Source organism: Trichosurus vulpecula, chromosome 1, assembly GCF_011100635.1.
Source record: "Trichosurus vulpecula isolate mTriVul1 chromosome 1, mTriVul1.pri, whole genome shotgun sequence".
Taxonomy (NCBI): Eukaryota; Metazoa; Chordata; class Mammalia; order Diprotodontia; family Phalangeridae; genus Trichosurus; species Trichosurus vulpecula.
The window spans coordinates 292012015-292156193 of NC_050573.1; the positions used below are offsets into that span (position 1 = coordinate 292012015).

General features: G+C 37.1%; 1 protein-coding gene across 2 annotated transcripts; it reads left to right on the plus strand.

The window, feature by feature from the left end:
• Positions 1-28133: 28133 nt before the first annotated feature.
• On the plus strand, positions 28134-79429 carry PI15 (peptidase inhibitor 15). 2 transcript variants are annotated; one of them, XM_036742250.1, is made up of 6 exons: positions 28134-28520; positions 29136-29445; positions 65580-65698; positions 68960-69092; positions 69195-69310; positions 79294-79429. In XM_036742250.1, exons 1-6 carry the CDS (start codon positions 28450-28452, stop codon positions 79427-79429), a joined length of 885 nt encoding a protein of 294 aa, XP_036598145.1. In that variant the 5' UTR covers positions 28134-28449. The 2 variants fall into 2 exon arrangements, with proteins under 2 accessions (XP_036598145.1, XP_036598144.1); XM_036742249.1 differs by having other exon boundaries at positions 28450-28520; positions 29133-29445.
• Positions 79430-144179: the final 64750 nt, after the last annotated feature.

Genomic DNA, 144179 nt, shown 5'->3' on the forward strand with positions numbered 1-144179 from the left:
CATATTTTGGGAGACACCTTCTCATTTCTCTTCTTTGAAGCCAAGTTTAGTCATTAAATTTTGCAATATTCAGCTTTGAACATTTTGTGGTTACTGTTCTTTTCATTTACTTTGATGTATTTATCATATATATTGTTTTCCTCGCTCTGTTTCTTTCATGGATATCTTTCCTTGGAAAGATTTCCCTGTTTAATTTGCTTAAACATATTCCAACTGATGGACAAATACTTGGTTTCTGTATCTTTGCTTCCAAAAAAGTTCTCCCAGAATATTTCAGTGAATGTGGAACCTTCAGTTATATGTCTAGCAGCAGAGTCTCTGAGTCAAAGGATGTTGACACTTAGCCATTTGATGTGCATAATACCAAACTGTATTCCAGAATGATTGTACTTTAAATGCACATATTGACTTCATTAGGAATACCTTTCTTTATGTTTTATAGAATTGCTCAATGCCTTTATTTTCTGCAGTGAATGTTGATACATCAGTTTAATTATCTTCATGGTGGTGATTTTATTTATGCTTATTATAAGCATTATAAAGAGAGAAAGCCAAATCACCAATAAAAAAGTTGTTCCTTGTTGCCTTTAAACACATTGTGAAACCAACTTGCCCACTCCTTTATTGTCTATTAAAAGAATCTAACAATTCTATGAGGCTTATCTGGAGTTCCTTATGCCACTGGATTTCACTCATAGTGGCAAGGCAAATATTGAACTTGTTCGTTTTGTCTAGTAATATGTCAACACGTTGGTCATTGGACGAAGAATCTTGTAATGTTCCCAGTTGAAAATTTAATGTAATATTATGCACCAGCACTTGCTGCAAAAAAAATGGAGACAAAAAATCTGTGAAGAACTCAAAAAGGCCTTCCAAATTTAACCAACATAAAACTGATATTTGTAAAAACCATGTATTTCTTGGCACCCTATTAATTATTTTCCCAATACTTTGTTATGATCACTCTCTAGCCAAAAGAGGCTTCACAAAGTTGAAGGGCATTTTGTACTTTTCATTGTTTCATGAGTTTTATAGCCAAATAATTTATTACCTAGTAGTGACATAGCCCTCATTTACCTGTCTGTACCTCAGACAATAGATATAGTCTGTCACCAAGACCAAGACTTTCTAGCTTGGTAGAAAATGCCGGTATTTATGTAGTTCAGAAATAGACTTCAAGATCCCAAGTTATAGCCATAGCACACTGAAGCATCAGAAAATGAATTTTCCCCCATAGAATACTGTAAAATACTTTGTAGATGTGAGGCCCTAGAACAATTTGACTTCAGCCTGTATTTTCTGCCTTATTTCATACTACTATGTCAGACTACTTCCCTTCATACACTCTGTAGTCTTGTTGAATTGGTGTGTTTAATTAACCAATCTTGGTCTATTCTCTCCTGCCTCCATGATATTTTATCTATGTTCACAACATACTTTTTCTTCACTGAATATTGAAATCCTCTTCCTTGAAGTCTCCCAAAGAAGCAAGAACTGGAGATGTAGATTATGGCTCATTTAGGCATTTAGAGGTTTATGACATTTAGACATTTATGGGTCATTTAGATGATATAAGGACCTGGACTATGGTGGATATATTTAGACTTCAAAAGAAGGCAGTGAGCCTATCAGAGTGCTTTTCTGAGAATATCAGGCCTGAATAATGGAAGGAATAGTGGCATCACTGTAACAGAGAACGGGAAATTTGGAGGGGGTTAAGTTAGGACCACTCTTTTTCTTAATTGGAATAAGGGCTCCTTGATTGCGAGGACTATAAAAATGAGGAGGAGCTTAATCAGTTTCTTCTATCAATATCATTCCCTTCATTTGGCAGCAAACTCTTCTCCAAGTGAATAATTACACTGCTTACCCAAGCATTGGTAGCAAAAATCGACAAAGGAAACTCATGTACAACATTTATCCCGAAAGAGATTTATTTATTCGAAGAGTGTTATTTACTGGAGAAGAAAATGGAATGCTTGGGTCTCCAAATCTACATCTAGATTTGGGATGATGGGACAGCTTCTACATTTTGCTTCTTTGTATAGGTAAGCTCCACCTCTGATATATGTTAGATATACTAGCTTCTTTTGAAGGGGATTGCAACATAGGAAGTGTTGATGAGCAAGGTATTATCTGGTACCTCTTCTTCCAGATTGTGTTTTTGGGTGGTAATTGGTTGAGGGAGGACGAGTATGGGACTAGAAGGCTTTCTGTTTTAGCCAAGGTCAGCTAATGCATCATATAGGGACTTCTGGCCAAGATGGATGCTTAAACAGAGGTAAATCTCCTAGCTCCTTGCAGTAAAAAACTAAAATTCCTAGAATATTGAATAAAGGTGAAGAAATCTAACAAGAAACTCTACAGTAAGTACCTTTTTAGACACAAGAACTGCGCACAAAATCAACCAGAAACTTGAATTCGGTACAAAAGGGCACTAGCACAACCAGCACCAGTCTAGGAAAACAAGCTCAGTCTCCTAGATCAACTAGCAACATTTGTAGGATGAAAGGCTCTGTGACCAAAAGTAGTGAGAACAAAGTCCTCTCCCTCTCCTCAAGGATCTAAGATCAGAAAGCCCTAGTGTGGTCAGAAAAGTCCCAGGTGAGGATCAATAAATCAATCAGTAAACATATATTAAATATTTACTATGTGCCAGGCACTGTGCTAAGTGCTGGGAGTACAAAAAGAGACAAAAGACAGTCCCTGACCTCAAAGAGCTTAAAATCTAGTGGAAATCTAGGGAGCATCTCTGTTTTGAGATGCATAGAGGGTACTGAAGATCCAACAGGAAACCACAAAGACTCAAACAGGCTTCAACCTGAAAGACTGAGTCTAGTAGAGAAAAGCAGGGGACTGTGGATGAGGTAAAGTAGGGCAGACTATCCACTCAAAAGGCAACAAGAAGTTCCCTGACTCTAGAACAAAACCTTAATTCTGGCACTAAAGCAGGGGAGGTGAGTAAATCAAAGAAAATATTAGCCAAGATTTTAAAATACATATTGAATGTTTGGAGATCCTTCAAAAGAAGGAGCAAATAACCATATCAACTGGAAGCAGAGATTCAAAGGGAAAAAAATCAAGTTTTCACAAAGAATAGATGACTAAATTGAATAAATAAAGTGAGAGATAAGGAATGAAATAAAAGTGCTGAAGGAAACATTCCAAGAAGAATCAATAACTTAGAACAGAAAATGGTAAACTTACCCAAGTAAATAACTCTCTGGAAACTATAATAGAATAAAATAAATCAATGACTGCAAGACAGCAAAAATACTAGAAAAAATCAAAATATTGAAACAAGGAAAAAAATGTAAGATATCTGATATTGAAAAATCAATTTATCTGGAAACAGATCAAGGAGAAATAATATAAGAATCATTAGATTCCCTGAAAAACCATGATTTTTTTTTAAAAAAGACACCATATTTCAAGAAATCAGAAACGAAAACTCCCATAACCATAAAGCAAAGTGAAAATAGAATCTACCCATCACTCTCTTCCTAAACAAACCTCAGAAGGAAAAATCCCAAGAATGCCATAGCTAAAACCTAATTGTTAGTGTCCAGAAAATATTGCAGCACCAAGAAATCATAGTCTTTATAATGTAACAATTGCTACATCATAAACAAGCAAAGTTCTTGGAATACAATCTTCCAAAAGAGGGACAAACCAGACCAGGTAAGAGATGGAAGAGGTTCCTATACTGATAAGTAATGGAATTATCAAGCCCAAGAGTTGCTTCTGCTTTCCAGTCTAGGAAAGATAGGAAAACCTAACCTTTGTTTAAAAAAATAAAATGGTATCAAATAAAGATTTATGGTTTTATATATGACCTGCTTTTGCACCCTGTTGTGTATATGGAAAAGTTCTGTTTTGGGTATTTAAGGTCAGAATTTTTAAAAAAATATAATTAAAAATACATGGAAAAGAAGGGGATGCCCAACCCAGTGGAAAGTGCCCTGAGTTTGAAATCAGTGTCCTTGGGTCATATTCTGACTCTTCCCCTTTGTTACCTGTGTGATCTTATGCAAGTCACTCAACTTCCATGGGCTTCAATTTCCACAGAGTATAAAATGGGAGAGTTAGACTGCCTGGCCCCTGAATTTTCTTCCAGTTCTAAATCTATTATCCTATGACAGCTTAAGTGATGGCTAGGAGATAGAAGCAAAAAGCAGGGGGGAATTTAACACAGGATATATGCCAGTTTTCTATCAAATACCAGGAAAATGGTTTGGAGCTGCTCTTTCAAGTGAGGAATCAAATACCTTAGAGAAGGGCTTCTATACTTTTACAATTTGTGATTCTATATATCAAATGCTAGTTATTTCCTTTGGGAAGGAGGAATAAACTTTTAATACACAAATATCCCAAGTGAGAAGGGCCTGACTTGTTAATACAGATATGTATAAAAATATATATGCATGTATATGTTGCATTCCTCATAACGAAGAAGGCTAGCACTTGCATTTATAAAATTCTAAGAAGCAATTCTGTGTAACGATATGATAACATAGTATAGAAATACAGATACAAGCCATGGAAAGCATTGTAACAGTTAACATTTTTTGGTCTTGCCATAGGGAGGTAATATTTTTGTGTAAAACATTGAATTTGGTTTTAGATGTGGTGGTTTTGGAGCACTAGCTGGACATACGAGTGGAAGGAATTAAGTAGAACAGGGAGTTCATGACAGATGGCCTCTATTTTCTCAGTAAAGTATTAACTGAGGTCCTTTGCTGAGAGAGAGAGGTGGGGGGGGGGTAGAGATTAGTATTTGAGAAGCAGGGAAGGTTTTGAATAGACACTTTGGGAAGTTTGTGAGAGAGTCATTTATAGAAGAATAGAAAAGATTGCTATGCAATCATGAGGGTTAGTGAAGTTATATGAATTCAAGTCCTTGGGAATATTCACAATTATGGAATAGGAGAAAGAACAGTACAATGGCAACAAGAGATGGAACTATGGTCAAGGGAAAATATTTTTATGATAATAATGTTATATGCATCAGTAATTTAATATTTACAATATGCTTTTCTCTTAATAACCACATGAATAATCTAATGCAGAATCATCATACTAACTTTGCAGATGAGAAAACAGAGTCAGAGAGAGAAAAGCGGTGGTTCAGTGAATAAAACACTTAACTTGGAGTCAAGAAGAACTGAATTCAAATCCAACCTCTGACACTTACTAACTATGTGTCCCTGGACAAGTCACTTAACCTCTGTTTGACTCACTTTCCTAAACCGTACAATGAGGATAGTAGCATAGCAGCACCTACCTCCCAGGGTTATAGTGAAGATCAAAAAAAGATAATAGTTGTAAAGTGCTTTGCACAGTTCCTGGCACATAGCAGGTTCTATAGAAATGTTTATTCCTTCCCTTCCAAGCTAACACCCCTAATAAGTGATGAAACTGGCATTTGAGTGTGGGTCTCCTCATTCTAAGTCTAATCCTATTTTAACAATACCTTATGGCCTCCCTAGGCAAGAGTTCATGGACTGAGATAATGGTTCTGGCCATCCAACCTTCACTTCTGGGGTACTGGTTCCCTTTGTCAAAAATAGGGAATTAAGCTTTTGTTAGTGTTCACCCTAGTCCTCAACACTAAAAGCTGCAACCACTGATTTCTGGATTAACCATAAACTGGATTAGCTGCAGTCATCCATAGCTGAAACCAAATTAAACCTTGGCAGGTACACAACCTGGCTTAGATTGTCATTGGATAAAAGATGTAAAGCGAAAAGGGATTATTTGTGTATAGTGTCTGAGTCAGGCTTAGAAACTGGCTCTTCCTAACTCCACATCTAGTGCTCTGTTCATTACCCATTCAAACTCTTTGCCTGTGGCTACAAATGACCCGCAATCCTGTGTGCCTGAATCAGATAAAAATGTGATTGAGAAATGTTTAACCATATAGATAAAAATATAATTCAACATGTGTGATGTTAATTTACGGTTTTCGAAGTCAACATATGACCCTCAGGGAACGGCTTCTATTTGAGTTTGACCCCACTGTTTATCCTATACTGTGCTGGCTCTAGAAAGAGAAAGAAATGTCAGCTGGAGTTCTGAAGATGTTTGATGCTGTTTGATCTGCACAATAAACCCTCTATAGCTCAGAATTGAATATGCCATATTGTCAATCACTATCTGATTGTCTATTTCAGTAGCTTTCTGGGGCAGCACCTAAAGAATGACTTGATAGTGCTGATTTTTCCTTTGCTAATGCAAAGTATGTGCCAATATAGAAGTCTATTTTCTACCAAGTATCTAGATGGAGCCCTAGAAGCTCAACAAAACTTTCAAAGTCCAAAGAAAGTTAAATATTCCTTACTATTGGTAAGAGATTATGGTTAGGGTCCTATCTCATTTCTCTATGCTAATCACACTTCTCCATAACCTTTAGCAAAAGAGCCATAGCTTTCATTGTTTGTCAGACACATAACAGGTATCTGAGACTCTGATGTTCCTTTTAAACTGCCCTAGTCTATACCAACCTATAGAGTACCTTCTTGGTAGAGAGGGGTGGAATCGAATAGTGGTGATATTGCCACTCTACTCTGGCCTTAAACCAACAGGGCTGTGGTCTGGAATTTTTTATTCTGACAATTTCACCCTTTAGAATTGAAAGTGGAATTCCCAGATCAATTTTTGAGCTTATAGGATGGTGTCTCTTTGTTTTGGTCTTGGGTTCTATCTTTTTATTAAAATTATATCTTCTTTTTAAATTGTGAACTTGATCACCAACAAACACAAATGCTTCAATATATAAAAAACTAGCAAGCAGTTTCTATAAAAACCTAAAACCTTCTGTTACATAATTTACTTTTAAGAAGTATGTATACACATGTACATATATGTTACACATAATTTAATAAGATAATAATAACTTGTTCTATTTGTATCCCTTTTGATACTTTTTTACACTTAAAATGTATTTATTGATGCTCTTTAAAAAAGGGGGAAGTTAAGGTATACTCCTTGGCACCTCATAGAGAATGTCTTAATGACCAGGGACGGAGTTGCTGGCTCAGACTGTTTCAGTAGGAGGCATACCTTTGTGCCTTCCCTTTCAAAGGATGGACCTGAATGCAGCTGAGCTAAGATTAGACTTAGTTTCTGGGTGGGGAATGCCAGGGTGGTGGGCATGTTGGTAAACAAAATGGGCTCTTAGCACTCAGTTCAACCAAGTGCCCTTGAGAAGTTTGGCCTTTGTTTCCTTGATTAGATTGAGAGTCCTTGGTGACCTCCTTGCCTCAGGGGAGGGCCTAGTTTACACATGAGTTTGAGTGACATGTTTGGGACATCAGAGGCTTTCAGACCATGTGGGTTCAAGTCGCCTCTTCTTGAGGATTTTAGGTCACATGGGTGAGTTGCATGTGTAACTCAGCCTTGACTCTGAAGAAGATATAAAACCAGGGGTTGGCTTTCTCTTTTTCGGAGCTCTTAACTACAGCCATGGTGGCACGCGTGACTCTGGGCCAGCCCTTGTTATGAGCTCCTGGGTTGAACTTAGATGTTGGTAACTATGGATTGTATTTGGTCTGTCTGTCAACGTTTGTAATTTGTTTGTAGTTTGCTCTGAAGTTCAGGGTGATGACTTTTTCCCCTGAACTAAGTGAATGGTATTTGTATGCCGAATTAAAGTAAACTTGTCAACCCCTTAACGTTGCTTTCCTTAGTAAAGCAGATCAAAAGGACCTGGGCTTTGGCAGCATTCTTATGTTGGGCTTGTGTTGGTCTTTCACCCCCACAACAGCTGCTAGCCGGATTGTTGAAACAGTGGGCCCTTCCTTCTTCCAGCAGCAGCTAATAATGGTTGTTTTGGAGCAGAGGCACGTGGGAGTTGCATGTGCACTTGCCTCCCTGGTCTGGGAAGATTGTTATGGTACCTCATGGGAATTCATGGGCTGTATGATCCTGGAAATTAGTTTTTTAGAAAGAGAAGGAAGGAGCTCCTGGGCAGTGCTACCTCTGGAGTTGCCTCAGTAGCATACTGAAATTTGAGAGTTTTGAGGCCCAGACTTTTAGAGAGAGAAGGGGAAATCCAATATCTCACCAGTATCTTAGAGAAGACAATGCAATGTATGGCCTTTTAGAGCTGGAAAACTACTGAAGGACTGTAAGCCACTGCGTAGTGGAGCGAAGAAAAATGGGCTTTGCTCTCCACTGTTACTGTGTTATTTGGATGGTAAAGGTCTGATTGGAAAGGTGATTACCTCCCTGGAAATTCCATTTATTTATATTCCAAGGGAACATAAACCTTCAGAATTGGACCATAGCTCTGTATGCCTTCATGGACCTCTGGGGCAAAGGCAGGACTCACAGAAATATTGGGGGAGGGTGGTTTTGTCTTTCTAGTGATTCCAAATTTGAATCTCTCCCAAAGAATGAGGGGAGGAAAATTAAGGTAAACAAGTTAGGGGCATAGTTTTGAAGTTCAGAAGTCAAGAGCAGGGCCAAGAAGGGAGATGACATCAATAATGTAATGGCTAATAATAATATAGCACTTTAAGGTTTTCAAAACATTCTACAAATATCATCTCATTTAATCCTTATAATAACCCTAGGAGGAAGGTTCTATTGTTATTCCCATTTTAGAGATGATGATACTGAGGCAGACAGAGATTAAGTGACTTGCTCAGAACCACATAGCTTGTGTCTAAGGCTGAATTTCAACTCAGGTCTTCCTGATACTGAGTCTCTCACTCTGTAGAGGGCCCAGGAGGGAGTTGCCAGTCAGAGAAGGGGGATAAATCTGGCAGAAGAATATTCTAGGGTGATAATGGCTTAGTGAGGATTGGATGTTCCAAGGTGAGAAAGTCTCAGGCTCTGAGGGAAATTCCAGAATGAGACAGGAGCAAAGGCATAACTTTGAAGTCTGGAAAATCAGGAGCAAAGTCTGGAGCAAAGAAGGCTATCTATATTCTGGGACTGATGAGCAGGAACTCTAGGTGAATAATGATTTGGGAAACCACCCTGAAGATGGACCCATTCCATGGAAGTCCAGAATCTTGTGCGCTGGGTCAGGGAATATAATTACATAGTCCTACATGACCTGGGAAAAGATTTCTTGGTGATAAAGATCATATTTGAAACCTGCCGGACTAGGTTTCCCTTCATTATCTACATTCTCTAGCACAACTTGGTACACCTTCAGATGGTTCATGAACTAGATCAGCTTTGGACTTTCCCCCTCTATATTTTCATTTAAAGACACAGTGCAACAATCACAGAACTGATTGGCTCATAAGCTGCTGCTTCCGGCTTTCCAGACTTCAAAACCATGCTTCTGCAGCTGTTTTATCCTAGAACTGTGCTCAAGGCTTGGGGCCTCTTCACCCTGGAATACCAATTATTCCTGTAGCTATCTCACTCTGGAATATCATCTCCATATTCATCTCTGCCTCCTGGCCTCCCTGGCTTTCTTCAAATCTCAACCAAATTTCTTTTGAAAAAAAAAGTCTTTGCTAGTCCTCCATAATCCTTTAAGATCACATCCCATATATCCTGTATATGTCTTGTTTATACTTGATTGTTTGCTTTTATTCCCCCAACTTAAATTGCCAGGTTCTTGAGAGCAGAAACTGGGTTGTTGTTGGGTTTGTTTGTTTACTTTTGCCTCTCTTTGTATCCCCAGTACTTTGCATAGTTCCTGGCACATGGTAGGAACTTAATAAACTCTAGTTGATTGATTATCACATAAGCCTAAATACTTGACTCAAAGCAAGGATTTTCTTTCCAGCTGTTGGAAATGCTCATTCATACCAGAGAAGACATTGGCTTCATTGTTTTCCCTGCCCTAATTGTCTCTTGATGTTTGGCAGCACAGGTAAACACCTACATCAGTTCTGGCAAAAAAAAATAACACCAGTGGCTTGTTGACTAAAAGGAATTTGGTTTGGAAAAACAAAACTAGTAATCTGTTGCTCATATCCATATATCTTGGCTAGTTGCATCATTTAAACTCCTACCCATTGGAAGAAACCCAGAGAGAGAAACGGAGAAGACTCAGACAGCAGTAATCCTGAACATGAAAAATTATCTTCCATCTAGCACCCAGTAAGGCTCCACCTAGACCTTTGACATAGAACTCTGGAGCCTAACATGGAGCACTCAAGGATAGAAGAAAACACAGTTCCTGGTCCCAAGCAACAGGACTCGTGCCCCCTTCTAAAAACTGACCTGGAATTTTCTATTTGGGAGAAAGCCCAGTTCATTATATACACTCTCTGGAATCCAATGTATGTTGTATATAATATATATTTGATTCCAAAGAATATATGCAACATACTACAGTGTCTTCCTCCAACATAAATAATAGAATTTGCCTTATCTCCAACTCTTTTTGTTTACCTGATTTCTAATGATTTGTTCCTGTATTAGTTCCTATATTTCCTGCTCTACAATTGTGGAGTGGATTCTATAATAAAGTGTTCTTAGAGGCTTTTCCTTTATAAGCCCTTTAAGAGCCACGGGTATTTAATTTTATGTCCTTTTGTCCCCACCACCCCTTCCCCAATGTCTGTCACATAGTAGGTGCTTAATAAACATCTGTTAATCGACTGACTGATAAGCTATTGTTCAGGTCCTGAAGGTGCCCTAAGGATAAAAAATATCCTAATCTTTGCCTGGTAAATCAGATGCCACTTAGCCTTCTCCGTGTTCAGTCTTCCCATTAAATGTTATTATTATTATTATTATTATTAAGTACTATTTATATAGTGCTTTAAGGTTTGCACAACACTTTATAATTATAAATAATTATAAAAATTTATCCTCCACCAAACCCTGGGAGGTAGGTGCTTTTACTATTTTTATTTTACAGATGAGGCAGATAGAGATTAAGTGATTTGTCCAGGGTTATAGAACTATTAAGTGTCTGAAGTTGAACATGAGCTTAGGGCTCCCTGACTGTAGTTCCAGTATTCCCTCATTGCATAGACTAGCTGCCTTCAGTTCCAGGAACTGAAATTGATGTATGAACTCAATGAGAACTGGACCACTCTCCAAAAACACAGTAATAACCTATTTTCCTTATTAGAGGATTTTGACCATACTAGCTTTTGACCATAATTTCATTTGAAATAAATCTTGATGGATTTTGGTCCAAAGACTTCAGAATATCATCATCCTCCATGTGTGACAACGTAAAGCAAAGTCAACTTTCTCCAAGCTAAATAATATCATATTTTATTCTGTCTTTTTTTTTCTTTTAACTTTTTTGAAGTGCAAGAGGGGGAGGAATCCCAACCCATTTTCTAACACTGTACCATTAAAGATCTTTCCAATTTTTTTGTTGGCTCCCTTCTTCTTCCCATTAAAGTCAAGATGAAAACCAGCCAAATAGTATAAAATCTTATCTATTTAGATAACCTCTCACTGTTTTTCCAAGGTTCTGTGTCAGCCACATATATAGTCGGTCAAGCTGACCTTTTTTGTAATTTTTCCAACAGTCTTTATTAAATTGGGTCTAGGTCACTGGTATTTGTTCATTCTTCTCTATCTTCTCTTTTTGTCCTTCCAAGACTGCTCAGGTACCATCCGTGTATGTATATATATATATATATATATATATATATATATATATATATATATACTTTTTAACTCTAATTATATATCTACCCATACCCTAATTATATCTCATTAGAATCTTTTAAATTCCTGTTGTATGCTTCCTAATTGCTTAGTTCAAAAACATGCTATGACATCAATTTGTTAGAGCTCAAAGATATAGCATGGTTTCAAGAACCATTTACATTAAGAAAAATCAAGTTTGGTAATGTGGGAAGATCTACCTTTTCTCAGATGTTACTACACATGACTAGAAGGCATACCAGAGAGACACATTCAAGTTTAAGTTCAAGAACAAAAGAGGAAAAGGTAGTGTAGCTCCATCAATAATGCTGACTTCTCACCACAGGTGTACCAATCTTTTAATTTGCTTTGTAATAGAAACCTTAAAAACACTTTTAAAATGGGGAAATAAGCATGTGTGGCACCTACTTTTGCCAGGGTCTGTACTAACTGTTTTGCAAATATTATCTCATTTGATCCTCACAACAACCTTATGGAGTAGGTGTTATTATGATCCCCCTTTTGTAGTTGAGGAAACTGAGGCAGAAAATGACTGAATTATTTGCCCATGATCACACAGCAAGTGAGTGTCTGAGGCTGGATTTAAACTCAGGTCTTTCTGACTCCAGGTCTACTTTTTCCATTGTGCCACCTAGCTCCCTCTGCCTTTTAAAGCCAGAGAGTTAAAATATGAAAGTTTGAACTTCTTTTTGTTGTTGTTGTTGTTCTTTGTTTTTATTCTATTTTTCTGTGCAGAAGAAACAAAATGGTTTGAAGAGATATTTTTATATAAATGATGAAATCAAAGATTTGGAACATAAGTAAAAGAACATCATCATTTCTTTCTCCCCCAAAGGACAAGGGGAAACAGTGGATCCTATTTTGTTTGAACCTAAAACTCTTCTGACACATTCCCCTGCTTCTTACTCCATTCCCTTCTGTTATGTTAATGGGAATGAGAAGATCTTTCCCACCTATTAATAGGCCTATGTGACCTGCTTTGAGCCCCTGAGTCACATGGAAGCCTGAGTCACAGGAGCCTTAGTCACATGAGCCTGTAGTGGGAGGAGCTTGCTGAATGGGTGGAGCAGGAAGTGTGAGTGTGGTGGAGCTGGGAGAGAGAGAAAGAGCAGAGCAGCTAGCATGGGAGGTATATACAGAGGGGCATTTTCACCTAAGGGAGCTTATTTGCGGGGAGGCATGATGGAGGGAAGGCTTGGGGATGGCAGTACCACTGCATTGATAATGTGTATAGATTTATTTGTTGCTATGATGGATTTGGCTTTCTGGTGTTTGAATAAATGTCTTGGTTTTGTCTTCAATGAAAAGAGTCTGTCATATCTTGCATTTCAAACCTGGGAATACACAAGCATACTCATAGCAGCTGCTGTGGGTATTGCATTGGTGATATACCTTCACACACAAATACCCTAAATCTCTTCTCTTCTCTTTTTCTCTCTGACCCTTTCTCTCTCTTCTGTCTCATTCAGTCATTCTCTGTGTGTTTGTGTGTGTGTGTGTGTGTGTGTGTGTATGTGTGTCTGTCTGTTTGTCTGTCTGTCTACCTCAGTCCCTTACACACTTATAAACTAAATTCAAACAATTAGTAATTGATTTAATAATTCAAACTCTTTGAGAATTCTACTGAAAAATTTCTGCAATTGGTACTCATATAAATGGTGTGTAGAACATAGGTTTTTATAATAAAAGAATAATTAAAGCAAGAAGCAATAGGAAGCAAACATATAATACCTTGCATTGAGAATAGAAGGGCGAGGTTTTTTATCCAGGAAAACTAGAGGACTTGAAGTCAGAAATGTTGAGTTCTAATTCTAGCTCTTCCAAAAATTAGTTGCAAGACCTTGGGAAAGTTGATTAAAATCCATGGTCCCTGGCTCTTTAATCTGTAAAATCAGAGAGTTTTATTAGATGTTCCAATGTTCTTTCCAGTTCTTTATGGCTGGACACTGAGTGCTGATTAATGAATTAACATCTCTCTGGAAGGATTTCTCTGGTGGAATGTTGTTATTATCTTGTATTAAGGACTGTGATGAAGGCATAGAAAACACATTTATCAGATGTGTAGCTAAGCACAAAACTGAAAGAGACAACCAATACATTGAATTTTCATTGGAATCCAAATTATCTTCAAAGCCTGGAATGTTGTGTAGAAACTAATGAGATTTAATTCAATAAATATAAGTGTAAACTCTGGTTCTATGGGTAAAACATCAACTGCACCAGTAAAGGATGAGGATGACTCACCTAGAAAACAATTCATGTGAAAACCCTAATTTTTTTATAGTCTGTACAAATTCTGAAATGAATAATCTTAAACATATACCTATAAACATATGTATTTCTACTGAAAACAGGAAAAGGAGCTAAAAATTAGTAAGAAATCTCAGTTTTAGGAAGACAGATTTAATCACATATAAAAGAGCTGCACATTCTTGCCATTGGAAAACATTTTCTGGCGTGAAATTAATTCAATTAGAATAAATTCTGTTTCATGGATGGCTATGTCAGTACTTGCCAAATTTATGCAATTCTCTTCCCTAGTTCTTAACAAGCTCTCTTTTTATGAGTGAAATTAATTAGGTAAAAACTGTTAGCAGAGAAGATTATCCTACTTCAAGGTTGTGAGCCACCAAATAGGGAAGTTCTTGGGATTTAGAGTTAAGTGGGAATTGGAAGTCATCTAGTTCAACCCCTGGGTTTTGTAGGTCAGTAAACTGAGGTCCAGAGGTGAAGTAACTTGTCCAGTCATCAGTAGCAGTGGCAGAATTAGACCACAGTTCCCAAAGTCCTTTCCATTATGACAAACTTACCATACACCATATTGCCCTGGGACATGCAGATTTTGGAAAGGTGGGGAATGTTGAGTTTGAGGCTTCCAAAGGACATCCAAGTAATGCCCAATAGGTAAGATATGAAGGAATGGCACTTACAAGAGAGATTGGGATTGGTCTTATAGGTTAACTAGCAAGAAAATTTAGTGACTCCCAATATTGTAAGCTAGAATACTTACTAAATTATCCAAATAGAAATAATTTATAGAAATATAAATTTATTGAATATAAATAATATTCAATATATCCCATAATTCAATTCAATAGAATAGAACCAGATTGCTGACTAGAAGGGAAGTGATGAGAACCCCAAATTGACAGCTTTCCTCCCTTTATTTACCTTTCTGAAACCATAAATCCTTTAAGAGAGGCATCATAGTATAGTGATTAAAATGCTGGACTTGGTGTTCAGAAGATCTGAATTCAAATTCCACTTAACTCTTGCTGTATTATTATTGGAAAATCACTTAACCTCTCTGAGCTTCAGTTTCCTTATGTGTCAAATGGGTATAATAATAACTAACCTGCCTCCATAGGGTTTTTGGCAAGGTTCAAAAGTAATTTGCAAGCATCAATTTAAAAAAAAATGAGTTATTTTTTAATGGCTCCTAGTTATCTTTTTAAAATATCCCTTAAATTCATCTTTCCCATAGATATGTTCCTGGAGTTACAAATGTTTTTTGCTCAGAATATACAGTTTGGGGGACATAGATGGGGGTACTATTAAGAAAATTGGGCAAAGACTGTGAATTTTATGAATACCAGCATAGGGGCAGTAGCAGAAATTTAACCAAGAGACTAAGAGAAGTAGTAACTGAAACATATGTAGAGAAGTTTTCTAATTTGTATGTTTTTGTGCTTACCCTTTGGTTAGATGCTTTACTTACTTTATTTATGTTTCTCAAGTCCTTAGTTCTGTGAACTTATCTTTTTAATATATTGATAACTAATATAACTGGTTTTTTTGTAGTGTTCCATATTTTAATTTATTCATTTAAAAACATTATTCTGAGAAGGGGGTCCATAGGTTTCACTAGACTTCCAAAGGGGTTCATGATACAAAAAAAAAACCATTAAGAACCTTTGTCTTTGACTCCTAATGTAGTCTTCAAGTGATTATAAGATATATAAACAAGCTTAATGGAAAGGTGGAGACTGGCTTTTCCATATTATTCAATGACTGGTTGCTCTCTGTCATATACAAATTGGGAAACAAAACTTCAAAGTTTGTAAGTCAACCATTCTTCTAACTTCTTTCACAAAACAAACTAAAATATTCTCCCCCTCAAATGAAAACAAACAAACCAACCAACCAACCAACCAAGAATCTGATTGTAAGGGCTCATTCAGTCCATTTCAGTGACTTTTCTGATCATTTCTAGAGAACTGAAAATACCAGGAATCAGAGAATGGTCTGAGGCCAACGTCATCTTTTCTGATCAAGTTATCATTTTGAAAGTCATGTATGGCTTTATAGAATTTAGAGCCTTGGCATTACACATTTTCCCTTAATATTATATTACTTTTGCTTACCGTTTCTGAAAGTGATAGAGATTATTAAAATATTTTGTTACAAAAGTATACAAGGAGACAAAGATAAAAGCAGAAAGCTAATAGCAATGGTGCTGGGGGGGGGCGGTCCGAAATATCACAGAATGAACTTCGCAACACCCCACCTACAAGTGAATTAATTTCTAGATGGGGCAAAATTATAGAAATAGAGGGTACATGAAAGGGAAGAAGGGAGGAAGAAGCAAGGGAGGAATATGCAATATACTTTAATCAAGTCAAAGATTGACAACAAAGGGAGGATAAATCCTCGAGTCTTTCAGGAAGAAGGGAGCCTACTGGAGAATGAGCAAAGGGGCAACACGGGGAACCAAAAGTAGAGGGCGAAAGAGGGAAATCTTGTTAGAGTGGTGAGAGTGGGTATCGCTGATGAGTGGTCCCATGGTGGAAGAGAGAGAGATGGTCTGTAAGTGGACTTGTGTACCTTATGATGGGCATAATCTTCAGCGATTTGGTGCTTAGAAACATCACTTATCCTGCCTCAGGAGAAAGGGAATCAAAGCTCCTGGAGCAAGTGACAATCAATGAGAGGAAGGGGAAGACCCAGGGAGAATTTCGTGTGAAATAGGGAAAAAACGTCCATGACCAGAATAATGGTTAATAATATTCTCAAAAAAAAGGAAAAATACAGAAATAATATTATGCTAAAATGAACCATAGATAACAAACCAATATAAGTATTAAACTTATAAGCTAGAATTGCCTTAACAACTAAATCCACAAGGGGAAAAAAATTGCTTAACTCTAAAAATCAAAACCAAAACCACAGTAACACAATAATGGCAGGACATTTCATTGTCCCTTTCTCAGTTTTAGATAAGTCTAACAGAGATAGAACAAATGGGGAAATACAGAATGGAACAAATCGATGGCAAACTAGATCTGAAAGACTTGTAACTTCTACTAAATGGGGCTTCTAAAGAATTTACATGTTTCTTGGCACCACATGGAGTTTTTATCCTGGCATGTAGGTGTCCAAGTTGAGCAGGGTACAGAAATATTGCAAACAACTATCAAAAGGTAGAGATGGTAAATATATCTTTAATAGACTGCTGCAAAAAAAAATATCAACCAGTCCAGGGAGCACAAACAAAAGACAGACTCAAATGGAGACTTAACAATGATACTATAAGTCATCAAAGTCCAAATAGTAGAAATAATAATGATGTGCTAGAAAATGATAATTATGAAACAACATATCAATATTTTTGCATTTCAGCTAAACGAGTCATCATAGTAAAGAGCACATTCCTACAAACTTATAATAAGAAAATAGAAAATGGAGGATGAATGAATTAAATGTACATCTTTTAAAAATTAGGAGACCAAACATAAATACAATAGAAAAAAGACTTAAAATTTGAAGAGGAATTGATAAACTAATTGATAAACTAAAAGCCAAAAAACCTATAGAAAGAATAAATAAAACTAAAAGTTGTTTCTTTGAAAAGACTTCGTCTAAATACATATATGCCCATGTACATGATACACATGTATGTACGTGTATATGTGTTTGCGTATGTGTATTTTATATATATATGTATATATGCAAAACATTAACAACTATCTGAAACAATGCTTCAAAGTTACTAAAAATAAGAGAACAATACAAATCAAAACAGCCCAGAGATTTCACCTCATATACTGCCAATTGACAAAAGACAGATTGATTTATGATAAAAGGTGGAAATAGTAAATGTTGAAGGGCTTGTGGGAAGATGGGAATGAGAATGAATTATTAATGGAGCTGTGAATCAGTTCAACCATTTTGGAAAGCAGTTTGGAATTATACAAATAAACTGACTAAAATGGCCATGCCCTTTGACCCAGAGATTCCATTACTAGGCTTGTACTCCAGGGAGGACATTGATAAAAAAGAAAATCCCCACATATACCGAAATATATAAAATAGCACATTTTGTAATTGAAAAGAATTGCAAAGTCAATGCCAATTGATTGGGGAATGGCTACACAAACCATGGAACAAGGAAGAATGTTACTCTACCATAAGAAATTATGAATATTATTAATACAGATAATATAGGAAAGATCTATATGAACTGACAAAAAATAAAGTAAGCAGAGCCAAGAAAATAATGTTCCCCGTGATCACAACAATATAAATAGAAAGAAGAATCACACACTCAAAAACAGACATACACACAAATCAAAAGTGAATGTTGTCAAATTATAATGAATAAGCAACTGAAAGAAGAGACATGAGGAAACACTCCTTCCTTACCACTTTTCAGAAGTGAGATATCCACAAGTGCTTTGCATATATTTTTTGAATTTTTCACTATATTGATGAGCTATGCTATTTTTTTTCTTTTTATTTCTTTGTCTTAAATATATACTACTTATCATACGGAATGGATCTCTGGGTGGGGGGAAGAGGAGAGAAACCAGGGAAATTATAGTGATGTAAAAAAAACTCAATGAAAACTTATTTTAAAAAGAATTATGCAGAAATTAATGCAATAGGAACGCAGGGAAGGCTGAATGGTCATGCCCAAAGAGCAGTCAGTGATTATTTGTTATCAACTTAGAAGTTCACTTGTATAAGTCCTCAGAGATCTCCCCTTGCCTCTCTTTCTTTCATCAATGAGTTAAATCAATGGAAAGAACTGGGGATGTTTAATCTGGATAAGAGAAGACTTATGGTTAACAAGATTAACAGTCTTCTAGTAATTGAAGAGCTATCATGTGGAGAAAAAATTAAATTGCGCATGACACAAAACTATAGGAGTAATCTACACTGTAGGTAAAGGGGACAAAGAGTAACAATGTCTGCACTCGGGTGACTGAGTGTTTTGTTCAAGAAACAGCAAGATGTTCAGTGTTACTGTTACAGAGTCAGTGAGGGAGAGGGGGAAGGGTATAAGGAATAAGAAGACTAGACATGTGTGTGTGTTTTGGGGGGATTTTTTTTTATTTGACCCTGTATGTGATACGGAACCACCAGAGTTTTTGGAGCAGGGAGTGTGACATCATCACACCTGCTTTTTTGGGAAGATTACTTTGACAGAGTGTAGAATAGACTGGACTGGCAAAAATTCTGTGGTGGCTAGACTAACCAGCATGCTAATGCATAGGAGATGATCATGGCTTGCATCAGAGTGATGGCAGTGTCAGAGGAGAGAAAGGAGTGTTTGTGAGAGATGTTACAAAGGTAAAATCAGCCCAGAAATTCTCTTCAGAAACATACAGTCTGGTCACAGGGTTGTTTCTGAAAAAAAAGAGAGAAAATTTGGTTCAATTGTCTGCTTCAGCATGTTCTTTGCAGAGTTCAACATCACTCTTAGATTTGAGACAAATGTCTTTGACAACTTGGAAGCGGAGCTACTCTGTTACAATGTGGGACATCCTTGCTTTTGCAACCTCTTACTTGTGGAACCTGTCTTTCCTGCTCAACTTGAACACCTACATGCCAGGAATTTCAGTGCATCCAGCTGAGAATGTGCATTCTCCCTCTTCCAAAATGGTGACATTGACCCAGTCCAGTAATTGATCAATGTTTATGGAATTTCATCTCTAGACTTTTTTGTCGTTCATTCATTCAGTTGTGTCCAACTCTTTGTGATGCCTGGACCATAGCAGCCAGACCCTTCTATCTCCCACTATCTCTGAAAGTCTGTCCGAGCTCGTGTTTGTTTCTTCCATGACCCTATGTATCCATCTCATCCTCTGCCATCCCCTTCTCCTTTTGCCTTCAATCTTTACTAACATCAGGGTCTTTTCCAATGAGACTTGTCTTCTCATTATGTGGCCAAAGTACTTACACTCCAGCTTTAGTATTTGTACACTCCAGGGTCCCATGCAATATTGATCTTTACAGCATCAGACTTTCCTTTCATCACCAGACAAATCGGCAGCTGAGCATCCTTTCAGTTTTGGCCTAGTTGCTTCATTTTTTCTGGAACTACTTGTAGTTGTTCTCTTCTCTTCCCCGGTAACGTATTAGATACCTTCCAACCCAAGGTGCTCATCTTCTAGTGTCATGCCTTTTGTCATTTTAAAATTGTCCAGGGGGTTTTCTTGGCAAAGATACCAAAGTGATTTGCCATTTACTTCTCCAGTGGATCACCTTTTTCGGGACTCTCCATTATGTCTGTCTTGGGTAACCCTGCACAGCAAAGCTCATAGTGTCATTGAGTTATGCAAGTCCCTTATCTAGATACCATCAAAATGCTGGGAAAGAGACCAGACCCATATGAAGGAATCATTCATACTGGAGGCTTAGTCTGAGAATGTTGCAGGGAGACATAACAGAATATAATATTCTAGCCTCCTAATTTACTCCCAAGGTTTTCCATTTCTTTGGGAAGAAGAAAGAGAAATGTATACTTCTCTGGTGATTTTCAAAACATTCATATGAATTCCTTATTTTGAATATTCTAAGAGTTTGGTTAGTTTCCCTTAACTTTTTCTTCCCACCATCCTCATTCTATAAGAATAAGAGAAAAGATGATTTTGCAGTTGCTTAGAATTTGAATTTTCAGTAGTTAGGAATGAACTTTACTTTTTTATAGTAATGAGACCAAAAACTGAATGTAGAAATATCTACTTGCTGCTAATTATAGTTTATTGGCCTGCCAACCTGGAACACCTTTGATTTTCTTCCCTTGAGATCACTTAACATCACCTGAATTGTTGTTCTTTGCACCTTTTCCAAAAGATCCAACAACTCTATGGATTTTGTTTTCCATGAGTAGATGCCCATTGGAACTATATGTTTTTTTACTGGGTAGTTTGGTAAGTTAGATTGGCAGCTTCCCAGGTTTGCCTCTAATGAACTATGTGACTTTGGCAAGTTATTTAACTTAGCTATCTTCAGCAAATGAGTGGGTTGGACTAGGTAACCTCTAAAGTCTTTTCCATCTCTATTATTCTGAGATTTTAGTATGTTCAGTAATGGGTTTCCTCCCTCAAAGAAATGCTTGTGAAATTCAGGTGAGTTGGAAAAATGCCATAAAAGAATATATCTTTGTTTAAATAGGTCTGTTTTTCCAGTACCTAACCTTATTAAAACCACCTAATTTTCACATTAAAAAGAATCTCTCACAGATGTCAAGATAGACAATAGTTCATTGCAACTTATATCTAGATCCCTTTTGTATAATGTAATAACTGAATTTTTGCCGTCTCTGGCGAAATATTTCAGCAATTCTGTCTTTAAGCCCAGAGCTGAATAATCTTTTTAAGAGGAAGTCTTAGGAAGAATCTCCTTCTTGTTATTTGTCTGCTCTTTAATAGCACAATCCCCAATTGCTTGGAGTCATACCTATACACTGCATTATAGTATTTTAAATGACATTTATGCCCAAAACAGTGAATAATTTACTTTGGTAGGGTTATATTAACAACTTACATTTGCAAAGCTCTTTTAAACTTGTAAAGCACTTTATATGTATTTGTAACAGGGACACTGACCAATGGCACTCCATCCCTGAAACATATTCAGGGCTCTGCCTGTTGACAGCCCAAGTGGAAGAAGTGGAAGAATTGACTTCTAGAAAGTCATGATAGCATGTCATGAAATGGTCTGCTTCCTAATTCAGAGGACACACAGGTTTTCTGATTCTTTTAGGTCTTCTCACCTTTGGTGAAAAGGGACCTTTAGGTTGGGCTGCTGTACCAGAACTAAGAGGCAGGTAAAAGATTCCAATAGAGTTGACTCACTCTCTCTATCCTTACTGGACGGTTTGAGGAAAGCATACACACTATGAGCCTCTGATTGAGGAGAAGCCTCAGGACTCTCATACCCAGGCTAACATGTGCCCTCTGAACACAGGCCTCTGTTATATGGCTCTTCATGTTTATTTCTCCTGCCCTTAAGTAAAGGTATATAGGAGATGGAAGGGATTAAGCAGGAACCTTGTGATCATCAAAAGGTTAGGAGAGCCAGCAGTGGTCTGGAAGCCAGAATCCAGGCCAAAGTTTACATAGCAAGGAAGAGCAACCTGCGTGACCCAGCTTAGCAGTAAAATGGACCCATCATCTGCAATCCTGCTTTCTAGAGTGATTTCATCCATTGGGAATGGTGTCTGTAAGTTTGAGCCCATTCTCCTCAGGGATCAAAGTGGCATGGGGAGAGTGTGACGTGTTTGGTATAATTCTTTACACTTCTCTTCTTGCTATATTTTCTCAGTAAATATACTTTTATAAAAACTAATAGATGTTATTTGATTAAGTGAAACAGGGACACTAATAACTAGAAAATTATATTGTAGAAAACTTACTGGAATGGCAATAGTATTAGAGAAGGTTACCCCCACCTCTCAGGGGTGCCTGAGGTGAGACATCTAGATCAGGGCTGGGGAAGCTGCAGCTTCGAGGCCACATGTGGCCCTCTAGGTCCTCAAGTGCAGCCCTTTGACTGAATCCAAACTTTACAGAGCATATCCCTTTAATAAAAGCATTTGTTCTGCAAAACCTGGACATAGTCAAAAGGCCATACCTGAGGACCTAGAAGGCCACATGTAGCCTCAAGGCCACAGGTTCCCCACCCCTGTCCTAGATTTTCCCTGACCTGATTTGTCAATGTGAGTAAAGTTGGAAGTAAACCACTGTTTGGTTCACTGACAAAAGTCACCTTAGTCTAGTGGCAAGACCCTTGGTTTTGAATTCAGAGTTCCTAGGTTTGAAATTGGCTTCTGCTACTTACCTATTGTCTGATACTAGACAAGTTACTTCACCTACCCAGCCTTCAGTTTCCATAACAGTAAAATAAGAAAATTGAACCAGGGTGGCAGCTTGAAAGTGCTGAGGAAAGACTCTATTGCCCCCTCTAACCTGGGCTACTGAAGTGGCCTCCTAGTTGGTCTTCCTTTCTCAAGTATCTCCCCTCTTCAGTGCATCTTCCTCATAGCTGCCAAAAAGATTTACCCAGCATGCAGGTCTGACCATATCACTCCCCTACTCAATAAACTTCATTAGTTCCCTGTTACTTTCAAGATCAAATAAACTCCAATTTGGCATTGAAAATACTCCACATGGCCTGCCCCAAACCACTTTGACCCCTCATTGCATTTGCTTCCCTTCTTACACTTTGAGGTCCAGTCAAACTGGGACTATATTGTTCCTCATACATGACATTCCACCTCTTAACCACCTTGTCTTTGCACCAAGTCCATTGCCCCCATCTTCAATGCCTCTCTCTACCTCTTAGAATTTGTAATTTCTTTCCAAACCAAGTCCAAGTGCCACTTTCTAGAGGAAGCCTGTTCTGATCACCCACCTTCTAGGGCCTCTCCCCTTGAAATTTGTTGTTTTGCAGTCATGTCTGACACTTTGTGACTTCATATGGAATTTTCTTGGCAAAGATACTGCACTGGCTTGCCATTTCTTTCTACAGTGGATGGAGGCAAGTGGAGGTTAAATGATTTGCCCAGGGTCACAGAGCTAATGAGTGTCTAAGGTCAGATTTGAACTCGCCCTTCTGATTCCAGGCCTAGTGCTCTATCCACTGAGCCATCCAACTGCCTCCACCACCCCCCCAACCCCGCCAAATTATCTTATGTTTATTTTGTATATCCTCTGAATATACTTGCGTATGTACATTTCGTCTTTCTTGATTGGTTGTAAGCTACTTAAGAGCAAATACTATTTCAATTTTTATCCTTCTATCCCTAGCACCTTGTACAATACCTAGACTATAATATGGACTTAATAAATGTTTGTTGATTTACTGATTAAATTCTAAGATCTTAAAGATTATATTAAGAGTTCTGAAATGAATCAGGTATTTTTTTAAATGCTCTTGGAATCGCTCACTGAGGAAAATCAACTTTGCAATTATTTGTGGTTGACTCCTTTTCAAAGGGACACATTTTAACTGAAACCCTCAAGGTAAAACAGAATACCAAAACGATCATGAGCTCCCTCATTCCATTCCCTCTCAAAGAAACCACTGCAAAAACTCCCTAGCAAAAGTACACTGAGGGCTTGTATGAATAACCAGTTTTGAGGTAATTTCCCTTTTTTGTTGTTGTTTAGTTGTTTTTCATTCATGCCTAACTCTTTGTGACCCCATTTGGGATTTTCTCGGCAAAGATACTAGAGTAGTTTGCCATTTCTTTCTCCAGCTCATTTTACAGGTGAGGAAATTAAGGCAAACAAGGTTAAGTGACTTACCCAGGGTCACATAGCTAGTAAGTGTCTGAGGCTGGATTTGAACTCGGAAAGATGAGTCTTCCTGATTCTGGGCCAGGCACTCTATCCACTATATCACCTAGCTGCCACTGTGTTGAGTGGGAATATCAGGTGACCTGTAGGCATGACTATGGCTGTGATAGAAGTAAGAAGGTTGTTTCCTCTGTACCAAGTTTGCATCCTCAAGCCCTATAGATTTCTTTGCCACAAACCTACAAGCAGCCAGCAACCGTGGATGCTCTGAGCCATTAGCATGAGGCTGATAGTCACTATTTCCTAAACACATCCCAGGAATTGTGGCCTCTCTCTTTTTGCTTTCTTGTTCCTAACTCCTGTCATTCCTCATCTCACCCCCAGCTCATCTGCATTTGTTGAAATTCTACTTATCCTTTAATCTCCAGCTCAAAAGCAACCTCTTCTATGAAACCTTTCCTGATTCAGTCCAACAAGAACTGATCTCTTTCTGTCTCATGCTTCCATACCTGTTTTCTTTGTCCCTATCTCAGAACACTTATTTGGGCACTGTGGTTTACTTACCCTACTGAATTTGAAGGTCTGTCAGGATAGGGAAAGTGCATCTATGTACTAGGGAAAGACAATTGTGCGGAGGCAGAGAGACAAAGAACATCTTAAAGTAGTTACCACAGAGCCACCGAATGGCCTCAACATTTAAGCCCAGAGCTACCATATCTAACACGATTAATGAGAGACAGAGAGCGGAAACAGAGCTGGTTGATTCTTAGGAGACCTGACCATGGTATTCTGTAGGTCGAATAGGATTGCTTTACAAAGACTGAGAAAGGGAATAGCCCAGAGTAGTTTGCATGTGTGCCTGGATAGCATAGACCCAGGAGGCAGAGGCTCTGGTTATTAGCCTATTGTATTACGTTTATGAGCTCTCTTAATTTAATTTAATTCAATGCAAATGATCATTTTTAAAGAGCCTTCTTTATGCAGAGCACTGTGCAGGGCTCTGGGGAAGTATAGAACACATCAACTCGTATTTATATAGCTCTGTACTAAAGTGCTTTATGCATACTATCGTATTTAATCCTCACAATAGCCCTAGGAAGTAGGTGCTATTATTATCCCAATTTTACAGATGAAGAAACTGAGGAAGACAGAGAGGTTAAATGACTTACCCTGTTTGTTGAAGCCATCTAATAAGTATTTGAGGCTGGATTTGAACTGAGGTCTCCCTGACGAGGTCCAGTACTCTGCCCAGTGTGCAGCCTCAAAGACCCCGGAGGCCATCTAGTCCAACCACCGTTTTTTAGAGATGTGGAAAGTGAGGTCCAAGGGGGATTAAGTGACTTGTCCAGTACTTAGTGCTGTCCAGCATAACACCTGGCACATACTAAATGCTTAATAAATGTTGATTGTCAATCACTTAGGTAGTGTCATGTAGTTAGCATTGGAGGTAGGATTTGAACCCAAGTTTCTGACTTTAGAGCCAATATTCTTTCCCCCGTGCCATGCTGCTACACTTTGTGGTCTCATTTGATATGGTTATTCACTCTGCTGATGCAAATTACAACCCCTGTACCTAATGGTCTTCCTGAAAGGGACTGTGACATACTATAGGCCTGGAGTCAGGAACACCTGGGATTGAGTAACAACTAAGACACAGATCCCAGAGAAATCAAAGCTCTGAGCCTCAGCATCCAGATGACATAATATATAGAGTACAAGATTTAGAGTCAGGAAGACCTGAGTTCAAATCCTGCATCAGACACTTAATATGTCTGTGACCCAGGGCAAGTCACTTAACCTCTCTTTGCCTCAGTTTCCTCATCTGTAAAAAGGGGATAATAATGGTACCTACCTCTCAAGGTTGTTATCAGGATCATAGGAGATAATTTATATGTATATCTTTTTAAACTTTGAATCATGTGATTATTAATTATTATTATTATTATTTGGCTGATGGTAATCTTTCTGGTGATGAACCTCTCCTAACTTAGCTAGACTCCAGCATAAAGTTTGTTGCTAGACCCATACTTAAAGTCTTTCCAGCTTGGTAACATAGCATCTTACGGGAGGCAGGGCAAATATGTGCCTGTGATTAGGCAAATTCCTGAGTGGTGAAGAAGATAATTCCACCTGGTACTGAGAAAGACAGGTCCAAGTTTAGAGAACAGGCACAAATAAGAAAGCCAGGCCAGGTAGGTACCAAAGTATTTGTGGAATGCTTATATCCAAGAGGCCAAAACAAGAACAAGGTTCCATGTTAGAAGAGGCATTAGAGGAGTCCTAACTAAATGAGGCTGCTCCTAATTCTCCAAAGCCTTCATTCCCTGACTCTTCCCTAGTCCTGGGCAGGATCTGCTGAGCCTCCTTCTGACTCAACTGCCAAGCCTAGGTAGATCCTACCAGAACTTTTATTCCACTGGCAAAGCCTTGGGGAACCTAGGGCCATCTCCTAGCCACAATGATGTTTAAGAGAAGGGCTTTAGAATTAGCTTTAAAATATAAGAAATAATTTTGTTCACATTTTCCTTAAAAATATAGCCCTATAAAAGATGATTTTTAAAATATTTTTGCTACCTTTGATTTAACGTATTTTACTGGTGTTTTTGTCAATTAAGCAATGAGCTTTTCGAAAGCATTTATTATGTGTCAGACATTATGTATATACTATTTTTTTCCCTTCACAGGTAGTAGTGATGAATTAAGAGAGTGTGGCTTGTGTCAAACAGGGATGGTGGTACAATTGGAAATCAGCTCCTTTTCCTCCTTACCTCTAACAGTATGGTCTTTGTTCCCTATGAACATATATTCAAATATTTTCTAGTTGAAATATAGTGAAACAAACAGGATATATTTAAGTGCATCTTAAGTCAGTTTATAAACTTGTAAATAGTACCTGTTTCCTGGATTCCTTTTTCCAGCCTCTGCATTAGTCTATATTTTGTTGGTGATATCACAACATACATCAGCTGCATTTTTGAGGACCCATTTCTTACAGATTGCCCCAGAATTCCTATTCCTGGTTCTAGCCCAGCCTGACCCTGAACAAGTTCCAATGTACATCCTCCTAATATGGGACTTCTGGCTGCTGCCCCAGCTGCTTCTGTTGGATTCCTCCTGGCCTCTGTACTGTGCCCTCCACTCTGCTGTTGGAGTGGCTGAGCCATTCTCTGCTTGAAATAATTTCAGCTATAGGCTTCTAAACCCAAAACAGATGTTTGCCTGGCTGTTCTTCATTCTGTCATGCTGATTCTTGAGTGTCTCAAAATTATTCAGGTACCGGACAGTAGTGCTACATTCCAATCCATGTATCCTTTCTTTAGACAGAGCTGTGTTTGGGGAGGATGGGAGAAAGGTATTGCTTGTTTGGTGGGAGGGTGTGTGTGTTGGGGCGGAGTGGAGAGTAAGGAGGAGGCTGAAGAAAAAGTATATGTGGGGAAAAAGGGAGACACACAGAGAAATAGAGACAGAGGAAAAGATAGAAATACAGAGACAGACACACAGGTATACTGATGGACAGGCAAGCAGATGGAGGGAGAATAGGAGGGAAGAAGAGAGAGGGAGAGAGAAGGAGAGAGAGAGAGAGACAGACGAGAGAGACAGGGGGAGAGAGAGAGAATAAGAGAGAGAGAGAGAGAGAGAGGGAGAGGGAAAGAGGGAGAGAGGGAGAGAGAGAAAGAGGGGGGGGGCGGGATATGAAAGGAACAATGTCAATGCCAGAACAACAGCACTCCCTTCAGCATCTCCTGCATTTATATCCTAATTTAACTGCTTATCTACCACTGTGGCCCCCCGCCTTTTTTTTTTTTTAATATTCTTCCCCACCCCACCCCCAACACACCTAGACATACATACTTGATTCCCCCGAATCAGTTTTCAGGTCATTCATTGCCTATGTAAAACATCCTGCTTACTACCCAAGCAGCTGCATTTTTTCCCCAAGAACTAGCCTCTTTTCAACCGTCCTCTTTTTGCTCGGGAACCAGTATTAAATGAGCCAGTCACAGAAAAGGTGGGAAGCCCGGTCAGAAAAGGGGCTCGTCTTATAGAGTTTGCACTTTGCAAGCTGTGGGTGTGACTCCATTTCCTCACCACCCACATGAAAAAGGTCGCCACCCAATCAGTGTGTTTTCTTTCCAAAAGCCCCTCCTCTTTCATCTTGGCTCGGGAGAGACCCTTCGAAAGCCTGCCCTTTCTGTACTATGCAGCCTGTGACATATAAAAGCTGTTAGCTGCTCCTGGGGCCAGCCGCGTCAAAACTAGCAAGACTTTTTGTTCTCAGACGGTTTGTAATAAGACACACTCCTCCTTACAAGGGTTTATGCCACAACATAGCAAAGAGCTTTTTAAAAAATTGGAAGGACAATATATTCATTTTGGCATTGCTCAGAGGTAAGCCATTTAGCTGAATGAGTCTGTTTTGCATGCATTTATACTAAAGTAGCTCACATTTGTTTTTTCTTGAATGAAATTGAGATAGAATTATAACTTTGTTATATATTTTGTCACTCTCTGTGCCTGTGTCTGTGACACAGCATCCAGTTACAGATACAGTCCTACTGCAGGTAGCAGAAGCTGTTTCCTGAGATGTATTTCTTCTCCTCAATATATGGATGAGGTTGAGTTCCTTACAGATTGCCCACTTACAACCAAGTGCCCACTTGGGCACTTGGTGCCCTACAGTGTGTATATGTTCAGACTTTGTGGATTACAACGATTAGCAACACATTTGAGGTTGAGGGCTCTTGATATGCTGTTTTATTCATCTCCATCTCTGGAGAGTTCATCTTAGGTCTCTTCTTCATCCATTAAAGCAACATGAGCAGTAATTATAGATTTTCTCATAATATTGATTTGAAAAAAGTCTTTTGGATTACAGAATATAATAAAGGCAAGGAAAGCTCTCAGAGGAGACATTTATGTATAAAATCATACACTCTGGCACATTTTTGTAAAATTTGCCCTCTTATAGATTGACCCTAACTCTGCCTTCCTGTTTCAAAGCAGAGTAAACCCTGTGGCTTCTCCCCTCCTCCATCCCAAGATGATAGCAATTTCTGCTGTCAGTGGTGTGCTCTTGTTTTCCCTTCTCTGTGAAACAAGTGCAGTCGTCTTACTCAACGCCACTGACTCATCCTCGCCAACCAATAACTTCACTGATATTGAAGCCGCTCTAAAAGCACATCTGGACTCAGCGGATCTCCCCAAAGCCAGAAGGAAGCGCTACATCTCGCAGAATGACATGATCGCCATCCTCGATTATCACAACCAAGTTCGGGGCAAGGTGTTTCCACCTGCTGCCAACATGGAATACATGGTAAGAAGGTTTTCTCTTCGTGGGTATAGGTAGGGGATTCTTAGTAGAAATGCCCAGTTTTAATTATCAGACTCTAGGAGGACCAAAACATCAAGCCAAGGTGGTGTTTTTAAGTGGGGAAGAGAAGTGTATGTACAAAGTGGTGGTTAGCTGGTAATGATACCATAGAATTACAAGTGCATATATTACTGGGACATTATGTGACTGTTGCCAGTTAGTGATAATGTCTGAGAAGATAAAGGGATAGAGGATTTTCAGTAAGCTTTTTGAATTAGTCAAAGAAAGAACTATGAAAAACCCTGAGCTTACACATTTCCAAGTGTTGTCTTCATAATGATTTTATTTCTCTCTCAGTTACAGTCTTGATTTGAAAAGTTTCCTTAATAACAACATTTCAGTAGACTCCAGTGTGCTTGTCTTGCCTTTCTTGGCTAAAGCTCTTTCTGGAGAGACTCTATTGCTCTGCTAACAGACCGTGCCCGTTATTTCCTCATTATGGCTTAATGCTTTGTCGTTCAGATAACAGCTCAGTGAGTGAACTTGCAGATTGTTCCAACCTGCAGTGAATAAATACTTTGGTACTCTCCCGTTAAAAATAGGCTGTCTATGTTTAAATTGTTTTACCTAGCAAGTAAAAAATTCAAGTTGTTTTTAAAAGGATACTCAACATTTCTTTTTTTGGTTTTGAATGAATAATGCTTTAAAACGATGTTTAACATCATCTTAAATGAGCAGCAAGGAGGTCAGCCTTTGGGCACTGAAGACCACCAACCTGGTGCCCAGAAGTAAGTGTTGGGGGCAATGATAATGATAACCATTCTCAACCTAATCATTTGCAAGTCTTTCAGACCTGATTCTTCATCTATGCAATTTCAGATAAACTTTTATACTTGATAAACTGCAGAGGTCAGTGAGGGGAAAGTTTCTTAAGGTCATTTAAGTTTCTGTCCAAATAAACCCTCCTGTGATTTCTAAGAAAAGATAATCTGTGGTCATACTGGTTTGGGTTACAGTCTTTTCAAAGACTTAATAGGAAAGGTATCAAAATGAGAATGACTCTAACTCAGCCAAGAAATATCTACAGAAATCAGATGCTCCTACAAAGGGAGGACAAAATTAATTAATGTAATTATTCTATTTGTTTCTTTTTTTCTCTTAAAGGGTGGAGTGTTTAGGTTGTGTTAGGGCCCTAGTGGAGCTTCATTGACTTCAAAAGATTAGGCGTCATCAAGTCGAATTTATTCATTTTGAAGATGAAGAAATGAAGAGCTTGAGAGGTTAAGTGACTTGCCTAACGTCATACAATTAGTAATAGAAGGGCCAGGATCTGAACCTAGGTCCCCTGACTCCAAATTCAGCACTCTTTCACTGAACCATCCTATTTTGTTTCTTTCTCTGGAGGGCATGTTAACAATTTCAGTTTGAATGAAAAAAGGGAATTCTTGAGAACAGGTTCAACTGAAGACATTATACATTCCCTAAAGCATTTTATTATCAGACTAATTACATATAATCATGTTTCACATACATTGCCTAATTGTTGTTTCTCTACAATAACCCTGTGAAGTACATAATGTCAATATTTTATTCCAGTTTGACAGAGAGAGAAAATGATGCTCAAGTAGATTAACTAAATTGCCAAAGTTCACATAGCAATGAAGTATGGGACTTGAACTTAATATTTGTGACTCTTAGTGCAGTGTCCTTTCCAATACACCATGATTCTTCTCATTTTGTTTTAAGATAGTGAAAGAATGATCTAATTCTCATTTCTATCAAATTTAGTGATATCTCATCTACTTGTGTACTTGGGGAACAATATCAAAATTAAGCACCAGACCCTCAAGCAAATAAGTGGTACAGTGACTAAAGTGCATATTTGGAGTCAGCAAGTCCTGAATTCAAATTCCATATTAGACAATTATTTAGCTGTGTGACCCTGGGCAAGTCGCTTAGCTTTCTTAGCTTCAGTATCTGAATCTGTGAAATGAGAATGATAATAGCTCCTACCTCCCACAGCTGTTATGAGAATCAAAGGAGATCACAAGCAGAAAGCTCTTCTCAAACCTTGAAGTGCCATCTTGTTGCTGTGTTGTTATTGTTTTCATTTTCTTATTATTGCTGCTGTTTTCTCTCTATGAAAAAGGACTAAGAAGATAGCTTAATTGCCTTGAGAAGACTACTATAGATGAAAGATTTGGTCATTGAAAGATTTAGGAATTGTGGAGGGAAAGACCATACTCAGTTGACTTCACTTTTTACCGTACTGTCGGGATGGGGAATATCCCTGACTTTGGGGAACACATTTCCTTTTTCATTTCATGTATCTCAGCATGAATGAACTGATTGCCCTATTGTTTCACTCACCATCTTTGCAACTTCCCAGACCAAAACATCTTTCCCAGACTACCACTTCTCTCTATGCACTCTCTCTCCCAACTAGAATGTAAGCTCCTTGAGGGCAAACACTGTCTTCATTTTCTATTTCAGCATTTAGATCAGTGCTTGGAACATAGCACTACATAGATATTTTTCATTCATTTATTTTTACATTTATGGAATTCTGGAGATCATTCAAGCATTATGACATGAATTTTTAGTCTCTCTTGTCATGATGATGCTCTGAAGTGATAGGCCTTGTTTTATTTTATTTTTTTTTGGAGGGGGGAAGGCAAGGCAATTGGGGTTAAGTGACTTGCCCAAGGTCACACATCTAGTAAGTGTCAAGTGTCTGAAGATGGGTTTGAACTCAGATTCTCCTGAATCCAGAGCCAGTGCTCTATTCACTGTGCCACCTAGCTGCCCCTAGGCCTTGTATTAAATTTTCTTTTATTGCATTTAGATACTTATTTAGGTGCAAAATTTCCATTCTAAATCCTACATCAAAAACATGATGTCTGAAAAACTGGCCTAAAAAAAGTCCAATTCTGAAGTCTTATGATACTTAAGATATTTGTAAAAGTAACTATGAATTCATATACTATAAATTAAAAGGAAAGTGATTAGGCAATCTCTAGGCCCTCTGCAAAATAATGTACCATATTGCACTGCCCAGGCACAAAAGGCTGGCATTAATACTACCTACAGGGAATCAGGTTGCTGATGTCTACACACTTCCTTTATCCAAGCTGTCAGATAAAATCTTCAAATCACAGATATGAAGGCTATAAGCTGAGAATGGCCTTGGGGATCTTCTGTTATAACTCTATTTTTTAGATGAGGAAACTGAGGAGACAATAGCTTGTCACCAAAAAAGCAAGTGACAGAGTTTCAAATGTAAAAAGAGACAGGATTCAAATATAGATCCTTTAAATCCAAAATTTGGCATTCTTTTCACTATTTTACATTGCTTCCCACTTAAAGGACACCTTGAAATGCAGAATTCCAGTTGGCACATCCCACTATTAGTTGCTCTTGGGTAGGGAAAGGAAGGGGATGCAGGGAATAGATTGGCCTTATGTGATCCTTGTATATTTCTCAGAGCCTCAAGCACAATGCTAGGCCTACGTAGATGCTCAGAAAATTATTGGGGCTCAATGCTTTCTGCCAAAGCTAAACAAAACCAGTATAAGCTAAGATAGGTAGGACTTGGACCTGTCATTTCAATGTTATAGGGAACACAAACATAAGGAATCTCCCTAGATTGGGACTTTCTCTGCAGAGAGTTGCTCAGAGCACTAAACCTCTAAGTGAATTATCCAGGGTCACAGCCAGTATGTCTTGCTGGCTCCAGGGTCACTTCTCAACACATTATGCCATATAGCTGAGGTGATGTTGTGAAGTAATACAATAGCTGCCAAGAAGACCACATGAAAATTCAGTCAGTTATAAAGATTTATAAAGTTATAAAGCTTTAGTAAGTTGACCCAATAATTCAATCAGAACACAGACTGTTCCATTATGCCTTTTATAGATTTTGGCTTTGTTTAGGCAAAGCCAAAGTCTGCAGAAGGTGTAAAGGAATAATCTGTCTGTAGGAGTTTGTTGGGTACCAACTCCTTAAAAGACATTGATAATCTCTACCAATGCTGCCTTCCAATTCAAAGGTCAATTTAAGATGCCAGTCTTTATTTCAACTTGTTAAAAATTACAACATACTATGAGCAACATGATGGTCTGATCTGTTTCTAAGTACTCCAAGAGTTTACGACAAAGTTTGGCTCACTGGGGGTGCTTTATAAATATTTGTTGAATGATTCACTGACCCTTCCCTCAACTTCCTTCTGCAAGAAGTAGAAGGTTCTTTTTAGTCAAGAACTTAACATAATACCAACAAGATAAGTTGAATTAGTTTGAGATCAAATGTGGTAAACTTTAACCACTTTCCTCTGAAGCTTTTAGCATTTTCATGAAAGACATTAAGGTGCTTAGAACAATATATAAACCCCATTTCCTTATAATGGATGTAAATCAGCCTTGAATGAATCAAAATTGCTACATGTTAAAAAAAATAGAGCAGTAAGTGGAGCACAAGTTGAAACTAATGCTATTTATCATAGTATAAATCCACTACAACAATAGTGTCTTTGAAAGTATGACACTGGAAATTTTTATTTCTCTTTATTTCTTGGCATTAAGGTACTAGTGAATTCTATTTATTAGCTTGATAACCCTGAAGAATATGGTCCAGATTTTGATTTATTGGGAGTCATTTTAAAATATTTAGATCTAATATGGCTGTAGACACTCATTCTTAGCAAGTTTTATTAAAATAATTGGGTTTCTTCTTCAAAAAGTTGGAATAAAACAAAATATTTACTCAGATATCATGTTCTATCTTAGTTTTCCCATCAAAATTTCATTAAAATCAAATATTTTTCAAAATAGATTAGGTCCCTACTCTTTTCTAGGTACTGTGGGGATATAAAGGCAAACACAAAAAATAGTTATAAGACACTTAAGTTGTACTAGGGGAAAACAAAATTTGCATACATAAATAAATACAAAATATTTACAAAATAAATATGAAGTCATATGGCTGGAAGCACCAGCAATAATGGGGAGAATCAGGAAGGTCATGTGGAGGAAATGGCCCTTGCATTGAGCCTTGAATAGAATGAGGAATCCAGACGGAGAGGATGATAGAGAAGTGTTGGATATTCTGTGCAAAAGCGTAGAAGAAGAAGGTGGTATATTATGTAAAGAGAATAAATAATTCAATTTAGTGAGAATGTAAAGTTAGTAATATGCGCTGATGTTAATATTCATTATATATGGCACATCTACTCTCACTTCCTGTGAACGTCTGACTTGTGGTTTTGTTTTGTTTTCTTAAGTTAGTTTAGTAAAGTGGTATCAAGAGTTCAGGGATTTGACTAAAACCTAAAGTCAGTATGATGTGTACCAGTGGGTAGAGTGGCCACACCTAGCAAATCATAGATTTTTTAAAATATTGAGAATTTTATTCATAGAGTGGGTATATCATCTATGTTTATACATGTACATACGCTTATTTAAAATCTACATCGATCATCCCTGATCATCCCTGATCTCTTCATATGGATATCCCTTCACCCCCACCCTTGCCCATTACCAGGCACTCCTGCCTTTTCATCTTGAGACCTTCTTATCCATTGCTTTTGTTGTTCAGTCATGCCTGACTCTTCTTGACCCTGTAGACTATACTGTCCATAAGATTTTTTTGCCAATTATACTGGAGTGGTTTGCCATTTCCTTCTCCAGTGAATTAATGCAAACATGAGCTAAATGACTTGCCCAGAGTCACACAGCTAACTGTCTAAGGCCAGATTTGAACTCAGGGTCTTCCTGACTTCAGACCCAGCTCAGCTCTCTATCCAATGAGCCTCCTAGCTGCCTCTTGTTCATAATTTTCTGCAAATCCTTTTGATAGAGTACCCAACACAATATGCTAGATGCCTTCTTCTAATTATTTTAACGTTTGATAGAGGAGACCACCACTACACAACTCTCTATCCTTCTGTCATCCCTTTTTCATACTATGTGCTTTGCTTAGCTACTTTCTTTATCATACATGTCATGAATAATGTCTTTGACTTCTCATACCAACATTAAGGTTGGTAACAAGGTACAACTCTTATGCCTACTTTCCACAATTATGTGGGTGACCTACAGCTGTGATTCTTCTCAGTGGTGCTCCTTTGTTCATAACCCTGTATTATCATTTGAACAATATGAAGAAGGAGGAGGAGAAGAAAGAAGAAAAAGGAGGAAGAGGAGGAAAAAAATCATCCCCATTTTACAGATCAAGAAATTGGGGCTGAGTTTGCCTAGGGTCGTCCATTTCTTAGCGTCAGATGTAGAATCTGAACATCAGTCTCCTCGCTCCAGATCCAGCTTTCTTTCTACTATACTACACTACCTCTACTGGACACGTCTCAGTAATCTGAGACAATAACTATTCTTCCTTCTTCCCAAGAGTGCGATTTAAACCACATATCCAATTGCAGAAATCAAACTAGTTGGCACAGTGGATAATGTTAGTCCTGGAGTGGGGGAGACCTAAGCTCAAATCCTACCTATGACACTTCCTAGCTGTGTGACGTTGGACAAGTCTCGTAATCGCTGTGTGACTCAGTTTCTTCATCTGCGAAAGAGGGATAATAATAACACCTACCTCCCAGAGTTGTTGTGATGATAAAAGAGATAATAATTGTAAAGGCCTTAGCATACAGTGCTTGGCACCTAGTAAGTACTATATAAATGTGGGTAGGGTGCTAAGCCTCACATTAGAGAGACTTGGCTTCATAGAATAGCCAAAATTTTTTTTACATAGATCTATAAAGTGTTTAAAAATACAATCTCTTTTTATCATCACAACAACCATGGAGGAAGGCAATGTTATTACTCCCATCTTAGAGAGGGGAAAGCTGAGGTAGAGAGTAGCTAAGTGATTTCCCCAAGATCACACAGCTAGTAAGTAGCTGAGATTAGTCTTCCTGATTCTAGATCCAGCACTCTATCCACTGGGCCACCTAGCTTCCGGTAGCTTTCATATTCCGCTTTTGCCACTTAACTAGCTGTGTACCCAAGGGCAAGACACTTAGCCTCTCTGATCATCTATAAGATGGTAATAATGATGCTTGTAGTGCCTACTTCATAGGGTTGTTGTGAGAGTTATCTGAAAAAAACTTATGGAGACCTTAAAGCAACTTCTAAACCAGTTATTATCTGAAAAGTCTTCATGTAAATCTGTCCATATATTTAGTATAACTTACATAGACATGTGTAAAAGAGGCATTTGTAATTGGGTCCAAGGTACCAGTTTACTTTTTTTGTGAATTATCATGCACAGAATCTAATTGGATCTTACTTCTCATGGCCTCTTGTGAGAAAGGGAAGGGAAAAAGAAAGGGAAGAAGGGAAACTATCAGTTTATACTAAATCACTTGGAAATGTGATGTGAATGAGTGAGTGAGTGAATGAAACATATTTTAAAATAACCTTGGAAATAAGCACCTACTTGCCAAGGATGAGTAGTAATAAGTTATAATTTATGACAGAGCAGGATTACTTGCAAACTGACTCTCACCAACCCCTGTATTTCCCTAGGGCAGCAAGGAAGGTGTGCTGTCATAGTAGTTCAGTCTTAGGCATCATCTGTTGAGACAAGCCTCATCTACTACCTTATTCCAGTGCTAGTTAAGGCAATGTGGTACAATGGAATGAACATGAGATTATGAATTTGGAGGCTGGGGTTCTAGTCCTCATTTTTTCTCTATGTGGGCAAGTCATTTCATATTTCTGGGACTAAATTTCCTGATCTGTAAGAAGGTTAGACTAAAGGATTTCAATGTGTCATAGTCACGTAGTTAGAATGGATGCCAAAGTCAATCTAGCTGAACGCATAAGAGTCCCAGACTGACATTCTTCAAGCCTGTGCTTCAAGATCACATAGAACAGACTACCTCCTATGAAAGCCCATTCAATTTTTTCACAACTCTGTGTTAGAAATGTTGACTCAACCTTTATACTGAGTCAAAATCTGACTCCTTTGAATTGCTACCCACTTATCCTTATCCTGTTCTCTGGGACCAAGTAGAGAATACCTAGTTCCTCTTCCATATGATATTTGAAATATTTGTAGACACCCATCATATCTCCCCTGTCTTCTCTTCCCAGGCTCACTATCCTCAGATCTTTCAGTGGTTCCTAAAGAAGCATGACTACTCTAAAAATCCTATCCTGCCCTAATGACCTGTGACCCCGTAAGATTGAAGAGCAATAATCCTACCTTAATTTTAATGTGCAAGAGAATATTGAGAGTCTTTATAGAGTGTGAAATATTTTATAGTTTATATATAAACACCAACCAAAAACAGCCCCCTTCTGGAAGATAGCCATCTTTATCCAAATTCATACAAAATAATATAATGTCCACAGCCTGGGCATTTACACTTATTTGGGTGTTAGAATGCTTTTTTTCCTCACTGTAAGAATGACAAATTTAAAGTGTCAACTCTGAAGTCTTTCCATAAATGTTTTCACGACCACTAGAAAGTCTCCTGAGACTTTTTGCCAAAGAGCAATGAACCCAGCAGGATCTCTGACAGGAAGGCATTTCTCCAGCACATTCATAGCTCCACATTCCTGTTCTACATAATGAAGAACCTTTTCAATGCCTTGGCTAGAAACAGAGACAGGGCACATTTTTCAAGAATTTCCATCCAAGGTACACATTACTTTGACTAACTTGTACATGAATGGAGAAGGTAGTAACCTTGAAAGCTCCCTGCTTTTACTCAGCTTTCCACACACATAGCCAAAAGGAGACAAGGTTGTACTATTTTTTCCAGCTGTGAAATGGATGCTAAAAAGGTAAAAGGTACAAGCAAATTCTAGGGATCAGTGTAAATTCATAGGTTCACTGGAGGTACAAAAAAGCTGCGAATAAAAAGTACCCCAGATACATGGGATCCATAGCTATGAATTCCTTACCTTTATGACATTAGGTTTTAGTAGTTAATTCCACATTTGATTTCCACAAAGCTGCCAAACTGTTTTCCTTAAGTGCAGGCCTGAACCATATCACTCTTCTTTTCAGCAAACTCTATGGGTTCCCTATTACTTCTAAGACCAAATAGAATTTATTTTTCTTGTTACTGTGTATTTAAATTTACCAGTGATCTCTTATTTGCCAAATGGAATGGCCTTTACTCAAAACTCATCCTTCTTGGCCTCTTTGAGCACTGTTGAGTATCTTTTCCTGTACATTCTCTTGTCTCTCAAATTTCATTACACTCTTTTCTCCTGGCTCTCCTTTCTGTGTCAGTTTCTTCTTAGCCTCCTTTGCTAGATCTGTCTTCTTTGCAGGATCTTCAACCCTGTCACTTACCTTGGGTCTCCACCAAGTTCTGTCCTGGGACCTTTTCTATCTTCCCTCTATACGATCTCACTTGGTAATCTCATCAACTGCTGTGGGATCAGCTATTATTTCCATGCAGATTATTCCCACATCTATACACCCAACCCTAATATCTCTCTTAAGCTCCAGTCTTATATTACCAATTGCCTTTTAGACACCTTGAATTGCCAGTTTTACAGGCATCTCAACTTCACCATGCCCAAAATGGAACACATCTTTCCATCCAAACTCTGTCCTCCTCTCAACATTGCTATTTCTGTAGAGGGCACCACTATCCTCTTACTCACTGAGGCATATAATCTTTGTTTCATCCTCAAATCTTCACTTACACTCGCCTCAGATATCTAACCTCTTGTTAAGTCTTGCCATTTCTACTTTCATAATATTTCCTGTATAAGCCCCCTTCTTCTCACTCATGCAGTCAAATATAGACTTTAATTACACCTTTAGCCTGAAACTTTGCAGGAGCCTTTGTCTCCCTGCCTGAAGTCTCTCTCCATTCCAGTTCATTATTGATTCAACTGTCAGCATGATTTCCTACAGTGTAGATCTCACTATGCCACACTCTTTCTTACTCAAAAAACTTTAGTAGGCTGTCTATTACCTCCAGTATGAAACAGAAAATCTTCTGTTTCTCATTTAAAGCCTGTCTTCTTCCCTTTCTAGTCTCCCTACATATTACTCCCCTCCATGCCCTCTTTGACCCAACTACAACAGCCTGCTTGCTGGTTCTCCATCTTCTAACTCCTGTGTGGAGTGCTCTATTTCCTCACCTCCAACTTCTGGCTTCCCTTACTTCCTTCAAGACTCGGTTCAACTCCTATCCCTTACAGGAGGCTTTTCTCAGTCCCTTTCTTCTGAAATTACTTTCAGTTTATACTATATATTTGTTGGATAAAGTATTCCTAGGTATAATCCTGTATACTTTTTGTTCTTCAGGATATCATATTCCCAAGTTCTCCACTTTTTCATAGTGGAGGCTGCTATGTTGTGTGTGAATCTTGACTTTGGCTCCTTAGTGCCTGAATTCATTCATTAATTTCTTTCTTCCATTTTCTTTCTTTCTGTTTTCCTTTCTTTTTCTTCCTTCCTTTCTTCTTTCCCTCCTTCCTTCTTTCCTTTTTTTGACTAGGTAAAGGAGGCCATTCTCTGCCTTATTTCTTACCTGGCCTTAATCACTGAATGAACCATTGTCTCAGTTAAGCTGAGACATGTTAAAGACATTAGCTTAAAAAGGCCAAGGTCTCCCACTGCATCCAGGGCCATCTCCAGTCACCTTGATCTATACCTTGCCACTGGACCCAGATGGCTCTGGAGTAGAAAGTGAGACTGGTGATTTTGCACAGCTGTCCCTCACTTGAATCCAATTCACTTGCATGTCGTGGCAAAACCTCCATGATGTCATGGTCCTTTTTGAGAATGAAGGACAAAAATAAACAACAACAATACATATATAAAATGTGTGCATATGTGTATGTATGTATGTATATGTATCTGTGTGTGTATGATTTACATTATTTGTGTGTTGTCTTCTGAATTAGAATGTGAGGTCATTCCAAGCAGTCATCTTGTTTGTAACTTTTTTTAAAATATCTCAAACACTTTGCACATTTGTCAGATAGTGAGGGCTTAATAAACACACGCACACACACACACACATGATTTTATTCCCCATTCCTCACCCAGAACACTCCATTGCTCAACTCCACGCTTTTCTACAAAATTCCTGGAATGCATTCCCTTTTCACTTCTGCTTTTTGAGAAACCTAATTTTCTTCAAAGGGCAGCTAGGTGGCACAGTGGATAGAGTGCCAAGACTAGAGTCAAGATGACATCTTTCCGAGTTCAAATCAGGCCTCAGACAGTTATTAGCTGTGTGACCCTGGGCAAGTTACTTAACCCCATTTGCCTTAGTTTCCTCATCTGTAAAATGAGCTGGAGGAGGAAATGGCAAGCCACTCCAGTGTCTTTTCCAAGAAAAACCCAAATAGGTTCACGAAGAGTCAGAGACAACTTAAAAACTCAGCAACAATAACAACAAATTTCCTTCAAAGCCTAGCTCAGCAAAAGTTTCTACATTGTCTTTTCTGATTCCACTGGCATATACCCAACCCAGAATTATTTAATTTATTTTGTACCAATCTTGTATTCACTTAGGGACATATCACCTCACCCAAAACAATGTAAGCCCCTCGAAGGCAAGGTCTGTTTCATTTCTGACTCTGCATCTGCAGTGCTTAGCATGTTGCCTGATACACATTAGACCACAACAAAGGCATCACTGATTGGCATAAAATATTCTATCCCAAAATGTTCATTTATTTATTTAGCATATTGGGAAGAAATTGCATTATATTCTAGAAAGTCCATATTGTGTTAAAGAAAAATGGGCTTGGAGTCAGATTTCCTTATTGTCTATACCAGCTAACCTTTCTGATCCTCAATTCAGTTATCCTGAAAATTCAAATGATAATTATATTATCTACTTCATAGGATTGTTTTAACTATATATAACCCAAACATACATACATATTTAAACATTTAGCAAGGTAAGGTATCCTAAAAATATAAATTACTAGTATTAATATGCATAATTATCTGGAAATCCTTGTGTTTATGCAAGCTATTTTTTAGTTCTTTGGTCCAAATATGGGCTGAGCTGATAGTTTATTATGCTAGGTAGAGAAAATCATGGAAACCATCAAGTTTTACAACCTAGGATACTTCTAACATGGCATGGGAAAGCAAATTGACCGTGTTGTGGTAATTCATTGGAGAACATTAGTTGATGAAGCAACCTCCATCCATCATGTAGAATGCTGAATAGGGAATGTGTAGGTGAAGGTCATCAGGGAAGATACTATTTTTGGAATGGTATCACTAAAAGAGAAGGGACATTTCAGGTGAGTAAACTTCATGTCAGGCCTGTGGGACTAGACCCCTAGAATTTTAGGAAAGTTTCATTTACATGTTCCATATTATAAAAGTAGAGACATGAGAAAATTCATGAATCTTTTATGGTTAACCAGAATCTTGGCTTGTCCCATAGGTCATATCTTGAGATGCCACACTATACCGTTAGAGACAAGAATTTTCTAGAAATAGTTTCAGGATTCTAGAAATAGGAACTGGCACCATTGAAATGCTGGCCTAGACTAGCATGAATTTTAAACTTTAATGTTTAGCCATGATCAAATTGACATACATAATTCACTATATCTAACATATATTCAATGCTATTTAGTTGTTTGTGACTCTTCCTGAAGTGCTGGAGGAAGCATGAAGGAGTCAAGAACTTTCTTTGAAACAAAAAGACAATTAATGCAAATTGGCTTAGGTTTAGAAGAAAAGGGTCTTTTCTCAATGACCCACATTATCTCAAAATATCTAAATCCACAAGCAAAACTTTTGACAAAGATGTGGCTGGTTTCCCAGTAAGTTATATGTTTAGTATTTAGACTATATCTTTTTAATCTTTATCTTTAAATTAAGTTCATAAAATTTCATACAACATAAACCAAAGTAAAACTTTTAAAGAAGATGTCACTTGGACACAAATATAGATGCTGAATACAGATATTTCCTAAGCTAATTAAATGTGAATCTAGTACTAAATCTACATTCCTTTCTGCATTCTTAAGTGATCATATGTCTTCCCCAGGCGGTAGGTAGAAGGAAAGATATTTGTGATGTATTGCCCATGGTGGTTAAATATGCTTTTGCCAAAATGTTGCTGTTGTTCAGCTGCTTCATTCTTGTGTGACTCTTTGTTATTCCATTTGGGTTTTCTTGGCAAAGATAATTGGAGTGGTTTGGCATTTCCTTTTCTAGTTCATTTTACAGATGAGGAAACTGAGGCAAATAGGGTTAAGTGACTTGCCCAGGGTCACACAGCTAGTAAGTTTCTGCTGTCAAATTTGAACTCAGGAAGATGAGTTTTCCTGACTCCAGGCCTGGAACTCTGTCTAGTATGACCTTTTGTCAAAATAGGTAACAGCAAAATGTGAAGTCTCCATTTAAAAGAGAAGAGAACTTAGGCATATTTTAATTTTTTATTATATAGGAACTTTGCTTATTGTAGCATTGTAAAATTTAGTATTTTTAAAAGTGTGTTGGAAATTAAAGAAAAATTAGTCCATCATTCCTAATAGAAATATTAAATATTAAAACCTATTCTTCCTTAGAAAGAGGGAGCATGGCTAGGATTCATTAATGTTTTAGAAATGGTCTTTCAGTGTAAAAGAGAAAGGCCTTAACCAAAAATAGACAGAGGAAGGGACAGAAAATATTTCTGTAAATGCTACCACCATTCTCATAGCCACCCTAATGACACATTTGACTCCTCCCTTTCCATTGACTTTCATAGCCAATCAATTACCAAGTCTAGTCAGTATGTTCATAGTATGTATCACCAGTCTTCCCTCCTTTTCATCTGCTACCACTCTAGTACAACACATCAGCACCTTCTCATGGACTATTGCAAACACCTTTAGTCTCACCCCTCCCCAGCCCTCACCATAGATCTTTTACACTGCCACCAGAGTAATCTTGTTATGCACAAATTTGTTCATACCATCCTCAATAGCTCTTGCCTGAGATATGAAATTCAAATTGTTTAGCTGAGCAATCAAGACTCTAGTCAATATGGCACCCACTTACCTTTATGGGCTTAGCTCACACAACTTTCTTTCATGTACTCTACAAACAAATTGAACTGAGCCTTTTCCACAACTGTACTCTATTATCTACCTCTGTTGCTCAAAGTATTCCCTTAACCATAGGAGTGAGAGGAGCAACTATCACATTGTAAGAGAGAATCAGGGTTCAAAAAGAACTTGGCAGACAAGAGCATTGGGCTGACAGAAATAAGATTAAATTTAATACAGATAAATTTAAAATATTACACTTGAGATTTTAAAAATAACCTTTGCAAGTACAAAATAATGACGAGGGAGATGATAGCTTAGCAGTTCATTTGCAAAACGTATGCAGGTTTTTAGCAGAATGAAGACTCGTTATGGGTCAAAGCCCTATCTTGGAAACCAAGAAAACTAAGGAATTAAGAGTTCTACTGTAGTCTTTCCTGGTCAGAACGTATCTGGGCTATTATATTCAACTCTGAGCATCATTTTAGGAAACGCATTGATTAATAAGCTGAAAAACATCTAGAGTAGTGAAAACAATCTGGTGAAAGGCCACAAATATGTGTCATATTAGAATCAGTTGAATAAATGGGTAATGTCTAGCCTGGAGAACAGAAGACTTACCAGGAACATGCTAGCTACCTTAAAGTATTTGAAGGGCTATTACATAGAAGAAAGATTTGAATTTTTTTCTGCTTGGGTCCAGAGAGGGGAAATAGGAGCACTGGGTAGAAGTTACAGAAGTTACATTTAGGCTTAGTGCAAGAAAATACTTCCTGACAATTTTATTGCTGCCCAAAAGACTGGTCTGTTTCAAGAGGGAGAAATAAAAATTGGAGATATTCAGGCAAAAGCTAGAAAAACCACTTGTTGGGTGTGTTATAGAGGGTTTTCTTGTAGATATAGGTTGATTTAGATGGCTTCAGAGAACCATTGCCTCCAGTGGCATGATGAAAGGAATATTGTCTCTGAAGTCAGAAAATCTGATTCACATCATGGATCTGCCATTAACTGCTTGTATGACCCTTGGGTAAATCATTTCCTTTTTCTGATTCTCAGTTCACTCATCTGTAAAATGAAGGGGTTAGACTAAAAGGCCTCTAAGGTCCTTTCTGGTTTTTAACTGTCAGTTCTATGATTTCTTCCAACCAGGGGCATGCTGCAACTGCTTGTACCAGCTCTCGAGAACTGATTGTTAAATTTTCAATGTAAACATTTGCACCTCTGAAGTTGGTAAATACTACAAATCAGAGGTGGATTTATTGTTTTGCTGATTGTTCAGACTTAAGAAAATCATGGAGAAAATGTTAATAAGTCAAATTAAACTTAAAAGTTTGTTGTGCATTTTTGGAGAGTTGGTTGTTAAACATATAGCATGCCACTGCTTCCAACTATCATATTCTGTGAACATGTGATATGAAATGTCATTTCTATCTGTTTTTCACAATCTAGAGGCAGTAATTGATAAGTTCCTTAATTTCAATATACTTTCTCAAGAATGTTTATTGGGAGGCACTATGAGAGAAAAGCTAGAGACCTTGCTCCAAGTCAAGAAGACTTGCATTCCAGTCCTATGTTTGACATTAATAGATATCTCAATATGTGATGGTATCTCAGACATAATCTCTCAGTGTCCCAGACAGTGCTCTGAATTAGAAATTACAAAGGAGTTGCCTGCATACATTTATTGAGGTAGATATTCCACCAGGAAATCACAAGTATGCACCCAAAATAGACTTTTTTCTAGAATTTAAAAAATGCCACACCCTCCGCCAAGTCTTTCTTCCTGTTCTCAATCTCAGAAATGATCTTTTCTTAATGAGATCTCATAGTATTTCGTACCTCTCCTACTCTTATCTGTCACATTTTGTGTTATACAGATTTCTGTATCAGAATGGATTGAAAACTTCCTGAAGTCAGTCAGCATCTTTTACTCTTCATAGATCCCTCTCTCAAAGATGTTCTCTAGTCCTGTGATTTCACTGATGTATGGATTTCCTGGTGTGGATATGCCCTTCATCCACGCAAATCAGATACTCATTTGTAATTTAAAATCTTGGAGTGCTAGCTAAGGAGCTGAGAGAGTAATTCACATATGGGCCATATAGCTAGGATATGCCAGAGATAGAGTTTGAACTCAAGTACCTTCCTGACTTTAAGATCAGTCCTTTATCCACTATATCCACTGCCCTTTGTTCCTTGTACACATCAGGTATTTAATAAATGTGTTCTGACTTAATCAATGGATCACTTAACCACTGTTTGAATATTTCTGAAGCCCCTAAAGTTTTTTTTCCTTCTATTTTTTGTCTTTTCCAGTCTGGTGCTGTTATTCTCATTTCTAAGCACACAATTACTAATACAAGATGCCCTGCTTCTGATTATATAGTAGTTTAAATTGTTCCAATCCAAAGGGAAAAAAATCCTCTATTTGGGTTTCTATCTGATTGCTTACTTAGCTTGGATTAGAGCTTGAAGCCACATTAATGCCAAACTGCATTGCTAATGTGGCCCAAACTATACAGTAACATTTTTTCCGTGGTTTTCTCTAGAAGTCTGCCCTATGAGAGTATGCTATTACAATAAGACAGTGGGAATTCTAGTTTTGTGCTGTTGTGTTGCCTAGGGAAATTTGGGGTTATATGACTAGTTCACCTAGTTCATGATGACAAGTGATCTTAGTTGTGCTTAGCAGATGTGTTGTGTCCTTGTGTATTATTCCAAATGAACTGCATTTTCTTCAGAACTGGCCTAAACTGCTGGGTCTGTGCTGTTTCTGGAAAATGGTCCCTCACCTGCCACAGGCCTTTAAAGGGAACCTAGAAGAGGCTATTGATAGAGAACATTTGAGAATGTTACTTCACAGACAGCCTGTGATAATAGAAAGATTTTACAGGTGGTTAAAATATATCTAGCTTTTACACACAGAAGCCAAGTGTGGTAGAGAAATGACTCAGTACATACCTGGCAATAGTTATTAGAAGAGTTTGGGCAAAAATGGACAATCAAATGAAATCATAAATCACTTCAGTCCATCAAGAAACATACATTAAACAACTACTATGTACTAGGTATCATATTAAGCTCTGGGATACAATGAATGGGAAGACAGTCAACTTAACCAATATCTCAAGTAAATAGACCAATTTTTTTTTTCATAAAATGCCATTTGCCATTTAGCCCTGGCATTTCTGGTCTTTAGGTAAGAAAATGCCTTTCAGTTGTTCATTCTATATTTAATAGCCACAGCTCTGAGATGGCTGATATGGCCACTGGTTTAGGGCTAGATGGCACCTTAGAAGATTTCTAAGATACAAATCCCTTAAAAGATGAGCAAACTGAGAGCAAGCAAAGTTAAGTGTCTTCCCCAAGGCCTCAGTTAATAACTATCAGAGCAGGAACTCAAACTCATATGTCAGAATCCAATACAACACATTGGCTCTTGTTTGAAAGTCCTTAGTGATTTAGCTCTCATGGCATAACTTGACACTTTGGTAAATTTCTCAAGTGAGCTTGAGTACCATTAGACATTGGTTTTCTGATTCAATCCTAGCAGCATTTTATATTAAATGTCTCTTGTGTGCAGGACATTGTGTGAAGTGCTAGGAAAACAACAATGTAAAATGACATGGACACTGAACCTGCCTTAAGGAATCTATATTCAATTAAGGATGATACAATGTCTATATATAAATATATACAATACAAAGTAGGGAATGACAGGGGCAAAGAACCTTGCCAATCTGAGAAGTATTCATCAGGGACTTGAAAGCAAAGGATATTATCAAGGCAGAATATTGTTACTGTCAGTTCCTCCTCTTCTCTTTAGACGGTGGTGTCTGAAGTCCTTCAGCCATACAAATTCCAAAATCACATTTATAACATCTAGAGACAAATCCTGGATGCACAAACATGGAAAGGACTTTAGGGATCATCAAATCTAACCTTCTTGTTTTGCAAATGAGAAAACTGAGGCATAAATAGTTTAAGTGACTTGGCCTCCATCACACAACTGGTTAGTGGTTAAGCCAAGACCCAAATTCAGCTTTATTGGTTTATGGCGAAATACTCCATTGCCACATAGCTACTGTAAAAATTCTCTAGAAATACTCCTAGCCCCAGGGAAGGAGGCATTTAAAATGGAAAATGTGTCCTCAACTCTCATCATTACCTCCAATAAATAAATCAGCTCCCAAAATCCTTGTCCTTCTACTACTATAATGTGCTTTGCATCCATCTTCTTTTCATTTTCATTGCTAATACTACAACTTGGGCCCCAATTATCTACATTATTACCTAAGTTCCCTAATTTTTCTCCCTGCCTTCAGTTTCTCTCCATTCAATTTATTTCCCATATCATTGCTAAATTGATGTTTCTTTTTTTTTTCCCAAGGGAAAAGAGAAAGTTTATTAGGGATTCACCATAATGGACTGTCTTAAGAAATCCCGCCCTTTGCGACGCCTGTTTCCGCAGACGGGCCAGATTCAACCTACTGAATTAGATTGAATCTGAGCCCCTTCATGGAGGCAAGATGGAGATTATATACACAAAGATTGTAGGAGGGATTGAGGGTGGTCTGGGGTGACTAGAGGAGGGGTTTAGGGAGGGTCTTGAGGGGAAGTCTAAGGAGGACCAGGTGAGGTCAGAGTCCAGGAACCCAGAGAATGGAATTAAGGGCATGAAGTTCCTGAAGGCATGGATACTGATAATATCAAGGTTGGGAAGTAACTGAAGGCATGCATATCTATAGTTAACAATAGAGGGCAAGGTTTAGGCCTAATGATAATGTGAGGCTATAGTCTCTGGGGAAGGCCAGATCTAGTTGGAAGATTCAAGGACAGTTCAAGGGGGCTCCCAGAGACTGTATTCCAGATTCAAGGGGATTCCCAGAGACTGTGCCCTCATCATTCCCCCCTCAAACAAATAGGACCCAAATTCTTTTAGGGTCAGGGATGAAGATCTCAGCTTCTGAAACTGCTTCCTGCTGGCAAGGGGTGTAGAATTGTCACTGGTTCTATGGGTCAAGTTCAAAGGGGTACACAGTCATCTGGAAGTTGATGGCTTGGAGCCTGGAGGAGACAAACCTGGCAAAGAGGTTAAGCAAACAACCAAACAGACAGTATAGGAGTATAGATAAAGGACAATTTCCCTGGAGGTTATTAAAGATCACTATTTCATACCTAGCTCTCCTAATCACTTGTTCTGTGTACCAGTTTCTAAAGCACATCTCTGAATACATCACTTTACAAATAAAAACTTTTAATAATTTTGTTGCCTATATGACAAAATCAAATGTCATTGAATTATATTTGACTTGTTAAATGCTTTGACAAAAACCTATCCTGCATTTTCTACTTCTGTGGTTTTTATTAACATTTGCTCTACTGAAATTCTCCGCTATTAAAATTCTTACCCAATCAAGAGTACTGGATCTGGAGTCAGAGGACCTGATTTCAAATCCTGGCCACACAAATAGAAACTATACTATAGTAAGGGACAGACTCCGCACTCCCACCCCTACCCAATACTCATCATGAAAGAACTTCAGCAGTTTCTCGGCTTTGCAAAGTATTCTACACTGCTTCATCCAAGATTAACCTTCCAAATGGTGTCCCTCACTCCAAGGATTTTCAGTGAACAACCACACTGGAGAATGTAGTAAGATGATATTGTGAATTAAATGCTGAAGGGTTGATGATTTATATATTGGTGGAAGAAATTCCTATAATGGGAGTTCCACGGTTTTATTATTATTTTATTATTGTTATTAGACTTGTGATTTCATCATTGTATTCCCAGTGAGGAAATTCTCAAGACCAGTCCAGATCAGTACCAGCTCAGCAAGTTAGTCTTAGGGAACTCTGCGTGGCACAAAGTTACTTGTTCTGGAACACAGATCCACTGTGTATCTGTCACAGACCAAACTAAAGCCAGGTTTTCCACGCTCTGGGGCTAATCCTCTATCTACTGCAAGACAATTGTCTCTTCCCCATATACTGATGAAGTCACAGATGTCTCCTACATATTCCTGATTCTTCTATTGGGCTATATCTTATTTGCCATTTGGCTAACTTCTGCTTCCTGTTCTTATATCACTGGGGAGGGAGAACCAATACAATCCCTGATATCTTCCTTTCTGGCCTGACTTTTACTACCAAGCCAGCTTTGCAGAAGCTCGGAACAAAGCGAGCCGCTGTTTTTAACAATTCCATTCTCTAAGAGAGCTTCAAAGGCTTTGCTCCCCACTTCATCCCATGGGCGTCCTGTTCCCCTTTCCCACTCTCCTAAGGTTTTATCTCCTTTTGAAAGTGTTTACTCTCTAGCTTTATAATAGACTCATTCAAGAATTCACAATGCACACTGACATTTTAATGGTAATATCACTATTCCTAAGGACCCTTATTGTTTTGCCTTAAACATTTAAAAACATTAAAGACCAATTTTGCATGTAGAAATTTGCATGTAGAAGTACAGCCTCTCCCAGCTCCCTCCTCTTCCCCTCTTGTTCAAGATGATACTTTCTCACAGATTCCTATGACGGATATTTTTAACTGCTTCTACATAATGGGCATAAGCCCATTAAATATTTTTGTTTTGAAATGGAACTATTGTCATTATGCTTAGAAAGTGTTTCAAAAGCTGTTGGCCATCCTTGGGGAAAAATATTTTTGTCAACACTTTTTAAAAATAAAATTCTTTGTGGTCATTTCCTCTGTTAATCAACTCTCTTTTTCCAAGCCAACTGATTTTTTTTAAAGTATGCATTACTCAACTAAAGTAGAAAACAAGCTGAAAATTCTGAAATCATCCAATTCAACCTCCTTGTTTTACAAATGAGGAAACCAAGGCCCAGAGGGGTCAAGAGATCTATCAAAGGGCAGGTAGTAAATGGTAGAGATTGGATCTAAGGACAAATCTGATTTCATGCCCATCCAGAATTCTTTCCACTTCATCATGTACAAAGTTTTTTTTTAATTTATTCTCCCAATCTATTTGAATTTACTGCCTTCCATTTTCACAAAAAAATGCATATAAAATACTTTGCATTTTCTCTATAACCATTGTATTATTGTCCAGTCTTTTCAGACTCTTTGTTACACCATTTGAGGTTTTCTTGGTAAAGATACTGGAGTGGTTTGCCATTTTCCTCTCCAGCTCTTTGTAAGCTGGGGAAACTGAGGCAAACAGGGTTAAGTGAATTGCCCAAGGCCACACAGTTAGTATCTGAAGCTGGATTTGAACTTAGGTCTTCCTGACTCCAGGCCTAGTGCTCTATCCACTGAGCCACCTTCCTGTCCATATAAACCATTGTAGTTATTCGTTATAATCTAATTACAGAGGAGTAGTCTAAGCAGCATCACCTCCAGGAGGTCTGGAGGGGCATGGGCAGCCTTCACCATGCTAAGTAAGGCTAAAAATCTACTTGTCTCTCTGTTGTCTGTAACCTCACAAACCTGCGGGTGTACAATGCATTAATTATCACCCTTTCAATTGCTAATTGGGAAATCTGAAGACAACTTTGGAAATATAGGAAAACTTTGAAATTTGGGCACTTGAAAATATGGAGAGTGACTCAGGAAAAACACATGATGTCATGTCCCTTATAGCATATGACAAAGGAGAACTATGAAATATATTTTTTTCCTACCTAAGCATTGGGCTTTATCTTTTCAACGGTCATACAATTTAGTAGATTTCAGACCATTGCAATAAAATGTAAGTTTTTTGAGATCAGAGATTGCTTGTCTTTTTGTTGTTGTATTGTTCCTTCTTAACACAGGGCTTGAACAGCTAGGTGGTACAGTGGTTAGAACACTGGACTTGGAGTCAGGAAGACCTGACTTTGAATTCAGCCTCAAACATCAGCTGTGTGACTCTGGGCAAGTCATTTAAACCATCTGGGGCTCATATCCTGTTCTGTAAAATGTGGAAGTTGAACCTGATGTTCTCTAATATCATTTCCAGTTTTAAATCTGTGATTGTTTGATCCAAATGCTTGATGAATGAGTAAATCCTTTGTGTATAAAGCAGTGCATGTTTAAAACATTTTAGAATAAGAAACTACTTTTAAGAATAACATTAGAACCATTAAACATGTTTGTACTCATTTTGAACATAATCTAGATTTGACCTCTCCATGGTATTGAAAAGTACAGAAGTGAAACTCACATTATCTAATAAAGTTCACTGGTATGAGTTCAGATCCCAGCCCTACCATTTACTAACCTTGTGACCATGGGCAAACTGCTTATCCTTCCTGAGCCTTATTTTCTTCTTCAAAGGGTAATATTAATACTTTTCCTGTATGTCTCACAGGATTGTTGTGTAGCTCAAATATTATATAAGAAAGCATCTAATATGATAATTGTATTTATATATTACATATAATTATATAATATTATATTTATATATAATAAATTGTTATTATGCCCTTTATTATTACTACATTATTACATTGTTTTTGGACACTCATATTCTTGCACTTTTCAACTTTCCCTGCTGGGTTATGAAGCCTCTGAACATGGTTAGGATACCAGTACCACCCTTCAACTCTCAACTACTTTCAGACAGGACCTCCCATTCCTCCTACACTCAAACTTAATATTCTTATCATAGTCATTCTAGAGTCTGACTGTAGTTTTATCAATAAGTAAAACCAGGAACAGCTGAAAAGAAAACTCTTGAACTTTCCATTCACTTCTGAAGTTTTTTTTTTTTTCCCTATTGTAATTTATAAGTGCTATGTTTCTCATTTGTTTACACTTAGGGATAGACCTGTGATTTCACTGGTATGGGGACTCCAAGAGAAAAGACTTCCTCTACAAATGCAGGCTGACATCTTTTCTGTAACTTGTAGTCTTAAATGTCATCTGGGGCACTGAAAAGTTAAGGGATTTGTCCACATGCCACAGATGGTATGTAGCAGAGAATTGGGTTTTCTTGACTCCAAGGCCAGTTCCTTATCTACTGTATTACACTGCCTCTCATTTTTATACTCATCTCCTCAAAATATTCTTATGTAATGGCTGTTTGATGCCTAAGAGTACTTTTAAGTTAATTTTACTAGAAAGATTTTTGCTGGGATGTGACAAATGGGAACCCCAAAAGGTTTCAGCTCTTTGAAACTACAGTTCTAGAAGGCCTGAATGAGTTGTGTTATATGGCATAGGGAATGGCCTCTTTCTTTACAATACTCTGATAAAATTCTTAGTCAGAATTTTAATCACAAAGAATTTTTAAGTGCTTACCATGTAGCAGTCAATATGTGCAAAATTCTGGGGATCTAAAGACAAAAATCCATTAGTTCTTGCCATGAAATTAAATAGTTTCACTTCGCATATCTTTGATTAATGTCCTCAGGAAGGAACAGAAATTTAGACATTTTATTGGTGAATCAACATGTACATATATGGTATACACATAGATATAAATTATATACATATATACACATATATATAAATATATAGATATAAGGTGATAGGGTGAGTATATATATGCATGCATATATATGATATAAGGTGATTAAGGTGAGGGTACTAGAAGCTGGGTGGGTGGAATGATCAGTAACTACCCAATGTAGGAGGTGGCACTTGAGGCTTGAAAGAGACTCCTAAAGGTAGTTCCATTAGTAGGATTTTAAGGTCCCAGAAAATGAAATTCTGGGAATGTTTGGCTCAAAATTTGAGATCTATTCATAGGAAAACCTTTGGACTAGGGTACTTCTATCTTCCTATTGAATTATTACCTCCACCACATTCCTAGTCTGATACTTCACTGAAATGTAAAAGTGACCCTGGGTTCTTGAAGGCTATGCCAATGAAACTCAAGATCAGCTATTCCCAAGATAGCAAGGCTTCAGATGTGACACTGGCATCAGATTGTATGTCTGTTTTATGAGAAGTAGTCTAGTTAGTTTTAGAGATGCTCATTACCGTGTTGGCCACAGGGTGATTACCCAGGATTGATTATACTTAAAAATCTACCTACAAAATTGTAGATAAACTTTAATCTGCATCCATGGAGGAAGTACCTGTATTGACATATACATATATACATACATACATACATACATACACACATGTATATCTATGTGTATATGTGTGTATGTGTGTGTGTGTGTGCATGCGTACATATATATATTTGGAGGCAATCAAGATTAAGTGCCTTGCTCAGGGTCACACAGCTGGTATTTGAGGCAGAATTCACAGTCAGGTCTTCCTGACTCCAAGTCCCATGCTCTATCCATTGTGCCACCTAGCTGGCCCTAGTATGTACAAGCCTGTGTTAAGAAGGAGTAATATAATGACAAAACGAGAAGCAGTCCCTGCCCTTAAAGAACTTACATTTTATTGGAATGGGTTGAAATCTACTGAATTATATGACATTAAAAAATAAAACCAAATGCCTAAGTCGGGAAAATATCTTCCATACTCTTCCTTTGTCATATGCTATAATGGACATGAGAAATATAAGATTTGAACTCAGGTCCTCCTGACTTCAGGGCTGGTGCTCTATCAACTGGGTCACTTAGTTGCCACTATATATGTTTACAACATTGAAATATTAACTCATAAATGTAAACAAAAGAGCAAACCCTTCAGGATATTGTTTTGATTCCCCAAAGCTGAACAATCGATATTTTAAGTGTATCTATCTATCTACATATAGATACACACACATATATATATGTATATATATGTATATATGTGTGTATATATATATATATATATATATATATGCCATATAGATGGTGCATAATCCTATCTTTAAGGAGGGGAATAGAACTAGGGAATGGAATACATAGGGAAGCAAATGAAGAACACTTTTTGATGAGCAATATATCAAAAACTGCTAACTGATAAATGGAAAGATATGCTACATAAAGAATTGACCAGGGCCCATTGGAGTCACTCTTGGAAAATTTCCTTTTTTCTTCAAAGTCAGGGCATAGAATCAAAGATCTGGACCAAGACCGGAACTCAGAAGCCACCAAGTTTAATTCTCTCATTTTATGGATGAGCAGTGTGAGAGCCAAGGATGGAAGCCACATGAGTAGTAAGAGTTAGTCAGGATTTGAGTCCATGAATGAGGTATGGAGCATGTACTGTAGAGACAGGGTGAGGGAAGGAATTATGGGAAACTGAGGCACAGAGAGGTATTTACCTAATGTCATACTACTAAGCAATAGCGGAACCAGAACTAGAATGGAAGTGTTTTGTTTCCTTATCTAGGGCTCTTTTTACTAAGCAATGTTGTCTGATTGATTAGGTTGGGATTTTGTAGAGAAGAGCATCTCCTATATGTTTCTATGGCAAACAAACCTCCACGGTATTCCCTGAACCCCTGCTGCAGTCTCTCTCTGGTATAATGATTGTTGCTTTAGAAAATTCCCAGGAGGTTTGCAAGGAAAGTGTTATATATCATTTTTATTCAAGGCAGAGAAACCTTTAGGGCTGTATGAAAACCATGCATACAAGGGTGAATACAAAGAGGACACTGCTGCACTGAAATAAGGCAGCATCATGCCAAATTCAGGGAATGTAGTGCCTGTTGTTCGTAGCTCAGGACAATGATACTTGTCTGCCTCTGGCCTTGGTGCTGGAGGCCTCCCATGAGTTCTAAAGCCAATGAATTTATAGTTAGGAGAGACTACATGATTACAGGTAGCCATTATATTGATTATTAATATTGATAAAAACTATAGTACTAAAGTATAAAGTACTATAATGTATAAAGAGATCTCAAACTCAAATTTAGTTTAGTACTTGTAACTGTACCTGTTGAGTCATTTCTGTCATGTCTGACTCTCCATGTCCTCATTTGGTTTTTCTTGGAAAAGATATTGGCTCAGTTTGCCATTTCCTTCTCCATGTAGCTATACTACTATGTAAATATTTGTTTTACTTCAGGAATATTTATTAATTTAACTCCATATTCTTTTAAAAAGGAATAAAGAACTCTATAACATAGCTTGGATAATAAGGAGTTAAAATCAAGGAGACATAGAAGTAGAGTAAGGGTACCTTGCCACATGAGTTTAAATCTCAAGGCCCAGAGAAACCAGATCCCTGGGTACAGAGGAGCTGATAGATGTGTTTTCTGGGCTACTATCAATGAGCTCTCAAATATCATGGAGGAAAGGAGTAGCACAGGACTGAAGAAGGATAAAGCTGTCAGAGTAAAATCTACAGGCTACAGGCTAGTGAGTGTGATTTAAATTTCTGCCAAGATCTAGAACATCTTATTAATATGGTAACTAAGAGACATCTAGAAAAGGAAGTACTGATCTCAAGAAGCAGTCATTAATGGTTCACTGTCACCTTTCTAGGTCTTCAGTGGAGTGTTCCTAGTATGTATAGTTCATCCTGTGCCATTTAACATTTTTATCAGTGTTGTAGATAAAAGCATAGGTCACATGATCATCAAATTTGTATAGACACAAAGCTTAGAGATAATTCATTGGGTGACAGAGAATTAGTAGAGGCTGTTTCCATAGTGGGGACAAGCAAATAAACAAACAAAATCTTTCCAGTCCATCATGCTTCCTATTCTGTTATACTGAAATCTTATGCTGAAATGAAGCTATGGAGAGTTTCTGCAAAGAACTGTGGATCTCAGTTTCAATCTCCATTAAGGGTCTAATGCATTAATGCATATTATTTTACACTTACGCCCCATTTCCTTAAGACTGCCATCGTAAGTGAAACAACAAATGCCTTTTTGGCCCAGGAAATAAGTTGGAATAAGCCTATGGTATGATTCCAGTCCATTTCTTTCCAATACAATGTCATATCTTCACAGAGATAATATGCAAAGAAACTTAATATAGTATCAAAAGTTGGTTATTTCCATAAGTTTGTGTCCTGAAATGTTTTCTGTTTATTAATCTCCAGCTCTTCATACAACCTGTCTTGATTTCTGCCAGCTATTGAATGCGGCTCACATTTCTGTTAGTTACCAGAGTGACACAGAATAATAGCACATTTGGGCTAGACTTTAGCAGTGATTTACCACCCCATCTTAGAAGAAACATGCAATGCATGAAACGCTTCTCCACTGTGTGCAACTTGGCCATGCTTCTTCCTCTGAACTTGACTCTGTAAATTGTACTCCCTGGCATCATTTGATACTATATGAGCCATAAATATTCTAGCTTCCAAGGGGTGAGAAAACCCAAACAAACAACCCCAAAAGACCACTAATGAGTCACTACATGTTATAAAAATTAGAGAGCAGATTTTAATACAGTATTATAAAATATTTACTACTATTTCTGATTTAAAATAATTCTGTTTAGTTTTGATTCTTTGATTCTTAAAAAAAGTATGGCCTTTGCTAGCAGAAGAGATCATCTAACCTGATTGCCAAAAGAGATGATTTCATAATTTGGATACTTCAGGTTAAAAAAAAAAAAAAACAAGCACCTTTCTTAGCACAATTATCTGAAAAATCTTTAAAAAGCACACACGTTAATTACAGAGGCCCAAGCTTTATCATTACACAGTTTAACTATTTTCTCCCAATGCTATCTTAAATTTCTGTTCATGAGTATTTCCTTTAATTAAATAAAAAATCAATGCAAGAACAAGATTGTATTCTAGCTCTGAAAAGTCTCTGAACAATTCCCAAATTAATGTCTTTTCAAGAAAATTATGAGGTCTTCTGACCCTATAGCCAGGGTCCATTTCTGGCCTTTACTTGTCACCCAATATTTAACAAATTCCATGACATTATTAGGGCAAGGAGTTATGTAACATTTATCATTTAATAATATGTTTTCAAGTTGGAAGAGACCTGAGTTCATTATAAATCCTATAGTTAAATAGTTTTCTTTTAAAAAATTATCATAGGATCAAAGCCTAGAACAGGAAAGTAGTCCAAGTCCTTGATTTGACAGATGGGAAAAGTAAGGCCTAGGTAGATTAAGTGACTTTTGACAGTTACAGAGGCAATAATATTAGAGATAAGATCTGAACCCATTACTCTGACTCCAGAACCATTGCTCTTTTGACTGTACTGTGCTGCCATATTTAAAGTGATGATCTAGGCAGAGGTACCCAGACTTATTTGGCCTACTGCCCTCTTTTCAAAAAAACTACTCAGCACCCCCCTGGAAATCTACTTTGTTTAACCCATTAATGATTTTTTTTAATTTGGGTCATTTCAAAAAAAATATAAAAAATATAAAAATATAAAAATATAATTTTTTTAAAAATGATGTACCTTACATTTTATAATTTATTATGGATTCGTGGTTTTTCCCTGCATTGAAATTTTGATGATGCATTATTATGTCATGTAACCATGCAGTATCATATTGTAAACAAGTCATTACATACACATATTCCTGCTGATGCATGCTGGGCTTCCCAACAATACTTGACATGCTCACCTACCAACACTTACTTGTTAAGACTTGTCAGCTGACTTGACCACTAACCAGTTACAACTTGCATTTTGTAGAAAATAATGTAATCACTACGACTTTAACTCTGTTACATAATAGATGAAACATATATGAATGGCTTTTCAAAATTTTCTTCTCTTCTTTCCTTATGCTTCCACTGCCTCATTATTTTTATTCAATGCCCCCCACATTGCACCTGAGGCTACTACTGCCCCCCTTCATTGTTCCAGCACCCCAGGGGGCAGTATCACCCAGTTTGAAAACCTATGGGGAACAAAATCAATAAGCCCCTTTTGCAGCTGAATGGTCAAAAAGTCCCAGAAGTTGATTTGGAGACTTAAATTGTATCTTAATTTTTATTGAATGTTATATTAAGCAAGATTTGCTTAGACAAAAACAACCAAATAATTTCTAGATGCTGTGCAGTAATTTATCTCTTACTATGTCAAAGAGAAATTTCTTTGTTTTATTGGTTCAACATTAGGCTGTTTTTTGGAATTTCTGATGACTTCCGAATTCAAAAGACTGCTTTTTATATGGGCTAAGTGACATACAGACTAAAGTGCCCTTTTAGAATTGAGAGCTCATGCAAATGTACATATGGCCTCTAACTAGCTCTGGGAACCTGAGCAAGTAACTCAACTCTCTATGTACCTTAAGTAACCCCCTGATGCTTGTTTTATAAGCCAGTGATGGTTGACTTGGTGGAGAGAGTTTAGTAAACCAGGAATTCTCTACCTTGACAAAATCATTCCTTATCTACTAAAGACCTTAGCCTGAAAGGGTCAGGATCTCACAATGCATCCTGGGCCATCTCCAGTCGCCCTGCTGAATATCAGGCCACTGGACCCAAATGACTCTGGAGGAGAAAGTGAGGCTGGTGACCTTGCACAGCCTCCCTCACTCTAATCAAAGTTGACTGAAAGTCATGTCATGATCTCCCTGATATCATGATCCTCTTCGAGGATGCAGGACAAACACAGAAACAACTTTATCTGCTACTCATTCATGGACAAACCACTAGGAAATGTGAAAGTGATCAGACAGGTACTCTTTTGAGCATTTTTTCGATGCCATTTTAAGTTTTGTTCTCTCTATCAAGATTTTTTTTAGACTTTATGAACAAATAAATCCTTCAGTCTTATTCCTTAAAACAGGGAATTTTCCATATGTATGCATATCTTCTAGATTATTATTAGCACTTCAACGAAATATGTCCCACAGCTATTGTAGCAATTGGAACAAATGAAGCATATGAAATTACATAGGATTAGGGTGTCCTCTTTTTTGTTAAAATCTGTTGACCACTACAATTTAGATCATAGGATGAGAGATTCAGAAGTTGAAGGGACCTTAGAGGTCATCCAATCCAACTTCCTTATCCTTTTGCCATTATAAAATTATATCTTTCTTTAATATTTTTAAGCCCATCTTTCTATCATTTAAAGAAGAATTGTCTATGAAGGCCGGGAATGGGAGAAAAGAAGGGATAATGCAACAAATAAAAAGTTGTCTCAAGAAAGCAAGAAACAATGCTGTGATTTCCATGTACCCAGTAAAATTCCACATGCGTTGCCATCAGCAGACACAGAATGCAAGTTTCCACTGACACCAGGTGGATGACTTTGAAAAAACACTCTTTTGTTTAAAAAGAGTCTTGTTTAAACGTCTTCTATTTTCCCTACTTCCAAAATAGCAGTAGTGGTGACACTTTCTAACAGCAACAGTAACAAGGATAACCAGTATTGCTGTAGTACTTTGAGATTTGCAAAGAACTTTATGAACATTATCTTGTTTGAGCCTCACAATCCTGAGAGGTAGGCGCCATTACTAGTCCCATTTTAGAGCTGAGGAAACTGGAGCAGACAGAAGTTAAGTGACTCATGCAAGGTCACACCGCTGTGAAGTACGTGTGGCTGAATTTGAAACCAAGGCAAACAGAGGTTAAGTGACATGTCTATCATCACACAGGTACACAGTATGTGAACCTGAATTTGAACTCAGGTCTTCCAAATTCCAGGATCAGTGAGTGCACTATCCAAACTTCCACCTAGCATACCTGTTAGGAGCTAATTAACTTCTGGCTGTTCTGCAATAGCGTGCCTCTCATGGGCTACTGTGGAGATGATGTTGTTGCCCTTCCCCCACACTTCCCATGGAAGCATACGAAATTACATAGGAATTAAATGGTAGGGGGAGGGGAGGGGCTAACACTAAACTCTGCATGACCTTGGGCAAATCATTAAACTCCTTCAGGTTCCTATTTCCCTTGTCTATATGAGTTAGACTAGATGCTCTCTCTTTCTCTCTAAGGTGCCTTCCAACTCTAACACAGAACAAATTTCTTGATTCTATGAATTCATTACGGAAAATAAAAAGAAGAAATTCACCCATATCCCTCTGTAATAAAGAGCTGAAATATGTTCTGCAGCTATTGTAGCAATTGAAACCATTTTGGAAGATTAGGGTGTCCTGTTTGTTTTTTTTTAATCTGTTGACACAAATATATGTGTCACAATGACACAAAAATTTTATAGCAGTCATAGACATACTTAATTCATTTACAACTAAGAAACAGGGACTGCCCATCACATTTTCCCTGCATTAAAAAAACCATGTGTAGAATTTATACCAGGGTTTCTTTAGATGATCCTTTATCCCTCACAAGGATTCATCTATATGTATGAAAGTAAACTAATACAAACAATGAACAGCATTAAAATAAACTATTGCGAATGATTAATCTTTTCCAATGTCCAATTGGGTGGCCTGAAATAACAAAACTTTATTACTACTGATTCAGTACAACAAGAAATCCTGCGGAACAAATGACCTCTCTTTTCCTTATTTATGTGACACTCACTATACGGAAGGAATTGATTATATGCTGAAGAAAGAAATAAACTCTTCATGGGTCTTTTGTTCTGCTATCAATCAAAATTTCTTTTTGGCTGTCCCTAAATATCCCAAGCCACCCACCAAAACACACACACACACACACACACCACACTCATGCACACACCACACGTGTACACACACACCACACACACAAATATCTAGGAGCATGGAGGTAGAAAGAAAGGCATTCTTCTATAACTGGGTTCAAAGAGTTTCCCTTTAGTTTCTAATTCAAATCTACAGACTGCCTCTTCAAATTTCTACTGCCCCAGGGTAAGGAGGAGAAAAAATCTAAAACAACTAGACAAGGCTGAGCCAGGGGCTCTAGTTTTGTCTCTGGTTATTAATCACTATGTAACCTTAGTTGGTCACTTCTTTCTGAGCATCAGTTTCTTCATCTATTTCCCCTGAAAATATCACAGGGTTTTATTATACTGTAACATTTCCAGATAGTATAAAATACATTGCAAAGGAAAGGTGCTGTCATCACAATAGTTCTTTAATTTCATCCTCTATAAATATTAATTTTTGGTAAAAATTTAGTAATTTTTTAGAATACTTATAAGAAAACTTTGCCCTTGCAAAATCTCACAATGATGCAGCATGGTATAATGAATGGAATTCTACCATCAGAACTGTAGTTGGAACACTCCAGTTTGAATCCTTATTCTGTTATTTACTATCAATGTAATCATGGACAAGTGCTATGACCTTTGTGACACTCAATATCTCATCTATAAAATGAGGCCACCACCTTCTCTTCTAGATCTAAGTCCTACAATTCCATGGGCCTATATCACAAGCCTGCAGGTTTGTTTTGTAGTAATGGGACGTTTGACCTCTAAAATCTGCCACCACATTAGCTACAAATCTTTCATTCTTGCTCTCTCCATGTATATGTATATGTGTGTATGTACATATATATGTGTATATATATATTTATATATTATATATGTGTGTGTATGTCTATTTATATTTGTATACATATGTGTGTATATATACATATGTGTGTATATATATATATATATATATATATATATATATATACATATATATATATATATATATATATATATATATATATATATATATATATATACTGTTACTATTTACCTAAATTTGGGTAAGGTAAGCTAGATATTGCCTTAGTAATGGTTATCATTTATTTGGGCAATTATATTTTGTTAAGTTCTTCCCAGCACATTAGTTTAGACAGTACCAGGCCTGGAGTTATTCATGGTTTCTAATTTGGCCTCAGATACTTACTAGATGTGTGACCCTGGAAAGTCACTTAACACTTTCCTCCTCTGTAAAATGAACTAGGGAGGAAATGGCAAACCACTCCAAGACCTCTGCCATGAAAACCCAAAAAGGGGTCACCAAGAGTCTGACACTAATGAAAAACTACTGTACAACAATGAAGCACATTAGTTAGTATGCACTATGATTAGCACATAATGAACATTAGCTTGGAGATTTTACTATTTTCACATATTAGTAACTAACAGAGAACTTGAAGTTCAGTTTTCTTAGTTTCCATCTTTTGGAAAGCAATTCAGTGACCTTGCTTTTGTAGACCATTTCCTTTAATGAAATTGAATCACTAAAAGAAAAAAATTACAAAATTAGAAGGAATCTTACAGATCACTAAGATCTAATCTCATTTTACAGATGAAAGAATTTAGACCCAAAGACATTAACAAATTAGTTATCCTATCATACATTTGCAGAGCAAGAATAATATCCCAGACCATTTGAGTTCTAGAAGACTGATTTTTTGGTTGCCTGGCATTGCCTTAAACTCCAATCATCTGTGAAAAAATGCGATCAACATAATCATCCTGCATCAGAGTAGTCACATGAACAGTTGTAAATGGCAGTTATGTTCTTTTGGTTAAAATAATTCCAAGGGGGGGAGCAAAGATGGTGGCTAGAAAGCTGGGACTTGCTTAAGTTCCCCGCCAGGTCCCTCCAAGCACCTATAAAAAATGGCTCTGAACAAACTCTAGAGCTGCAGAACCCACCAAATAGCAAAGGGCAGCAGGGCTCTAGCCTAGGACAGCCTGGATGGTCGCTGGGAAGGGTCTATCACACAGAGCTGGGAGAGGGAGCGGACCATGACAGGACCAACCAGACCAGGAGCTGGGTGGAACAGGCGTGGTGCCCTGAATCAGTGAGCTATGGCAGTTACCAGACTTCTTAACCCACAAACACCAAAGACAACAGAGAAGGTTAGTGGGAAAAGCTGCTGGGACAGAGTGAAAGGAGTTACAGGTGGCCACCGCCAGGGAGGCAGTGGAGGTGGTGCAGCTCTGAGGCTGCTTCCAGAGTTACAGCTGCCGTTGCTTCTGGCCCCAGGCCCACTTGGTGGAAGGAATTAAGTGGTGGATCTGAGCAGGAGTGCAAAGCCTGCTTGGATCTGAATCACGGTCTGGGTTGGTAGTTCTTGGGGGAGGAGGAACACTGGTGTGTCAGAGCTTGCTGTGTAGAAGTAGCACTGAAAATAGCAGTGCAGCCCCTCCTCAAGTTTGGGACAAAGTACTCTCTACTCTACAAGCAGTCGTACCCTGACAAAAAACTCAAGGGTCAAGTAGTTGACTGGGAACATGAACAGGCAGTGAAAATGGTCTCAGATTCAGACTCAGACTCTGGAGTCAATTTGGTGACAAAGAAGACCAACACATACAGCCAGAAGAAGTCAACAAAGTCAAAGAGCCTACATCAAAAGGCTCCAAGAAAAATATGAATTGGTCTCAGGCCCTGGAAGAGCTCAAAAAGGAGTTGGAAAAACAAGTAAGAGAAGTAGAGGAAAAATTGGGAAGAGAAATGAGAAGGATGCAAGAAAACCATGAAAAACAAGTCAATGACTTGCTAAAGGAGACCCAAAAAATACCGAAGAAAATAACACTTTAAAAAATAGACTAACTCACATAGCAAAAGAGCTCCAAAAAGCCAAGGAGGAGAAGAATGCCTTGAAAGGCAGAATTAGCCAAATGGAAAAGGAGGTCCAAAAGACCACTGAAGAAAATACTACTTTAAAAATTAGATTGGAGCAAGTGGAAGCTAGTGACTTTATGAGAAATCAAGATAGTATAAAACAGAACCAAAGGAATTAAAAAATGGAAGACACCATGAAATATCTCATGGGAAAAACCACTGACCTGGAAAATAGATCCAGGAGAGATAATTTAAAAATTATTGGACTACCTGAAAGCAATGATCAGAAAAAGAGCCTAGATATCATCTTTCAAGAAATTATCAAGGAGAACTGTCCTGATATTCTAAGCCAGAGGGTAAAATAGAAATTGAAAGAATCCACAGATCATCTCCTCAAAAAGATCCCCAAAAGAAAACTCCTAGGAATATTGTAGCCAAATTCCAGAGCTCCCAGATCAAGGAGAAAATACTGCAAGCAGCCAGAAAGAAACAATTTGAGTAGTGTGGAAACACAATCAGGATAACACAAGATCTAGCAGCTTCTACATTAAAGGATCGAAGGCCTTGGAATATGATATTCCAGAGGTCAGTGGAGCTAGGATTAAAACCAAGAATCACCTACCCAGCAAAACTGAGTATCATGCTCCAAGGCAAAATATGGATTTTCAATAAAATAGAGGACTTTCAAGCTTTCTCAGTGAAAAGACCCAGAGCTGAATAGACAATTTGATTTTCAAATACAAGAATCAAGAGAAGCATGAAAAGGTAAACAAGAAAGAGAAATCATAAGGGACTTATTAAAGTAGAACTGTTTTGTTTACATTCCTACATGGAAAGATGATGTGTATAATTTATGAGACCTCAGTATTAGGGTAGCTGAAGGGAATATACATACATACATACCACACACACACACACACACACACACACATATATATGTATATGTAGAGAGAGAGAGAGAGAGAGAGAGAGAGAGGGCATAGGGTGAGTTGAATATGAAGGGATGATATCTAAAAAAATAAAATCAAATTCAGGGATGAGAGAGGAATATATTGAGATTGGGAGAAAGGGAAAGATAGAATGGGATAAATCATCTCACGTAAAAGTGGCAAAAAAAGCAGTTCTGTTGGAAGGGAAGAGGGGTCAGGTGAGGGGGAATGAGTGAATCTTGCTCTCATTGGATTTGACTTGAGGAGGGAATAACATACACACTCATTTGGGTATCTTACCCCACAGGAAAGAAAGAGGAAGGGGATTAAAAAAAGGAGGAGAGCAGATAGGGGGAGGTGGTAATCAAAAGCATACACTTTCAAAAAGGGACAGGGTCAAGGGAGAAAATTGAATAAAGGGGGATTGGATAGGAGGGACCAAAATTTAGTTAGTCTTTCACAACATGAGTACTGTGGAAGGGTTTTACATAATGATACATGTGTGACCTATGTTGAATTGCTTGCCTTCTTAGGGAGGATGGATGGGGAGGGAAGAGGGGAGACAATTTGGAACTCGAAGTTTTAAAAGCAGATGTTAAAAAAAGGTGTTTTCGCATGCAACTGGGAAATAAGATATAAAGGCAATGGGGAATAGAAATCTATTTTGCCCTACAAGAAAGTAAGGGAAAAGGGGATGGGTGGGGGAGTGGGGTGACAGAAGGGAGGGCTGACTGGGGAAAGGGGCAATCAGAATATATGCCATCTTGGAGTAGGGGGAGGGTAGAAATGAGGAAAAATTTTGTAATTCAAAATCTTATGGAAATCAATGCTGAAAACTATAAATATTAAATAAATAATAATAATTTTAAAAAAAGAATGTGGAAACCTAAAAGTAATTGCATTTCACCTGACTTTTCTTCTGGGTTTTGTCACTAACAGTGCTGGGAAAGCTAAGAGCATTTTACTTTTGGCACAGGTTTGGGATGAAAACCTTGCAAAATCAGCAGAGGCTTGGGCTGCCACATGCATTTGGGACCATGGACCTTCTTATTTACTGAGATTTTTGGGCCAAAATCTGTCTGTACGAACTGGAAGGTAGGAGGCAGTTTCACCGATATAATTCATCCACATGAATTTATTGTTTATGGAGCTCAGGCTTGAGCAATACCAGTTGTTGGTCTAATGAAGATTTTTCATTTTGTTCAACTGTCAATAAATCACTTGAATAGAGCTTAGTGAAGCCAATTTTCCTCTTCATTCTAGGAAGTTACACACCCTTTTTAGCATAGACTGGCTAAAACCCTCTACCTCAAACCACCCACTGAAATTTTTGTAGAGATCAGACTTATACAGCTTCCTCTTAGATGATCCAGGGAAATTCCTTAGCTGCTGCTGAATCCATACCCATGTCTGTGCAGTGCATGAGAAAAGCCCATTTTTAAAGGAGAGGAGCTGGAGAATTCAGAGTTGGAAAGAACTATGACATTGTTACCATAGGTGTGAGTCACCAGCCCATCTTCCTCCCCTCCTCTCACCCCTGCTCCTGCCAGTTCCTTCTCCCTACATTGACTCTGCTTCAACAAGTTTGCCCAACTCTGGAAATACTTGATTACATCAAGATTATTGTCTATGTGCCCTTTGCAGAAAGTTGTCCAAAACGCATACTTTCTTGCTTGGGGTAAGGGAGCATGTGTAAAGAAACAGTTCATTCTTAGTAGAACTAAGAGTTAGGAGTTAGGAGGAGGAGCTGATTCCTATCATATCAATACTCTAAAGGAAATCAGAAGACATACAAAATTGAAGCTGAAACAAAGGTAGTTCATAATTTCTCCTTATTAAGCATATAAAAAAGTGCTTGATGTTTATTTCACCAAGAGGCAAACAAAAATTGGGTACTTGATTACCTTATCTTGTAGTGCTCACAATGACCATATCCGAAGAGATAATCTTGGACATAGTCTTAGTTTATGTGGCATATTCATTGAAATGTTGATGGAGTAGAGAAACTCTATGAAGAGCTTAACAAGTTCTTCCAAGCCAAACCAAATGAATATATGACTTTATATTTGACTATTTCAACGTAAAAGTTGATATAGGGGAATAGCTAACCTCTATAAAATACTTTAAAGCTTTCAAAGCAATAGAGATATATGTGCAGTACACATATGTGTATATGTATATATGGTCTCATTTGAGCTTCATTCATAAGAATATGTAGGTATATCCATTTTATTGATGAAGAAACTGAAACAGAAAGCCAACAGCAAATTTCCCAGGATCGCATAGCAAGCATGCCACATTTGCAGCAGGATTCAAATTCGGGTTTTCCTAATTCCTGTCCCAGCACTTTATCTAGTGTGACCCTTATTCACCTAGCTGTCTCAATCCACTACACCACTTCAGGATAGTAAAAGCATGATACAAAATATGTCTCATTATCAAAAAAATAAAAGAGGATGAAAATTTGCAGATTCCTCAGAGGCCCATGCTTATGCAAAATGAAGATTTTCTTTAAGAGAGTCAGAAGGTATGGCAGGAAGTAAGAACTTAAAAAAAGACAAGAAACTACAAGTTAAAGACATAGCTGCCATTTCAGAATAAGCTGTTTACATATTGTGAAATCAAAATTTGTTTGAAACAAAGATCAAAATTCATTTCAAATTTGAATAAAACTTGAGATATATATAATTGAACAGTTCCAACCTAACCTGTTTAAACAAGTTGTTGACTGAAAAAAGAGACATTAATTCTATTAATAATTTCTTAGAGGAACAGATGCTACAGCCAGAATGTTGAAAGAGTCCTAAAATCACTTCAGGAAACAAACCATTCATCTCACTGTCAACTGAAGAGACATGGAAGCCAAGAGCAACAACTCTTCAGAGGATGAGGTCCTTTTTTTAGTTTGAGAAATCATCACACAGATAATGAAATGTGTGAAAAAAAAGCTAGCCTTCAAGAAAATAAATGTGATACTCATCTAAGCTAAATCATCCCATGAACATTCATAGTTGAAAGGAGATAAATGTAAAAGTAATTCAATTTTATCATTTATGTACCAAGTACCATATTACCAAGGATGCCTTGAGCATGAGAAGCAGCATAAAAAAATATTACATAGGAACATAGATTTAGAGCTAGAAGGAACCAGAAGCCATTGAGTCCAACATCTTCATTTTACTGATTAGAAACCTCAGGCTGGGAGAGGTCAAATGATATTCCCAGAGTCCTAGCGTTCATGTCAGAGGCAGGATTTGAATCCATGTTTTCCTGACTCCAAGTCCAGTCCTCTATTCTTTGTGCCATTTAGAGTCGGAAAGGATTGCAGTGGTCATATAATTCAACTGAAATCCAAAAGTAATATCTACTATAAAACCATAAAACCCCTGACAAGGGGTCAGCCAGTCTTCTGCTTGAAGACTTCCAATGAAGAGTAGTCCATCATCTTTCTAGGCAGTCCTATTATCAAAGACCTGAATGTCCAGGAAAGAGGATGCCAGTCATATAAGGATGAGGTATAACAGACACTCCAAATGATGAATAGTACTGCTGAGATATTAAAAGAACTAAATGAAGATAAACAGAGCATTTAGGTGAATTCTCAATGGAAAGACATGGATAAAATTTCACAAAGGATAAGATGTTAAGAGATTGTGATCTATATCTATGGAGGAAATATGTGCACTCCTGTGATCATTGACCTACAAAGTATCAAAGCCCATGTAGGCAAATCTCGATTACTAAAAGAAAAAACATAACAAAAACAATATAATAGCAAGTTTTAAAAAGTTTGTCTTTGAAAGACAATCAACCACATATACTGGAAAACATGAAGGAACTATCCTTTAGGCCTGAGATATTGACTCTATTGATAGTGATCTAGGAACCCACTAAGCAGTGGTAATGGAAGGGGAAAGGATTGATTTCATCATAAATAATTTTCAAGGTCCCCAATCTTTTCGCAGATGATCCCACGCTGACTATATACGCTTCCCGAGGAAACTGATCTGTGACAAATTCACAACTTGTTCTGACATTGGGCCAGGGGTGGAGAACCTGTGACCTCGAGGCCACATGTGGCTTTCTAGGTCCTTGGGTGCAGCCTTTTGACTGAGTCCAAGTTTTACAGAATAAATCTGTTTATTAAGGGGAAGTTTGGATTCAGTCAAAGGGCTGCACTTGAGAACCTAGGGGGCCATGTGTGGACTCAAGGCCACAGGTTCCCCATCCCTGGTAGCCCCACGCCCTCTCTGTTTCATCTTCTTCTCTCTTTCTCCTCAACCTCTCTCCTTCTCCCTCTCTCTTTCATTTCCTTTCCTCCACCTCCATTTCCCTCTTTTTTATTTTTACATCTAGGTATCGCTCCATTCTCCAATTGGTTAAACCATGGTATGATGAAGTCAAAGATTATGCTTTTCCATATCCTCAAGACTGCAATCCCAGATGCCCTATGAGATGTTATGGACCAATGTGTACACATTATACACAGGTAATCAGAGTTGTCTTCATTTTTAATCTAAATTTAAAACATACTTGCTATTTTCATGGTATTGGTTCTTGGACTTCAACAAAAGAATAATTATTTATTTAGATGGTCTGGGCTACTTCCAACCGGATTGGCTGTGCAATCCATACCTGCCAGAACATGAATGTTTGGGGAGCTGTGTGGCAGCGAGCAATTTACTTGGTATGCAACTATGCCCCCAAGTAAGTGTTTAACTTTTATTTAATAGACACTTTACAGAATCCTCATTTATTGTCAGTTACCTACTCTAATTCTGTTATACCCAGGCCTCCTTTGGCTGTTACACAAAACATATAATTAATGTGGCTGTACTTGGTGAAAAAGGAATGATTTTCCATTGACGATGTATGTAAATCTTTTTAATTCAAACTTATCTTACCTAAATAAGTATCTCATTAGCGAAGGTCTGGGAAATAGAGTAGGAGTACAGGGCTTGGGGCTATGTGGGTAGGCCTGGAGAAGGTGAGAAGAATGTATGTTTTTGTATTCTCTGCAGTCCTGAGGCCTAGGGTTGTCCAGATATGTTTCCCGGGATGTAGAGGCATTAGTTTGGCAGAATCTAAGTTAAAGATCTCTCCTACTCTAAAATTTCCCTCATACCAATCACCTGTGGCAAAGAAGGATTTCTCCACCACCACCCCCTCAGGATCAGGAATTCCAGGCTCTACAGCAGGCAGACTAGTTTAAAATATGAATATTTGCATAGCATTCTCATCAGTATATTTCTTTTAAAAATTTAGACTTGCAGTTTCATTGGCACAGGGAATTTCTAACATGTCAACTCTTTCTACTAATGCAGGTCTAAATGTCTTAGATGATTGCTTGAAGCACTGAAAGGTTCAGTGTCATCTCAAGTAATATGTGTCAGAGATGAGACTCAATTTTATTGACAGTTATATGCAGGGGCCCAAGAACCATCCAGGGAATTTTTATGTATCTTTCATCCTGGTATGGATTACAGAAACTAAAAGTTGCCTTGTAAAACTGGGAAATCTGGTGATTACAGTTGTTGAATTCTTCCCTGAGATTTATGAGGAAGAATCTCCAGAAATTATTTTTAATTTTAATCAGCAATAAAATTGTTTCCATGGAACTAAAGTACATTGGAAAGGTAGCTCCTTCATTTATTTTCTTAAACTAGATTTCAGAATCACATGGTACTCTGTGGACCCCTGAAGATAACTAAAGAGATTTGATCAAAAGGTAGATTTTAAATATGGATAGTTTCTCTTTTTAAAAATTTTGCTGACTTTTCAATTTATATGCAAATAAACCCCTATCTGCTTCCTCCTGCACTCTCCCAACAGTCTTTTGTTGATCTTCCTATATCTAGTGACTTCTCTCTCCAATCAATCTTTCACACTGTTGCCAAATTAATATGCCTCAATCTGCTTATTTGGTCATATCTCTCCCTTGTTCAAGGAGCTTAAATGGCCTTCTGTTACATCTAGTATAAAGTACAATGCCTCTTTTTGGCTCGCTCTTTCTTATCTCTTCCTCCTCATCTCACACCACTCAGTTGCCTTCTACCTCTATCTCCTCCTTCACCTCATCTCACATGAAGAGTAGGTGGCCTTTCTCCATGCCGAGGCTAACCTCTCTAAGTGAATAAATGGTCCCATTACTTCTCTTCTTCAGCAGATTGCCCCCTTTATTACCCCACCATCATTAATTTTCAGTCTCTAACTTTCTGCTGGTGACTTTTCTACTGGCTACAAACAAAGCCCATATCTTCCCCATTTTCAAAAAACAATTGTTCCCTTGATGCATCCATCCTCACTAGTTATCATACCATATCTCTTCTCCCTCTGGTGTCTCAAATGTTTAAGAAGGCTATCCACAGTCAGTGCCTCCATTTTCTTTCATCTCTTTCTCTTCTTAGTTCTCTGCAGTCTGGTTTCTGACCTCATCATTCAACTGAAATTATTCTCTCTAAAGTGACCAATGATCTCTTGTTCACCAAATGTTAGGATCTTTTCTTGATCCTCATCCTTCTTAACTTCTTTGCAGCCTCTAATACTGTTGATCACCCTCTTCTCCTGGATAATTTCTTCTGTCTAGGTTTTCATAACACTATTGCTGTCTCAGTTTTCCTCCTACCCATCTGACCACTTCTCAGTATCCTTTTCTGGCTCTCATCCAAGTTGTACCCACTAACTGGATGTACCCCCAGGCTCTTCCCTGGGCCCTCTTCTCATCTCTATTCCATTTCCATTGCTGATCTCATCCACTCTCATGGATTCATTTAGCATCTCTATGCTGATGATTACTAAACCTACTTATCCAGATGTAATCATGACCAGTCCAATCATTGAACTCCAAATACCTATTGGCGATCTCAAACTAGATATCCTATAGCTATCATGAACTCATTATGTTGAAAACTGAACTCATTTTCCACCCCAAACCATTTGGTGGTATATTGTGTTTAACCTGAATTTTGTTACTCTTTAATGTTGTCTTTTTTGAACTAAAGTTTTATTTTTTTAATTAAATGATATCTGTTTCTTGCGCTTTACTTTCTCAAAGACCAACCTTTAAACCCAATTCACTCTGGATCTCAGGGACTGGCCAACAGTAGGTACCTGCCCAAGCACCACTTAATGGTTACTTTTTGGGACCTCCTGGCTCAGAGTGAACATAAAAAGTAACTGTTTCTCTTTTGGCTAGCAACCCTGAGGGTCTTCCCCTCCCAGTTTTTTGTTTGTTTGTTTTTATTAAAGGGGTCATCCCTTGATTCACTTCTTAAAGAGACCATTCACTGAATGGGCTTTACATCAGTCAAAGTGAGCACTTGAAAAGACCTTAGCTTAAAAGGGCCGAGGTCTCCCACTGCATCCTGGGCCATCTCCAGTCATCCTGATCAATATCTGGCCACTAGGCCTGGATGGCTCTGGAGGAGGAAGGGAGATTGGTGACTTTGCGCAGCCCTCTCTCATTCAAATCAAAGTCAATTGCAAGTCATGTCATCACCTCCCTGATGTCATGGTCCTCTTCAAGAATGAAGGACAGACCACAACCTCTTTACTCCATTAAGAGAAAAAAAGAAAAAAAAAACAAGGAAAGCAAATTTCATGCAACAAATAGTCACACAAAGAAAAAATTTCCTCACATTCCATGCTTTAAAAGTAGGTGCCTCATCCTGCATCTTGAATCCATCACCTCTCTACTAGGAAATGGAAAGAATGCTTCTTCACTAGTCCATTGGAATCATGGATGGTTATATTTCTTAGGGCTTTCAAAGTTGTTTCTGGTGGGTTTTTTTTTTAAATTTATTTGTCATGAAATTTTCTTCTATCCATGGATCGATAGATAATTTTTCTATGTTTCTCTAATTTGTGTTTTAGGTGACCTTTTATATGCAGGTTATATGTCCATTTGGGGCTAATTTCGCATAAGGTGTGAAATATTCAATTTTCTAAATGGTTTTTATTTAGTAGGGAGTCCTCATCCCAGGGTTGTTTATAAAACACTAGGCTACTGGATTTGTATACTAATCTGTACTACTACTCAACTTCTCTAGTTTTAATAATACCAAATCATTTTGAAATTTACTGATTTATAGTAAAGTTTGAGATCTGGTACTGTTAGGTCTCCTTCCTTCCCATGGTTTTAAAAAATTACTTTCCTTGAGATTATAGATTTTCCACTCCTTATGAACAATCTTTGTGATATGTTGTTTTGATCTCTTTGCTAACATTTTATTTAAAATCTTTGAATCAATGTCCATTAAGGATATAGGCCTGTAGTTTGCTTTGTCTGTTTTCTTCAACTTATCTTTCCAGGCTTTTAGCACATTACACTGCTTTATGTACTCTATACTGCAGAAAAACTAACTTGCTATTGCTTTCACGCAACATTTCATCTTATAAATCTTTGCCATTGTGCTGTATGTCCAATGTTCTGCCTCTGTTGTAACAATCTTGCTAGCCGCTCCTGGCGGGGTGTAAGATCCACCAACAACCAGTACCCAGAAAGCTGCCAACACAGGTTCTTTGATCTGCTTTACTGAGGAAAGTAACTTTAAGGGGTTAACAATCTTATTTCAAACCAACATACAAATATCATCCACTTAGTTCAGAGGAAAAAGCCAGCATCCTGAACTTCAGAGCAAATACGAACAAATTACAATACAGCATCAACAGACAGACCTTTTCCGATTCAAATCACAATACGTAGTTACCAGTACCAACATATGGGTTGCAAAGCTGGGGGCAGTTTGCAGCTTGCCTAGAGTCTCAACACTCCTTCCATGAGTGTGCCCCAAAAATCAAATGCCAAGCTCTCCTCAGTTATATCCAGTTTGGAGCCCTGAGGGCTCTGACCTCACCCAGGCTGGGTCTGGGAAAGTTCTCCAATCCCAGGATCACATCATACGCAAATCAATGACTCCCAATTGTTTCAGTGCTGAGAAAAACTCCAAGACAAAAAGATCCCACTTTATCTGCCCCAGTCAAACAAAGGCCAGAATCATTAAAAGCACTTAAGAGAAGAAAAGCAAAATGTCCCACCTTAATTACTATTACAGCCTCCTTGCCTCCCTCTCTGTAACCATTAGTTCCTTCAAGGCTTGGTCACATTGTCTTACTCCATCATTGTTGGAATCCCTCCTGACTCAATAGGTACTTATTTTGTAGATGTCCTATATTTACTTATCAGTGATGATGTTGTATCCCCCTGATATAATGCAACGATATGAATTATGTAATGCAAAGGATATGATCGCTTTCACTTTTGTCTATGTATCCACAGCACCTAGTACAGTGTTTGGCACATAGAAGGGACTTAATAGTGTTTGATTAATTAAATGAAAGAAGAAATGATCTATGTGATACTCTTCATATCACGCCTCTAAAAATAATTTTAAAGTTAATTTTAGATATTTGTCAAAGGTCCTATCATGTGATCATTTTCGGTTACTCCTTGTGGACTAGCAAATCAGTTAATACTCATCAATATTTTATTTAGACTAGTCCCACTCAATAACAGAAAAAGAATTGATGATAAAAAGTTCCCCTAATTTCAGGTTCCATAATGTTTAAAGGATTTATGGCGCTGTTAATGTTTTCCAAAGTATGACCCAAACAAACCCATGTTCTCCAACACTTCCAGCTAGGAGAGAGAATGAGAATAGATAACTAGATTACTCGCCATTATCATGCATGCCATGCTTAAGGGAAGATTATAAAATAAAAAGTATAGAATTTGACTGATGATCTTCCATTGATAATTTATATCAGGCAAATTACAAAAAGGAGACTTAGAAGAGTTACAAATTAATCATCAAAATTATTCAAGCCATTTTAGGTGGATAGCCTGATATTTAGTGATAATGCCTTTCCTACTATTTAGTATTCATAATAATATACACAGTACCCAAAAGTTCAAAGAGAGAGCCTGAACTGGGGAGGAAGAGTGATGGTGGCTGTGGGATTGTTAAGAGAAAGGGATATACATGAGGCATCGCAGAATCATAAATTTAGAACTAGAAAGACTTCAGAGACCATTTAGTCCAACCTCTTCACGTTACATGTGAGGAACTTGATATCCATATATATGAGAGGACTTATCTGAGTTCAAAGAGGGAGTAATTGTCCAAGGCAGGATTTGAATCTAGGTCCTCTGACCCGAAGGCATCATTCTGTCCATTGTACCGTGATGCCTCTTAAGTGTTGTGAAAGTAAAAACAACAGGATTTGACAACTAATTGAATATTTTTTGCTCAGTTAAAATAAGGAGTCAAGAATGGTGCCGAAGTTGGAAACCTGGGAGGACTGGAAGGGTGGTAGTGCCCTCCAAATTAATGGGGAAGTTCAGCATAGGGGAAAGGTTTTTTTGGAGAATGAACATAATGAGTTTTGGTTTTGACAGTTTCCCATGCATAAGGTTTCACAGATGCATATGGGCCAGTTCAAAATATTCAATAAGCAGTTGGAGATGAAAAATTTAACATGTTAATTATATATTAAATATATTATATAATTAAGTATATCCATTGAAAGATGGATATGTAAGTCAGAAAATCATCTGAATAGAGATAACTGAACACATGGAAGCTAATTTTATCAAGTGAGGTTATATAGAAAGTGAAGAGAAGAGGGCCTGATAGCATGATTAGAATCAAGATCTAGAAAAGGAGATGAAGGAGTAAGGCAGCTAGTTGGCTCAGTGGATATACTGGGCCTGGAATCAGGAAGATATAAGTTCAAATCCTGCCTCAGATACTTATTAACAGTGTCACCCTGGACAAGTTATTTAACTTCTATTTGCCTCATTTTTTTCTCAACCATATAATATGGATAATAATAGCTCCTACCTCTCAGCGTTGTTATGAGGACCCAATGAGAAAGCATCTAGCACAGATGCCAGCATAAAATATTATTTGTTCAGTCATTTGAGTCGTACCTGACTCTTGACTCAACTTGGGGCTTTCTTGGCAAAGACACTTGAGTGGTTTGCCATTTCTGTCTCCAGCTCACATTTTACAGATGAGGAAACTGAGGCAAACAGGTTTAAGTGACTTGCCCAGGGTCACATAGCTAGTAAGTGTCTGAGGCCAGATTTGAATTCAGAAAGAAGAGTCTTTCTGACTCCAGTCCTGGCACTCTATCCATTGCACCACCTAGCTGCTACTCGTGCATATAGTAAAAGCTATGATAAATATTAGTTATTATTATAAAGTTATCAATGATGAGCAAAAGGTTAATATGAGAGCATTAGCATGTCTTTCCAATTTTTCATTTCTTTCTTATCCTTCATCCATATTTTTTAATAAATGCTGTTGGCATGATCTGGCTTCTTTTGGATCATGCACTAAATTTTCTGCAGATATGTTGTTTTTCCTGATACCACTTTTTTTTACTGTTTTGTGGCAGAATGCTGCTTTTAGGCTTCCATTTCTACTTATGATGTTTTGCAAATGAGTTTATGTTCTAAACTATTGCCATTGGTGACCGTGTCTTTCTCCTTAGGAGAAGACCAATTATTTGTTGACTAAGAAAATTTCTGGGTTCTTTTGACCCCCTTTACACACTGGCTAAATTTCTGTAGTAAATGGTGATGTTGACATCCATTATCTCCTCTCATTGCTTCAACTTCATCTCTTCTTACTTATTTCTTGTAATTTAGCTTCAGACTTCATCACTCAGCTGAAACTGTTCACTTCAGAGTTGTCAGTGATCTTTTAATTGCTAAATCCTATGGCCTCTTCAATCCTCATACTTCTTGGTCTGTTTTGGCCAAATGGCTCATGAAGTAATGTTTATCATTGTCTTTTGGCACACAAAGAAATATACCCTTTCATCTCTTTTATTTTCCTCTTTGAGGAAAAACTACAAGTTATCCTTCCATTTAGCTAGAATTACAATATCTTTATTCTTTTGCTTTCATATTTAAGAAGGATGTCAATACGAACATGATTCAGTTCATCCACTAATATTTCAGCTTGATAATCATTGGACAAAGATTAATATGATTGTCACCCTGTAAGTATTATAGAGTTCCAAAAACATTATTTTAATAATTTTAATGCCCACTATCCTGGGTATTTTGCAGCATTTCAAAGAAGAATTTTTCTTTTCCATTTTTTTTTTTGCTTTGTGTGTTTGCTTTAAACATGCAAAGGAGTGTAGTATAGCCTTGTTCTGTATTACTAATCCTAGGTTAAGTAGTATTGAATGTAAGCTTTGAATGAAAAGGAGAAGTCCTTGTGGACATACATTGGGAATGTCCAGTCTACTCTGAACATTGTAAATAGAAGTAAAAGAGGGATAAGAGAAGGTTCCTTCATTTGAAGTAGTAATCATAAAGAGAAGAATACAAGACTATTCTGAATTGACTTCAAGGAACTTTTGACGTTTCCTACTTCAGTGCCTTCATTTTAAAGATGAGGAAATGGTAAGTCAAGGACTGAGCCAAGATCAGGTAAAGGTTGTGACAAATTCCCAACTAGAACCCAAGTCACCTTCATTCTAGTTTAGTGCCCCTTTCTCTATACCACATAGCTTTCTGTGGTCAAATAAATGGATAAGCTTCATTTTTTATGATTATCTAAGTGTGCAAAAGAAAATTTGGGACTTAATGTCAACTCTGAGATTCTATGCTTAAAGGAGTAGGGAAATTAAGCATAACACAATGTGAACATATTTACAGTAGGGGTGATATCAAGAGAATTATGTGACATTCAATATTTGCTTTATATTAATTAGCATGTTCCATGTTCAGAACAGCCAGCTTTCACTCAAGTGATTCACTCATAAATCAATCAATGTCTTTTCAATTTTTTATTTCTTTCTTATCTTTCATCCATATTTTTTAATAAATGCTGAATGTCAATCACTGTGACATTAGAAAATTCTGTATTCATGCAAATGTTATTTGATACTGTATCTCAATGAAATATTTCTTTATACCTTGGTTCCAGCTATTCTACTAATATGTAGACAAATTAGATGTTATTTCAGAAAAGAATAAGAACACTTTGTAACAAGAAAATAGCAGCCATATGGCATTATTCCCCACTAACTTTACTGGAGTCTACAACTGGTGCTTTCCCTTCCTCCCCCCCCCCCCTTCTCTCTCTCTCTCTCTCTGTGTCTCTCTCTCTCTCTCCCTCCCTCCCCTAAACTCTGCACTCTAGCTTTCTACCTAATCTCTCAAATAAAACTGCTCTTTTCAAAGTTACCAATGATTTCTTAGCTGCCAAACTAATGGCCTATTCTTGATCCTCCTTCTTCTTGACCTTTGCAGAATCTGACACTGTTGAAAATAGTCTCTTCCTGGATACTCGCTTCTCTTTGGGTTTTTGTAACATTACTCTCTCCTTGTTCTTCTCCTAGTTTCGTGAGTCTCCCTTCTGAACTTTCTTTGATAGATGTTTATCCAGGTCATAATCATTAATCCCAAATGGTCCCCAAAACTCCATCTTGTGCCCTGTTATCTCTATATATCTCCACTGGTAATCTTATCAGCTCATGTTGATTGTTATTACCTCTATGATCATGATTCTCACATCTACTTATCCACCTTTTCTCACGACCAGGCTTATCTCCCAACTCCAAATAACTAGTGGACATCTTAAAATGGATACCCTATAGACATCTCAAACTCCACATGTACAAAGCTAAAGTCATTATCTTTCACTCCAAACTTTCTCTTCCAAACTTCCTTATTAATGTCGAGGACACTACCATCCTCCCAAGGCATCCAGGTTTGCAAACTAGGTGTCATTCTCAACTCCTCAAACTTTCTTAACCACCACATCTAATCCTTTGCCAGGTCCTTCCAATTCTACTTTCACATCTCTGCTGTTCCTCACTTTCTTTCTTTTGACACCGCTGCCATTCTGGTATAGGCCCTCATATCATGCCTAGACTATTGCAACAGACTTCTGGTTGGTTTGTCTGTTTCATCCCTATCCACTCCAGTCTATCCTTCACTTAGCTATTGAAGTGACAATCTTAAAACATAGGTCTAACTTTGTCACTCTTTCACATAGTAAACTCCAGTGGCCTCCAAGATTAAATTTAAAATCACGGTTGTGGCCACTCCTGCCCTTACAGTGTTCTGGTGCTTCATTACCTAATGTATACTCTATGATCTAGTGGAACCGGCCTCCTTTCTGTTCATACAGGATACTCCATCTCACAGATTCCTGCCTTTTCATTTACTGTCTTCCATCACTGGCACTTACCCTTCCTATCTTTGCCTCCTGACTTCTTTGGCTTCCCTCACCCCTCATCCCAAACTCTACAATCCGCAAGGAGTTTCCCTGTCCCCCTTCAATAGTAGTACTTTCCTTCTGAGATCATCTTCAGTTTACATGTATAAAGCTTGTGTGTCCATAATTATTTATATCTTGTCTCTTGTGAGCTGTGAGCTACCTGAGAGCAGAGATTGTTTTTCCCTGTCTTCCTGTTCTAAGCCCTTATCACGGTACCCAGCGCACAGTAAGTGTTTAATAGATGCTTATTGTTGTTGAATGAGCACAATCCAAATGATTCTAAAAGCAAACTTGATTTAAACTTATTGTTTGGTCTTGTATATACACAACAGGAAAGTGACCATGTTCTTTCAGAGAGTGACTTTTTTTTCCATTTATGTAGGAGCAACTTAATTTTCAAACTACATTATAAATGCTAAAATTCTATTTTTTCCTTCCTCTTAGGGGAAACTGGATTGGAGAAGCACCATACAAAGTAGGAGTGCCATGCTCAGCTTGTCCTCCCAGTTATGGAGGGTCTTGTACTGATAACCTTTGTTTTCCAGGAGTAACATCAAACTACTTATATTGGTTTAAATAAATTAAAATTTGCCTGCTTTCTTATTCAGTAGGATGGCTTTCTGGGAGATCAAAGCCTATAAATTGAATTTTGCACATATTATGCAAAATTTTTATAGTAATCGTTTTATCTTTTGGTATTCATTTGTATAAATTAGCTTTTGTATAGTATAAATTCATTTGACCCTTTGGGAAGTAAAAAGTATTCATTGATAATCCCCAATACTAAGAGAAAAATAAGCATAAATTATTTGAAAAGAAAACAATATGATTCCTAATGTGAATATTCTAATTGCTTTTTTTTAAAAAAAGAAATTGAGTAATAATTTATTCATTTCCAAAATGTATTGTTCTTAGGCAACAGTTTCTTTAAGAATAATATCCATCCTTTACCAGCAATTAAAATTAATTTATGGTGTGGTGTAACATATGAAAGAATATAATTTAATGTTGAAATAGAGAAATGTTTCCATTTGATTGTAAAATGTGTGAGATGAAGGACATTTTCAGGAGTACTTTATTATGGTGGCCTATTAGGAAATCTCATCAAATGGCATTCAGCAATATCTAGAACAAGTTCATTTCTGTCAGAAAGGTGAAAAAGGGAAATCCTCAAGGGATTTGGCTTCTTTTGGTTCACAAAAGATAGGTTTTTCCCCAATTACTTCTTAGCAGCAATTAACTCAGACTTTAAAAAGAAATTCAAAAACCAATGTGATAGAGTGATTTGCATTTCCTAGTTTGTATTGCCACCGACTTCCGGTGGGGCCACAGGCAAGTTAATTTCTACACTTGCTTCCTATAATAGCAATATCATTGGTACTCCACAAACTCATGGACTGGGCATGTGATGGCTGAAACAATGTGATTTGAGACATGCTGAAATATTCTGCCAATTATTAAAATGTAAATTTATAAAATGGGAAAGGAAGGAAGGAAAGGAACATTAGCTCCTATTAATGTATCATTAGTAGGGAATTTATCAGATCATGTGTGACAAACCCCTTAGAAAGAAGGATTCTAAGGGAACTAGGACACAGAATAGTAGGATTTTATGAAGGATCTAAGGAAGAAATGAATAATCTCTCAAGCATAGGACTCTGACCACAGAGGACAAGGTCACCTGGTAAATTTCAGTGGAGAACCTTGAGTTTTGAATATGAAGACCATATTTACAGAACATTTCCAAAACAAGAAGAATGAAATTACAAAGAATGACCTTACCAACTTTATAATTGTGCCTAGGGTGAATGAATCAACCTATTTTGTGAATTAATGAATCAACCTATCTTATGAATTAATGATACAGTACATTAATATTATTACAGTAAAACTTCAATACACTTTTAATGGGAGCAGTTATTCTACATATTTGATTGAGGAAAGATATATAATCTTTCTATATTTTATTTCTAGTTCGTAAAGCAGGAATGATGATCTTTGGTGCCTATTTCACAGTTTCCTATGAGGGTAAATAATACCATATTAATGGAGATTTTGGCAACTAAGAGGCAACAATAGAGACTATAACTTTAATGCCTATGAAAATTGAAATGTTTCTCTTAAATATTAATGAATATACATTTGGGAATTAAGAAACCAACAGCAATAATTAGGATCATTGCATCTCCAAAGCCTTCGTAAAGACCAAGAAAAGGCTGTAAATATCAAACTGTGTGTTCGTTAAAACAATTACATTAATTGTCAGACCTATTAGGCTAATGATTATGGGCTATGCATTTTTTGAATTACACTCATAGAATGATGTTTTCCAAAAACAACTAGAACTGTACACTAATTTATAATTTAGTAACTTTGCTGAAAATAGTATAACGGGTATATTTGTTATTGTAGCTGTTACTTTAAAGAAATTAGTAATATAAAGAGCCCATGTGAAATATTCTATTTTCCAGGGCTAAAGCTAATGAAAGTATGCTAGTAGCAATTAAATGTATATAGATTTTTTGCAACACACAACAATGGTGCTGGAATAACTATATCAGCATATTATATCACACTGGGTATAAGCTATTTCATAAAAGCAGCTTTCTATTAAATCTGTAGCAAGCATTAAGGTTTTCATTTGAAAATATTTCACTCAAAAGATAGAGTAATGGGTATTCATTGTTTATTGAACATTGTTTGCCATCTCAGAATTCTAGATTATATCTCCATAATAGCATATCCAACAACAACAGAAAGATTTTTAAAAAGTTATTCAATCAGTAATTTCTTTTGTTTATGTAACTGCAACGAATCAGTATGACTTCACTGGCTTTTGTTGTTATCATTTAAGTGGTAAATTTCCTCAAGGATGGATAGTTGTTTGAGTACTGTGTAGACAGAACCACAATATTTCAGGTAGTGTAGATGATCTTGCCTTAATTAGCACTGCAGAGTGTTATGCTTATTCCTTGTTTAGTGGCAAGTAAGTGAAATTTATTCCATGGCCAGTTTGTGCAACTCTGCCAGTTAGCTGATAGACAGTGATCTAAGTCTAGGCACAGAATGCACGTCCATCCAGCTACGTAATAGAGTGGGTAAAACTGTACGCTAGGTTCCATGCACATAAATGACTCAGATGATTAGGTTCAAAGGTACTGTGATATACAGAACTAGCCTTACTATTGGGTGGAGCATCCAGATGATTGAATTCAACCTAGATTCTGAGTCATAATTTTGAATAATTTGCATGTGGACTGTGTTTAGCATGTCATGTTTATTACTTAAATGAACTAGCCAGATAATTTGCATAATTTTCCCTAGTCTAACTGGTCCATTTTGAACTATTGTTACATTAGGAAGAGACTCATGCTTAGAATCTGGTCTGTCTTACACTGTGTGATAAACCCTTATTTCTACAGATTTTTAGGAGGCAAGTCTTGGCTCAAATGAGAGCCTTTAGGTGCTAAACTGTTCAGGGAGAAGGAAGTTGGGTTCATGACAATGTTGAATAGATTTGAAAATCTATTAGTGGAATCTAAGCATTGATCTGTGAAGGGTCAATTACAGATGCTGAATCCCTAACAGTTTGGTGGGAAATGGTGCTAAAAATTCATTTCAGTCAGTACAGCATTTCTGTTATATTTTGGTGCCTTTACAATCAAGATCATTACTAATTGCAAACAATCAGACTACATTTTGGTGCTAAATATCCTGGTGCTAAACTGATTGTTAATGCTAGGAGCTTATTTGGGGACCTTTTCTTTCACTATCCTATTATTGGCTTTTTTAAAAAAAATACAATACCTAATTAAGGAATTTGACAACAGCAACAACAAAAGAACAATTCCATATTGATTCATCATCATTACAAAATCATTAAAAAATGAATATCATGATAGTAGCATTTTAAGTGTGTTACTTTAAGGAGTAGTCAGGTAGACTTGACTTTCACTAATATAAAGGGAGATTCTCCAGAAAGATTTCAGGGTAAAAATAAGGTTCATTTTATAGTTCTAATTTCCTTCTCCCAGAAGTAATACTTAAATAATAAGCAGATGTCAAGGGGAAGGCATCCTGATACTATTGGTCCTCAAATCTCATACTTCTGCCATTATCCAGATTTTAGTTTGTGCTCCCATAGAATATTCATTGTCCATCTCAACTCTATGTTATTTGAGCAATAAATGTGAGCACTGAACTCCTCTTATTGAAGCTATCGGAAATTACTTATTTCGGGAGAAAGAAAATAATAAAAACCACTATTTTATACAGCTAGTTTTAATTGTATTCATATATTCCTCCTCCCCCCAAAGCTATGTCCCTGCCAAGAGAAGGGAATGTGTTTTCCTAAAAACCATTTACCTAATGGCTATCTCTGATTTGCTCACTGTTTTGATCATTCAGTTCATATTGCTGATTAGTAAAATAGGAAGATTTAGTTTACAAAATCCTAAAGGATGAAAACTAATGAATCAACATTAGCCCCATGTAAAAGAAATACAGAAGATTGTTTCACTTTGCATATTTTTATGAGATAATTAACACATATTGGAAAATTCATTTCCCTCCATCCCTACCCCACTCCCACCCCCTTTTTTATGAATGATCTTTTAATATAACTGCTAGGAAAGGTCTTATCAAGTTCCATAGGAACTATTCACAAATATCTAGGTACTGAGTAAGGAAAAGTAACATATCAGAATTTCAGGTCTAGCTTACAAATCAGCTTTAGTTTACCTTCATTTTTTTTTTTTGCTATCACAAATTGATCCAGGTTCTCTCAATAAGTGTGTTCATTACTATGTGCTCGTACATTAAAAAAATTAGGAAAAGTATATCTATAACATTAAGTTCCCAGTTAGGCAATCCATAGCCAGGCAGAAATATTACTTCTTGTGAGATTTCTTGCAAATATTAACAGAGGCTAGCTAGCTTTACAATTTGTATATTGGGAGAAAATGCACTCAATGCAAATGAGGCATAGTATGGGAAAAAGAACTCTAGTTTCTAAGTTTGAGGACCTGTTTCCAAATCCCACCTATTATGCTTACTGCCTGTGTAACCTTGGGCAAGTCACCTATCAGCTTTGATTTCCATTTCCTTATCTGGAAATTGGACTAGAGGCTCACTTAGGACCCTTCCAGCTCTAGGTCTACAATCCAATAAGTCATTGTGAGAAGCTCACCCCAGATTCCTTCATGATCGTGAAGGAATACTATCATTTTCAAGGAGTGTTAGACTCAGGTAACAGGTCTCTGGGTTCCAAATCCAACATCTGTTCCCAGTTCCAGTTTACCAGAAAGACTACAAAATGAAAGAGTGATAATACTCAAAAAGTTCAATGTTATTTCATGATTTTAAAAAAAATCCACCTAGAAAAATATACAATGAATTTCCTTTGATTACAAAATCAAATATCTTAATACAAAGAAATTTTAATTCCACCAAAATATATTTCAAATGTTAATATCTAATTCACATCTCTTTCTTTGATAACCTAAGTATGTCACTAATGGATAAAATTAAATTCTTCCTGCCTTTATGAACTTCTATTAACTTGAAGACATATGAGTAAGAGGTTAGAAGACAAGTGATAAGAAATTTCACTTTCAGATTGCTGTTTTAGGAGGGGAAACAATTTTGCTTGTACAACAACTGAATACACAGTTTGGTTTTATAGATTTAAAACAACAAGCTAGCAGTGAGAAATGTTTTAAAATGTTACATATACACATGCATATACACATATGTGTGTATATATATGCATGTAGTATGTGTGTATATGTATGTGTATTTGTATATGCATACACACATATAACATTGTGTGAGCTCGAAGCTGTGTTTCCTCAAGTAGGGAAATACACCTCCCTAGACCTGCTCTGCTGCAGGCACTGGTGCCCTCTTGTGGTTATTAATTAAAATGCACTCAGTAAGGTGCCTTCTAGTAAAAAAAAAATCAATCTTCCTAAGGTACCAAAATACTACTCAAACCAATACCTATAAATGCCTCAGTCTCAAATAATATATTGTACTGGTCTGCTGAACTAAACATTGACAGTTTTCATTATTTCCACATTTAGTGTGTTCTTAAGAGTTACATTTTCACCCTTTTTAAGCTTTATATCACTAGAACTGCTATAAGGAAACTGCTATTAGGACTTTATGTTTGAGCAGTGTGTTTTATTGTCCATTATACACTTGTGTCCTACAATGCAGGAAAATTAATTGAAAAGTTACTCTGTCTTTTCAATGGACTCCCTTTCATGTCAGAAGATAATTTCTGTCAATATTCAGATTTTTGGTCTATCAAATTACTTCACACTTTAACCCAATATTTAAGCAAGTAAGCTATTTCATTATTGTAACTTATATGATATAATGAACAAACGATGATCTTTAAATTTTGATAATTTTCTATTTTGAATAGAGTGATAAAGTTAGAATTTCACTGTTGGTTAACATTAATGCTGGGTGATTTATTTTTAATTCTCCTAAACTAGAAATAATTTTCAATGCAAAGTCTCATTGATTTTTTTAAAAAGAACTCACATGAAGGTATGAGAATATTTTAGCTATAACATACAGCTGCTAAACTTGGATCATATTTTCAGTATAGGCATTTAATTGACCTACTATCATTCACTACTTTGAACAGAGAATTCAATAGGCCTTTGCCTTTATTGCCAAAGTGACGAACTACCTGTGTGACCTTGAACAAGTCATTTAGCTGCCTTGATCTCTATTTCCTCATCTGGAAATTGAAGGAGTTGGACTAGAGGCTCACTCAGGGCCCTTCTGGCTCTATGTCTGCAATCCAATAAGTCATTGTGAGAAACTCACTCCAGATTTCTTCATGGTCATGAAGAAATACTATCATTTTCAAGGAGTGTTAGATTCAGGTAACAGATTTTTTTGATCCCAAATCCAAGCACTTGTTCCTAGCTTCCAAAGGTCCAGAAAGATTGTCAGGAGGCAGTTTGCCTACTTTTTGTCTGAAGGAGGGTGGGTGTGGGGGGGAAGGAAGGGATTTGGATTACTACTCAATAATTTATCTGCCAAAACATTGTTTTTGGCTGAAATAATTGGCTATTGAGGCAGAGGCTTTTGGGGTCTCAGTTTTCTGACTAATTGCCTGTATAGTCAGAGCTCTGGTATCATGAAGTATTCAAGGACTGAGCCCATGAGGCATGGTTTTACTTACACAGTGAAATCTAATTTTAAATGATTTCTTAGTGCTTGTATATTTACTCTTATCACATACACTATTTTGGATTTGAAATCTTGTGAATCAGAATGTTGTGAAGTCCATATACACACAATATAATTCTTGATACATAAACCAATATTTTTATGTATTTATGTACTTTTGAAGTTTCTGTATCTGTTTTCAAATAGTTTTTTTAAAGAAAAGTTCTTTGCCTAACATGGATGTTGCTAACGCATACCATTTTCATGTGGTGATATGATCCTGAGAGTATGTGTATATATATATATGAATATATATACACACATATATGGTGCATATATACATACATATGTAAACATTGTGGTATGTCCATTCCCTTTTTTCTTCAACCTAACCTAAGCTGTTCTCAAACATAAAAATGCAATTCATTTTGAGCCCCTTTTTAATACTTTGTCGTTTCAATAAAATTTTGAAAATTACTTTTGTCTTTGATTCAAAGTGTGCTTAACATTTCTTCTTAAATAGACTTCCAGATAAAAATTTAGACTATAATGATTGTATCATTTTCTTAAGAATTATTTTAAAATTACATTGAAAGTATACTAATGGGTACACTAGTCCCCTGAAATGCAGCTCAAGATTTGGAGTCAGAGAACCCGAGTTCAAATTCCCATCCTATTACTACTTGTGTGACTTTGGATAAGTCACTCAACCAACCTCTCAAGGCCTCAGTTTCCTCACTTATAGAAACGAAGACTGTAGACGATATTATTTTGGATGTCCCTTCAAGCTCTAAGTCTAGGATTCTCTTAAATACACTGAATCACTCTCTTTAGTCACAATCAACTTTTTAACAACCAGACACATGGATGTAATCAGTCAGTCAATAATCTTTAATTAGCACTTGCCAGAAACTGCTTGGTGCTGGGCATACAATAGACGCTGCCCTCAAAGAGTTCGTATTCTAATGGTGCAATCAGCATGTCAATAAATAAACAAGGTATATACAAGGTAATATCAGAGAGAATGGAGCTAGTAGTTACCAAATTATTTATTCATCATTAACCAAGCTCCTATGATGGCATGCATGAGTTTGTAGCTGGACTTTTGTTTGGCATCTCCAAAATAATAACTCATTTAAATAAGATAATAATAAAACAAACTATCTCATGAGTACCAATGTCATACTAATGCCTTCTGTTTACTATATCTCATACCACTACATGACTGACCCCCCTCCATTTCTTATCACCCCTGTTCTTAACGATGTTTTTTAGTCTGCTATCGGGAACAAGTTGATGTTGGTAACATCTATCTGCCTTCATCATCTGTCTATTATTGCCCTTGGGGTTTTGTTAATTTTTATTTTTACAAGATTTTGGTCCTTCATGATTTTCAACTAAACGTATTGGTGATAAAGAGATGGGCTTTTGCACAATGGGCAATCATTGAATATGTTATATAATTTCCCAAATACAATTCAGTTCAACATCAGTTGTACTACTAGTATCTACAGGCACTTCAGTGTGTATTTTAAAGTTCATGCACAAAACGTAGAAAAATCTACCTGATTAAATCAGTGGGCTATCTTTAGAGAGGTTTGCTATAGTCTTGCCAATTTATTAAAAACTTTTTTAATGTTTAAAGTTTTCAAGGTGCTTTCCACATAACAACCCTGAGAGATGAGTTGGAAAATGTTATCCCCATTTTATAGATATGGATGCTGGCCTGCCCAAGATTGTACAATATTTGTGCCAGATCAGTGGAATAGATTTAGGTCTTTCTGATTTCAAGATCTATGTTCTTTTTTATTCTTCACACTGCATTTTCCCATTCACCTCATTTTTCTAATGTGAATGATCAAACCAATTTTTTTTCAATGCTTCTGAATTTCACTAACGATGCTTTGTAGTTTTTATGGGCTTAATGAACTTAATGTTATTGTACTAACTGAATTTTAGACACCTTTTTAAGTTTTATAGAAGCCTTTACACAGATTATCTTATTTGAGGCTCAAAAACTCTATGAGGTAGTTACTATAGACATTATTCTGCCCATTTCACAGATGGGAAAATAGCCTGAAAGATGTTAAATGACTTGCCATAACCACCTATTTCTTCATGTAAGAAACAGGATTAAAATCAAGGTGGCTAGATCAATCACTATTTCAAACACGATTCAAATCAAGGTATCTAGGTCCATCACTATTTCCAAAAAACCCCAATGCCTTTAGCATTTAATCTGAAAATAAGTGTATTTGTAGAACGTTGACATCAATTAAAAAAATCCTACCAAGATGCTGACCTTAGTAAGCATAGATCTATGTGCTTTAAATGTGTTTCTTATAAACAACAAATTATTAGACTTTTCTTAATAACCCATTTTCACAACTTTCTACATTTTATAAATGAGTGTATCCTATTTATATACATGGGGATGATATTTTAATTTGCTTTTCCCTCCATCGAATCCTATAAAATAGTTCTCTTCCCCCATTTTCACTTATGTTTACCTCCTTGTTGACTATATCCACCACTTAAGCCTAGTTCTCCTCCTTACTATTTCCTTCTTGTCCTGTTTACTTCACCGTATTTCTACCACAATATTTTATTGTTTTCATTTTTTCAAAGATCTTCACTTGCCTAGCCTAGATAAAATTTAGGCTCATGAGATTCCATGTTCTCCTCACCACCTAAATGTAAGTAGGACTTAGAATCAGGAAGACCTAAGTTCAAATACAGCCTTAGACACTTACTAGCTCTGAAACCCTGGGTATGTCACTTAACTCTCTGTCTGCCTCACCATTCTCATCTGTAAAAGAGGGACAAAAATAAGATCTACCTTCTAGGATTGCTCTGAGGATAAAATGAGATATTTGTAAAGCACTTTGCCAACTTTAAAGTGTAATATAAATGTTAGCTATTTATTATTATATTATTATTATTATTATTATTACATTTGAATAATCTTTTCCAGTAGCACCCTATAACAAGGAACACAAAGTTCTGGTCAGATCCTTCATTTTCCTTCTCTGTTGTATGTGTACTTTTTAATGCCCCCAATTCACACAGTCTTTTAGTATGGTTTCCTCATTGGCATGTAAATATAATATAACTGAAAAGAAAATAGAATCTTCTCTCATTTTAGGAAGAGAGCCCTTTTGAAGATTTTCCACATATTTTTTTCAGAAGCACCCAACTTGGAGAGCAAATAAAATGAGTTATTCAGACAAAACAGATACTATGGGAAAGGGCTTGATTGTTTAGTACTCTTAAATTTATATTTAAGATTTGAGGAAAATCTAAACCACAGGGTGATACAATGAGTCTTGGGAGCACAAGACCCTATGGGAATGAGCAACTCACCTGTCTTCCAAAGGATTGCCCCAATGGTCTTGCCCTTTTCATTTACTTTCTGAGAGTAATTGGTAAGCTATTTGAGCAGATATATCTCTTTTTCTGTCTCTAATTATGGGTTCCTTGGAATCCTTAATTGCTTTCAATGGGTGAAATAAAGAAGACTTCAGGGAGAATCCTAGACCCAGGTTTATTTCAAAGATATTTTGAATAACCCTAGTTGGAGACACTGAGTCAAAGAAAGAAAAAGAGCCTTTTGGAGTCAGCCTCAGGATCAGATCGAGTTCATGTGAGTCCAGAAATTTGTAGGGCATTGGGGTTTATCCTCAGTGAACCCCCCCCCCCCGAAAAAAGTCATTTTTTCTCCTTGTCTAATCAGGAATTTTGTGGACAGTCTTCATTTCTCTAAATTGAATCATGAAATCCTCTCACTCTGGAAATTAGAATTCCCCAATTCTTCAGTTTGGGCTAAGCCATGAAGCAACTCATAAAGATGCTGTTGCTCAGAAAATCAAGTTTCTCTGGCTCAAGATAGATTCTGGGATCAGGGTACATAGGGAATTCAGAACCTTCCTCCTCTACAAAGGAATACCTGGTTCAGGAATACCAGGTTCTGCCATGAGCTACAAGTTGCCAGGAACTGCTCAACTTCTCCCAGCCTGGGGTGGAGGTCAGAGAGGGGCAACAAAGTCTTAGTGGAGAAGGTGGATAGAAGTGTATAGGTCTGCTCTACTGTGCTCTGTTACATCACTGGAAGACAAAAAAAGAACAACAGTATTTCTATCAGCTAATCATGATTTCCCAGCTTCCTTTTAACAAGGCCCCAGTGTTTCTGAAAGTGTCTTCAGGTGGCTCCAAATAAAATCCCAAGCCCTGTAACACCCTTGGTTTGGTTGGAGAACTCAGAATTGCTCAGGGACTCACCTGATTAATCCATTTTATGGTATTTCTTCATTGTTTTTGGAATTTTCATTTTCTTGTTCTTTTCTCAGTCTCTTCACTTTCTTTCCACATCATAGTCCATGGAGGCTTACCTTCTGAACTTTCTCCTATTGAGCATTAGAAGACTTTAAATGACTATTGAATGATTACTCCTGTGGGAAGGGGTGGAGGAAGGTTCTTGGTGATTGCCCACTCGCCTATAGTTAGTTTCAAACTCTTTTGCCTCAGTATCCACTGTAACCAACACAATGAGCAAGAATATTGCAACAAAATATATATTCCATGTGGTATCCATGGTGGGTGTGAGGATATTCCATGGGAATCTGAAAATGGAGATTCATTCAGGAACTATCATTGAGGACTGTGACTGAGAAATCTGTAGGAGGTCAAAAATGAAGCTGTCAGAAGCCTGTACTGGTTTGTGCTCACTTTTTACTTTGCTGTGGGGGTTACCTTGTTAAAATCTCTTTTCTTTATTTTCTTTTGATTATTAGTCTTTTATTACATTTGGAATATTTCTCACTATTTTTGAGGAAAAAAGGTGGCAAAATCTGGCTTGGATAGCATCTTTTTCTAGGTCATTTTGAAAGTCTGTACTTAATCTCTTTTATCCACTGGCATCTTCTCTATTGTTTATATACCTCGGAATCTCCCTCATCCTTAAATACAAATCTGATCTGTATGATCACTTAATCCAGTCATACTCTTCAATTAGCATCATTTGTTTCTTCTCTATTTCATAACTAAACTCTGATAAAGAAAAAAATCTATCCTTTGTTGTTTTTCAGTCATTTTCAATCATATCCAATGTTTTGTGACCCCATTTGGGCTTTTTTTGGCAGAGACACTGACGTGGTTTCCTATTTCCTTCTCCAGCTCATTTTACAGATGAAGAAACTGAGCAAAATGGGCATAAGTGACTTGCCCAGAGTGACACAGCTAGTAAGTGTTAGAAGCCAGATTTTAATTAATGAAGATGAGTGTTCCTGATTGCAAACCCAGCAATCTACCCACTGCAACACCTAACTGCCCTCCAATTCTTCACCTCTCTCAATTAATTTCAACAAACCAAACATTCCTTAAGTACATTCTATGTGTAAAATATTGTACTGAGTGATTGAAATACAAAGAAAAGAATGGAAAACCTATGCTCTTAGAGTTGATATAATCTGCTAGAGTGAATTTGAGTTTCCAGCCCTATCAGTCAAGCAAAAGTGCTCCCTCCAAGATTAACAATGATTTCTTAACTGCTGAATCAAATAACTTTTTCTCAGTATTTATCCTCCCTCAGAGTATCACAGAATTTCAGTATTGGAAAGGACTTCAATGGCTTTACAATTCTCCCCATAATTAAAAACCAATCACCTTTACCACATTCTCAACAAGTTCATTTTCCACCAATTCAGCTTTTGCTTGATGAACCCAATGAAGAGGAATCTCCTTTCTCTAGAAACAACTCATTTTGTTTTTTTGCTTACATCTGATAATAAAGTGATTTTTGCTTAGCACATTTCTAAATTCATCTCCTCAAAATGTCCACCTATTTCTTCTAATTCTGTCCCTGGAGATAAAATAAAAATTCCAGTAGCGGTTATCTGTAGACTTCTAGGACACCCCCTTTATTAATGAGTTTAGTACCTGGCTTCTTTCTCTCCTCTCCAACTGCTGCCTTCATACGTCAACATACATGTTGATACTCCCTCAGCCTCTACTTCCTCAACCTACTCCAGCCCAACTCTGCCAACATAAAGATGGTCATATCCTTGATTTTGCCATCACCGATAAAGGTACCACCTCCATGTTTAGTAACTCCCCAAATTCCTTTATCTAAACACAGCCAATGGGCTTTCCACTTCTCCCTTTGCCTTCCCATACCAAAACCTACTGTTCATACACATTGTGATCTCCAATCCCTTGACACTTTGGTTCTCTCCCAGGCTACTGCCTTTGCAGTGGCCACACGTTCCTGCTTTTCCCATCTTGACCCCTTGACTCACTGTCCTCTTCTTTTGAATCCCTTGTTCCCTTATCACATTGATGATTATGCCCTGTCAAACTTTAGTCTTGGATACTCCCACTGTCCTCTGCCTTCACTACTACATACATGCTGTTGAATGGAAAAAGGGTGGAAAAAATCACAACTGTGCTGACTGAACCCTTTTCAAATTTGTGTCATATAACCACAAGTGGGATCGCATTGCTGTTAGGTAGTCTTTACCCATCCCTAATTAACTCACTATCCCATTCACTACAGAGGCTCTTCCAAATCTTTGTATCTCTCCCCAAATCTCTATGGCTCTCCCTCCTTCAGTTCCCTAAGAAGAGAACCTGATTATGTATTTTACTAAAAAGAAAATTGAGGCCATTCACCAAGAGCTCCCCGTTCTCCCGTCCTGTTCATCTTACATCACCCAGGTGCCTTCCACAATTACGTCCTTCATCTCTCTCATACATGATGAGGTCACACTTCTCGCAAGGGAAACTCTCTACATGCAAAAGTGATCCCATTCCATTTCTCCTGCAGCAGATTGAGTCCTCTATCATCCTTACTCCCTTCCTTATTTTCCATCTGTCTCTAGCCATTGGTTACCTACAAACATGCACATTTGTCTCCCATCCTAGAAAAACTCTCACTTAATTCATTCATTCCCACTATCATCCCACATCTGTCCTACCTTTTCTGGCTAACCTCCTTAAAGGAGTGCTTCTATTTTCTTACTCTCTTCTCAAATCTACACTACAGCTTCCACCCCCATCAATCAACCAAAAGTGTTCTCTCCAGTTACTAATAATCTCTTAATTGCCAAAGCCAATGGACTTTTCTCTCTCTGCAGCTTTTGACACTGTCAATCATACTCTCTCCATTTTAGTTTTTGGGACACTACTCTCTCCTGGTTCTCCCACTGACCATTCATTCTCCTTGGCTGGATTTTTATATGTCATTTATGTTAACTGTCAGTGTCCCACAGAGCTCTGTTCTGGGACCTCTTCTCCCTCTATGCTATTTCACTGTGATTTCATCAGTTCCCATGGATTCCATAATCATTTCTATGCTGATGATTCTCAAATCTAATTATCCAGCCCTAACACCTGTGTTCATCTCCAGTCTTGCATCTCCAATTCCCTATTACACATTTTTAATTGGATATTCTGTAAATATCTTAAACTCAACATGTCCAAAACTAAATTCATAATCTTTCTCCCCAAACTCTTTCCCCTTAAAAACTCTCTTATTATTGTCAAGGGAACCATAATCCTCCTACTCCCCAGACTCAAATCCTTGACTCCTGTAAACCCTCCATCCCCATATTGCCAAAGCCTGCTGATTTCACCTTTGTAATAATTCTCACATACTGATTTTACCCTTCTCTGACACTGCCACAATCCTGCTGCAGACAATCATGTACTCATTCTGGGACTACGGTAACGGACTGCTGGTTAGTCTCCTTGCCACAAAACTCTCTCTACTCCAGTCCATCCTCCACTCAGCCAGCCACCACAATGGTTTTTCTAATGTACTGGTTCAGTACATGACCTCTAGGGGCTCTCTCTCACCTCTAAAATCTAATATAAAATCCTCTGTTAAACATAGAAACATATGCTATTATATAAGCTGTTAAACATAAACTACCCATCCACGAATTTCCAAACTTCTTACACCTTACACTTCCCTCCTCCCACATGTCTCTTAAGTCAAGTGACACTGGTCTCCTTGCTGTTCCTCCTACAAGATACTATATCTCCCAACTCTGGGCATTTTCACTGACTATTCCCCAAGCCTAGAATGCTGTCCTTCTTCATTTCTGCTTCCTAGATTCCCCAAGTCCTAGCTAAAATCCCACTGACTACAAGAAGCCTTTTCCAAGCCTTTCCCTTTTCTGTTAATTCCAGTGCCATCCTTTTGATAATTCCTTCCTTTTTAACCTGTATATAGATGTGTGTGCATGTATTTGTCTTTTGTATCCCTCATTAGATCAAGAGCTCCTCAATGAAAGATTGTCTTTTCTCTTTCCATCCCAAACACCTAGCACAGTGCCTGGTGTATAGTAAGCAAGTTTAAATGCTTATTGACTGTAATATATGTTTATTGACCGACTCTGGGTCTAAAAAGAACAAATCTAAGCCTTCTTCCACAATATAGCCTTTCAAGTACTTGAACACATCTATCATACTCTCCACCCTCCCACCCCAAGCCTTCTGTAAGCATCCCTAGTTTCTTCAGTCGATATTCATAGAGCATGAGGCTACCCACTTCTAGATGTTATCCTGCTTTTCAATGTTTTTCCTAAACCATGGCAACCAGAATTAAAAATAATATTCCAGATGTGGCCAATAAGGATTGAGTATAGCAGAACTGTTGTCTCATTTTAACTGGTAGCTGGGCTGCTCTTAATGTAATCCAAAAATATCATTAACTCTTTCCACTATGTATCATGCTGTTGATTTCTATTGAACTAATGGTCTCCTAAAAAGAAAAATAAACCTTCCTTTAAAAAAAAAAAAACAAATAATTGTCTAACAATGACTATTTCTGCCTTTTATTTGTGAAATAAATTCCATAAGCTCAAGTGTAAGATTTTACATTTACCATCTTAAATTTCATTTTATAATATTCATTCTAATGTTTAAGCTTAGAAATATTAGGGTGAGGGGGTCTCTGATTCAGATATGCAGTGTTTTAATTATTTCTTCTAATTATCCTTCATCTGAAAAATTGATAAGGATGCCACCTCTGCCCTTATCCAAATTATGAGGAAAACATTAAACAGATGGCCAGGCATCCTATTGGATCATCAGACTGGAAATCCCTTCAAAGTTGACATGAAATTATTAATTACCATTTTTTCAAGCCCAGCCAATCAATTATACCTGAATCCATCTAGTTGTATTATCATTTAGCCCACATATCTTCATCTTTTCCTTAAGACTAGCAAAATAAACTTTATCAAATAAATTGCTAAAATCTACTTAAATTATATCTAGAATTTTTCTTGGTGATACTAGATTAGTAAACCTATAATAAAAGGAAATAAGTAGTATTTTATTCCTGACAAAGTCATACTGATCCTTCATGTTCATCACTTCCTTTTACCAATGTTCACTATCTCTTTAAAAGAATTCTAGAATTTCCTTAGTAATCCCTCTACCGGATTCAAATTAACACGTCATCTCTCACTTAGTTGTGGTTTCCAAGGGCATGAAAAAATTAAGTCACTTTCTCATCATGCCATAGCTATTGGATCTCAGAGGCAAGACTGTCTATCCGATGTGCCATTATATAAAAGCCATATACTATTGCTGTTTCCTTGTCTGGATGCTTTGAGTGTGCTTGCTAAATCACTGCAACAAAAATGATTGTGTCTAATCAATCAAAATAATATTTTATAAATATTGGTATTTACATATATATATATAAACACATATGTATGTATAATAATGGCAACTAGCATTCATATAGCACCTTAACAAATATCTCATTGAGTCCTTACAACAAGCCTATGAGGGAAGTCCTACCATTTTCCCCATTTTACAGATGAATAAACTGAGACAAATAAAGTTTAAGGAGTTGCCCAGGGTCACACAGTAAGCATCTAAGGCTTGATTTGAACTTAGGTCTTTTGTACTCCTGGTTCAACACTCTAACCACTCACTGTGCCACCTAGTTATATGAACAAGTATATGAATAAATACATAAGTATATATATGTATATAGATGCACACACATGTGCATATGCATACATATACACATATGTGCATGTATGTATGTATACACACAGATACTAATGTATGTGTGCCTATTACTAAAAATTGTGATTTTATCTGTGTAGAGAACTCTTGATAAGAACATTTTTTTCTTACATAGATCAGCACCTTCTTTTCCATTTGTAGTCTTAGAGAGTTACTTGGGACACTGAGAGTTTAAGTGATTTACTCAAGATCACAGAGCCAGTGTATAAAAGAGACAGGATCTGAATATAGATCTTCCTAACTTTGAGGCCATCTCACTATGCTGTGCTACTTCCTCGAGACAGAAAAACAGAAAATAATAGAGTGATCAATGGAGATTGAGGTGTGTGGGTATATATACATATGTAGATATACGTATGAGTAGTCAGTCCCTCCTTGGATACACAAATATAAAAATCTATATATGCATACATCTAAAATGGACATATATGTGTCTTTTTTTCTCCAGGATACAGGGCAACATTCTGATTTTCCTAATATCCATCAGTCAAAAGGTACAGTTTTTAGCTGCTTTATGTACCAAGAAGATTTTCAGCTAAAAGTGCCTTGAATGAATCAAAACAATAATAAAAACTAGCATTTAGATAGTGTTTGGGGGTTTGCAAAGCAAACTCAAAATGATTTAATATTTGTAAAGCAATATGAATGCATAAGAGTACTACATAAATCCCAGACATTATTATTATTATGCAATAGTATTCTATTGTATATGTTATCTCCTTTGATCCTCACAACAATCCTGGGAAGTGGGTACTATTATTATTCATCTTTTTGAGACAAGGAAACTGAGACAAACAGAAGTTAAACGGCATGCCTGGAGTCATACAGCTGGGAAGTATATGTGTCCAAATTTGAATTCAGGTCTTTCCAACTCCAAATGAAATAACTCCATCCACTGCACCTCTTAGGTGCTTCATTATTGTTATTATTATGTTCACAATCATTCTCTTACATTCCCTTTCAGACTTTTAGTGAGTAGGTCTAGTACTTGAAGTTTTCCTTTTGAAAAATCCTCAGCTGCTTTAATATTCTTGTCAGAAAGAGAAGCTTATTTTGTCTAAGTTTAGAAAGAACACATTCCAGTAACCTAAGCTTTTAAGGGTAGTTGGTTAAGGGAAAAATTCCAAAATGCATTTTATTAATTTGATAATGGAAATTGAGTCATGTTAAAACTTCATTCTATGGACAAAAATAACAAATATTATGTATGTAACATTCAGAAGATAACATGTTTTTTTGTCTTTGGCTAAATATATCATGATTTTCAATCTTCTGTAAAACAAAGAAAGTGAGCCAATTAACCATGCTAGGTACAGAACCTTACCAGATTCCCATAGGGATTGTAGGCTTAACTAGCTTACAATAAAGTTAAGTTGGCTTTGGATTTTTGGATAAATACTATATTCTTATTTCAAAAGACTTGCTGTATGTCCAAATATAACTTGGATTGGACACAGAAAGACTGACAGTAGGGGGATAATAGAGAGGAGCCAAGGAATGGCTCATACAGCAACTCAATAACTGGGGAAAGCATACTGTTAACTCCTGTCCTACTAATAAAGTAAGATGTCCTTTGGGGTAAGTTACATGAATGATATAATACATGATGATTAAATGCTGTGGTGTCTATTTCAAATGAATTCATGGTTTACGAGGTCAAAGCGATATAGACTGGGATATGCTAGCTAACTCACTCGCTACTGGGATGGAAGATATCCAGCACAGAGTATGAATGAAAGAGGTATTCACCATAGATAGTGAGGTCCTTTCAATGCTTCTGTTTGCAAATACTATTGTGTTTTTTGAATTCCAGTGATCTAAGCCCTAGAACATAGCTGAAAAAATCTATAACTTGGGAGATATTTGTAACCACTGAAAAGAGGTTGGCTCACCATCAATACAAAGAAGGCTATGTAGATGGAGAATTTATTTTGCTTGTATTGTAACATGCATTTGAATAAAAAATGTATAGGATTCATCCATCCATATTTATATCTGGGACAGGTACTACAGTTGGACAATAAGTTGAACCTGATATTAAAGAGATGAATGAAAAAGCAAGGGATATTTGATGCATTCTGAGATGAAATCCAAGACAAGATTACAAGCTTTAACTATATTCACATATATTATTACAAACTTTGGTATCATGGTTTTATGAGAAAGAGAAATTTTACTTTACCTCCATATAAGAAGTTGAAGTCCAAATTTTCTTATCTGTAAGCTATGAATTATAATGTAATACTTGCACTACATATTGCACAGGACTGCCACAAGAAAAGTGTTTTACAAACCTGAAAAATGCTTTATAAATGTTAATTGCTTACACACATAAAGGTGAAAATCTCCCAAAATTTTTACAAAGAGGCCAATGGAAAATCAAAGTAAATAATCATCATCTCTATCAAATAAAAAATTTCTATAAGATTGTTCCCTTGAATGGGGATAGACAAAGGAGAGAAAGCCACAGAGAGCTTTAAAAAGATGATACTTAATGCATGTGAAGTAAGATAGAACATAGAAAAGAGAATTTTAGAACTAGGGAGCTTCCAATAGCAAAATAAAGGTCTATACACAGGATGTGTCAGAAATAGCAGCTATAATCATACATCAGAGGAAATCTGTCAAACATATAATGCTACCTTTCCATTTGCAGTATATATCTAATTGTTTGCTCATTAAAAATGAACTGGCTATTGACAACAGCAGAGAAAGGAACTTAATCACACTTACTTGTATGGAAACATTCCAATTAAAGAGATGAAGAAACACAGTAGGTACATCATGAAAAAAATATGGAGAAATTTCTCCAAAGCAATTGACATTGTGGTCCTAGAAAATTAAAATCTAGTTTCATATACTGGGTCTGCTATTTTCCACCTATGGGCAGAACCATCATGAGAATAGGGTAACTAAGGCTGTGACCTAGGATGCTGAATTTAGAAGACAAGTTTATACTACCTTCAGTTCTTGCCTAGGGAGAAATAACCAATTTTAGCACCTAGTTAGCAAGAGCAATTAGTTAAAATAGGAACCTGCCAGATGGCGGGCTAGGATGAGCCCCTCCTCTGCTCCACTTTACTCCCTCTTGTCCTATTAACTACTACCAAGGATGCCCTTCCTGCCTCATCCAAGACATAGACTGTGCTATTTGCCACAGCTGTTCTGTGCTCGTGTAACTTCTGATTAATTACTTAATCTCACAGGGCTTCAGTTTCTTTGTAAAGAAGCTAGACCAAATGATATTTAAAATCACTTTTGGCTTAAAATCATAATACTAGCGTCTGGAGTGTATCCATAAGAGCTGTGTGGGAGTGATGGTGACAGATACCTTTAGACATTAAGAGGGATCTCATTTGTATATGTTTCCCTTCCCATGTGCCGACACTACCTGTCATTGTGATCTTAACAGATGAAAGACTTTAATCTTCATCGCTGGAGATATGAAAGAGCTGTGTAAGAGTATTGCCCTGATTAAATGACATTGTCATCATCGATTGCAATGGAAGTCAAATAGTTAAACCTCCCCAATAAACAACTGCCTAGGAGGCAACAACTATCCAATATGATGGCAGCAGTTCTAGACCATAAAAAGTATTTCCAAAGCATAAAATCAAAATCTAATGGTATGAAGATTGTTTTCCATGCAGTCATTATTATCTTCTTTGGATTAAAATGTTCCAATCTGACCAAATTCTTCAGATCTATTTCTTCCTTGCACTCTGATCCAAAACAAAAATAAAATAAAACGTCCCCTGCCACCCCCAACTGGTTCCTCTTCCCAGAACAAATATGCCTTTCCACTAACCACGACCCAGCAGTTTGGCTGGGTGGGAATGGAAGCTTCTGTGCCTGCTTATGTAGAAGGTTTTTAGGTAGGAAAATAGGCTTTCAGGAATAATAAAGGCCTTGGGAAACCAGAGTTCACCTTCTCTTTGACTTGAATATAAAACGTATCTCCTTTAAAGTTATTATTTCTGTCTCTGTCATTTGGATAAAAACAATGTCATTTGCAACCCTAACTCAGGCCCCAAAGAAAAGGCCCTGTCCCATATTTAAAGCCCTGAGTCTTTTGCTTCATCCTCTCCACCGTGATCAATGGAAAGAAGGCACTCAGGCCCAGACGTGACTAAAGCCAACCCCTCTCTCTCCTTGTGTCCTTGACTCTGTCCCCTCTTTCTTGTCTTCCACATCCTTATAAATTAACACCTACTCTGCTACCTATAGACATACTCATGTCTTTTATAGCCTCTAAAAATAAATTAAAATCCCCTTCACTTGACCCTTCCAGTCCTTCCAATTATTTCTCCATATCTTTCCTAACTCTCACAACCTAGAAAAAATTTTCTATATTCATTGCTTCCACTTCATGTCCCACTTACTTCTCACTTCATTGAGACTGCTCTCTCTAAAGTTACCAATAAATTCTCAGACTTTTTTGTCCCTGAAAACCCATTTTCCCACTTTTTAAAAAATAGACCAATGGCCTTTTCTTGTATCTCATCCTTCTTGACCTTTTTATAGCTTTTGACACTATTAATTATGCTTTATCCTTAATATTTTCTCTCTCATAGTTTTTTGTTTTCTTTTTGAGATGATCTTTTTTGTAATGCTGCTTTCTTTTGGTTCTCTTCCTACCTCTTTGATTGTTCTTACTTAGTTTTATTCACCTGATAACCATTCACTTCCTATCCCCTAAACATGGGTGTTTTCCAAGATGCTGTCTTGACCTTTTTTCTGAATATCACACTTTTTTGGTAATCTTATAGGCTAGCATTAGTTCAACTATGATCTCTGTGAAGAGGACTTTCAGATCTATATGTCAAACCCTAATCCTTCTCCTGAACTTCAATGCTATATCACCAGTTGCCTATTGAATTTTTCCAGATGGTATATTTTAGGTATCTCAAACTTTGTGTCCAAAAGGACTCGCCCTCCTCCAAACTTTTCTTGTTTCTGCCAAGAGCACCACAATCTATCCAAGAGTCATCCTTGACAATCCCATTGCTGTCATACCTCACATGCAGTCAGTTATCAAGTCTTGCCACTTCTACCTGGAAACAATCTCTTTCATCCACATCTACTCTCCACTCATACAACCACCACCCTAATTCAGGTCCTCATCATCTCTCACCTGGACTAGAGCAATTGTTTCACAATTGGTCTCCTTGCCTTCAGTCTCTCCCTTCAATTCATCAATTACTGTCTAATACGTACTATGAATTTTGCCATATGTCAGAAATACAAAGGCAAGAATAAAATAGCCTTTGCTTTCAAGGAGTTTCTATTCTTTCTGGGAGATAACATGTAGTTATATGTATATGCAAAAAGTAAAAGATAATTGGTGAGGCACTAGCATCAAGGGGAATTATGAAAGACTCAATGTAGAAGTGGTATTCAGCTAATTTTTCAAGGAAAAGTAGGGATTCTAACATTCTCAAATCTAGTGTATACACAAATATCTAACCGCATTACTCTCCTACTCAAGAATCTTCAATGTTGTTGTTAAGTCACTTACTATATAGCCTTGAAGATAAAAAACAAAACAAAACTCACTTTAACATTTAAAGTCCTTGAGAGCAGAGGTGTCAAACATGGCTACCACCACATGTGGCCTGCAACCATCGGTGTGGCTGAAAACAGTTTAAAATGTAATTGGAAAATATTTAACAAAATAAATAAAAATACAGTAGGACCTAAATAATGTTACTATGTGGTTTTCTAAGTCAATATGTAACCCACAGCGATCTTTATGCAAGGCTTAGTGACCCCCATTTCTATTTGAGTTGGACACCACTGCTTTAGAGGGTTCAACCTACTTTTCTGGACCTATTTCACATTACTTCACTTATTCTACATTCCAGCAAAACTGGCTTCTAGATAATTGCTGTTAACTGAATTTAACATTCTATCTTTGACCTGTGTGCCTCTTCATCAGCTGAGCCCATGCTTATAGTACCCTAACTCTTCACCACCACCTCTTAGAATCTTTGGTTTTAATTAAGCTTCATATCAGGTGTTCCATATTCTATGTAAAGACTTCACTGATCCTCCTGTTAATGATCTCTCCCTTCTCCATTTATGTTGTATTTATCCATTTATATGTCAAATTCCCACAAGAGAATGCATTCTTCTTGAGACTAAGGTCTTTGTTCCTTAAACTACAAAACTGGTACTTAATGAATGCTTGTTGAATTAAACAAAGTACCTTTCAAAACCCCATTATCCCTTAGGGCAATTAAGATAATATTTGTTTTATTGAAACAGTAGTTTGAGACTATGCCTTTGATGTGATTTATGTACTTGTTGAATGGCAATATGGCTTCATAGATCTAAATTTGGAAGGGACCTTAGGGGTTAAGCAGCCTCATGCCACCGCTTTACAGATGAGTAGACTTGAGACCCAGAGAGGGAGTGGCTTGCTCAAGGTCACACAGAAAATAAGTTGCATAGATGAGATCCAGTCCTCTGATTTTAAATCCAATGCTCTTTGTACTACACTTGTTAAAATAAAATTATATTGGTCCAATTAAGGTTATAATGCTTATATCTTTCCTCTATATCATGAGGGAATGAAGAATCAGATTCTCTTTCTCTCTTTTTTTTCTTTTAGAGTCTTTTTTTCTGTCCCTGTTCTCTCAAATAATATATGAAGCCTGAACACTTTCATTGGCTCCTGGTATGAAAAGAGAACTAACTCATTGTGACCAAAAATGTCAATAAGCATAGACAAGGGAATATTTATTTTTCTTTCATGCTGGAAGATGTAAAAATGTCTCTACCAGGACATGGGATCAAGACTCAGGATATTGTAGTAATTGTTAGGTAATTTATCCTTATATCCAGTAATCAGAAGAAGAATTGCTACTTACTCTGTCACAGGCTCACATTAGAGGCAGTAGTGGATATAAACTCCTTGGGGGCAGACACTGTTTCACTTTCATCTTTGTATCACCAGAACTTAGTTCAGTTCTTGGCAAAGAATAGGTTCTTTATGAGTGTCTTTTGAATTGAATTGAATTAAACCAACATGAAAATACCTGTTGTAAATCTACAAAAATGATGGTTAAGTAACCACTAAGGCCTCATCTACACCTTCTCTGTGTCTATAGTTCTATGGCTACTGATTTACTACTGGTAAGAATAACACTTGTACTGCTTGACTGCAGAGGACTGAACTAGGAGCAGAGAAATTCCAACTGGACATAAGGAAAAATTACCTAATGTTAGATTTTTCCAAATCTTGGAATGAGTTGCCTTGCTATATAACAAATTCCTATTATTGAAGGTCTTCAAAGAAAGTCTGAATGAGCACTTTTCAGGGCTACAATACTTATGTATCAAGAATGACCTTGACTAGTTTAATTCTGAACTTCCTTACAATTTTAAGATTTTATGACTTGGTATAGTTTTGTGGTGGCTGTTGTCTTACTCTCTCCACCCCCACCCCAGACCCTGCAAATAATGGTGATTACTGAGTTATTACACTCTCACTGTCTCCCCTTATGGCTGCTAGTTTATATTTGTGAAATGTCTGGCCAATTGAATTTCAACAATGGGATACATTTTTTCCTGTGCTTAATATGGCATGGCTATTATTGAAATCAATTTTACCCTCATTCATAGAGCTATTACCCATCTGAGTTAACTAACCAAAACAAATCTATGTAAATTAAATACAGAATACTTCCCGTTATATAATTTGAGATCCTGTGACTACAAACAGTAACTTTCAAAATCTGTGTAAGTCCTCTTATAAATGTAAGTTATTATCCTGCAAAGCAATAGGATATAGTGAAAAGAAAACTGAACCTGGTCTCAGATGGGAATTCAAGTTCTAGCTCTGAAATTATGAACTCTGTCATGTTGGGCAAGGCTCCATTAAAGTGTATCATTATTTGTAAAATGGAGAAAATGATAACTGACTCTTGGGTTTGTCATGGAGATCAAGTGATATTATGTAAGTCTTTATTATAATGATGCACTTTATAATGTGACTTATTAACATAGACCTCCAAACAGCCAAGAGCCTTGTACCTTCAAATGTAAAGAAAAAATATTAAACTTTTAGTTGACTAGAGAGAGATTTCCCTATGAACACAATCCCCAAACTTCGTTTATTAGTTCATGAAGGCATCAAGTAGATATATAGATATGATTTTTATACATCTTTTCTGTATAAGAATCTACTAATATTAAACATTTGCAGACTTTTTATTAAATGAGTCTTATTTAGCACTTTAATAGGTCTTCTGAGATATTCTTTCGCAATTTAAAAAATCCTTTATTGTTTAATTGACATTAAAATGGAATTTTAATATAGTGATAAAAAGATACTTGTTATATGATTGTAATTCCTACTTTCTTCATTATATTTGATCTGTGTTTATCTGTTCTGTAGTGTACTAAATAGGACTCAGTGACTGGATAATTCTTTCTTTACTATTGGAAGAAATTTGAAACCAGGAAGAATACAGACCAATGGTGTGTGTGTGTGTGTGTGTGTGTGTGTGTGTGTGTGTGTGTGTGTATGTGTGTGTGTGAGAGAGGTGGGGTGGTCTGTGGGGGGTATGTGTACATGTGGAATGTATGGAGAGTGGTAAGACCCTCTTGTGAAATTCCCTCTTGAAAGGTTAAATCCTAGTTAACATAATCAATATGGGAATTAAGACCTTACATGCAAAGATAATGTCCCCTGGGTCATATTTTCTAATACACTATCTTCTTAATAATACTATCTTCTCCCATACCCAGTTTGTATTGAATTCCCAAGTTCCAAAAGTATTTGTTAATTTAGCTTGAAGGATCGTCTCAAGTTCTTAAATTTTCTCTACTTCAACATCTTCCAGTGATTTTCTTACATAAGCTATAATTATATTCATATTGTTCTTTTTGGCTTATGCTTATCATGAGGATTGCAAGACGAAATGACCACGAACCAATGGGTTGGCGTAACCAGTCTTGCCAACTCCTTTATCTGTCTCTACAAGGAGAGCCAGTGAATTTTCATTTAAGCAAAACTCCCTTCTGTTCCCTTTTTCCTCCTAAGAGTATGAATACTGGTTTTGTCCAATTATTTCAACAGCATGACCATTTCATGGTTATTTGACAAACAGTTTGCATTTGAGAGATAATAGCTAACATTCATAAAGGTCTTCAAATTGTATGATACTTAGAACTACCTTTTTTCCACCACTCCACAACAATCACTGTCTTGGAAGGGTACCACACAGGAGTGAGGACCACTTAAAATTATTTGTTTCAAAGTTTGCCATGGTTGAATACCTAGTGGCTATCCTACTGGTAATGAGCATCCCTTTGGTGGCTGAGGTTATTCTCTGGACAACAACCCCAGTATTTCACTAAGGGTATACCTGAAGCCTTTCTAGCATAATGTAACTTGTCAGAGTTTATGATTTGCTAGCATGGGGTTTAGGAACTCCAGGTCATTTCCATGTCACGACAGAGCAGATTTTTGGAATGCAGATCACTCTGGGGAACTGAATCAATACGATGACATTATAAGGAGAAGGAAAGGGGGATGTGGCATTTTGGAGAGACTGACTACATTTGCCTATGAAGGGATGTGATCACTAATGCTACTGTGAGTCAAGTAATAATTTTAATATAGTTTCATTTTCTGGCAGTAATGGTGATATGTATGTGCTTCTATTAATATGAGATTGATTCAGAGTATCTGATCTTCACCAAATGACATCAGGTTGGGTTGGTTTCCACACACTGAGTGTTGTCTCACAGTTGTGTGCTGCATTTCCTTAATACACACAGTTCATTATTCCCCTTTGCTATATTTTATTTTTTTCTTAAATAACAGATATTACTTGTTACGGGCTGAGTTAGAGCTGAGCCCTGCTCTCCTCAGACCTCCAGGCCCAGGGGCCTGCTGAGATAGACTCAGGGCTTTGGGATGTGGGTGGAGCCAGGAGGAGGGGTCTCGCCTTTGTTGCCTCCCTAGCGACTCCAGGTCGGACCTGCCTGACCACATGGAACTTCCGGCTCTCTGGCAGAGCATGTGGAACTTCCAGCTGCTTGACCACGTGGAGTTTCCGGTCTTTGCCTGGACTGCCTGCCCGCAGGGAGCTTTGGGTAGTGCGGGAGGAGAGGGGGAGGAGAGTAGGCGGAGTCAGGGCGGTCCTAGGACCCAGGTGTATTAGCTTTACCTGTCTTTCACCCACATAACCAAAGAATGTACCTACGTCACTAAAGGTATAAATGTGCTGCTTGCTGAAATAATAAACGGAGTCATTCACCATCTTGTTCGGCTCCCGCCCCGTACATTGTCCGCGAGATCAGGCCCTTTGCTTAGGCAGAGGCCTGGGACTTGGGGGGAACCCCGAGCGTAGTCACGAGGCTTCGGAAGCCCGTGACAATTACTTCCAAAAGTATAAAAGTTGTAGTACTTAAAGAGCACATTTAAGTGACAATTAGAAATATTACACTAGCTGCTGGTTTGGAAGAGTCAAGTGTTTCAAGAATCACCCAAATCCCACAATTAAATAGGCCTAATAGCAGCATGTGGGGTGAACCTGTGGGAGCATGAGGGATTAACTCAATTCTCCATTGTTCCTCCAGTACTCTGACTCACTACAACCAGAGGCTTCAGGGTAGACTCTTGCCCCTAGCTGGTGAGGTCTTATTGGTACACTCCCTAGAAACCTAACCACATCCCATGCCCCTTCACTTCAGAGATGCCTTCTGTGGAAAGGCAGCAGCAGAGCCTCTATGGCTCTGAAAGATGAAAGCAACTGTTGGCAGTGGTGAAGCAGCAAGGGTCCCTGAGTACACGGATCTAGGTGTGGAGAGGCAGATCAAGGCGGTGATGGGACCTTTCATTCATTACAGAAGTACTCATATAAGGAAGATTCATATAGAAACAGGGTGAAGGATGGATTGGAGTAGGTGGTGAGTAGAGAACACAAGATTGGTCTGTAGGCTTTTTGCAAAAGTCCAAGTAGATGGCGATAAAAGTCTTGAATAGGGCAGAGGTAGAGATTTTGTAGAAGTAAAATGGAAAGGATTTGATAATTGATGTGACATGAAAGGTGAAATAGAGGGAAGATAATAGCAAAATTCTAAATACAGAACACTGGGTAATTGTTAGCACTATGGACCAAAGAAGTAAATTCAAAAAGGAGAAGGAAATTTAATAGAAGAGATAATACACTAAGGTTTGATCACAAGAGAACTCGAGGCTAAAGTTACAGATTGAGGAATCATCTGCTTTGACGTATTACTTAAAACCATAAGTGTGAATAAAAATCAGGTTCTGAGTGTGCTGTGTTTGGTCATTCAGTCAACTCAGTCTTTACAATCTCACCCTTCCTTGAACTTTACGACTTTTTAAAATATTACTCAGAACATGTTTAAATCATACTACCTTGTTTTCCACTACCTCTGTCCTTGTCTAATCTTTCCTACTAGATTTCAACTGTCTTGAGGGCAGGAAACGTGTTTTATAGCTTTGTATTCCCTGAAAAGCCTAGCACAATTCTTTGGAGGGAGCTAGATGTATGTTTGTTTATTGAATGAATGAATGATACTTTTATCAACAAAAATGGCATTATGGTTAATAAACTTGCAAAGTAAAATAAATCTATCAAATGAATTATCAAATAGTATTTAATTAAAAAGACAGCTAGGTGGCACAGTGGCTAGAGTGCTGGACTTGGAATCCTGAGTTCAAATCTGGCCTCAGACATTTACTAACTGTGTTAATCCAAATAAGTCACTTAACCCTATTTACTTCAGTTCCTCATCTGTAAGATGAGCCAGAGAAGGAAATGGCAAACCACTCCAGTATCTTTGTCAAGAAAACCTCAAAATGGGGTCACAGAGAATTGGACATGACTGAAATAACTGAATGACAACAAAAAATTTACTAAAAACCAGTACATAACAAATATTTTACATAGTTCATTCTACAAAGCATGTTTACATTGTTTCACACAATTTGAATTAGTAAAATTTAAAAGCTGTGGCAACTTAATTACTGTCTACCCTTTAACTAAAATGTAAGCTCCTTAAAGATAGTCTCTGTTTCTGGATCTTTTATTCTCAGACCTTAACACAGTGTCAAGCAAAAGTAGGGGCTCAGCAAATGATTGTTGATTGATTGGAGATACTATGACACAAGCCCACTCTTCTGGCTTTTTAGGGCTTAACTTTAATAAACAATTCTGTTTGGAAGAGGTTGAATGAAAGTTTATCTTACATGTATTGGGACTCATTCATACATTTTCTAGGGAGTTGTGGATATCTTTTACCCAAAATATCTTTTAAACTACAAAATCAAGACCATCAGTTGCTTCAGTCAATTAAGCTTTTAAAAACTTGATCTATTCAATATGACTAAAATGACAGTTCAATTCTTTCAAAAGAATCTATTAGTCTTATGCGGATGTGACCTTAATCTGGTCAAACAGGAATGTGTACAATATCATACACTAGAAGAACAAATTATTAAAAATAACAAAATGAAGATATGAGCTTTGAGAGTGCAAGAAAAGATTTGATCCTAAGAATGAATAAAATATGGTCCATAATTCTTCTTTTCATATTGAAATATGAAGACTCACAGTATTTTGTATGAAATTCCAAGTGCATGATACAGGGAAACATCAAGGGTTTCTTGGGTATAGAAAGAATGAGTTTGATTTAATGAATTGCCGACATAGTAGATAAGTAATGAAAAACTTACCAAGGTGTAGAAAAGCTATTATAACATAAAGTGAATTTATGTTCCAATTTTGAAGGCATGGACATAGTATGTGCTATAAGCTTTATAATAGACTGATTATTTTGAAAATCATTTTTTCAGTGCTTTGAGCCACATTTTCTGCTACAGATCCTAGAAAACCTGTAGGATCCTTTTAGACTCTTTTTTAAAATTAATATTTTATTTTCCCTCAATTACTTGTTTAAACAATTTTTATATTTTTTTAAAAATTTTTTGAGTTTCAAATTATATCCCTACCTCCTTTCCCTCCCCTCTCCCTGAGAGACTGATATAGGTTTATACTTGTGCAGTCATGCAAAACAATTCCACATTATTCATTTTGTACTGAAAGACAGGAAGAAAGAAAGAAAGAAAGAAAGAAAGAAAGAAAGAAAGAAAGAAAGAAAGAAAGAAAGAAAGAAAGAAAGAAAGAAAGAAAGAAAGAAAGAAAGAAAGAAAGGAAGGAAGGAAGGAAGAAAGAAAGAAGGAAAGAAAGAAAGAAAGGAAGGAAGGAAGGAAGGAAGGAAGAAAGAAAGAAGGAAAGAAAGAAAGAAAGGAAGGAAGGAAGGAAGGATGAAAGAAAAAAGAAAGGAAGGAAGGAAGAAAGGAAGGAGGAAAGAAAGAAGGAAAGGAAGGAAGGAAGGAAGGAAGGAAGGAAGGAAGGAAGGAAGGAAGGAAGGGAAAAATAATATGCTTCAATTGTATTCAGACAATCAGTTCTTTCTCTGGAGACAACATATTTCATCATGGGTCCTTTGGGATTGTCTTGGATCACTGTATTGCTGAGAATAGCTATGTTATTTACAAGTCTTCATCAAACAATATTGCGACTACTGTGTACAATATTCTCCTGGTTCTGCTCATTTAACTTTGAATCAGTTCATGTAAGTCTTTCCAAGTTTTTCTGAAATCATCCTGCTTGTCATTTTGCATAACATAATAATATTCCATCATGATCATATACCATAACTTGTTCAGCCTTCCCAATTGATAGGCATCCCCTCAATTTTCTGATTCTTAGCCAACATGAAAAGAGTTGCTATAAATATTTTTGTACCAGTAGATCATGTTCCCTTTTCTTAAAAAATCTCTTTGTGATATAGAACTATCAGGGATACAGCTGCATCGAAAGGTATGTACAGTTTTACAACCTTTTGGGCCTACTTCCAAATTGCTCTGCAGAATAAACCTGTAGGATATTAGAATAAATTTTCCTCAACACCATTCTGCTTTATATGTTAAAGACCAATCACACATGGTATATTATTTAGAAAGCAATCAACATCCAAATATAAATTTAAGAGGTAAAGCAATAAGCAACTGAGAGTTGTATGTACATGTGTGTGTGTTTTTAAATACTATATTGATCACAAAGAGATTAAATAAAAAGAAAAAAATATGTACAAACATATTTATAGAAACTTTTTTGTAGTCACAGAGAATTGGAAATTGTAGGGATGCCCATCAGTTGGGGAATGGCTGAATAAATAGTAGTATCTGATTTTGGTGGAATACTGTTGCTCTCTAAGACATGAAAAAGGGCAATGGTTTCAGAAAAATGTGGGAAGACCTATATGAATTGCTGCAAAGTGAAGTGAGAAGAACCAGGAGATCATTGTACATAGTAACAGCAATGTTTTAATGATAATCAACTGTGAAAGACTTGCCTACTCTGATCAATATAATGATCCAAAACAGTTCCCCAAAAGATTCATGATGAAAAATGTTATCCATCTCCAAAGAGATAACTGATGAACTCTAAATGCAAATTGAAATGTAATTTTTTCACTTTCTTCATTTTTCTTGCTTTTCTGCAATATGTCTAATATGAAATATGTTTTGCACTATTTCACATGTATAATTGATATCATATTCTCAGTTGGTGGGGGAGTGGCAGACATAAGGAAGAGAATCTGAAACTCAAAATTCTTTTAAAAGAATATTAAAAATAAACAGTATTTTTTTAAAAAAGAAACTATGTTGGTTTTACTCAGGGGACAAGGCCTTTGATTATCACTGAAGTGAAGAGTAATCATGTAATACAAATACAAAAATACTGTTTGCCTCTGTAAATGTATTTTCACACACAGACTCAGATTATTGACCAGAAATATCACTTCCAGAAGGAGACTTATGAAGTCAATTAGTAAAGACAATAAAGGATAAAAAAATAAAAACAAAACCAAAAGTAAATGAAAGAAACATATGCTCTTTCCTGGCTTTATCATTTTGCGGAGAATTAAACTCATAAGCTTGGTTTAGATGAGCTTGAGGAACAATTGCTCAGAACAATTCCTCAGAAACCAGGTACTGAAGTTTTGTTTCAGTGCCTCATCATGGGAGGAAAACTTGGTTCTGTGAGGCAGAAAACAAACCTCTGGCAAGTTCTACCAAGCTGGAAAGGATTTAAATACAGGACTGACAATAGACAGCATGTCCATTGTCCAATGACCAGACCATTTAAGTTCATAGTGCCTCAACCCCAAATTGGCCACAGAGTTATGAATTTTTTACCACAATAATTTTTGAAGACATTCTCTCAAAATACAAGGAATTACATCCTATGCTGGTGGATGGACCCATACTAAGTAATTGTGGTTCTTTGAAGAATTGTAGCAGCAAATTCAGATCATTTCTTAAATGCCAGGCTGTAATAGTAATAAAATAAATGGTCTTTTGGGTAATTTAGAGGTGAATCATATGTTGGGTCAAACTATTCTGCTTTTTTTTCTTGTGAGAGAGATACTCTCTTTATCTCTTTGTGATATTTTTTTTTCCTTAGTTGTATGTAGGTAGAAGTAGGGGTCCTTGCAGCAGTTGGGGGAGTTTGATAGTCAACAAATAAGTGAACATATGGGTAGATGTAGCAACAATGTTTCTTCTACCTACCGAGGGCTAATAACACCAGCATGCAGGAAGGCTGCTAGCACAGTTTCTTTGATCTGCTTTTCTAAGGAAGGCAACTTTAAAGGGTTAACAATTTTACTTTAATTAAACATACAAATACTATTCACTTGTTCAGGGGGAAAAGCCAGCACCCTGAACTTCAGAGAGAACACAAACAGAAATTACAAACATATATAACATAAACAGAGCAAATAACACAGAGATCAATAGACAGGCCTCTATCTGTCTGACCTAAGAACTGCATAGTCACCAGATAAAGACGCACCAGCATCTGAGTTTTCAAAGTGGAGGCAGAGTGCTGCTTCAACATCTTATCCAGAGTCTCCTCACCAACACTGTTTCAATGGGTGTGCCTCCAAAGGCAAAAGGCCAACCTCAGAGCTCTCATACCCTGCTCAGGGCCCTGAGGGCTCAGAGCCTACTTAGCAAAAAGGTGTGGGACTTGCGGCCTCATACCTAGTTAGTAAAAGGGTGTGGACCTGCCTCTAATCAGGCCTCACTTTGTTGGCCCCACCTGAGGTCTATTGAGGGGGTGGGAAGAGTCTTTAAACCCTGATCGCTTCACAAAGGTGCCAGCCTCTAATCAGGCCTTCCTTTGTTGGCCCCACCAGAGGCCTATTCAATGGACTGAAAAGATCTTTCACTTACAGATTGGCCTTACAGTAGAACAAGAAAAAAACCACCAGCATTCAGTAAATTTCCTCTAGTGATATAGCAGGGATTCTTGTTCAGGTGTATGTTGAATGAGATAGCCTGAGGTGAATCAATCTGTCAATCAATCAATTAATCAGTAAGTGTTTATTCAGAACCTTCCTAAGTATGAGAGTCACAAATACAAAAGTGAGACTGTCCTTGACCTTAAGGATCTTACATTCTTCTAGGACAGGTTTCTTAGCCTAGGGTTCCCTGGACCCACAAGGGGTCCTTGTATAGATTTCAGAGAGTCTAGGTGGGAAAAAAATTACATTGTATTTTCACTGACTTCTAACTGAAATTTTGATTTCCTTCAAGTAAGAATTAAATAAAAATCATAGTGATAGGGATTCCGTAGGTTTCACCAGACTGCCAAATACCAAATACCAAAAAAAACAAAACAAAACAAAACTTAAGAACTCCTATAATTGGGGCATATGGCATATATAGGGATGTAGATCATCATGCCCTTTCCAGGACTGCTGTTCACAGAAAAGAAGCAAGAGGTAGAAAGTTGGATTTGGGTGGAAGAAAGGAGAATAATATTTGCCATGATAGACAGCAAGATATCTATGCTAGGCAGTCTTTTGTGTCCTGGTAGATGACTTGAGGAAATATGACACATGGCCTGGAGCCAGCTACGAATATCAAGTAGAGGTAAATTTTCACCTGTAGAACAATCAGGAAAGCTCATCCCCAAGCAAAGCTCCAAATGTGGATGGATTAGCCTCCCCACTCTGAGATTCTTTAATTTTTATGAAATGTTTGCTATTGGTTAAGTAGCAAAAGTTCTAATTTATTGTTTTCTAAATATAATTACATTTTCACATTATGTCTGTATATATATAATAATATTCTCTCTACAACTTAAGATATATATGTTTGTATATAAAAATGTATATATATAAAATATCATATGTATATATATATATATACACATATGTATCTAGGTTTAGAGAGAAAATTACTGAATGCATACATATATATTCATATATGCATGAACATATATGAAAGTTCCATTAAATTCACATATATATATGTATATACATACATGTATATACATATATATCTTTAGTTTTAAAGAGAATATTACTACCTCCATTAGGAAAGAGAATTTCTTCTAGATTTACGGTCATTTTCAAGCCATTATAAGGCATTAGGGTAGCTTTTTAGTAGAATATAAAGTCCATATATTTTTAAATGGACATCCTTGAAGCAATTCTGAATTAAGCCCAAAGAGTTATTAAACAGTACATATAGTTTATGCAACAAACCTCAATGCCCCAAAAGTTACAGAACTATGCAGGTTCATCACTATGTCTTCGGCTAACTACTAGGTCAATAACCCAAAGAGATCAAAGAAAGAGGAAAAGGACACATAACTATAAAAATATTTATAGAAGCTCTTTATGTGCTACCAAAATGCTGAAAAGTAAGCTAAAATGGGTGTCCATCAATTAGAGAATAACTGAACAAGTTATAGGATATGAATACAATTAATAATACGGTCTTTAAGAAACGATGGAGACAATTTCAGAAAAAAATGCTTCAATGATGTCCATTTAAAGATACATGGACTTTATATTCTACTAAAAAGCTACCCTAATGCCTCATAATGGCTTGAAGGTGACCCTAAAGCTAGAAGATTTCATAAGTATAGAGGAAATTATCTTTTCCAATGGAGGTAGTAATATTCTCTTTAAAACTAAAGATATATATGTATATGGAGAATTTTATGAACTGAAACAGTCAAATGATCAAAGACCAAAATGTAATTTACATAATAGAAAAAATTATAACAACAAACAAGTTGAGACTTAAGTATGATCAATGTAGCGACCAACCACAATTCCAGAGTACTGATGATAAAGCATGCTATCGTTTGACAAAGAAGTGATGGACTCAAGATACAAAATAACATGTTTCTGGATGGGGCCAACATGGGAATAAGTTTTGCTTGACTATGTATATTTGTTCTAAGGGTTTCATTTTCTTTTTTTCAATGTTGGTGGTGGGAGGGAAGGGCTTATTAATTGAAGATTTAAAAAAATTTTAAAGGTCATTCTTAAATTTTATAATATTCTAAATAGACCAAGCAAATAATCAAGACAGAGGAGAAAGAGAAGCAGCATTTTCATCTGCCAGAGATCTTTTCTCCAATGGACCCTCTTTTGAAGTGTCTAAAGTAAGCAGACCTCTGCCACTTGAGAAAGTGAAAAATATTTATTGTGGTCACTAAAATAAGTATCCCCTAAAAACCATTAAACCTTCCTTGTGGTAACACTGAGGCAACCAAGGTTTGAGAGACATAGTATCAAATGTGAGGTTCCTGCAAACTTGCCAACTGTCCGGGATTGGCTCAGATTTATTTGAAATCTTGGAGAAACTCATTTCCTAAGCTGCTATTTTCTCCCAGGACACTGCTAGCAGCTGTGTGGTGTTACCACGTGGCTCTTCCTGGGAGGCTTTGCCTTCTTCAGGGTAGAAAAAGAGACCCATGTTCCTTGTTCCTCCACTTACTCCTCTCCTCCACTTATTCCTTTCCCTCAGTTCATATGAGTACAGAAAATCTTTAGCTTTCCAGATTCTAAGGAACTGAAATCATAAAAATCATAGAGTATAAAATCTGGAAAGGACCTTACAGGTCATCTATTCTGACTCCCTCCTACTTATAGGTAAGGAAACTAAGACCCAGATAGGTGAATGGATCTATCCAAGGAAGAATTCTCCACAGAAACCAAAGGGAGATGCATTTCCATCTAGGTCAAAAACTGTGTAACTATAAAACATTACTTCACACAGGCTATAACTTAGATTGCCACTATGTGTGCTAGCCCAGAGACATAGTTTCTTAACATGGATTATGTATTTTTAGTTTTGATCACACCTTTGTGTACCATGTGTATTTACATCAGGCTGAAATAAGCTAATGCATTTATTACTGAGTCAATAGACAACCCAGTATGAAAAAAGTGAGAGAAAAAAATGAAAGTTTTTCTTAACTTTAATAAGAGCTGTGAAATGTAAGAAGTTTAAAAAAAAAACCCCCAATTTAAAATGTACCCATACTTGATTTCTAATATAGAATTTTTGTTTATACTTTATTCGGGCATATTTGAGCTGCACCCCCCCCCCCCATTTTCTCTTCAAATAGTCAAGCACTTTACTTGTTTTTTAAACAGAACTTTCGCCAAAATTTGCTGGCAAGCTGTTTATCACTAGCCCCAGGATATCAGAAGTAAAAAAAAAAAAATTATTCTAGTCTTGGGACATTTATTTGATTAGCTTCAAGCTTTGAATGATTGTGATTCTAATCCTATGGAAATACTTTTCCTTTTACTTGTAATTGTAGTGTCAATTAAAACCTTAGTGCTCATTTCAAATTTTGAAATGGATTAATTCCCTAAACCTCAAAAAACATCACAACAAATGTACTATTTAACTCAGTTGTGAAAACAACTACTTCATTCCTAAATTGGTTGCCCATCCACCACAAGGTAACCAGCAACATATCCCTGTGGTTCCACACCTCTCTCCCACTTCAGTGGGACTAATGGTTTGGGGACATCCCAAATAATGTAGATAAAAGCGATTTAGGGAAGGCCTTCTATAGGAGCAGGAATACTCCTACTCCTATTCTTAAATTCCTTCTTTAGATTCATTCTTCTGGAAAGGATCCTTCACAATGCCTCACCAGGTGCAAGCATATAGTAGGTACTCAGTGAAGACCTACTGAATTGGGTTAGAATAGATTCATAGCTCATTAATACAAATCATCTGAAACAGTTAAGGTCTAAACTTTCATTTTTGGACAGATGAAAACTCTGAAAGTCTATAAGACAGACTTTATCTTTGAGCCTCAAAAATGTTTTTGGTAAATTGGAATGTACTTAAAGAACAAATTCAAAGAAGTCAGAGAGAAATTATAATTATAATTATCATTGTTTAATTATTAATTTGAAACTCTGGTATATTCTTTAAGCATTGCCAGCACATTTAAAAAAAATGATTAATCATTCAAAACCACTTAAATTACCCTACACTCCTTTAGAGTGTAAGTTCTTTGAAGAAAGGGACTGGTTTTCATCTTTTTGCCTTTCTAACCCCCACATCTAGAAAAGGACTTTGCCAATATTAGATGTTTGTTAAATTTAATTCAAAAGCTATTAGTCATATGGGTAAAGCATGTATTGGTTTCATTAATTGGGCAATAAATAATAAAGTAGGGTTGGTCAGACATTTTTGTTGAAATAGAAATGGTGGAAGACCTTGTTAATAAAATTGATTTTCTTCACAGTGGATAGAGCACCGGACCTAGAGGCAGGAGGAGCTGAGTTCAAATATGACCTCAGACACTTGATATTTAATAGCTATGTGACCCTGTGCAAGTCACTTAACCCCAATTGACTCAAAAAATGCAATTGATTTTCTTCAAGTTGAAGGTTATTCAGTGTCCTTAACAAATCAATAGGAATTGCCTAAACTGATCTTATCCTTTGATCCCTGACTAACCTAGCCCTAGGACAGCACTGCTTCTAATATACTCCAGTATTGTTTGTTGTATGACTGAAGCTAAACATAATATAAAGGATCTCTGTCTCTCTGCAGCAAGACTTCTTAACCTTTTTTATGTCAAGAAGCACTTTGATAGTCTGGTGAAACCTATGGACCCCTTCTCAAAATATTATTTTTAAATGCATACTATACAAAGGATTATGAAGAAAACCAATTATATTGAAATAATTATCAACATGTTTTAAATAGTAATTTCATGAACCAAAGGTTCAACACCTCTGGCTATAGTTTAATAGATTATACTTGAAGGAATGGCCTGAGACAGAAAGAAATTAAGTGACTTGCCTAAGTTCACACAAATATTCAGTATCGGGATCTCAACCCATCTCTTCTTGACTCTAAACCAATAATCTCTCCATTATGCCGTGCTGCTTCTTAGCTACGTCTAAAAGCTACTATAATGTTAAGTCCCCCTCAGAAAGAATATTAGATTGGAAAATATCATCCCATTCAGATATAAACTACAATTTATTTGCCTATAGTCATAATGGTAATGTGGTGATGTTTTTGCCTTTGCTCTTCTCATGACCACACTAATTGAAACAGCAATGATAATATCTAATATAAAGAATCACTGCACCTCGAGAAAGAGACTAATGGGTTAAGAGATAGACCAATGAACTATAGGCCCGACCCAATAAAGCTTTTCTTATATGATCCATATATTAATAGAATCATCTGCCTCACAAGAGATAATTTCTTATGTATGGGGACACCTAAATCTAGAGGTGAGTTACACTTGGATCAAAGGGGTCTTAATATACTTTATTTGATTATTTCTGCATTGTCTCTAAGGAAAATAAATTCAGAATTATTCCAAACAGAAGATTATTGATATTTTCCAGAAATATCTATCTGTTCATTTACTAGAACAGGCCAGAGTCAGTTAAATGCCTATGGCTAATTGTACACAAAATATCAACTTCAAATATGTTTCAGAATGGATGGCAGAAGAGTAACTGAGATGTCCTACCTTTTTGTGTTGGAAAGTAAAATCTGTTTCATGAGTACTATGGCAGGAAAAAAAAAAGTCTGCATTTTCTCTTTCCCATCCAAGTGTTCTATCTCTTCTACTTTATAATACTGAATTATTCATCACAGATGCTGTTAAAATTACTGGACTGAAGAGACCTTTAACATGTCTTCCCCCTCCTTAGAGATATCTAAGCAGGAGTCAGAGGATCACGTGCTGGATATGCTTTAATGGGAATTCCTTTCATATGTGGATCACAGTAAGAGGTTGCTGAGATTCCTTCCACCTCTTAAAATCTATGATTCTAGAATCAAAATTCTAGAATCAAAAAGCGATAAAATGTTTCTGCATGATGCTTCCCTGGAAGACCTATAGCGCCTGTTTGTAAATGATTTTTTAAATTATTTTTTTGGTTGTCTATCCCAATATAATTTCCCATGTCATTAATTTCCAACAGAGTTTAGGGAATGACTTTGAGGGAAGTGTGGCATTTTCCTCTGCACTATGACTACTTTTGTAGTCTTCATGGATGCTCTCAGTTTCAAATGTAGAACCTGTGCCAAGAATTCAATGTGATTTAATGTAGAGGTTAGGAGCTATCATATTTTTGGTTTGGGACCACTGATTCAGAATGAAAAAAATCAATTGAGGGCTACACATATAATTTGGGTTTATACAGAGGTAGTTTTTATTTATTTATTTTATGGAGAGAAAAATAAATTACCCTACTCATCTGATTTTAAAATCTAAAAAAGGAATCAAAATCACAGCTCTAGAGGATAAAGGACTTCAGAAGTCATCCAGTCTAATCCCCTAATTTTACAAATAAGGAAAGTGAGGACTATGAAGGTTAAGTGGACAAAAGTCACACAGATATAGTACCATGACTGGCCTTATTTAAATTCAGATCCTTTGACTTCAGGGCCTTTGTACTTACCATTATACCACACTGCCTCTCTATGCCACTAGTAGCACAGAATATATTTCTGTTCTATGTTATGGCCAAGCAAGGGAGAAACATAAAGGGATAAGTCAGGGGAGTGATACAACATTGAAATGAGTCAGAAGAGCTAACATTTAGTCTGAACATTTCACTGATTTATTCTTGGACAAATAAAAATACCTGTGCCTCATTTGTACCAGCTACAAAATGGGAATAATATTGAATAACTAATATTTATGTAGTAATTTAAGTCTTATAAAGTTTTTCCCTCACAACAACCCTGAGAGGAAAATAAGACCTCTCCTTTAAAAAAAATCATTGGTTTAGGCAACTCTCAGAGAGAAAACTCCCTCTAAAAATGCAGAGGGACATTTGTCCTGCAACTTATATGCTTGGAGTGTTCCCTGAAGCACCAAGGAACTCTGGCCTCCAGCACAGATCAGTAACATCTCAGCATTTTACATTCTCAGCTTTTATAGTTGAGGGAAGAGATTTTGAGTCTGAATGACTTTCTCATGGTTCCAAGGCTAGTAAATATCTGACATGGAACTCAGAGTCAAGCCTCTGACTTCAAATACATGACTTTTTTCTACAATTGTTGTTGTTGTGCAGTCATGTCCAATTCTCTGTGATGCCATGCACCATAGCAGAGTAACACTGTCTGAGAAGTTTTCTTAACAAAGATACTGGACCAGTTTGCCATTTCTTTCTCTGGTAGATTAAGGCAAACAAGGTTAAGTGATTTGCCCAGGGTCACACAACTAGTAAAGTGTCTCAGGCTGGACTTGACTCAGGTCTTCTTAACTCCAGGCCCAGTGCTCTATCGACTGAGCCATCTAGCTGTCTTTTTCTACCATACTTCTGCATGAAACCCAAATCTCCTTATTTCATGGGGATATTGCCCACATCATGAGACAAAACATACACAGGTAATTGAGGGCCATGCAATAGAAGCACTTCTGAGCTATTAAAAATCACTGAGAAAGCAGATCAACATCTGAAGTCAAAGGTAGACTATAAGCCCTTTGAGGGCAAGAACTGTCTCCCTTTTGTATTTGTGCCACCAGAAGACTGCCTGAAGCATAGTAGGCACTAATAAATACTTATTGATTGCATGATTGTATAATCTGATGTCACCTATTTGTGTAAGGCTAAGGAAAGTGAGGAGCTGTCTTCAAGAACTCTTTGAGAAAGAGAAATGAAACTGATGGTATCTGAATAAAGATTGAAGCATGTTTTTTACTTTATTTTTCTTGAGGGTTTTTGTCTGTTTTCTTTCACAACATGACTATTAGGAAATGTTTTGTGTGACTACATGTGAATAACTTATATTGAACTGCTTGCCTTCCCGTTGGGGGAGGGCAAGGGGAGGGAGCAAGAGAGAGAATTTAGAACTCAAAGTTTTATAAACAAATGCTAAAAATTGTTTTTATATGTAACTGGGGGGAAAATAATTAATTCATTAATTTTTAAAAAGAGAAACTGAACCATTGTTTATCCACAAGAGGACAGTGTTTATCAATGAAATGCTACACAGACACATCACCCACCCCCACTTATCCCACATAAGGCAAAGATGATGCTCAAGGTTTTGTGTTCAGTCTTTGGTTGTGTGAGGAAATAGATTCTACTAACAGCCATCCTTTTACACAGATCTTGTGCAGAGGATACCAAACATGAAAGACTCAAACATTTGTACCTAGTAAGAAGTTTTATTATTTCAACCTTCTAATTAGTATCCACATAGAAGGTGATTGTTATTGCTGGCTCTATTACTTCTGTAACCCTGACAAACCAGCAGATTGAAGGGGACTGTTGTTGTTGTGTATAGCTGCTTGTGGCTTTCTTTGAAAGGGCACATTAAAGCTTGGTCCAGATTACAAATGTTTAACCTGGCAAATATCTTTAGTGACCTCTAAAACAAATATTGTGTCATTAATAGAGCAGTGTCCACAAATGGGATTGGCAACATAGAATGTACTGTCTGTGGATGGGTTTAAATTATGCTTGGGATCCTTAATTAACCCCATTATGTTTCCATGGTATAAACATCCAACCCCTTCAATATCTAGACACAAGAGAATATGGACAGTAAGTCAGTTATCTTTACTTTAGATTCCCAGGAATCTATAGTTTTCAATTACAATATTTTGAAATTAGCCACCTTTTATTTTTTGGTTGTCTGATTTATGTTTTTTTTTTCAGTGCCAGTACAAAATACCATTAAGAGTCACTAAACCAATTAGTCAGTCAGTTAGTGTTTTTAAGTGCCTTCTCTGTGCCAGGCATTAGTTGTGTTCAAGTAGAAGCACATTAAGGTTCTTTGGCCATTTTGCTTTGTTTACTACATATGTATGTATTTACAATTTTACACACAAGATTTTGTCCTTTGAAAAGTTTATATTAGTTGCTCTTTGATACAACACATTGGATTCTCTAAAGCAATAGCATAACATCAACGTTATTATAAAAAGAAGATGTTGGCCCTAAGGTTCTAACTAACGTTGTGCCATTCTTAAGATAACTTTATTTACATATCATTCTTCTTTGTATTTGGAGGTGATGTTCTACTGCTAATTACTACTTCTATTGCCCTGTAAGCCAGCAAGCTTTTCTATAATATAAATCTGGAAAGAAGGTGGTTTGGTTTGTGGCTGTCACCGCTATTTGCAGAGCCTGGCCATGTTTGCGATCTTGCTTCTTCCCCTCCCAGACTACCCAATATCTTTGCCTAAAAAGAATCTTCCCTTCTTCAGCTACATGTGCTAGGTTGGTTCTCCTGTCATTGTGGTTGCCTTGCCGACCACAGCGATGCCACATAATGTGAAGCAGAGCGTTAGTGTTTCTCTAAACCCTTCTCTCGGATTCTTTGCCTTGATTGTAGGGATCTACTTCAGCGGGATACTTGGTAGCTGCTTGGGGTTTCTTATCCTTGTGCGTTCTTAGCACACATCCAACCCAGTGGAATCATGGGGGAGCACTGAATGTTCTCCCCCTAGCCCCACATATACAGATTCAAAGGTCTGAGGCCCACAGATTAAGAACAAATGGCTGGGATTTTCAGTCTCAAGTGCAATAAAACATTTTTTTCTTGAGTTGGTAAATTTGATGTGGTATTTAATTGCTCTTTAATTAACTATTCTGCCATTTAAACAAATTGAAGAAGGATTTATAAAATATAATTATAGTAAAAAAGTCATTTTTCTAGGTACTGGAAATGAAATAGAAATACTACATAAGCCCTTCTCTCAAATAATTTCTAGTATAAAGAAGAATAGTTAATGAAACTATTCCATTTAGAAAAGAAAAGACAGGTAGAATAAGATTCTATTCTCATCTGTGAAAATGTTTTCATAAAGATTTCATTCATTCTGTCTGTACCCAGAAAGGAGACTGGAGGCAAATCTGTTGAGGTAACCAACAAGTAGGTTTTATCTCAATATAAAGTGGAATTTCCTTAAAGTAGAACTGTCTACAGTAAAACTGTAGATTGCCTTGTGAGAGTCTGGGCCAGTCAAAATCAGACTGGATTTGACATCAGAGTAAAACAGTCAAGTCTTCAGGTAAGGTCTTTTGATTGAGTCCAAGTTTTACAGAACAAATCCTTTTATTAAGGGGATTTGTTCTATGAAGTTTGGATTCAGTCAAAGGTCAGCACTTGAGGACCTAGAAGGCCACATGTGGGCTCGAGGCCACAGGTTCCCCACCCCTGAGGTAGATGATATACAAACAACTATGTACAAGCAAGATGTACATAGGATAACTTGGAGATGAACAGCAGAGGGAAGGTGCTCAAATATTGACTCTACCACTTACTGATGTGTTACTTAACCTCTATGGACCTCAGCTTATTCCTTTGTTAAATGGTTGGAATAGATGCCCTCTAATATTCCTTCTAGGTCTAAATCTATGGTCTATTATCCTACTATGAGTTCAACATCAGTGGAGGTGCTCTGGGAAAAAATGGAGAGATGGTATTTTATTATTTTAGCAAATATTCATGTACTGGTTGGAGATTTATTCTAGATGACTCAGAAGTCCCTTTAAACTTTGGAACTAGATCAATTTGATGTCTCAAAGAACATGAAACCATTCTTTTTTTTGAGGGGGGAAGGCAGGGCAATTGGGATTAAGTGACTTGCCCAAGGTCACACAGCTAGTAAGTGTAAGTGTAAGTCTGAGGACACATTTGAAGTCAGGTCCTCCTGACTCCAGGGCCGGTGCTCTACTCACTGCACCACCTAGCTGCCCCGACATGAAACCATTCTTAATTTGCTTTATTTATTTTCTCACACTCATTGGTCAATAACTTTTGCTTATGTAGCATAATTTGAAATGAAAAGCTTATCGATAGAAATAATTAGCTTCAAGCAGTAAGTTGCGGCAATGAATAACTAACACAATTGATAATAGTTTTTGTTTCCCCCAAAAGTCCTTAACAGGCCAAAACATTAAGCAAAATCTAAAAATATGAAATTTTGTGGGTATGATAGAGATAATACCTAACAGCATTTCCTCACAATATTGAGTTAGGACCATCCCTTGCAATATGGGTTAAGCCCATACCACCTCTTTCCCTACTGCAACAGGGATTAGTTTTCCCTAAAAGGAGATAAAGCAATCCCTCTGACCTGATTGGTCCCTGCTTCCCTGATGCAGCTTCCCAGATACCTAAGAGCCAAAAAAAGTCCTACCCAGATGAGGTTGGTGCCTCTCAGACCGGGTGGGTGCTGAGACCATGAGAGTTGCCATACCTTGCCCCGATGACTTGCTGACAAGTTTCTGTAAGGAGGAAAAAGAAGCCACATCTACCAAAGCTGAAGATAAGTGCCACTATATTTTTGCTATGTTAGACCAAAGTGAATCTCTTTCTTTCATTAACTGTTCAGTGATTATAAATGTCTCATTTTGTTCCAAAATCAAAGCTGAACTGGCATTAGACTCATCTCTTAGAATAGAGATAAATGTTTAGTCTTGCACTTAGGTTAAAAATAGTTACTTGAAGGAAGCAGAGATAAGATAGTAAAGTAGCTGAAAGTATAGCCAAGCTTCCCCCCATACCCTGCAATGCCTCCAAACAGATAAAAAGAATGCATCAGACCAAATCATAATCAGGAATTCCAAGAAAAAAAATCACAGTGAGCTATTTTTCTAGATAACATTGGTATAGGGAGAAAAACAGAAAAGTCTGAAGATACTAAAGGGGTCCAGATGGGAATTGCCCCACGTAGTCACATGTAGCCACATTTCAACTGAGGGAGAAGTACATCAAGGCAAGAAGAGGTAACAAATCCAGGAGAAAAGAGCCAAGCTTAGACCCAAAACCCAGGTCAGAAACTTGCAGAGCTCAGATTGTGAAGGCAAAGATTGGACTTTGCAGAAATTAGACGGGATTAGACCGCTGTGAGCAATGCAAATTTGCAAGCCTCCTATTTGAGCCATCATTTTGATCTTGAAATATCTCAATATTTAATAGTCCAGGAAAGCAGGAGCAGAACCAGCATAGGCATTTCCTCCAGAAATGCACAGAGCCTAGCCCTATCATAAAGTCTGAAGTCAGGGCTGGAAGAATGAGTCATCATCATCATCATCAACAACAACAACAACAATCCTATCATAAAAAGCTGTCACAATGAGGGGGTACTCAAGACACAATCCCAGGAGAAAAGAGTGACTCTGAACATCTACAAGTACAGCCTCAGAGAAAAACAAAACTTGATCACAAGCTCAACTGTAATTCCTTCAAGAGATGAAGCCAAAGTCATGAAATAGCTGGGAATCTCTTCTTCATGCTATTTCATTCAGAGTTCTTATAAAATGCAACAAAAAAAATTTACTTATGATAAGATTTTAAAAAAACACTATTCCAAATTAAATTCAAATAAAGCACAGCTCCCTTCCACCTCCCAGTTCACCATAGCAATCATAAACACTCCTACTTAAGAAAGTCGGCCCAAGGTGATAGGAGCTCTGCCAAAACCTCCAGAGCACCAATATTCCTTAGGCTGCACCTTTTATGCCTCAGGGATCAAGGAAGCTTACTAGGTGAGTCCTGCCCTAGTCCCTTAGCTAACCAAATCCCAAGGAGAGCCTTCCTGCCCCCTTAAAGGGAAATCTGTCTAGAATAGGCTACAATTCTATCAAAGTAACCTGGCACATGACAGATCAAAACTCTCAAAATCCAGGCTAGGAAGCAGTGCAAAAAGTAACAAGGATATAGGGGCCATGTGTGTGAGAAACACAACCTTCAAAGCAAGATCTTCCCTACACAATGATCTTTCAGTGAAATCTTGATTGCCACAGTTATCTCCTCTTTCTCATTGAAATTCAACAGTGAGAACAGAAGCATGACGCTGAAAGTGATTTTTCAAGTATGTTAAATTTCAGCTTAAGCATCTTATTTCCAAAACAATATTACCTTTAAGCTTAATCTTATGAAAACTTCTGAGCTACTATAAAGTAATTTACTTATTCTTACACACAAGATGACTATTATGTATTTGTGAAGAAGGAAAATAATTTTGGAATAGCATATGGTAATAGCGATGATGGATTGCAGAGGGTAAGATAGTTATATGAAATAAAATTAAGATTTTGGCCTTAGATACCCTCTTCTCTTTGGGGTGCCCCATAGTAAAATTGTGCATCCAAAAAGAACTTACAAATGTATCATAATTCTCAGCATGAATAATTATGAAAAGTGTATAATCAACAACTCTGGAAGAAAATAACACTTAATAGGTAGAGAAGAGCAGCAGGGAGACAAAGGGAAAAAGAGGAATTTTAAATATATCAAATGATTTTAAAAATATTGCACAGCAAGAACCCTTTATAGTATCAGAGAGGTGGTTCCAAAGTAATTTTTTTTCCTTAGGGGGCATATGAATTTGTCCTTTTCCTCAGTTCATCTTCCTTTAAGAGTTATTGATGTTTTATTTTTTTTTCCCAAATTGTTCTTCCCTTGGAAGATTTTCCTTCCAACATGATCATATCCTATCCCAGTCTAACCAGATGTGATACGGTCGTTCATGACCCCTTCTGGGGCAATTCTTCCTTTTGTTCAATTTACAAATTCAGTGCCATAAATTCTGGTCCTTTCTTATGGACTCCTTATCACATTCCCTACAGTAGCTATTCCAAAACTTCTTCTCTACTCATGTCCCCCACTTTATCCCCATCTTTTTCTCTCCCCGTGGATGAACTCTCCACTCATTTTACTAAAATTAAGACCATCTATCTTTAACTCCCTAGGGTCACATTCTCCACATTTCAAACTAATGTGTTCAACCAAGTCCCAAAGGATAGGGCATCTCCGGTGCCTTACCAAAGCTTGTTTGTACCACTAATCCCATCCCATCCCTATATTGTCTCTATTTTGTTGAGAGGGTTTCTTTTGCCTTTTTTGTTAATGTACAAATCTATTCACTCTTTCCTTTATAACATTCATTCTGATTTTTCTGAACACTTCTGCAAATTTTCCAGATGACACCAAATTGGGTTCAAAAAGTGAAGAAACTGCCAAAAATACATCCCTGACTATACTACCCCCAAATTGTAATAGAAGCTGGCAATGGAAGAAGCAATGTACAGAGTGGTATGAACTTCCCAACCTCCATTTTGATGTGTGGTCATATGCTTACTTAGATTAAAATTATATTGAGTGGCAAATATTTATAAGTGCTACTACTATTTTCTATGTTATCCTTTTCCCCCTCTCCTTCTCTTCCGTATTTTTCTCTTATGTATGTACTTTCCACATGTCTGTGCTTGTGTCTCTACCTTTGCTATTTTCTGGGACTCTCTTCTCAACTTATCTTTTTCCATTCTGAATAGGACCAGAAGTTTCAAAGGAATTTGATTAGTTCTATGTTTCCATGAGGAAGCACATTCCCACGGGCACTGATTACAGAGAGCACTGAGGACTGTGTATTCTGAATCAGCTTCCTTCTGTAGTAAATCTCACCAAGTAGCGCAGAGTATAGGAACAATATTCCAGTGTATTCTTGGGCAGCTCCTGGAATCAATTAACTCTAAGATGCCTGATGCTTGGTGTTCTCCTACAACTATGACATGAGAATTATGTAGCTCGTTGTGGAAGAGACTGGGCCCATACCATTTGTGTAGGGAATACAAACCTGAAAGGTTTTGTCTTCTTTTATTTTACAAGAAACAACATTTATTAATACAAAAGAACAAGAGGCTATATTTTTCTCCTTAGGGAACTTTCTGAATGAAAAGGAAATGGGAAGGAAGAACACACACACACACACACACACACACACACACACACACGAAATGGCAGAGCAACTTTTGCAAGGCAACATTTTCAACAACTGTGATTTAATATGGTACAGGCTGCATATCTAAGCAATGAAGGTATTGTTGGCTTTGGTAATTCCATGAAGTGCCATAGTCATAAAAAAGTGGGAAAAATTGCCATCTCTTTTTAGTGTTCTAGTCTTCGGCCACCACTTGCAAGTCCCTTAACCCAAACAGTTAATTCTATCTTTCTGAAGCAATATGGCATATGAATAGAGTGCTGGACTACGTGACCATGGTCAAATTACCAAACCTCTATGATGCTATTTCCTCATCTTGCTCCTTATACTGTTCTGTTCCATCCAAACCTACCTCATCGGGTTCTCAACAGGTTCAAATAAGGGAATATGTGTTAAGTCCTTAGTAAACTTTAAAGTTCTATGTTAATTATATAAATAACAGTTGTATTTATGTACATAAATATCTTTATAATACTTATATGTATATATATATGCATTATATATCTATATATCTACATATCTGTGTATATATATATATATATACATATATATATATATATATATATGTATATATATATATATATATACTTACATATGTGTGTGTATGTCTATGGCATAATTGTCAGAGAGCTGGCCTCAGGGTTATGGCTACCAGGTATCAGAGTTGAAGCACAGTGGCTGGTTGTCACTGGTTGAGTTGCTGTTTGTTCTTTGTTCTCAAAGAGGATCGTGACATCAGGAAGGTGATACCATGACTTTACAGGGAAGGATGAGTCTGGATTGGTACGGGACATTTCCTCACCAGAGAGTTCCCTATACAGTACCTGGGAAGTCACAAGTCCAGACCCTCTCCCAGTTGTTATTATCACTATCACCAATGTTTCTCCTAGCCTTCTGGTGTCTCAACCTTCCTGACTTCTGCAGAGAAGACCCTAGAGGCTTTCTGCAGTCATACCCATAGCACCACACTAACCTCTTGGGCATTTTAAAAGGAATTTTCTGTGAAGCACCACAAGAGTGGTGCACACATAACAAGTAGGGGATTACACTAACAAATAAAAGGGTAATAATACCACAAACTCTCTTTCCTGCCTAATTTCCTCTTGCTGCATTTTGGCCTTGATATTAACTTAGTTTTAATTCCTTTGCCACACATTGGGCTGTCCAGAATTACTCTGTCTCATCTCTTCAAATTCTGTTTCTCCAGCTGTCAGTTCTGGAATGGATGAATTTGTGTTTGGGAAGATCTTTTTTTCTCCTAGTGATCCAGTTCAGTTATTTTCAAGATACCCACTAGGCATGTGTAAGATTAATGAGGAATAAGATCTTCCCCTCCCATCAATAGGCCTCATGTGGAGCCCATTAAGGGAAGCTTCCTTGCTTGTAGGAAGGCTTACACACCTTTTGTTAATTTCTAATTGGTCTCTGAGCCTATTAGCTGAAAGACTATATATTCTCAGAGGCAAGCATTTGCTTTGGGGAATCACTTATGAGAAAGATGTTGTGGTTCCCTGGTTGAGACTTTGGAATCACAAAACCCTGTTTCTAGCCCCAGCCTTCAAATTAATTTAATGCTGTCTACTTCCCCAACCTGGCCCTCAATTTATTAATTCTTACAATGAAGAATCAGACTAGTTTTTTTTCTAAGGTCTATTTTAGCTCCTGAATCTGTGGTCACTGACATATTCACATCATATTTTAGGCTATATATTATTTCATTGTGCAAATGATCATTTATGTATTCATCACTCTCAAAAACTTTCTCAGAAGTATTGTCTCAGAAATTTTATGAGTGATCTAATAAGTTTCCTCTGATTCTCTACTTTCATCTCTTTAGTGGTGGTAGATTATCTGGGCTAAATTGGATAGTCACTTTAATGTTGTTTATTAAAAGAAGAGGTTGTTGGCATGGAATGGAGGAAGGAAGATGAAATTGGTACAGAAGCCTTTAGGACTAAGATGAGGAATTTATATTTTGATGCTTTAGAAGAAAGATTTCAAGCCAGGGGGCCCCATCAGGCCACTTGTAGCCCCTCAGAATAATTCAGGTACATATAGAATTAGATAAATAAATCTTTGTAAAAAGAAACATATTTAGAAAGCAGCAGTGCAAATAGATTAGAAATGGAAATATAATACAAACATGCCTTTTGCATTTGAGGCTAAGCACTACTCTGACTATAATACTTTGTATAGGGAAATCAGGGAAGACTTTTCTAGAATCCCTGTTAAATCAACCAATCAACAAACTATCTTCCATGCACTATGCTAACAGCTAGGAATAAAAAAGAGGTAAAAAAAACAGTCCCTGCCCTCGAAGAACTTATAATCTAACATTAGGTGATTTGGAGTGGGATGGGGGGGGGGAGTAAATAGTGAAGAGGATTTTGCAATAGACCAGGGATGAGTTGAGGGAAAGAGCAAAGGAGGCATCTGCACAAACTGAAGAGAAATTATAGAAAATAAATCCAATTACTATAGTGTTTAATCTTTCCATATTTATTGCTGATTACTACTGAAATTATATATGTAAGCAAACTAAATTTCCTTGTAGATTTAGTATGCCTGGGTGGCACATAGTGTCATGAACTTAAAGCTGGAATGGACTGAAGAGACTACTGAGCACCAGCTTCTAACTTTAAAGATGCCATATAGTAAGTAGGTCGTATGGCAGAACTAGCATTTGGACCCAGGTCATGTGATTCCATTTTTGCCTCTGCATTGCTCCATGATGGGCCTATGTTTGACTCAGTAGGGGCAAGGGGAAAAAATACACACACACACACACACACACACACACACACACACATACACACAAATAATCACATTTATTAGGGTGAAATTTTTTTGTCCTGGTAACCTTCCATGTATTAGTTCTGTCTTCTGGGGCAATATAAATCTATTCCTCTTATAGATGACAGCCCTCCAAATATTTGAAGACAGGTATTAAATTTACTTAGGAGGATTATTGTGCAGATGAAGCCACTTATTCGAAAGTATTTTATAAACAGTAAAGCAATGGCCTATAGTCCTTAGCTGCTTTCCAGGTTGTGTATCAGTCATAAATTTGGAGGGATTCAAGACTGTTAGACCAAGACATACGCTGTGGCTGTAGCCCAACAAAGACTTCCTAGCAGCCCTTTTGGCATGAGCATAAAGAAAGCTACAGTGAGCAACTGGAAGGACCAGTTCTTCCTCCTTCAGAAGACCAGGAGTGAGCAGTGGTGGGAAGGTTGGATTGGCCTTTAGGCCAGAACAATCACTTAGGAACCAGTTTACAGAAGGTTCAGATCAGTGCAAGCCAGGGCAACTCTGCTGTGAGGCAGATAATTCCAAATATCAGCAGTCCTCCCTGCACACCTCCTGCTTTCCATTATTACGTTCTCTGCCTTTTGATAATTACATGAAAATTTGGAGCCCAAATCCTATTCTTCCAAATTTACCTTCCTTGGTAGGACTCTAGTTCGTCAATGACCCTCTCAAAACATAGTTTCTAGCATTAAGAGCAAAGTTTCAGTACTGGTGAGACTATTACTAAAACTATTACTTTTATCTTACTATTATTATTATTATGATTATACTATTACTATTATATAGTGATTTGACCATGTGATTTGTGTCATAGGCCAATGCAAACTGAATTCACTAATGTTAAATCTGAAATCTGATGAAATTAGTCAACTTCTGTTGATGCTCATCATGTCACCATAAATGGCATTAGTCAAGTATTTCCATAGCTAATTGAACACTGTTGTACAATGGACTGTTTTACTCAGAGCAAGTATAATATAAGGTGATTTAACCCTGCATACAGTTTTAGAGCAGTCCAAGGTATAGTTCATTAACTAATGGCAAAGTAACGTAGTATGGGGGAAAAAAAGGTTTTAAAGAATTCCATAGAGGAAAAGCCAATGATGATTGAAAAACAGTTCAGCTTTCAGAGTTAGCAGTGTTCTTATTTTCAATTAACATTAAACTAAAAAGCTGGGATTTATAGATCATAATCCCCAATTATATTCAGATTCAGTCTTTCAAATTGTATCCGGGTGGAAAGAAAGGTCTAGAACTCTAACTAAAAGTGTAGAATCAGTCATTCCATTGTTAGGCTTACCACAAATGCTTTTGTAACCTCAGGCAAGTCCTTAACTACCACAAAGCCACAATGCCCTCTTGGACACAGTAAGTTTATTTCTACTGTATAAACCATCCAAAGACCTCACAGCACTTAGAAAAGTAATATGGTTACAAAGTGATTCAAGACTTGAAAATTTTTGACTACCTTTTGAAAAGTAATTGGCAATAGATGACCCCATATTGCAGAAACTATTCAAGTAAAAATAAAGTTTTTAAAAAGTACTTTTTTCAGTATTTCACTGCCATCTATTGGATATCAACTGCATTCAAAATGCTTGAGTACTCACCATGCAAGTAAATCAAGATGCATTAAGTTTTAATGAACCTTAGGCATAAGGGTATTAGTCTTTTTTCAAAAAAAAGTAAAATTGAGCATTTCTTCTCTATTGGAAGCTAACTTCTAATGATGTTCCTGAGATAATGGTGAAATTTCCTTTTCAAGATTTACAGTTTGGAATTGCACATAATCGTTATTTCCAGATGTCCCAAATTCAAATAGAAGAACAAAAGAATGACAAGATGTTGAGAATTTATGTCAGTTCTAAAATGACAATGATTTCTAGACAAAGCCTGGGCTGGACTATTAGCTAATAGAATATTTAGATATTCAAGTAAAGGAAAGCAAAAAAAAAAAAAGCTTGCCAGCATCAGCACAAGCCAAAAATATGAAAATGGAGAGGAAAACCTATGTAAAAAAATAAAAGACGTGAGATTCTTTTATATTTCCAAGTGTGCTCCAGTAAGCATCTTGAAAAACTACCATCACTGACAATTCAATATGGATCTAATGCACAGTTTACTTGTTATTATTTTGTCATTATTATTTAATGATTAATATGAATCATTAGTTTAATTAATTACTATATTAATTAGTTAATTGATATAAATTAGATTAATATTAATCTTAGTCTATCCTAAAGCAAGAATTAAAAAGTCATAGAAATAATGAAAATTTATTTTTCAAAACATCTGTGAAATAACAATACTGCTTGAGGGAAAAGATGGTGTTTAGAAATCTATTATAGCTAATGTCTAATGCTAGCCTGATGAGGTGGCTAATGTTCAGCATAAACTATAAAGAACCATAAACATTCAGTTGGAGTGTGTGCTCTGCTCCTCCCTTCATTGACTGAGCTATAACTATTCACTTACATACGGGAGTGAATTTTCTCTTGTCTTGTTTCCCATTGCAAGGCCAACACATAGATAAGTGTTTAGGTCTAGTAGGAAGGTAAAAATGTGGTATAATTTGAGAGGCACCAGAAATGACCCTATCCAAAAAATATATCCCTTGCTTTCCTTTCTGTAATCTCTGAAATTCCATGATTAAAACTATTTCTTCAGTGGAATGGAGGACTGGTAATTCCTTTTCTTTGTGAGGCGGGGTGGGGGGGGGTGGAGCTTTCCTTAAAGCATATGTAGTAGATATGTCTTTCCTTCCTGATGGGTGAGCCAGAGCATAGACTCTTTTCCCTGGAGGCCTGGTGTCCCATAGTTCTTCCATATCTGATACAATGGATCACTCAGAGCCTGAAGGCTCAGATAAATAATTCCTTTAATAAAAACCTATTCAATAACCCCCCCGGGTAAAATGAATCAACAGGAGGATAAAAGCAGTCCACAAAAAGCACATAAAAGCATCTAAAAACATCTAGCAAAGAAATAAAGGCAGTTATCAAGAAAATTCCATGGGGTCTCAGAAGCTCTGCACCCAAGCCCTAAAATTATTTTTATATACTGAGTAACACAGGTCTGGCACACACACACAGAGTACCTCAGACAGCATCCTCAATGTGGAAAAATGCCATTCTTCACTTTTGCAGAATCTTAGACCTCCATGACATGCTGTTGTTATTGTTGAGTTATTTCTATCATGTCCAACTTTTCATGACACTATCTGGGGTTTTCTTGGCAAAGATATTGGACTGGTTTGCTGTTCCTTCTCCAGCTCATTTTACATATGAGAAAACTGAGGCAAACAGAGTTAAGTGACTTACCCAGAATCACATGGCTAGTGTCTGAGGTCAGATTTGAACTCAGTTCTTCCTGACTCCAGGCCCAGAATTCTGTCTACTACACCACCTATCTGTCTTATGATTTACTCCCCGGCTGGGTTCAAGGTCAATCCATGTGGGGGGAAAATTTATGAAAATTGCTCCAGGTCTGTTCCATAGAATTTTTGTGGCCAGAACAACTCTGGTTTATGATGTGGAGGTTAACTTAAGCCAACCACATTCCATTAGTGTCCTCAGCCGTATTTGATAGGCCTTCTACTGTCCATGAGAGACTGAGGGGCTGATGTCATAAGGAGGAATTTTTTGAGTAGCTTTGGAGCTGGTGCCAGAAATGCAGAAAAAGATCAGTTCTTCTGTCTCTCAACCTTTTCTGAACTTTTCCTTCCTGGTGGCTAGCAGAACAGGATATGCTGTGAACCTCCAAGTAGGGGGAAGAATTATAACTTTGGCTATGCCATTTCCTAATTGACTTCTATGTATACCTGAAGACATGGTGCTCCTTTCTTTGTTTTTTATTTCCTGATCTTAGGTGAAAGCTTATGAGATGGGAATGCTGAAGCAGTGGAATCTTGGATAGCTTTGATGCCTATCAGGACAATAATAAAGAACAGAAGTGTTTAATTAGGTTGAGATTCATAAGGGCCTGAGGCTTTTATGGAATGAGAAAGGTCCACCTACATGAGGCTGAGAAACTGTCAGATCTCTAAAGTCCTAATTTTGATAAAAAGTGAGAAGGTTTAAGGGAGAGAAAGGTTGTCCATCAAAGCCATCTGAGTTCCCACTGGTTGCCTGGGCTCTTCCATCTCAGGATACTCCTTCACCTAAGATAGGGAAGGAATAAAAACAAGACATCAAGACATCATGCATTCAGGATCCCATAGCAGCCAGGTGGGGAGAGGAGGCAGGTAAAGTCTCTGCTCTCCACTTATCTGAAAGCTCACATCAATAAGTGCTTTGCTCATTGCCAAGAAAGAAAAGCACAAAAAGAGCAGTAAGAGGAGCACATGGATCCTATAGTATACAAACTCAGTTCTCATTCTGTACTTAGTCCTTCTGACTCCAGGGTCAACTTACAAACTCTTCAACACCACCTAACAAAGGTCTCTCGATCACTCATAGTCAGAAGAAGGTTCGCTAATGTGACGGATTGGAAAGCCAACAGGGAATATTATGCATGCTCTGTAAAACACTAGGAAGGGAAGGAGACATACATGCATGCACACACATATATGCACACACATGTGTATATGTCTATAGAATATTTATGTTTATATGTATATGCTTACAAAGCTTATTGCAAATACATGTGTATTTTGTGCACGTATGAACATATCCATACAATGTACATGCATGTATATATTTGCCTACATCTACATACAAATTCAGCACCATATACATATATGTTACATATATGTACAGATACATGTTGATCTAAGGACTGGGCCTTCATTAATCAGTTCCCATTACATTTCTCTTTTAGATATTCTCTTTTAAAATGAATATATCCCTGCTTGGAATAACAGATTTAAGTTTTAATGGCTTTTTGGCAACTTTCATCCTCTGATCTAGTTTATATAATCCTTTCAAATGTGTTTTGCAGGGTTTGGAACAGATTGAATTTGAGAGTACATGCCAACTTCTGAATATAGGTCAGAAACACTGGGCAGATAGGGGATCCCAGGAGGGTACTCTGAATCTGGGTTGAGGTTTGTATGCTGCCTTGAAGCTACTTAATAGCTTTATTTTTTTTTAACTTCATACTCAGACATTTAGCTGGAACCCTGATGTCCTTAGTACAGGTGCTCCCTGAATCAGTGCAGATCATAGTCCATCTATGTGATGATTTAGTATAAATCTTGCCTTTTCCATCAGTCAGAGTCAATAAACTACTATGGTTCTGGAACTGTGCTGAGTACTGGGGTTCAAAAGAAAGACATGACAGTCTCTTCCCTCAAGGAGCTCAGAATCTAATGGGGGAGACAACACTTAAAAAGAATTTGAAAAGTAGGGGGAGGAATGGAGGGGGAGGAGAGGTACTCTATGTTGGGTCATGATGAAGTCTGGGTTGAGAAATTATCTGATGAGGTGTGAGTTACAGAGCTGAATTCATCTTGCAGAATGATGAGTTTCTGAAGATCATAAAATCAAGAAAATCAATCAGGTGGGAAGTGATAAAGTGAATTCCCTCAGTACCCTCCTTAAATGGTGAAGGATTGGGTTAGAGCTCTACAATAGCCAACTTTTACCATCTCTAATCAGAGGGAGAGAGGGGCCCCAGGAATAGGGGCCACTGAGGAGGTGTGAGTTTCTGAGTTTATTTCATCTTGTAGAATGATGAGCTTCTAGAGATCATGAAATCTAGATCAGCCAAGTGTGGAATGATGAGGTCAATTCCCTGGGTGAACTTCACAAACAAAGAATCTAAGAATCTCCTAAAATTTCCAATCCTCATCCTCTCTAGCCAGAGGATTCAATTCTCTGCACAGGATATACCCAACAGTCATAAGGGCCTTCTTCTGATTCCTTTATAAAATCTCAAGGATGATAATATAGTACTCAAAATGACCATTTTTTTCATCCTCAATATCTGACAGTCCTACCTCCTTTTCCTATCATAAACATCTTTGATAATGTCTTTTATGCCACTTCTCTCAAACACTGAACATATAATAAAGGCTACCACTACTATGGGTCTTTTCATTACTAATATAATTTTTCCCTTCCTTAAGCCTTTCTGCTTTCAACATGCATAGAACTTTAGCCATTTAATTGTTCTTCATTTTCTTGTATGTCTAACTTTCTCCCCTACTCCCCATTTATTAAAAGCATCAGATCATTCCAGGATCACCTGTTATTATATTTCTTAGATTGTGGCATTCAATGGTTCATAGCTATATAACAACATTTTTTTAAAATGGCCTTTTGAGGTAGTGGGTATTTTGGTACCCTTAAAATCACTAATCAGTTTCCTGTATATGATCTGTTCTGATCTAGGGGATCAAAGCTTGGTGCAGCTGAAAGACTCCTAGATTTGGACTCAGAAGACCTAAGTTAATACCCCAGGCCTGTTACTATCCTTAGGGAAATCACTTCACCACACTTAAGTCTTAGGTTCTTTATTTATAAAATGAAGATTTTGGACCAGATGACTTCTGAGATCCTTTTGTTTCAACAATCTGGCTAGCAGCTTCTGTGGGGGTGTAAGATCCACCCACAGCCAGCACCCAGAAAGCTGCTGGCACACCGGGAAAGCACAGGTTCTTTTGATCTGCCTTAATAAGGAAAGCAAGGTGAAGAGCTTGACAAGCTTACTTTAATTCAGCATACAAATATCATTCACTTAGTTCAGGGGCAAAAGCAAGCACCTGAACTTCAGAACAAAATACAAACAAATTACAAACATCAACAGACAGACCCAATACAATTCATAGTTACCAACATCTAGGTTCAGCCCGGGAGCTCGGAACAAGGGCTGGCCCAGAGTGACGCCAGCTACCACTGCTGCAAGTAGAGCTCCAACAGAAAAGGATCTTCAAGCTGTCTTGTCTCCTCTTATAGAGTTTTTGACATCATCAAGCGTCGTCTGAGTGACCAGAGCCCAGGCTCTGGTGATTGGTTCTTGAGTTGGCCCCTCCCCTTAGGACCCTGGGAGGTTCACATCCACATAGATTAGGTTAACACCCAATAGGGCATGGCTCTGGAGTTAACACCTCCCCTTAGCCAGCCCCATGTTGGGCCCCACCTCAGTCACCAATCCGCTCCCACATAGGTTCCACATCTAATAGGGTTCTGGGCCTGGGGCCCAGCACCTAGCGAGGCTCAATGAAATACACTGAGTTACTCAAAGAAAACAAAGGCCATTTTGCTTACCAACACACCTTTCCAACTTTTAAACTGTAATTCTATGATCCTCTCTGTCCTACTCAATGCTTGATCCAGTTAAGCGTGTATCAGGACCTCATCATATTCAATTTAAGTGTATCTCAAATTTTAGGGTCATAAAAGATTCTTACTTAAAAAATGATTCAGAATGAGTGTTTCAATAAAGCACTAAGTAATAATGAAGACATTGTCAGAAATTGTATCTAGGTGTTAATATTTCTTTAAACCTTGTCTTTATTGTATACCATATTTTAAAATATCTTTACTAGAGATATCTGAAGTAAAAACTAAGGTACCACAGTTCACCCAAGTGACAGTATATGTCAATTGGAAGAAAGTAGCTAAATAAAATAACCAACCTTTTATGTGGAAGACTTGAAAATCTAAACCTATGAAGGGATACCACACATTATTAGTGATATGATCATAAAATGTAGAGCTAAAAAGGACATTAGATATAACGTAATCCAATTCCATTCTTTAGGTGAGGAAAGTGAAGCTCACATGTAATAAATGAATTTGTAAATATCCAAGAAGAGGGATATGACAAAAATAGAAAATTTCTATCTAAAATTTTAATGTTTTCTTGCATTAAATTTTTAAAATAAAAATTTGAATTTCCAATAGGAAATATTATTAAATGCTGCTGTCTGTGACTGTTAGAGGTTGCTAGGGGCAACTATGGTTGATAAGAGAAGGTATATGGTAATATTTTAAAATTTCAAGTGCATCTAATATTTTATATTCATATAGTACCATATGGTCACAAAGTTTTTTTTCATGTCCAGTGGTCGCATGACTGCAACCACTATTTGATCTTAATAGCAGCCTTCTTACTTTAGTATAAAAAGTATTATTCCAATTTGACAGATGAAAACACTGAGGTTTAAAGAAGGGAAGTACCTTCCCAAGAGAACACAGAAATTATGTAGTAGAGATAGAAATTGGGCCCAAGTCTACGAGATTCTCTAATATTCTTTCCTTTATATTACACTGCCTCTTTTATGAGACAACTATCACAAGAAGGGGGGGAAAGGTTTTGGTTGCTTTTTTTAAGAGAAAGTAGAAAATGTCTTCCTCCTTCTGGTAGTGAAAAGACAGTCTTAGAGGTTTATCACCAGTAGTGTAGCAATAGGTAGTAATCTTTTTTCCCATTTGCATTATATGTAAGAGATAGGCACATAGATAAACAGATAGGCAGACAGATTTTTAGATAGAGAAAAGAAAGGAGAGGGAAAAGAGGAGAGGAAGGGAAAGGGAGGAAAGAGGGAGGGGGGGCAGAGGGAGAGGGAGGGAGAGAGGCAGAAGGAGAGGGAGGGAGGGAGGCAGAGGGAGAGGGAGAGGGAAGGAAAAAAAGGAAGAGGGAGAGGGAGAGGGAAAGAGCAGAGGGAACAGCAGATTTCCCTAGTTAATAAGGGAAACTAGCAAGGCAAATTAAGGTCATCCCTTTTATTTGCTTGAACAACCTAAAGCAGATGAATAGACCACCTGTGGCTAAGGTGGATAAAACCCACTGGCAGCTCTAAGAAGTTGGAAGGGCATTTAAAAACCACCTACATGAATGATATATCATTGTGTTGACAAAATGGCTCTTAGTACAGATTGAGTGAGGGTGGGTAGAGAACAGCAGGATGGAGCTATTCCTATAAAAACAGGCTACAGAATTTAGAAACTACTGTAATTTTCCTCTTCCTTCAGACGTTCCTGCTTTTTATCAAAATCAAGACTTGAACAATGTAAAAATTTCTGCCTCACTTTCCCATCCCCCTCTTTATTAAAAGCATCCGATTCCATGTGATACCTAGTGATTGAACACTGTTCTTCTTTATTATCTCCCTTCTTCAACCACTGGAGTTCTCCTCCCTGAACCCAGCAAACATGTGATCATAGTCAACACACTTCCATGGAGGGTAAGGAAACACCAAAAAATAGAGTACTGGCCAGCAACTGGGTGGTTTTCTGGCAATCAGTAGGTGAACAGGCAGTCATGCCATGCTTTCTCTTATTTCCCTTTGCTGAAACTAGCTCCATCTTATCAAATATTTCAGTTGTCGGGGTTATTTTTTTTAACTCAAGTTCCTGAGACTTCAGACATTTTCTGTAGCAAGTTGGGAACTCCCATCTAAGACAATGGTTACTAAAAATTGAGAATGAAAAATAAATGTTATGAGTCATTTATATACTCATACTGTTAAAAGTAGAAATGGGTATTGGGAAGATTACTGCCAAAGAAAATAACATTTACATGAATGTTCTTTTCACACCTTTGCCACTGTATGAAAGTGCTTCTTTAAGACTCAGAATTATAAAATCTTTGCAAGAGACTAAAGAGTTGTGTTAATGTAGAAATATTTGCAGTAACCCTGAACAACATGGTTTGTCACATCTGTAGCCCTGGCTTACAGTCCTTAACGGGAATTATCTTCCTATGGTCAGAGCCAGCCAGAAGCCAGAGCAGTCCCCAAAAACTGAGAGAAGCCTACAGTAACAGAAATCCTGCAGTCCCATTGACAGATATCCTGTCTTTGGAAAAGGGTGGGGAAAAGCCGTTTCAATTTGGCATAAAGGTTCTGCTAGCCTGTGTTTATGTGGATCCTGCCTTTGGAAAGGATGTTGCCACTTCAGCACTTGAGATAATGGGAAGATGCTCCTTAACTCTTTCAATGTCTAAGAGATGATGATTGGAGAAACAAAAGGGAACTTCAAACTGTTGTTAGATCGTGACTGCTCCACTGACTGATTCGATAATTGAATACAACATGTTTATCAATGACCTACCTGCTAGGTAGGTATAGAACAGCATCTTAGGTACTGGGCCAAGTCTGAAGTTTAGATAAGACAGCCTTCATAGAGCTCACCATTTAGTATCTGCAGCTGAGTGGTACAGTTGGTAGACAGCTATCCTTGGAGTAGGGAAGAACAGAGATCAAACACTGCCTCAGATGCTTACTAACTGTGTGTGAGCCAGGGCAAATCACTCAACCTCTCTCAGCCTCAGTTTCCTTCTCTGTAAAGTGAGAGAACTTAACTCAAAGGGATGTGGTAAAGATCAACTATATAACATATGTCACTTAGATATGAAGAGACATATTACAAGAAAATTTGAAGAACATGGAATGTATTACTTCTCAGACTTATGGATAGGCAAACAATTTATCAATAAAAAGATAGAGAGAAGTGTGAGGTGTAAAATGGATAATTTCAATTACATCTAATTAAAAAAGGCTTTGTACAAATAAAACACATGTTGCCAAGATTGGAAGGAAAGAAGAAAATTTGGGGAGGGGGATTTTATAGACAGTTTTTCAGATAAAAGTATCATATCTCAAATATGATATTTTTGTCAAATCTATAAGAATTTGAGTCATTCCCCAATTGATAAATGGTCAAAGGATATGAACAGGCAGTTTTCCAATGAAGAAACAAAAATAATTTATAGTAATATGACAAAATGCTCTAAATCATTATTGATTAGAGATAAGCAAATTAAAATATCATTTTATACCTATCTAATTGCCTAAAATGATTGAAGAGGAAAGTGACAAATGTTGGAGGGAATGTGGGAAAAAATGAGACACTAATTCATTGTTGGTGGAACTGTGAACTGATCCAACTATTTTAGAGAGCAATCTGGAATTATGCCCAAAGAACTATTAAATTGCCCATACCCTTTGACCCAGTAATACCAGTACTAGGCACTGAATAGATCTATTTCCAAAGATGATTAGGGAATAAAGGGAAAAACACTATATGTTCTAAAATACTTATAACAGTTCTCTTTGTGGTGGCAAAGAACTGGAAATTGCAGGAATGCCTGTTAGCTGGGGAATAGCTACAAAAGCTGTGGTATATGACCATGATGGAATACGACATGGAATAATGAAGAGTGAAATGAGCAGAACCAAGAGAATGTTGTATATAGAAATAGCAATATTGTTTTTAGAACAACTTTGGGTGACTAAGCCATTTTGACTATTATAAATACCCAAATTAATTACAAAGGACATATGAAGGGAAACACTATCTGCATTCAGAAAAAAAACTGATAAATAAAAGTATCTACAGAATTATATATGTATATATACATATATTACATGTCTGTGTTAAATGTCTAATGGTAGCTATCTCTAGAGTAGGGTGGGAGGGTGAGGGAAGAAAAAAGAAAAAAAGAGTTACACAATAATTTTATTATATATTTAAAAAGAACAGCAAATTGTACATAATAGATTTGCAGTTTCATATGCAATCATCTTTTTAAAAGTTCTGGTATGTTATGGAAATGCTTGTTTTATTTCATAAATTAAAAAATAAAATAAACAATTTTTTAAAAAAGTTATATAACATTTGTCAAGTGATTTGTAGATCTCCAAGTGCTAAATAAACACTAGCTATTATTCTTGGTGGGATAAGACACAAAAGTAAAGGTTCATAAATAGTGCTTTAGTGGAATAGAAAACAAGAGTATGAGATGTCATAGGCAGTAGAGCTCCTAGGAAGGCTTAATGAAGGAAGTGATATATAAATTGAGTTTTAAATAACGCTTGAGAAAAACAGGCAAACAGAAGAAATAGGAAATAAGTATCACAGAAATCAAGGCTGTCAAAATTGGAATATATAAACTGGTGTAAACCAGTTTGACTGATAAGGTCTTAGCCCCATAAAATGCATGTATGCCATCGATCATTAATAATAAGCATTTTTTAAGGGCCTACTATGTTCTAAGCACTGTGCTAAGTTCTGGGGGTATGATAAGGCTAATAAACCCAGAAATTGAACATTACCCCTTCTCTAGCCTCTTGCTGGATGGAAGAGAGTTAAGTTCCCTATATTCTTCCCCCTCTTTCTTCACAGCTTATTAAGCAATTTTAAAAATGCCCTCATTTTACTGATGTTAGCTATACTCCTATAGATAACAGAGCAGAATATTGGTACCAATGTGGCTTTTTGTCTAAAACTCTATAAATTTTCTGTTCTGAAGGGGTATAACCTTCAAAAAGAGTACGGAAATCATTTCATGGTTCCATAACCTGAAGCCACCCTACTGTGTGTTCCCCTCACCCCAGGCAATGAACACTTCAAATGAAGACTGTCCTTTGATGGCATCTGCTCTCCTCCATTTTGCAAGTATAATAAACTTCTATTAACTTCTATCTCTGTGTGGCTACTCTGCTCTACATATAAAATCTAAAATTGGTGTCAGAAGTGGGATGAACATAATAGATAATGTTTTGAGGAAAAATTTATTTGAAAAATAAGGATATGGGAATCTTTACTATGGAATGGGATGGCCAGGAGACTCTGGATGTTCTGGGATCAAGGATGCGCCTTGGATCCTTTAGGATTTTGAGGGATGGAATAATGATGGTGACCTGATTAACTGTAATGTAAAAACTGAGAAGAGAGGAATGTGAAGCTGGAACAAGAATGATAGCCTGGTAGAATAATTAGGGTTAGAGGGACTAAACAAAAATCTTGGTGAGAATAGCTGTAGGAGGAGCAGGACATTCAGAGAGATGAAATAATAAGAAGTGATGATGGGATAAGACAATCTTAGAGTTATTGATCAGGGCGGTAAAACACTTGTGAGAGATGGTCATCAAAAGGGTGATTGTTCTAGTCTGTGACAGGGATAATGTAGAGTAGATCATAGAAGGAAAGGATAGTGGAGAACTGGGAAGCAGGAGCATTTGCCACTCTAGATTACACCTCAAAACTACTTGACAGCATTCCCCATTCTCCTCTCCCCCTTTTCTCTGATGAAGAGGTAATCCTTCTTATCAGGGCCTCAACTTGCCTCCCTCCATTTGTATCTTTGATCAAAATCCTTCCTTCTCATCTGGTAGATTGTCTTCACAATCATCCCTTCTCCCTCTAATCTTCAATCTCTCCTTCTTTACCGGTTTGTTACCCTCTATGTGTAAACATACTCAACTCTCCCCTATTCTTTGAAAAACAAAAACAAAACATCAACCAAAAAGCAAACCACTCACTTGACTCTACCATTCCCTTCCACTCAAGTTTTCACTCTTCTCTTTCAAAGCCAAACTTCTAGACAAAAAATTATCTACATACAATACACATCTCCTCTTCTCTTACATAACTCCTTGCAATCTGGCTTCTAACCTGATTACTCCACTGAAACTAACTTTCTCCAAAGATTCAACATAGGAGTACAAAGTGGTTCCAGAAACATAGGCCATGTTCTTCATACTCACAATACAACCACACTTATTTCCTTGCAGTTCCTCATACAGGACACCCCATCTCCCAACTCTGCCATGTCTGCAATACTCTTCCTCCTCATCTCTGCCTCCTGGTCCTCCTAGATTCCTTCCTACCATCAGCTTAAATCACACCTTCTGTTAGAAGGCTTTCCTGTTCTCCCTCAATTCTAGTGTCTTCCTTCTAAGATTACCTCCAATTTACCTTGTATACATCTTTTATATACATAGTTGTTTACAAACTGTCTCCCCCAGTAGACAGGGAACTCCTTGAAAGGAGGAACTGTTTTTGCTTTTCTTTATATGGCCAGCATTTAGCCTGGTAGTAAGCTATCAATAAGTATTGATTGATAAATATTTGTGTGCACCTCTGGTTGGCAATGGTCTCTTACCAAATTCGGGGGACTTTTCTCAAGTCTCATCATTCTTGATCTCTCTGTAATATTTGATTCTATTGACCACCTTCTCTTCCTATCTGCTCTCCCCTTTAGCGAAACTGCCTCTTCTTATTTCTCTTCATCTAAGTGTGACCACTCCTTAGTTTCCTTTGCAGAGACTTGTAACTGATAAACTCCACATTTAAGTTGAGCTCTTCAACTTGTTTTTCTTCACAAACATTTTTACTTTCTTTCTCTGTGCCTTTGTTGAAATTGTATCTTATTCTGGTACCCCCGGCAACCCCTCCCCCTTTTTAGTCAGTATATTAAGTAGCTAGTATACAGTAACAATAGCAGGAA

What these genes read in the sequence shown, in the direction of transcription:
- PI15 (XM_036742249.1), top strand. Translation starts at nt 28,450, where the DNA reads ATGCCACAACATAGCAAAGAGCTTTTTAAAAAATTGGAAGGACAATAT. An exon ending in CTGTCTGTACGAACTGGAAG is followed by an intron (nt 65,699 to 68,959) that starts GTAGGAGGCAGT and finishes TTTTACATCTAG; the next exon opens with GTATCGCTCCATTCTCCAAT. An exon ending in TGTGTACACATTATACACAG is followed by an intron (nt 69,093 to 69,194) that starts GTAATCAGAGTT and finishes TTATTTATTTAG; the next exon opens with ATGGTCTGGGCTACTTCCAA.